The 144,179-nt window shown below is 42.3% G+C and overlaps 1 protein-coding gene across 1 annotated transcript; it reads left to right on the forward strand.

Moving 5' to 3' along the window:
* The first annotated feature begins 6,769 nt into the window (after nucleotides 1-6,769).
* TECRL (trans-2,3-enoyl-CoA reductase like) lies at nucleotides 6,770-78,779 on the forward strand. Its single transcript, XM_075150613.1, has 12 exons — nucleotides 6,770-7,056; nucleotides 21,733-21,784; nucleotides 49,444-49,488; nucleotides 50,730-50,833; nucleotides 62,579-62,694; nucleotides 65,345-65,450; nucleotides 67,208-67,280; nucleotides 69,277-69,320; nucleotides 73,037-73,094; nucleotides 74,430-74,515; nucleotides 74,952-74,997; nucleotides 76,552-78,779. Exons 1-12 carry the CDS (start codon nucleotides 6,823-6,825, stop codon nucleotides 76,677-76,679), a joined length of 1,092 nt encoding a protein of 363 aa, XP_075006714.1. The 5' UTR covers nucleotides 6,770-6,822; the 3' UTR covers nucleotides 76,680-78,779.
* The last annotated feature ends 65,400 nt before the right edge of the window (nucleotides 78,780-144,179 follow it).

The following is a 144,179-nucleotide window of genomic DNA, read 5'->3' on the forward strand; positions in this document are numbered from 1 at the left end:
CTGTGAAGTGGCGTGATAACATAAAGCCACAATGAAATACATGGAAACTTTTTGTCTGTCCATGCTTTGAGGACTCTCATCCACCTAGATGTTGCCTTGTTGCTTGCTTTGCTGCTGGGCATGAGTATGGGTGCTGAGATTGACAGGGAGCTCATCACAGTGGCTTTCCTCAAGTAAGCAATGGCACATTAGAGCGCACAAAGCCTATTGTGAAACCCTGAAATGAAGCCAAATATTTGGAAGCAAGTTTCTAACCTTTGTTAACTGAGGTGCCATTTTATTAGGCAGAATTGATGATGCACCAAGGGGATGTCACACCATATTAAGGCCAATGTATGGAAACACTTCTTGCCATTGAAAGCCGGAGGCTGCTCAAGGAGATGCTAAAGGGTGTGTGTAACGCTGCAGGGAAAATTCTGCAGGTAAAGGTCAGTGGAATTTTCCTTAAAAGTAATTCTTGGACAAGTTTGGGCGACATTTCTTTGTCTGCTTTCTAATACTGCTTTCTAATCTTTGCCTCAAAGAAACAGTGGGGTACAAAGCATATTGTCAGTGTAAGGACTTAAACACGAACAGTGTTGATCTCCCTGTTTGACTGTCTGCAAAATGCCAAGACTGGCTTAAAAATCATACACTTTGTTTTGGAAAAAAACCCATCTTTGTTTCTAGACCTTTGGAGGTCAAGTTTTCAGACATCCTTGTATGTTTCTAAGGGCTACACACTTACCCAAGAGAAGAAGAACAACAAAATATATAAGTAAAAAAAAAAAGACATTTCACATAACCACGTACTTCCAAATGCCATGTATTTAGGAGAAAAGACCATCACATGCCTCAAATAATGAGAGTTAATAACATCAGGAATAGCACAATTTGCACGGATTTAATTTAAACAAGAACTGAAAATTCTCAGCTGCACATTTGTAAATATACTATTTATTGTCAATAACATTAAAAGATTGATCTAGCAGGTCACCTACAAAGATTTCTTTGGTCCTCTTCACCACCAGGAGCATCTCCTCAGGCTTCTTCTATGCTGCAGTCCAACAGCTGTCTTTTACAATATATCCTGACTGTCATCACATTTGAGCTCTGTATCACGCTGTACTTATTTTGGTAGAGGAGTAGGTGTGTGTTTGTGTGCGACGGGGGCTGGGGGGGGAGGTTTCACTTTGTACTTCTTGCAGATAGAATTACTGTGCCTGTCTGTTGGCTTTGCTTATTTCTCTTGCGGATATCTGTGGGGGATAAAATAAGTGCCGGCTTTGGATTTGATTTGTACTGTGAATTTGCTTCTAATTGGCACCACCCACACCAAAGGTTAAAGTCAACATTTTCAGTTTTCAAAGCTGGAAGGATAAAGCCAGGCTACTAGAGTGAGATTTTAAACAGCTAGCAAAACTCCATTGCTGTGACAGTCAGTGGTAAAAACTTCTCCTGCAGGGACAAGGTGGGCACTGGAGATCTCTGGGCCCTGCTTGCAGGCTGTTCCCTGGACTGTCCCTTCTCACAGCCTCTGACGGATGTGGCCTGAGGCTTGTGGCTTTTGGCTGTGTAATGTTTCCATTGCGCAGCTCGCAGGGCCAGAAAGGCTGTCATCCTTTGCTGAGGAGCCCTGCCGGTATAGCTGAAGGGGAGGAACACGGGTGTGTATCACTTTTGCCCTGTCCCTTAGCACTGATGAGGTCTAGTTCTGACTTCAGCATTATTTAAAATAGCTTTAGGATTGTTTTGTGTTACAGAGTCAGTGCACTCTCCTTCTGTACCTTTCTATCCTGTCCATTACTTATTTGTTAAGAGATTTAGCTTCAAGAGAGAAAATTAAAGTACCAAGTAGTTTTAGTAGTAACACTGCGGAGCTTCTTCTAAGTGGCTTTTTTGTGTGTATGCACATGTAGATAGAATGCTTTAAATTGATTTTGAGGCTGCTAAGGTAGGCACGTACAGGCAAAGAAATCCCAGAGGTTCATACACGTTTTTTTTTTTGTTTAATTATGTTTTTACCATCCAGCCTGTATAAACAGTATTTGGGCATAATGGTATCAAATTTCACATACTATACACTGCAGTCTTAGATCTACGTTCTTCATTTCTAACAGCTGGGCTCACATGGTTAAATTTCTAGTATGCTTCAAAAATGCATTCTAGTTGTTACTAATATGATATGGATAACAGAATCAAACCAAATATTTAAAAGCATTAGCCCCCCAAATAATCTGGTAAACCTATTCCTAAACTCTCAGCCAGATGAAGCCAGGAGCCAGACGAACAAATTATTGTCAGTGTTTTTCCAAATGAGTACATTGTATCAGGTTCTTAAATCCTTCCTTGGACAGCTCAGTGAAAAGAGACTGAAAGCAGAGCTACACTCTTGCCTGGCTCTGAAAACATTAAATCCAAGATTGAAATGGGGAGATGCAGAGCAGCGCTGGTTAGATCAAGCGCGGTACCAGGCATCTGGGCTGCACAGCTGCTAAACAAGGGCGGTGAGGCCATGGGGCATGGTACGTACCCCGTGAACGTATTGGTTCAGACCTCCTTTAGCAAGGGGATCTCACTGCTTGTTTGCAACATAGTTGAGCACTTGGTCCCAGCAAAATGAATGGTAGAATCTCCAAAAATGGGACACTGAAACGAGTACATGTGACCTTGGGAATCTGCTTTGCTTTAGGCTGCACAACCTGCAGTGCCGAACTCCACACACTTTGGCCTCTGGAGTCTTGTGTCCTGGGGACATTGTTCAGTTCTTTGGCATCACAAAGCCAGTGGGAAAGGAATAACCCTGCTTCCACCGAGCATTCAAAGTGTGTGCGAAAAAAAAGTGATATGTGAGGGGCTGCTGACAAGCATCTGGACTGACAGAGGTGACCCTCTGCTGCTGACTTAACAGTCGACATTCTGCAGACTGAAAGGAGATGACCAGTTCTCTGGGGAAGGAGGAGTACGAAACATGACCAAAGATGAAAAAGAACTTCAGAAGTGCCTTAAGGCCCCAGCTGAGACCTTGTGAAATCCATTTATGCCAGGCTGTCTGCAAAATGCACAGTGCAAGAGAGCCTCACACAGAGAAGGCATGTGGAATGGGAAGGGAAAAGCAGGAAAAACAGCAGTTCCCTAACTCCCCACAGGAAATCAGTGTCGTAAGCAGAAACTGAATGCTAAGTCTTAGTCCCTGCCCCCTGCTTTGTGACCTGTTTTGTTATGACCTGCACAGGTTGATGCTTCTTTCAAGATACTGTATTAGAAGGCTGCAAAAAGTCCACTACAGGTGTCACTTTTGTTGTGAAAATATCAGCACTTCAGTTAAGCAGAAATGATGGCCCTGCTGCATGCTTTGGGGGCCGGCTTCCCCTCCCTCCCGGAAAAAGTGCCTTTCAGAAGGATGGCTTAACAAAATGCCTGCCCGTCTGCAGAACGGCTCATGTCAGCCAAGTGCCAAGTGAGGAGAGGAGGTAGAGCCACAGTTTGAGAAGAGTTATGCCCATCCTCGTGGCCCCTCGAAAATATCGGCCCCTTATATGGCAGGAAATTCAGTGCGAGTTGAAGCTGTCAGAGATGATTTAATTCTTGCTGAGTGCTCTTTGACTCCTCTCAGAGTCCCAGAATTAAGCTGAGGTCAGGGACTCAGTGGCTGCTGGCTACTAGCCCTGCCACAGCTCCAGGAAGCTGCTGTGCCAGCAGCTTGTACCCATGTAACGTGGATCAATAAATCTCACCATAGGACTGATTGCTTGTTCCCATGTGCTGGGACTCCCCATCTCCAGTGTTGGGGACTGAGATGAGGTACATATAACTGCACTGAAAGGGAAGATGTGCCTTTTGTCCAGTAATTAATGTTTCCCTTCTACATGCACTTCTACATGGAACGGGCTGAATTACTTCACACCAAGCTAGAACATCCAAACCCATTGATGAAATTTCAAGCAAGTGCAGCACTTGTCACATTAATGGCAAAATCTCCACTGCTTTTATGCATCTCGCTTTTAGAGCTTAGGTTATCAGTGGTAACTCTATCCCTGATTATTTTTGGTAGAGTAACTCTCACCCACCTTGTATGCAAGTAATATGTTTGTTGTAGACATGGTGCTGCAGTCTAATCCTAGACCCATAATTTAACACAGTGAGGAAAGGGCCAGTCACCTTCAGGGAAGCCCTACTAGTTTATGTCAGCAAAGTATTTGGCTCTGTAAAGATTGTTGTTTATCAAGATACTGAAATTGCCTATGATCAGCTTAGATTTTTGTAAGCATTTTCCTGGAATTGGTTCAGATAATGAAGTGTTCATTGGTCAGTAATAAAATTCAGATCATTTAAATGTCTGGAGTAAATCAAAAGCTTTTTCCAGAAGCAGCAGCTCAAATGTTATCATTTTAAATAGCGTTATAAATATACCCACAGTAATGACTGCAACACCAGTTCCTTAAATACACAGAAATTAGCCATGATTATCAATATTATTCTTTATTGCTTTTGAATTGAAATAAATTTATAAATTTATTACTATATGCTATTACAGCTCACCAATTCATAGATTTTATGGCTAAAAGGGGATATGATATCAGTTTGTCTCATCTCTTGTACAGCAGTTTATACAGTTTCCTTATAGTAGTCTCTTCAAATAAGCGTATCGTACACTTGGAATTTAGGACCTGTGTGTTCTGTGGTCTTTACCTGGCTGTTTTCAGTAAGCCCCTTACAGTCAGCCATTAATTTGTCACTCTCCACATTCTGACTAGTTTATACCAAAATTTCTGCTTGCTATGTTGACTCCACCAAGGTGGTGGTTCCTTGCACACCTTTCATCTAAACTTGGAGACAAGTGTACTTCTTTGGCCACAATATAATCCTGTTCAAGTCTAAAACCAATTTTTTTCTCAAGACGCTGACTTGTTTTGCATCAATGGCAAGACACTAACTGATTTCAGGATAGCCAAAATCTAATCCTTATTTGTATTAGGTGACCAATATTGTTATACATCTGCACTCCCACAGTCAGGGCTTTCCACTAACAAAGCCAGTGAAGGCATTCAAAGGCTGCATGACTGCATCAACAAGGAATAGGGACTTTTCTTTCAGACCTTAGCTACACAGAAGTTTGTCATGTCATATGGACATAAAGCATCTTAGTTATGAGTTGGGGTTAGCCTCTTTAGTCAGAACGACTGGCTAAAGAATCATAAATAAATTAGACTAGCTCTTGGTATTGCAAGTATTTTGTCATTGCAAATGCCCAGACCTGTTACCACTGAGCTCGAACCTGCTCACGAGTTCAGCCCCTGCTAATGTGCTGTTTCCTTCTCCTACGTCTTTTCCATATGTCTATAAGCAGGACACGTTTCATGTACACAGGCTTGATTTTCCAGAACTTAAGCACATATACAACTTGATGTAGCATGGATTATTCCATCAACAGCAACTAGATAACTCATACATGTGAAGATGAGCATATCTGTGAATATTGTCAGGAGAGGAGCTTTAGTTTGGAAATTGCCTTTCTTTGGGGGTCCCCCTCTCTTCTCTCATTTTTAATTTTTGCAACAACTTATCAATTAGTTTCTCTGTTATTTCATAGAGCTTCTTGTCATGTGTTGCTAGACAAGATGTGGTGACCACTAAATTTTCTATAAGTTATCGCAGAATCAAAGAAAAGTGACCTGTTCTTTTCCCACTGTGCCTCCCAGAGGGGGTATTAGTTGTGTGGTCACTTTTATCATGTGGAAGGTTTTTTTCACTTTCTTAAATTTCCTCTGTGTCACAAACCTATATGATTTTTGTAATAGTGATCATAGTTTCCCTGAGGTTTTACCATGTAGAAATGTATTCAGAACGTAGACTCTGAGTCTCCACTGGAAAGAGCTGTCTGCAGAAATCTGCGGTGCCCTTCTAACACTAATTCTAGGCAGCCCAGGGAAATTTAGGGAGAATCTCAGGATGGAAAAGTGCTGCTAATTCTATTAAATCCTATGAAAAAGTCATACAAGGAAAAATTAAGTTTAAACAAGGTTTGGGGAAGCCCTTTTAGAGAAAATTTGTGGATTTAAGTAATCCTTTTTTTTACCATTAAGGCTACTTTTGTTTTACTGCAGACTTGCATTTTGAAAATTACTTGTCAGGGAAGAATAAGAAAATAGAAAAATGATCCAAGCCCTGAATTAGTGCCTTTATGGTTATAATATCCTTTACTTCAGTTCAGTTTCCCTGGTAGACCTGCAAGGAAAGCTCTACCCCATCAAATAACAGAGTACTAAATACAAGTAGGTACAAAAGCCTCTCTATATTTGCAAGCAACCCCTAAATTTTGCTGATGAACTCCTGGCATTTTGTTAGTAAATATTTCTAGAACAGATGACATCTGACATAATTTTGTAGATACACACTAAGGGTGCATAAATACACACACATATATACATATGCATACCTATACGTATGCACATATGTGGACACTTTTAAACATCTGTCTCCGTAGATAACAGTGGAATTTGCTGCATTCATTCCTGATTCCTTTAGGGCTCTGGAATTTCAGGATCTGACTTCTTCTAATAGGGAATCTCTAGATGTGTTGTTTCAAATGCTGGTTTAAATAAAAAGAAAAAATAAGCAGCAGCAATACAGCACATCACAATAGCAGGTTAAATATAGACATGGATTACAGAGCCATTGTTTTCACTCCTGCTAAATAAGACAGTACACTTAAAATGGAACGCCACTTGACCTTTCGTGTCTCATCAGCCTGTGATTGTATTTAACTGATGCAGGGAGGAAACATTTTCCCCCTGGAACTGTCCCCTGTTGATATGACGAGCACTGCTGCTGGGTCACACCATGCACAGGAGGCAGAAACCCAGCGCTCCAGAACGCAAGAGGGATCTTGCAGCTCATGGAGGAGCTCTGTCCATGTCCCACAATGACACACGCTCTTTCTTCAACTTCTCTCAGCTTGTGCTCTCTGCTGGCCATCTCAAATCACCACCAGTGCTCAAACATTCAAAAATCACGTACTTTGAAGTGGAAATTCTTGATGTGCAAAGCAAGAAGCAGATCTGCATTGTGGACAAGGTGAGTGTAGTATTCCAGCGTGCTGGGGTTGTGCCTGGTTCACACGGTGCCGCTTCAGGGACTCTGTTTTCACTCTGTTGTGGTCTTATTCTGTAATAGAAATGCTTTCATCCTCAGAACTTCTCGTTAGTCACAATCCTTGGCTGTTTTTCTCCAAGATTTTTACAAATAATCCAACATTGGTTTCTTTTAGACCTCTTGGCTGCTCTGTGGACTCAAGATATGTCCTTAGCTGTCTCTTGACACTTAGATTACAGTGTTTATTTCAGAGCATGATACTTAAGTGTCTACTTCAGAACGGATATTCAGTTTTAATACATTTGTAAAGCTTAGCATCTCTGCAATGCTGTGGGTTCTTGTTGGTATCTAAATGTACTCAGCTGCACCCTACTTATCAGATTGGGCAGGAACCTGGCAATTTTTAAAAATTTTCATTTTTAAACAAAGGGTCTTAGCTAAGAAAGGTACTTTTTTTTAATAACGTGAATCAAAAAATATAAACTACAGTCAAATTGTGTAAGTAGGATGAGAGGATTAGGTAGGAAGGAAGTTTACAACACAGTAAACAACAGCTGAAAAAATGCTTCATAAATATTTTCGTCACAGGTTTTGTGATTCATTGTCCCTCAGCAGAAGAGCTGGTCTCTTGCACGCCATGAAAATGGGAATCCTAATCTATTTAGACTATAGGATTTTTCAGTAACATAGTAGAGTTTTGAGACTTACTGTTTTGCTAGAAGAAAAAATAAAAATAAAAAATTCCCTTATCCTCACTGGCAACAGCTGGAACCGGTGGATAAGTTTGCTTCAAATGTTTAATTTAATGCCTTTGAAATATACAGGGTGGAATACTACGAGATCATTGAAAGGGTATTTTTGCAATTTGTATGCCTAGTTAAAGGTAAATGTCTCATTTGTTCATTCTTAATGGGCCAAAATATTTTTTGAGATTTTTTAAATCTAGCCAAAGGGGAAATATGTACAAAATGGTCAAACAAATATGATGACTATTAATACCAGTTCTAATGATAGTGTTTGCATTATTTAATTTACTGAGTGATATTTATGCAGTTATTAAAAAGGGTTATCTAAATACTATACTGAATAAGGTTTTGATCCAAAAAAAGACTGAGTATTTCTTATCTTAAGCTTTCTATAGTGTCACTAAAATAAATATATTAACAGAAACAGAATTAGACCCAGAGCCGCCTTTCAGGAATCCTTCCATGATGCATGGAGGAACGGTAGTCTGTTGGGACAACAGCAGACCTGTGTTTTAATCTTTATTCTGAATTTTGATGAGCCTGAACATTTTCTACACCTTCTCCAAACTACGGACTCTGCCCCTGTAGCAGTGGAAAGAGAGTTACGAGTGGTGATTGCCAAGTACTCTCTATATAGAGGTAAAATACACACAAAGGAGCAATAGCAACTGTAAACTGGAAGCATCTGCTCAGGAATCTATGTTCAATTTACATGGCAAATGGCCAGCAGCAAGGACTGTTTTGTTTTGTTTTGTTTTGTTTTGGCACAGTACCAAGGGATTGGTGCAAGTATAGTGCAAGGCTGAGATTTCCAAGACTGCCTAAAGAATTTGGATTTTGAATACACATTCATCTGGCTGTCTAAGTCCCTTAATTTGCTGTGATAAACCCTTCCTAAGGCAACCCTGAAAATGCAGAAGTTGAGTTCCTTACTTCCGTGAACACTTGTTAGTATTGGTGAACTTCATTTCGGTTGGTTATTAGAGCAAACGAGATCATTTTACTGGATTATGCATAATCTTCTGCTTAATTAAATGTAACATTGATATAGACCCAACACGACACTTCTAGTGCCTGTTTTCTGTTTGTAAGATAATTATGATTAGCTTCATTTCTTGGGGTTGCATATGATTTTACTTTTCAGGATTTATAATAGGAGAGAATAGGAACCATGGATTTTAAAATGTATGTATTTACACTCATTGCATATTGTTAGTACTTCAGACTATTATGATTTAGCAAATACATTTGTAATATTCTCAGATTAATAAATCTAAAGGGACAAACTATATTACAATGGCAGGGAGAAGACCCCGTCTTTCTCCACCTAATGGAAACTCAGGCAGAGTGATTAGATGATTAATGCTATGTGGTTAAATACCAGTCGCTGCTTGCAGAACGTTAGTTTCTATGAGACTCTTGCATATGCATGTGAATCCTATTCAGATTAGTGGGAGCTCTGTAAAGTCTGCAAAATGATGATACATCTAACTAGTTTTGGTATTTAGAAAGAAAAAATGTCTTGTGCTCAATGCAGTGTCAGGAATTTAGAAGAGGTGTGTTCAGCTGTGTGATCTCGAGCAATCAATTGACATCAGTAGGCTTTGGATCCAGCATAAGTAATATGAATTAATTCTCCATCTGTAAAATGAAAATAACATTATCTCCTTTGGCTTTCTCACCCATCTTACACTTTGGGGAAGGATCAGTCACAATATAAGTGAGCTGAGTGGTTACTATAAGGTCCTGATCGTCTTTAAGGTTGGCTTAAAGGAACAGAATAAATACATATTTGCCTGGTTTTTAAGCGTGTAAGATACATTCACATCGTACTGCAGGCTTTTCCACAGTCAAGAAAGGCAGGAAAAAAATGTTGAAAGAAAGTAGTAGAAGAGGAAAACCCTAGACATTTTGTCCCATAGTGATCCTCTCCAGGAGCTGGGTCTTGAAGAAAAATACCTAATCTTGCAAAACTTGAAGTAAATTCACAGGAGTCAGCAACACTGGCAGTTCATTTTGCACATGCGTACTTTGAACATAGAATTCTTTATAGGAGTATCATTTCTTTTATTTAATATTGCCAACCTGCTCTGGGGACTTTCTCTGCTATGGATATGACATTAAGCAAGTAGTTTGGTGCACATGAGCTTTTCCAGCGAGTTACTTAAAGAATTCAAAAAAGAAATAATAACAAGTGTGAGATCTTTTTCCCCAGATTTGCTCTTGGTACAGAAATTAATTCTGAGGTGAGATGTCATGGAAAAGAGGCTTCAGTGTTTGGGGACAGGGAGAGAAGGGAGGAAACACAAACCTGTCTCAAAATTTTTTTCCAGTTATTCTACAAAATGTCCCCAAACTACTTCTGGCAGGACAGCAGGCACTGGCGATTTATAGACAAAAGGGGGCTCCCTTTGACAGCTGGAAAAAGGCTTCGAAAAGGAGTTAGTGGGAAAGCTAATTTAAACCCAGGCTACAACCCCATCCGTCTGTCCTTAAAAGCAGTATATAAATGCTCAGAGGAGGTACCCTGGGCCTGTACTGGCGTGAGCAAGGGTACCCGCGCTCCGACGTGATGGCAGCAGGGGACAAAAGGCACTGAGGTTTCGAGGAGATGTGCGAGCGGCCCCCCGCCCTGCGCGCTGCCCACGAGAGGGCGAGGGTCCAGGCGTGCCGGTCGGTTGGAACGAGAGAGTCCTGGGCCTCCCTTCCTTCCTTCCCCGCTCCCTGCTCTGCGCGGGGAGCATCTTGCCTGACCTGAGATCCCTCCGTGCCCGGGAGAGGATTTCCGAGAACAGAAAGGCGTTTACCCAAGCAGGCAAAGGCCTTACAAGAACTGGTGGCTGAAAGCCACAATGAGGCAAATTTAGCCGAGAAATTTGGCCCGTATTTGGACAGTCAATCAAGGGGTGATAAGTAGCAGTTGGGCATCTTGTGGGTGAATCTTCAGTCACTTCACCATGCAAATCGATACTGCATTTTTTTAAGATGTTCTGTAGTTGAAACATGAGTCATATAGGTTTCTTGCTCAAGGAGTGAAAGAATTATTCAGCAAGGAATAAACCTCTTCTTTGGCCGGGTGTAAAACAGCAGATGAGCCTAGATGATCGCAAGTCTCTTTTTTCCTCACAATTTATTAATTTCTATGGAAGAAATTCCTGTCTGTAAAGAGGAGAGGGCATGTAATTAGTGATTTCTTCTTAGAAACATTTTCAATGAAAGAGAGTCCTAAATTGTCTAAGGATTTTGGCTCCCATATTACTTCCGAAAAGCTATAGAAAACAACAGAACATGCAAAATTCATCAAGTCTTAAAAATGAAAGAAAATAATTCCTTTTTGCATTTTTTAACAAATAACCCACATTTTTCATCGTCAGCCACAACTTATGAAAAATACATTGCTACCCAAAAACTGTTTTACTTGTACATTATTCCAAAAGCCTGATGTAGGTTAGTTTTAAAGTTATGGATGTGCAATGATTTGATTTATAAATGCTGTTAAGGCAACTCATAACTGTTTCTGTTACAGCATTCATTGTATAATATTTTTTTCTTCAAATTAACTTGTAGTAAAATGCATTTTCCCACAAACATAGTGCAATGTAATTAATTTTGCATGAGTTGCTTTTAAGGCAGAAAGTGTTACACAATATAGTTTTTACAGAATAAATCACCTTTGGGGAAACCAGCACAGAAAGCTTTTTCCCATCAAAAGCCTCAGAGCTCAGTAGTTTCGTGCTATAGTTTTGCAAGTTAAGCTATAAGCAGAGGTGCAAACTCAGGTTTTGGCTGCTATGCAGTGGCCCTCCTTTCCAGAAAACTTCTTAAGGCCTACAGAAGAGAGCTTGCTTCCTAAGGTACGCAGGAGAGAGCCTTTTTTCTTGGTCTGCAAGATCTCTGCACGGATGATGGAAACTACTTTCCTGCCCTCTGAAATCACTTTGGAAAACCCAGTTACTGATAGTTAAATGTTTGTGGTTAATGATATATACTGTAGGAGCATTTAACTATATCTTTGTGAGTGTAGACATGCCATGCAATGCCTACAGTGAAAGTCAGGTGAACATTGTTATTTTTCTTAAATTAAAGGACCCTTGCGTAGGGCCTGTCCTTTTGTTACTTACTTTTGTCGCGCCCAGCATAACAAAAATCTATGCATCAATCCAGTCACTTACATATACAACTCTTCTTGCGGTTAAATATTACACCATATATGTATTACTACATCTTTTGCCAAAGATGAATTAGGGCTTATTCTGACTACTTTGAAAGGCTTGTCTGTCTCTGAAGGAGTTCACAAGCATTTTTGTGTAAAGCACCTAAAACAATATTGTCCTTGTATCTGCACACTATGGCTTAGCAATACAATGGATTTACACTGGCAGACAACAAAATCAGATACGTGTAGAAATGGCATCTCCAGTATCAGAAATCTATTACTCTCGTCTGTGGGTTGCAGCTCTGTCACAGAAAGTGAGCAGCCAAGAAGAACAGTCGTCACCAGCTCTCTTTTGCGTAGTCATCTCTGGCAAATAAAAATAACTTCTCACATCATGACTTGGAGGCTAGACATACCACATTCATTTTAGGTGAGCAAATACAATCATTAAAGTAGGCAATGAAACTCTGCAAAGGAACTCTTTGCAGTACCAGGACATTGCCTTTTACATCAGACTCTCCTCATTTGCTTCATTCTAGGGAAGTATAATAAAGAAGTCCTTTCCTAGGAATGAGATTAATATTTTCATTGCTTTGTATAGTCTTTTTTTTCCTAAATCTTGAATTTTAATATTTCACTTCACAGGACTCTCTATTCTTCCTTGTGGAGAATGAGCAGAACCTGTGCACTTCCACAGTGGCCTCATTTCATGCATAGAATGTTGAAGATCATTATCTTTCTCATTCAAGCAATCTATCATTAGAGACATCCTGCCTCTGATGCCAAAGGTGCCCAAAGGGATTGAATAACCAGCTACATCAAAGGAGGGGGCTTCCACGGGAAGACCACACGTTGATGCTGAGTCCCACAAACTAGGGATTCCCACAGCAATACCAGTGAAGGAACACAGACACAAAACTAGCTGGATGCAGGCTCATTGCTGTGGAAGTCCTCTTTTTTACTTCCTTTTGGAAGGAGGATTTCATAGTGTCTTGTGTCTTTTACTGTCTGTTTTCACAGCATCCGGCACAACGGGGATCTGGTCCCTGCTGGGAGGCACTGCAAGAAAATACATTACATTTACAAACATGTTATAAAGTCTACATGTTTTCTTGCCCGTAAGAATTGAATCTTATGCCTACCCCCCAGTGCTGGAGGTGATGACAGTAGTATTTTCTTCCCCAGTTATTAGTTACACTTGGTAAAGTAGGTAAACATATTCAAATTCTGTTGAAGCAATGCATTACACTCATTTCTTCCTGCTCCGCTAGAAATTCACATCATTTTAATGTCAATATAGCTACAGATAGTTTCAGATGAAAAAAGGCAACTAGACATATTAATTTCTGCTTGCTCTTTGCTGTCACCATTCTTGTTTCAATACAGCTTTTTAAATGGAATAACTGGAGAAATGGCCTTTGATTTATCTAGAAGAGAGAGACTGGGGAGGGGAGAAGCTGGTAACTTTAGGGCATTTAGCATTTGTAAAGGTATAATTTAAAGAATTACAGAAGCCACTACAGAAGACTAATGCTTTAGCTGATACTAATTTTCAAAGCTTAGAAGTGCCTTTAAATGACAGGTTTTATACATCTCTTATTTTAGATAGAAAAGTCTAAGCCTGGGGGGAAGAAAGAAAGAGTGAAATACAATAAATGATCCCAAAAATTTAAGCTTCATTCAAAGCTCAGCAAAAACAAGAGAATGAATTCTTGAGACACCAGTGGTGTTCCAGCTCTTCATAAAAATAAGCCATTCTGGCCAACAGTAAAAGCCAGCTATGCTACCAGAGCAGTGAATATTGCCAAAAGTGTATCTGTAGAGACAGATTCCCAGCCAGTGTGAAAATGTCCTCTTCCCCAACAAAGTTATGACATTTTACCCCAGCTGCACATTTGCCTTATTGCATCAAAGATAATTCACAGATTATTGCAAATTATGAATGTACTGGAGCAATATAAGACCATAGGGAGCTGTAGGTGTTTTATTAGTCTAATAGTTAACCAGCACAACCCATGATGGAAATTTAGGTGTATAATGGCATCTCATATAGGCATTATTGTAGCATTAAAATACTCCTGCCCATGATTTATTGGTCCATCAGAACATGCTTCAGGTTCTTTCTGAAATCAGACCTGTGATTCTTCACAAAATACCTGAGCCATGTAGTAATGGACCTATAAGGATCTAACTGGATATATTAATGCTATCTTTATAACGTATCTGCCTATGTTTAAACAATTTTGGATTTTAAAATGTCCTTAAAATGCAAGCTTTCCTTTTTTAATATATATGGCTCTTGTACTACAAGAGAACAAATTGTGGCAGTCAGAGAATCTTTACCAGAAGTGCAGCAAGCATCTCTTCATTGTGCTTGGTATGGTGAAAAGCGCTTAGATTTCTAACTGACGGATGATGCCTAATTGTTCTCATGCATACCCTCGTTCCCCATTCCTTTCTGCTTCTCAGCTTCATACTTCCCCTCATGGACCATAGGGGGCTTGCTGTCTCTCCATCGTTCCCTGCCTGCTCTCCCCAACATAACTTTGGACCTACTGGCCAAATTTGAATACATCTGAAAGAGAAAGAAAAAAAGGCTCAAAAGATTACGTAGTTCCTGCTTGCCTAATGGGAGCCGGTGGCTGGGTAGCGTAGTGTTGCAGAGCAGGGAGCACAGGCGGAGTGCAGCCTTCACCCCTGCTGCACACCGGTGGCCCGCTGTCAGCTCAACACGCACATTCTGACTGGGCAATCAGCAAGCGCGTGGCAGCAAAACAGCCCCAGCTTCTTGCCCAGTGGAAACGTCATAGGAGACAGGGAAGGGATATGGCGCAGCTGGAGAAGGCTCTGGGGTGCTTTATGAGTAGAAAGTAAGGCTTTGTTAGCCCTGCTACTCATAGAACCACTTGTTTTGCCAATGCATCCTGTGAATTTTCTTTTGAGTTGGTTGATCTGACTCTTGCTTTTTGTTTTCATACAGTCCCCGAAATAGTTTGTGACCGTCCTGTGCTAAGTATCAGTTGAGTTTCTTGAGTGCACTGCTTGATTTTAAATGTTAACAGTTTGCATAGGTATAAAAAAGCAAGCATAAATCTCTACAGCCACTTGATAGAAAACGGAAGACAAATTCAGAGAGATTTCACAGCTAAGCTACATGCTTAATCTGTGCTAGGACTGGCAATCAAAATGCAAACAAAACTCTAAACCCCACCCTCTTCTTGAGAAGAACTGGTCAAAATTAGTTCGGTGGGTTTTTTTGGTTTTGGGGTTTTTTTTTGTTTGTTTGGTTTTTTTTAAGTGCATACCCCAAATGTTGTTTTCTTTGCAAATTACAGTGAAAACAAATGAGTCTTGAATTTTTGATGAGGTAGAATTTGGGAAAGATTGTGTTACAAATTAATTTTGGAATATTTCAATCTGTTATGACACCACAAATACTTCATTTTGAGTGCAATTTATTTTAAAATTTAATAGTGCATTTATTTGAATATTATTTCCTGTTGGGTTATTTTCCATGGCATGAGAGCCATGTGTTATATTATTTTACACTATCATGATTGATGTGTCATAAAATAGTGCAAAAGTAATGGAAGTTCCATACCGATGAGAAATAAAAGAAATGAAAATAGCACAATGAAATGAATTTTCAGCATGTTCTTGAAACAGGATTTTAAAAAAAAAATGTTTTCTATTTCATTTTTAAAATTTGAAGTCAATACGAACTTACACATCCAGAGTTTTTCCAGAACAATTCCATTTTCCTGCTAGAAAAGTGTTGTGACAGAGGCTTCCTGACTGGTTCTGCTGTTAAGCTCTCAAGGTGAATACAGCAACCTTACCCAGTTCCCTTTAACAAAAGGTGAGAAGGCACGGAGGCATGCCAATTCTAGTCAGATTTGCTCAGAAATAGGTGAACATGTTGAATTCTGTAAACTGAGGGATGGCCTGCATGCCTTTTGTCTACTAACGAATTGCATTCTCTTTACTTCCACTCTCATCTTTAGCAGAGGGAGGAAAAGCTCTTTCTGGTGTCTGACACTTTTTCAGAAAATTTCTTGCAAAGGGAGAGGATTTTTTTAATATAAGTACCCACCTAGCAGTAGAAAACCAATATAACATCTTTAGAGACAATCTTGGCTAGTGTAAATTGACATGACTGCACCCGGTAAGCATGTGGTTATGTGTATTCTTAGATAATTTGACCCACAGTCACTGGGAATATTAGTTAGTTGGATTATCTCATATGCCAAAGTTCACGTGACCGCATAATAATCTAGGAGATTACTAAGCGATACAGCCCCCTACTCACGTATGCTGGAACCGACTTGAGCTAAAACCATAGTTCTGAATATCTCCAGTTTCTGGAAAGACTGGCTTGAGAGCAGAGCTAACTCTTTAGTAGGCAGTTCACTGCAGTCTACCAAGTAAAATATTAAATTCCATATAAAGCCTTTGTGTAGCTGCTGACAACACTTGTCTATATGTAGTTACTTCTATGTCATTTCCACGGTGGGCTCATCTATTTATATCTCTTTGGACATGACCAGCACACTGGTTCACCAGGCTAACAAGAGAGCAGTGGGACGCACTGAGGGAGGTTACAGTAAAACAGTACCCAATTTTTAATACTGTCTTTGAAAATTAACAATAAGAAAAAGTAATCTGATCTAGAAGCCAAATTCACAAAACACGGAGATCCATTAGAACAGTTGTTTTCCTGATTAACTTTCTGTGAAATGCTGCTGATTTCTAATAATACAGCATGGTCCCAAATCAAGGTCAGGGTGCAAAAGCAGTAACGATGAAGTATTTGTTGAGTGCTGGATTTGGAAATTACCTGGCTTTCCCATTAGCTGGTTATCTGTTTTGGGGTCAGATCCTCAGCTGCAATAAGCTGATGTCAGCCTTTTGAACAAATTTACCCTGTCTGAAGATGGGGCCCTGTGTGGTTAATGAGGAGCTGGAGTGGCAGAATTTCTGAATTTCTGCAATTATGGAAAATGACTGCCTGTTGAAAAGTAGGTGACTCAGCAGTGCAGTGGTACTCACATGTCACAAAGAAAAAGCATTCAAAGGGAAATGTTGAATGAAAGATCACTTATTTGCTAAAATTCCATTATTTAAATTCTTATTGATATTCTGCTAACCTCTAACCCCTAAAATAATTCTTTATTGTAAGAACTGTGTGATGCAATTATATACAGATCACCAGATTTGTTATAATTCCTTGACTTATAAATGTGAAAGAGGTATGAAAGTGGATAACCATCTGATTAGCCTGCACTCACAAAAGGCGGTATTAAGTTCCCATAATATCTTCCACTTAGTGCTCTTCCTCAAGTCATAGCCTAAGTTACTAATACGGTATTTTAAATCTTAAAAATGCTTTGTGCATTGCTGCATAAAGGAAGGATGGAACTGGAATGGATGACCCAGAAGGTCCTTTCGTTCTTGAATTCCTAAAAAATGAAAAGTTGCCTCAAATGGAAAAGTAAAAGTATTTTTGCTATGAAGGTATAGGAAAAATAGGATTTGAGGTTTTTAAATCATCCTTTTCTGAATGAAAAGTGTAATGAATGCAACCCACACCTGTAAAATCTGCATTTCTTCGTAACATTTTTTTGAGAAGAAAAAGTAGTCTTCAACCTTACACATGATAGTAACTTTCTAGTAAGTTAACTATATTTAAATCTGGTGTTAGGCTGCAAGTTAAGAAGTTGGAGGGAAAACTGGCTTGACCATCAAGCATCAAAGATATGTGCCAAGTAAGAAGTGGTTTTACAATGAAATCCATCTTGTTTTAAATAAACCAAGGGTGGTCTTTCACTCTGTTTTCCCTTTGCATATTTGAAAAGTGCCGAAATAGAGGAAAAGGAAGGTTATAACACTTTCAGAAATAATTTAAAAGAATAAAAGGAGAGTAAGACTAATAATTACAGTGAAATGTTCCAGGGTGTTTTATTCAGTTAGCACAAAGGGTAGTAAGAGCAGATGCTGTTCCAGTCCTTACAATACTTTAGCTCGTATTGATGTACAATGAAAAGAACAAAAGATAATTAATGGTCTACGAAGAGGACACTCTTAGTAGTAAGCTGATGTCTCAGCATCCATCTTCACATTGATCAATATTAGAATCTATAACTTCACCGGTTGTTTTATGAGGTCTTTAAAAAAAAGGACACAGAATTATCAAGATCATAAAAAAATGTATTTCATTCTTCTGTGGCTATAGCCTCATTATTCTACCTGGAAAGGACACTGCGATTCCTCTATGTCATAGCCCACTCTGAAGAGGAAGGTATTTGTGTTATTTTTCAACTTGCGATCTGCGTAGTTTGCCTCAAGTGGAAGGCTCCTTCTCTAAGCCAGCTGGCCCATAAAACAAAAGTCTTGCTGCCCTCCTGGCTGGACGCGTGCCCCGGGCCTGCCCCGGGCACCGGCAGCCCGTTCGGCGTGCTGCCGCGCCGAGCTGCCAGACTGCGACTAACCAACCAAGTAGTGCTCTGCCCGGGCCCGAGCTGGCGGGATTTAGACCAGCCTAAAGCGGCTTGGATGTACTCGGGCACAGCAGTGCTCCTGCTAATGAGCTCTGCCTCTCTCATAGGCGTCGTACGGAGCACAGTCCCCCCAGCTGCAGCTGTGCAGTTCAAGCACCAGCTTTGGATGTGGGGGAGGTGGTGTGTGACCGTTCTCATCACAGCACATGGATACACTCACTGGTTCCCCTGCTGCAGCAGGCCATTTACGCACAGATCCCGGCAGGCACGTTGTAACTTTTAAACACCTAAGGCACGTGAATGGTTCTATAGGTAGACCTGAAACACAAGCTTAGACTAATTTTTTGATAGCTGAAGTTAGGTGATATGAATCCCACAGCAGGATTTGGAGGGGAAAAAGCACTGAAAGCCGCAGGTTGAAAAACGGGAGAGGGATGTAAAGGTAGACTTGCTAAGAAGGGCCGGACTAGAAATTTTGCACTGATTGAAAGTAGCGCTGTCCTGAGTCGACAGTGAGCCGCCTCGCTCAGGAGTGCAGGCGACTGTCTTGAGCCAGCGCTGCTCTGTGAGCGTGCTCAGCTTAACAGTCTTTCAGCTTCCCTTGACTTAATCAGATGATCAGCTCTCCAGAGCACGGGTTTGCCCTGGCTACTCTTTCCCAGAACCCGGCACGGTGAGATGCTGATCTCCTGTAGGGATGCAGGCCCTGCAGTAATGCAGATTATACTGTATTTAGAAAGCCAGATGATCCTCCATCACATCGGAAAAGACCATTCCCCTCCTTGAGCTGGCAATGCCAGCTCTGAAAACCTGCACACCTGCCCTGTGCTAGGACAGATGACAGATTTTGGTCTGCAGTCTTGTGTGCTGCGTGGTCGTTGCCAGCTAACAGCACTTCCATCTGTATCTGACAGATTCTGGGCTCCAGACCTCACAGGTGTGAGATTACAAGGTGTGAGAAAGCAATTTCAGATATTTTTAGAGGTTTTGAAAACAAAACTCCCCCCCAATCTCACATATTCAAGTCCACAGCGGTTGTACACGTTATAAGAAAAGGCACGTGTAGGCTATGGGAGATGTGCTGTTCTACCGGCTGTTGCGTGGAATGACTCAGGTGCAATGAATACAGATGAATACAATTGAATACAATTTCAATACAATTTGAATACAATATACAATGAATACAATTTCTTTCCTTTTTGAATTGAGAAAGATAAGATGGCTTCTTCTATTGTTCCCTGTAGCTGGGAAGAAAAGGCACCCAGCTGGCTTCAGGAACTCCAAGGGCAATGTCCCTCTCCTGGCCCAGTACTGTTCAACATGGTTTGGGTGAAACAGACCTTGGTGATGTCGGGGAGGGGGAAAGGGTACGTCCTTGGTTTCAAGGAGTCCAGCCCCTGATTTGGGTGGAGTTGGCATTGGTTAGCAGGTGCATCAGAGAGACGGGTCAGGCTTTAAGTAGAGGTTCACTTAGAGCAGTTTCTGCAAATAAGGACCTTTCCAGTGCCCAGTAAAACCCTCTATAACTGTGGAAAAGAAAGCGTTCTCATCTAAACCCAAAGAAAAAGCTAGGAAAAATCTGAACTTTACATACCATTTAGCACAGGTATCATTTTACAGCTTTAGATCATTGAAATCTGTATTGAGCTCTCTGCCTGTTCATATTATTACTGGAAACAAGTTGGCTTGCTCCTAAGCACTAATGGCACGTATATTGTGTGGAGTGTCAAATTATATAAGAGAAGAACTTTTCTTTCTGTACTGATTTGTTGCTTTTGAGTCAGCAATTTTATTTTCTTACATGAGTATTTCTCCAGACTTAGTCTTTTCAGCAAAACAACCTATGTTAAGGTGCTGACTGATCTCTACTAGCAGAATTTCTTACGTTCTTCTCTATTTTTAATGCATGGTTATTGTCACAATTCACTACTATCACTAATAAGTAAAATAGATAGATAGATAAATATCATTAATCACATTTGGAGGAAGTGGGGCTATGGGCTAAAGCTGGTGCCAAGATCCAAGCAAGGCTCAGTAAGTCAATTAATGCTTACGTGTATGAGTTCTAACTAATGCAGTGAAAGAGGAAGTGGATTGCCCAGCAAACCCCATAGAAATCTGTAGGTGGGAAGACACAGACAAGCTTCTGCGGAGCAGAACCGTGGGGTTCCTGTGTAACTGCCAAGGAAGCTATGTCAGGAAACTGCCACGTTCTGGTTAGACTGGGGGAAGCTGGAGATGGAGTGAACCAGGTAATGAGTGCCCAGCCAGGGAAAGTGGTGCCATGGCTGTTTCTCTACCTCAGCCCAACGGAATTCTGCTGCTCCTCAAGATTTTGCTATACGTCACCACCACTTCATACTGGTATTAGCTTATGCTGCGCAGGTGCCTAAATTCTCCAGGGAAGGTGGTTTTCTGCATTCTGCTGTCTGACTGCAGCGACAAGGTCTCTCGCTAGAGCCCCATGGTTAAGACACATTCAATTTACTTCTCCGTCTCTGTGCTTCAATGAACAATATAGTATACTAAATCAGTGTCAAATGCAAAGGGACGGTCTTGTTAAGACCAGGCCCTTACCTCTTGCTACCTCGATCTCAAGCTCAGCGTACTACTTCCTGACGTGTTCCATTGCCTTTCCTTGTAAATGCAAGGTACTTCTAAGTCTTTCGCTCTAGTAAATTCTGTGTTTCTCAGACACTTTGTACAAAGTATATTAAGAAATCAATATATATAATAAAATAGAGCCTAAAAGGCCTCCAGACTGCCATCTAACACTGTGACACCTGAATTGCTTCAGTGCACATGAACAACAGCATGCAAAAGCAAACTCATTTCAGGCAGAAAGGACAGAACCTGCCACCTTTGCTACTGGCCCCTCAGGAAAACCCTTTCATGTCTCCATGAGCCAGGCCCCAGCATGCTTGAACCTAACTTTAAAGCTAACCCTTCAAGTTGTCCCACTGGTTTGATCTTGAGGGCAGTTATTGCCTCGAGCAGGGCCAGCAGCTTTCCCTCTTGACCCTTGGGATTTTATCCTTCCATTGGCCAAGCAGAGGTGGGCCAGGTAATGTGTAAATCAAATGTGGACAATCCTTAATAACGTCTCAACATGTGAGAGCAAATTTGCTGATTTGCTTCATTATTGCCTAAGGAACTTGCAGAAAAATTGAATTATCTCTTCTTTAGAGGAGGGGAGAAGGGATCCCAGAGTGAAGAAGACAGAAAAATTAATCTGCATGCATTTTATTTTCTTTCCCAGGTACCTCCATCATCTACCCTTCTTGATGTGAAACACAAATTTCACAAAGCATGTAAGTACTATGGCTAGCAGGCTGGAGGCATGGTTAGAGGCCTTTTAGCTTGGAGAAGTTGTCAAATTTATTTTTCATGAAATCTCCCATGAAAGCCGAGACTGGCTTGACAGCTCCAGTGCTAAATAAGAGCAGTGTTTGGACTAAAGTTCTACTGTAGCTATTGCAGATGTGAGAGGCTGGAAGGAGAGGACTGCATAATTTATCACTGCCAGCCCATGAGGGGCAATACTTTTCTATCCTCTTTTTAACATTACACAGTGTCAATTCAAGACCACAATTGCATTTGCACTCACAGTGTTATGTTAGATAACCTTTGATAACATTAGACTGCTTCAAGCTGGCCATAAACAGACCATGTAGACCAATAACTACTGTAGTGGGGAACTCGAGCACAGAGTGATTAAATGACTTATCTGGGATCGTGCAGGCTATCTGACAGACTTCTCAACTGACTCAGCCATGTCCAGTTCCTTAATGGTCAGGGCAACCTCCCTTTCTTCTAGTACCGCTTTTTTTGTTTTTCATATCCATGAGGAGGGGAGAAAATACTGGGGGAGCGGGTAATTTTTGCACATACAGACTGCAGATAGGGACCTTGTACATGAGAAGAGATGAGAGCAATCATACTCGAAAATCCCTCTTTTCTTCCTGCCAGAGAACAGAGCAGTTTTGCTGGATGCTTCCGTTCTGCCTCCTCCTAGCCACATGCCTCCAGCCCTTACTAGAGGGAGGTGGTTGGAAAGGTGGAAGAAAGAGCAATGAAAGTAGCTGAGAGCCAAAGTTTGATGGCATTTACCGTTATCCACTGAATTGCTGGTCAGGATTTTAGGGAGTGGGGCCAAATGTACCTGAAACCTACAGGATGCACGTGTGTGTATAGTGTGCCTTGAGTTCTGAAATGCTAAAATACTGCTGTATCTGTGTTTGTAGAGATCCTAACTGTGCCACCCTTGCTCCTAGACTGAGAAATGTTTCTCTCGCTCCAGCCTGTGGGAAGTAAAGTGCTACTTGTGATGAGGACTGGTAACCTTGAGTGTCACCCACATTTGAGATGTGCAGGTCTATGCAAGGCCTATTAACTTGAACTGGACTTCTTAGAACTGCAAAGGTATTTAGCTGAGTAGAAAAAGATGCAACAAGAATTGAGGGTTGGAAGTGAAGGCCAAAGAAACTCAAATTAGGAATGAGGTATTTGGTTCCAAGAGGCAGGACAGTTTACTGTTGGAATAAGCATCTTAGATGATGGGCTTTCATTATTTTCACAAAAAAGGGTGTATTCAACTAAAGGCTAGATGCCTTTTGCAAAAAAAACTTTAGTCAGACACTAATACTGAGTTCAGAATAGGGTAAGTAGAAGAAATATTATGCTGCTTCTCCGTCCTGAGAATTTTATAAAACACTAAAGCTGAAGGCTTCTGTGGTTGCAGAAAGGCTCAGTTGATGAAGCAAAAGGCTGTTGACCTGACTGCTCCAAAACTACTTGTTTTCACTCCCTGTAAGGGCTTGTAAAATGCAAAATGGTAAAAGTTCAAAAACCCCACAGCTGAATATGAAAAGACTGAGTGCATAAGTTTTAATATTTCAATAAAAGTATGTCCTCCCATCAGTTTGTGAAATGCAGTGCATTTCTGCCTACACTCTCTTAAATCAATTGAAACTGGATTTGTATTGATGCAGCTTAAATCAGGTGAAGATCACTGGCACAGGGGTTTATGCCAGTTTAACTTTAATGAGGTTTTTAATGGGTTTGGGTTAAAATGGTACACGTCTGTATATAAGCCATTTTAATGGCACCTGTTTTCATATTTAGAGGTACCTTATTCCTCAAATACTCCCAGTGATGTAAGTGGAGCTGAGTATAAAGGAAGACAGTAAGCAATACAATAAAGCATGATACAAATCGTGAATCGAAACTCTGACAGTACAGCATTTTACAGCACATGGAAGGGCTGGCACGTGCCTTCAATGCTTTTTCAGTTTTCAGTTTTTTAGTTCAATTCCCACCATTCCCAGGAGTACATCGTGTCAGTGCCCTGTGTCCTTTCTTCCCATTCCAGCTCATTGCTTTGATCTCGCTTTTCCAGTTCAGCCTGGATGTTGTTGTCTCATGAGGTTCCCCCCTCCTCCTCCTTTCCCACTTGCAAAGAACAAACCTTCCCTTTTTTTCTCTTCATATTGTTTGGAGGATGACAGCTTACAGAATACAGCTCTTTTAGGCAAGAGCTGAGAAGGGATTGGAGCTGATCTGTGGATGCCTTTGGTTAGCATGCTATTTTGTACTAGCTCATGCATTCACTTCTGTCATTTCATGTGTGCCAGACTCAAGTGTTCCCCTATAATCTCTTGCTAAAACACACTCCTACGCAACCCCCCTTACAGGCTCCCTGTCTTCATACATTCTCCTTTGATCACCCATGCAATTAAGCTTTCTCCTTAGCTGGTATCTTGTCAGCCCTTCAGCGAGAGGAACCCCTCTGCAGCAATTTCACAAGCAGCATCTCTGTCACTGATCAGTTTTCGCTGCCTGATTCAAGAAAGGAGGAAAAAGACGGAATTATGAACTGCAGCACAGGAGGCTGTTAATCATTAAAATAAAAGAAATGGGATGCAAGTGACACATAACATGTTACTGCTCAGTAGTTTCTAAGTTAATCAAACAGTAGTTTGGATCTGTGTTTATACGAAAGGCAGAATATGGACTTAGAAGTCCAGGAACAAATACTGAAATACTCCTCAGCCCTTACTTCAGAAAAACAGTCTCTACTGAAACAAGCCCAGCAAAACCTAACCCTGTGCTTTCTGTGACACTGAGTTCAGGGGGGCAATTCCAGTTTTATCACTGGAGACTTGGAGATCGATGAGAACTTAGTGGAGAATAACCAATTAAAGCAAACTGCCATTTCCATGGGAATTCAAAGGCTTTCTCCAGCCTGAAGACTGCTGTTTTGAATCAGCCCCTGGTCGCTGTAGCCACTGCCCCTGGCAGGGACTGGCAGCACCAACCAGGGTCAGCACCGAACAGCAGTTTCCCTGTTGCAGCCTTCCAGCCATCAGCTCTACAGGGGCTTTCTGTAACAGATGTTAGATCCAGGCTGTCACGCTTAATAGCAAACATCACACCTGCCCACCATGAATCTGTCTAATCCTTTTTAAACCTACTTAGAGTTTTGACCTCAGCAAAATCCTCTGGGAAGGTGTTCCACAATATAGGTATGCTGAGGACAAAAATACATCTTCTATAGTGGCATCATACAAATGTCTACACTTCTACTGCTTGACGTTTTCTGCCAGAAATTGAGTGGCAGCTGAGTGCCTGGATGTTACTGGCCATCACACTATACTATCTAAGGTATGGTCAAAGAAGCCTCAATCAAATTGGTGCTGTGCACTAGGTGACTTTACTACTATTTTCCTCATTCCTTTGGCTAGGTGGCAGAGGTGAAACTAAGTGTATAAGAAGGAAGCTTTTTGTCCCATTTTCTCGGTTGCTTATAATGAGTTAGGTACCTGGCATTTTCTTTGTCTATAAAGATTATGTTTTCAATGGGGAAAGAAATACCTTGTAGGCTAAGCTTCGCAAGCTCTTGTCCTTGGCCATAACTCTTCACCTTTAATTTATTTTTATCTTTGCAAAATGTATTGGACTGGTGGGGGAGGAAATCTTATGGATAGAAAATGAAAAACTGTAATAATAATGCTAATTCAAGTATCACATAACTAAAATAAAATACCTCTAGAACAGGTAATATAGTGGAGTCAGTGATCATTAAATATTTTCAAGGTTACTGCACGAAAGTTGCTGAAAAAGCTCTTGAAAGAAGAGGAAGAACAGAAAGGAGAGGGGGAAATAAGATCTCAGCAATACTGTAATGAACTCATGGATGCAACCTCCTGCACAAAGAGGTAGCACAACTGAGAGCTACTCTTTGAAGTCAGAAGAGTAAGCTTAGGGAGGCCAGAAATTTCCCCCTAGGTGGAAGGAGCCGGCAGGGAAGGAAGGGCAGATGGGAGGAAGCCTGGTGATGGGTGGAAGGAAAAAAGAGAAGTTGAAGAGAGAACTGAAAACATCACATGCAAGAATATCCCAGTCTGCAGAGGGGATGAGGTCCTCAAGGAATAAGGAACATTACAAGCTGCCAGCTGTCCCAATAAAATATTAACTCCTAATCCTTCAGCCCCAAAATTGCAGCCCGCTCCATCTAAGCTAACAGATGTTACATAGGGTATTTAAAATCAGCAATGTCAATGAAAGTAAATCATTAAGAAAGAAATTGTCAGTAGATGGCACTCAAGAATAAATAACATCATTTCTGGACACTATGAAACTTCAGAATTCCGCTATACCATCTTCCAACTGCTTCTTACAGGTATTTCTATAGTGATCCTAACAGGTATGTTCCCTGGAAAACCACTGAGATACTTTCTGTTGCTTTCCTCTAGAGAGAGGACAAGGAGAAAGACAGTGCAATTCCTTCTTCATGGTGGGGACCAACCTCTCTTTTAGCCTCCTCCTTACAGGCTGTAAGGCAGTGTATTAGGATGCATTCGTCTGCTCTCATCCTGCATGTTCCCCAGAAGCTGTAGGAGACCAAGCAGCCCCTTAGATGTCATCACCCTCTGGACCACCTGGTCAGAGCGTACCCTGTCTGACTTCCTGCACAAAAGCAAGACCAGAGGCTCCCGTGCAGGCCCTTCCAACACTCCATTTCATGGAGTCTATCAAACACTCCCACTGACTTCCAAGTGCCTTGAATAAGATCTTTACTGCCTAATGCAAGGCGATACCTTACCATCACAGAGAACAAACATAAGCAGAAGTACCATATCACACATGCGTGGGAGGCCTCTGCATATTCTCCCTCCTTCCCTTCTCAGAATGACCTGTGACTGCTTCCAGCTCGCTTCTCCCCCAGTTGCCTGTCAGTAGTACTGAGCCAGTGCTGAGCAGCTGGAAGGAGAGCAGCATTTTAAAACCAACAAGTTATTGTTCACCCAAAACCCTGAAGCGGATCTCCAAAACACAGACAGTGGAAGCCAAGCTGGCCTGGTGAAGAACAAGGAGAAGAATATCTCATTGCTTAGAAATCACAAGTCAAGCCTTGTGAGAGGAGCTTAAGGCACATGAGGTACCTTTATCGAAGGAGGTCCTTTCTTTTCTCCTTTCCAAAAAGTCTGCTAAGGGTTTCAACGCTCTGGATCTGCAACTTCCCTGTTTTTAATGACATCTGAGAGCATGATTCCAAGAGTAAGGGCTTAAGGAATAACTCCATATTTTGCCAGGTCTGTGCTAAAATGCAAGAGCTGGATGCAGAGCTGTTGCTGGAAAGGATGACTGTTCGCATCATGTAATTCCCTTCCAGAGCTGGCTGCGATGTTAAACTGCAAGGCTCAGAGAGGTGAGAAAGGATGCTGTGGGGATTAGTTATTAAGAGTGGTACCAGGGAGAATGGTGACTGCTAAGCCAGTGCCTTGCCTACCGGCTCTGTATAATCAGGACTGTCTGATAACACAGTCTTGCTGAGAACCTGCAGTCCCTCTGATTTCTCCACACTGTCTATTACAGCTGGATTCTCAGGTTGAAGAAAGTTAATGAAATCTGTCAATTTTGGTGCCTGGAGAGACTCATGTGCCCGATGAATACAACTGCTGGGGACTCAGAGAAGCTGAATTATGCTATTTATGGCTCTCCCAAGCTGACTTATAGTCTTGGCCTGTCAATCAACCAGGAGTCCTTCATGTATCTCACAAACTGAAGAGACTCAAATAAGTTATATCTAGGACACAGAGCCTTCCAGAGGGATCTTTCTTCTGCCCTATATTAGAAGATCAGGCTTTGAAAAAGCCAGAATTTTGGAAAGAGGACCTGATCCTGCCATGAGTCGCCTTGAGCTGGATGCACTCCCCGGACAGAAAGGCAGCTGCAAAGTCTATGGCTTTTAACAAATCTCAAACTCCTTCCTCCCCGTTTTTATCCTAAGTAGTTCATGCTAGCCCAGAGTCACAGCTCGAATCCATAAATGAATGAATTTTCAAAGGGACAGGCAATATCCTGCTGTGCAGGCTGTCTGACTGCAGAGCTCATAGGCCCAGTGTTACGTCCCCAGCACAGATTCACAGAGCGCGTTGCGTTGGCAGTCACATCCAACTATTGTTTTCAATAAATTTTCCCCTCTCTGCATTCATAACAACTCAATTGGAAATTAACAATGAAGGCGAATCACTAGGGACGGGCAGTTATTGCAAATGGGCACTAAGAAGTACAGTGATTTCATCTGGGTAAATTGCTCATTCATCTGTGTTGACTTTGCAAATGAAAATGACTAGATTAGGAGGAAACACGATGATATTTATTTTGTCCTATATTTATAATTTATTTTTCTTTTGTCTGAGTCACACAGCAGACAGCAGTAGAAGACTAGTTTATGATGAATTTCAGTATCCCTTAAATGACACAATCCTAAGCTCTTTTTACTTCTCTATGCCTGTCAACACAACTCAGTTTACTAGAAACTCCTTGAATTTCTTGTTACTGCCACAGTGAGGCTTGTATATACTTAAACTCTTTACTTTTTGTTTTGCAAGGCTAAGCACAAAGTAAGCAACAGCTCCTGCCACAAAACTCAAACCAGTCGCTACCATCTTCCTCCCCAGCTCACAATCAGGGATCTAATCAGTGAGTAAATTGCTTCCTGCCTCTGCAGCACGTGCATGTCAGAACAGAGACCTAAATTCTTGCTGTGGCATGCTGCTTCAGCCACGAGGCCAGCCTGTCCGGTAGGCTTCATTTCTGATCTGTGCAGGAAGAAGTATGAGGAGGATGACCTCCTCTCTGCTTATTTGTGGCATATCTGTGCAAATCTCTCTATACAAAATACAAGAGTCTGTCTGCTGGTACAGATTTGTGTAACTTGAATTTATGGCTTAGCTGTCAAAATAATTGAAGCACACCTGTGAAAGCTGGAAATACTTTTACTTCTTTTGTAATAACCACTCAGGAAATGAGAGTGGCGTCATTGACTTAACACAGTTGAAAGAAAAAAAGCAGTCAAACTGAGTTAGTCTCATGATTTTCATCTTCAAAGTGACTAAAAATTTACGTTATACTTAGACCCCAAAATCTCTCTTTTTTTTCTCCCACATTCTGTGTTGGAATTACAGAAAACCAATTCTGGCCAATTTTCAAAAGGGACAGACAATGCATGGAGTGCTCCAGCTGCAATCACAGTGGTGTAGCCGTTGGGTAGCCCTCCAGAAGGTGCCCTGCACTTCACAAACACTGTTTTGCATCCTGAGCTGTGGTCATAACTGTCCCATTCGAGCCCTGACTCATGTGTCTCTTGTTGGCACTGCTAAAGCCCAGAACTTGCATTTGGACATTTCTAGCTGGGGTGCTGACGTCTGACTTCTTGCTCCCAACTATTGGACTTAATAACGAGAGCAAGCACCAGACTATGCACCTACAGTTCACTTTTGCTGAGCATTTGAATCTTACTATAAGTTCTGGAGAAAGAAATATTAAATCAGTCTGAAAAGCAGCTGACCAGATATCCCCAGAGTTTTGCTTTCTGAAACGTACGTGTGGTTACAAAGAATATTTTCATTATGTACTGAATTAGAAAACTATGGTTGAGGTTTGGCTCACCCAGCTGGTTTAGAAGCAGTGCACTTAGTAGCATAGGATCTTAAGCAAGACTTTTAGGGTCAGATTTTTAAAGCATTTTGGTCCCCTACAGATAACAATAAAAGCCAGAGGGCCAACTGGGATTTTTGAAGTCTCCTGATTCACACTGAAATGAATGTGATGTTTAAGACTTAGCTCTTTAAGACTTGATTCAAAACCAGGGGGAGTCACGCTATTGACTGGGGTGAGTTGTGTGCTAGACACTTTCTCCCTTTCAAGCTTCATTTTCTCATCTATAAAATAAGAATAATTAACCTGCCTTTCATCCGCCTTGGGATCTTTTGTCTGTTTTGGCTGTGATCCCGTAAGAAACATTTGGGACAAAGAATGACTTAAATATATGCCTAATGACCTATTGAACTGGAGGGAGTAAGGCGTCTAAAGCACAAAAGCCAGGCTATCCATTAAATGCTCACAGAAATAAGACAACCTTCAGAAAAAACAGCAATATTTAAACCAGCAATAGAAAAAGTGAAGACCAACTCAAAAACTTTAATGGAAATTCACATTATTTCTCTTTTTTTTTGGTAGCTGCTGCATCTGATGTTATTGCATTTCATTAACAGGATTACAGATATCATTTCAGATGAGTAACATAATAAAAGAAAAGGCAGCGAATCTATTGAGATGTAGCTTGAAGCAGAACTGGCCCTCTCTGCTCTCTGGGAAATTGTTCCCAGCTGAGATTTACAGGGCTCTAACAATGCATCACAAATGACATCTTATGTAAACAATCGGAGAACAAATGTGAGATGCTATTTAAATGCCTCATTAAGAAAAGGAAATTTCATAGCTAGATTCTTTGCTTTTCTTGCCTTTACAGTAGATTTAATTGACAGATCTAGATGAGAAACAACAAAATTTGTTTATCAGAATTGCCTATTATTAGTTACAATGTGTCTTGTATTAGTGCCTGTGGCTCAACTGAGAAAAGGACAGTGCAAGGCCCTATAGAAATAATGCAGGCCCTAGAGAATATCTAGTCTCAGGTAGAAGGAAGAATGAAAGCCTACTGAACTATTAACAGAAGATGCCAAAGTAGTTTTGGTTTTTAAACAGCTCCTACATCAATTTAAACTTGGGTATTACATTTTTGTCTGAAGAACAGATAGACTTCCAGCATTAACCTCGTGTTCACCACCAGATTCATGTGGGCTTAATGTTCATTCAAGGTCACAGTGGGTCTTCATGATTGTGAAAAGAATCTCATGTCCATTAATAAGATAGATGCATGTTGATTACAGCAGGGTCAAGATCACATCAGGCCTTTAAACGTGCTCTGCATCTACATCAGGTTTTTCATAGGAGTCCCTGTGCTTTTGGACAGCAGAGTTGAGCAGATGGATTTACAGAAAGATCCAACAGTTTTTCTTAGGAGGAGCTGCATGGGATGGGTCTGCATGAAATGTTTCAGAGACTTCTTGTGAAACAGCCAACAGGCACTGGTTAACAGACGAGGAAGTGAATCTCCCATGCCAGAATGAGAGGAACCTACCTCCTTCTTGGGAAACTCCAGGAGAGCAGGAGAAAAAAAAAATCACAAGGCCCATGGTGTCACCTCTGCTAGATAGGTTGGAGAAGAGGCAGCAGCTACAGCTGCTAAGCTCAGACTTTCCCCAGGTCTTCTCTGCCTCAGGGCTTCCCTGGCTGTGCTTCTGCAGCCCCTGGCTTCCACAGGGCCAAGAGGAGGTGTGACATAACAAGTAGCTGAAATTCTGGGGGTAGGATCAGGTGAGCAGGACAAGAGCAAGGGATGGTGTTCAGACCTGAATGTGAAGGATGTCACCCTGTGATGGTGACTTGTTTTGCATTTGTTTACACGCGTGCTCTCTCTCTCTCATATTTGTAGCCTGTTTATTTATTTATATTCCTGTTTGGGCATGGGGGGAAAGAAACCCAAAGAACAACCAAAATAAGAAATCTTTCAAACAAAACTTCATATTTGCCACCGTTTCAAGCTAATGAAAGCAATACATCAAAGACAAGAAGCTGAACAAATGATTCACAATAAAATAATGTAGTAGAGGGGAGTTCTGCCTCCTTCTAAATTGTCCCCAAATTGCAATGATATTGAATATATTTACTGTTGGAAATGATTCACCATTGAAATAATCAATGTGCGAGTTATACTGGATCTGCAACTCATTCACATGCTGTGCTGACATAAAATGTGGGCTGGCCTTGCCCACTGTCTGGCTCTCATTGCTACTAAGGGATGTTAGTGCCTTTGCGCATCTACCTCTGTATTCCAGTCTTGCATTTAGTTATGTCCAGTCCCCCAAACATGCTCTACCAGCCAACATTAGATTGAAACTAGTTCCTATCCCCAATAATTAGTCTCAAAGTTTTCAGCGAAGGACCCAAACACCTCATCTCATATCTGGGGAAACAGAGGCACAGGCACCTCTGGATCCCTCAAAAGACTCTGGAAAGAGAAGCCAGTCTCTGAGGCTACGTGGTGTTTCACCTACTATCTTCCCTTTCAAATTATTTTCATCTCTTTTTTTGAAGGTTTGAAAACAAGCGAACACATACACAAATATATGGAGCCTCTGAAAGTGTGGAAAGCTTAGCATCTAGCTAAGGGCAGATGGGGACTTCTCTGGAATATACTCATCTTTAGGAGAGCAATCCAGTTTTTCCTGGAGTATCCATTGGTTGCTGTATTCCCACATAGAAAGCTGATGTAGAAAGCTACGTCATTTAGTTTGACCCTTTTGGTGAAGAAATTTTTCGTAATATCCAATCTAAACCTTCCTTGGTGCAACTTGAGGCCATTTCCTCTCATCCTATCGCTGGTTACTTGGGAGAAGAGACCAACACCCACCTCGCTACAACCTCCTTCCAGGTAGTTGTAGAGAGTGATAAGGTTTCCCCTGAGTGTCCTTTCCTCCAGGCTAAACAGTCCCAGTTCCCTCAGCCGCTCCTCATAAGACTTGTGCTCCAGACCCCTCACCAGCTTCGTTGCCCTTCTCTGGACATGCTCCAGCACCTCCATGTCCTTCTTGTAGTGAGGGGCCCAAAACTGAACACAGGATTCGAGGTGCGGCCTCACCAGGGCCGAGTACAGGGGCACGATCACCTCCCTGCTCCTGCTGGCCACACTATTTCTGATACAGGCCAGGATGCCATTGGCCTTCTTGGCCACCTGGGCACACTGCTGGCTCATGTTCAGGGATTTAACTCCGTTGACCACAACTCTCTGGGCTCAGCCGTCCAGCCAGTTTTTTACCCAGCGAAGAGTGCACCTGTCTAAGCTGTGAGCCACCAGCTTCTCTAGGAGAATGCTGTGGGAGACAGCGTCAAAGGCTTTACTGAAGTCCAGGTAGACCACATCCACAGCCTTTCCCTCATCCACTAGGTGGGTCACATCGTCACAGAAGATCAGGTTGGTCAAGCAGGACCTGCCTTTCATGAACCCGTGCTGGCTGGGCCTGATCCCCTGGGTGTCCCGGACATGGCTTGTGAGCGCCCTCAAGATGAACCGCTCCATAATCTTCCCCAGCACCGAGGTCAGGCTGGCAGGCCTGTAGTTCCCTGGATCCTCCTTCCGGCCCTTCTTGTAGATGGGCGTCACATTGGCAAGCCTCCAGTCGTCGGGGACCTCCCCTGTTAACCAGACTGCTGGTAAATGATGGAGAGTGGCTTAGTGAGCACTTCTGCCAGCTCCCTCAGCATCCCATCTGGCCCCATAGACTCGTGTGTGTCTAAGTGGTGTAGCAGGTTGCTAACTATTTCCCCTTGGATTATGGGGGCTTCATTCTGCTCCCCATCCCTGTCTTCCAGCTCAGGGGGCTGGGTACCTGGAGAACAACTGGTCTTACTATTAAAGACTGAGTCAAAGAAGGCATTAAGTACCTCAGCCTTTTCCTCATCCTTTGTCGCTATGTTTCCCCCCTCATCCAATAAAGGATGGAGATCCTCCTTAGCCCTCCTTTTGTTGTATAGAAACATTTTTTATTGTCTTTTACAACAGTAGCCAGATTAAGTTCTAGTTGGGCTTTGGCCCTTCTAATTTTCTCCCTGCATAACCTCATGACATCTTTGTAGTCCTCCTAAGTTGCCTGCCCCTTCTTTCAAGGGTCATAAACTCTCCTTTTTTTCCGGAGTTCCAGCCAAAGCTCTCTCTTCAGCCAGGCCGGTCTTCTTCCCCGCTGGCTCGTCTTTCGGCACATGGGGACGGCCTGCTCCTGTGCCTTTAAGATTTCCTTCTTGAAGAATGTTCAGTCTTTCTGGACTCCTTTGACCATCAGGACTGCCTCCCAAGGGACTCTGTCACCCAGACCCCTAAACAGGCTGAAGTCTGCCCTCTGGAAGTCCAAGGTAGCAGTTCTGCTAACCCCCCCTCTTTGCTTCTCCAAGAATTGAGTACTCCATCATTTCATGATTGCTGTGCCCAAGACAGCCTCCAACCATCACATCACCCACAAGTCCTTCTCTGTTCACAAACAACAGGTCCAGAGGGGTGCCTTCCTTAGTTGGCTCACTCACCAACTGTGTCAGGAATTTTTCTTCCACGCACTCCAGGAACCTCCTAGACTATTTCCTCTCTGTATTGTATTTCCAGCAGACATCTGGTAAGTTGAAGTCCCCCATGAGAACAAGGGCTAGCAATTGTGAGACTTCTCCTAGCTGCCTATAGAATATTTCATCTGCCTCTTCATCCTGGTTGGGTGGTCTATAACAGACTTCCACCATGGTATCTGCCCTGTTGGCCTTTCCCCTGATTCTTACCCATAAACACTCAACCCTATCGTCACCATCATTAAGCTCTAGACAAAACAATCCCTAACATACAGGACTACCCCACTGCCTCTCCTTCCTTGCTTGTCCCTTCTGAAGAGTTTATAGCCATCCATTGTAGTACTCCAGTTATGTGAGTCATCCCACCATGTTTCTGTGATGGCAACTACATCTTCGTTTTCCTGCTGCACGATGGCTACCAGCTCCTCCTGTTTGCTGCCCATGCTGCGTGCATTGATGTAGATGCACTTGATGTAGTTGGGCTATTGATCCTGCCACCTTTTTGAGGGCAGAAACCCTAATTCTTACATGACCATTCTCAGGCATCTCTGTGGTTTCTAACACATCAATAATCCTTGCATCTTTGCTGCTGCATGGATCTCCATCACTTGCCTCCACTGAGATGGCTGACCAAAGGACCTCGCTAGCACACCGTCCCTCAAATATTGGCGTGCCGCCCTCAGACTTATCTCTAGCAAGCCTGGTTTATCCCTTTCCCCCTTCAAACCTAGTTTAAAGCTCTTTCAATGAGCCCTGCTAACTCCTGTGCAAAGATCCTTTTCCCCCTTTGAGACAGGTGTACCCTGTCTGTTGCCAGCAGGCCTGGTGTCATGCAGACCAACCCATGAGCAAAAAACTCAAAATTCTGCTGGGGACACCAGGCTCGGAGCCAGATATTGATCTGCTGGTTCTTCCTGTTAATTCCCTCGTCATTCCCTTGGAAGGATAGAGGGGAACACTACTTGTGCTCCTGATCCCTTAATCAGTCGTCCCAAAGGCCCTGAAGTCTCTTTTGATTTCCCTCGGACTTCTAGTTGCAACTTCATTTGGGCCTATCTGAAAAATCAATAATGGATAATAATCTGAGGGCCATACCAGGGTAGGAAGCTTTTTCTTCTATTTTGCTCCTTTTTGGTTTTAGATAAACTTTTTAATCATTTAGCATACACCTTGGAAAGTCTTAACTTTTCCTTCACCTCTTTTGATGTTGCTGTTGTGATGACATATATTAGATGTGGGTTTAAGACTGCAATCTAGACAGTAGCCTGTTTTCAATGCACACTTACATTTTGAGTTGTTTTTTTGGGTAACATGGCTCATACTTTTGATTTCCCATCAAAATGAATATAAGAGGTACCATGTTTTCCAATCAAGATTTCCATCTCAGAAAGCTAAGTCATGCCTAGCATCAGTTAATGATACTGGATTTTCTCCTTAAGGCACGCAAACTTAACTTCATAGCCTGCCAACCAGAAGTTAGAAAGAAAACCTGGAGGTAGAAAAAGTAAAAAGAGAACTATACATGGAAAATCAGAGGCTGAAAAAGAACCAGTAAGCCAGTCACTGAACACAAGACTAAGGTTTTTTTCTGGGTTTGAAATATACAACCTCACTTTCTCCATAAACAACTCTGAATTCTGAAACAAAAGCCATGTTTCTACAGCATCAGAAATATTTTTGAAAACTTTCAACTAATTCTGCCTACAATAAGAAGGCCAGCTCCAAAAATTGTTACCGAATGGCACAGAAATAGAACAAACAGAAGGTAATGCCAGTGATTTATTTGCTTTGAACAATGTATGTTGCTTTGGTTTAAATACATACTAACAGGAAGGCAATATTTTTTTTATATTCTACCATTAGAGTGCAAGTTCAGAGTTCACAAACAGTCTAGATGAGTTGTGGCTATAGCATTTACAGAGGAAAATCAGCAGAGATGTTCAAAGGCCATTAAGTGTTTGCTGTATAGATTGGGATGAAACGTCATCCCTCCAGTATGAGAATGAACATACTCACCAAGCAATATCACCATAATCAAGGCCCTCACAGGCTGTGTCTTTATAACTGTGGAAAACCAGTTTGCTGATCAGTTTTAAGCATGTTACGGTTCTTTCTACATGGCTGCCTGTGGTTGATGTGTAGACAGCCTGCCTGGGCTCATTTCCAGCTGGGAGAGCTTGGGATGGCGGGTCCTGTGCTCTCCGTGTGAGCTAGAGAATCACTTACAGCGTGCACAGGAGGCAACCTGGAATCAGCCACGTTTGCTGTTTATCCTCACAACGTCTCTATTCACTGGAAAGGTACTACAGCCTTGTTTCACAGCAGGGGAACTGCAGTATGCAGAGGGAAAATTATTTGTCCTCTGTCGTAGAGCTGAGATGGGAAGAGCAGTTTCCCAAGCCTCGTGGCAGTGCTTCTGAGGCACTGAAGCCTCTGTTCAACCTAATCAAGGTGGTGGGACAGGGGAATTAAACCAGCCCAAATAAACTTCTCCCAGGAAGGACATGGGAACATGACTGAGCCTCTGGCTCACATGCTAATATTTGATCTGCTGCCAAAGCAGGGCAGATCTGTGCTACCTTTTCCTCATCGCTTGTGGAGAAACTACAATTTAGCCCTCTTATTAGTGGGGATTAATTTTCAGTGTGGTGAATTTACCAATGAATTTATGAGAAGTTAATTCGCACTACGGAAGAAATCATGTCAGTTCAAATGTGTTCAGTTAATTGTTGATGGCATTGGTGTGGCCATTAGATACAAAAAACCGCGTTGCTGTTAGGAGTTAGCGAGGGAATGCATCCTGATTAGACTAGAGGCTGGAGAGAGCGCTATCCCCTGGACAGTCAAATATTGAAAGAAAATTATACTTCATTAGCAAATTTTATTAGCTAATTGACTAAGGAATGCTTTTAAAGAAACATAGCTAGACCCTGGGTTAGGACTCTCCTCTGCCCGGTACTTCTGAGGTGGAGGCACAAATGAGCTTTTGAGCCATCTTTGCTGTATCAGCTGTGATTGTTGGACCACTGGGTACTTTCTGATGCTGGAACGTAAATCAGCAGGGCCCCAAGCCTCCTGTAACGTGCGCCGGCACCGTACCGCATTCAGACAGCATGCAAGCAGCGTGGGGTAAAACAGCAACCTCGCCAGTTCTCTCCTCTCTGCCCCTCGTGCAGCTCTGTGGAGAGCTGCTACCTAAATGTACTTAGCAGTCCAGCTGATTGCAGCAGTATCCAAACAAGAGCTTTCTGAAGCGAGGAGGCAATGACCTCACTGTGTTCTGAAACACGGCATGTCACATATCATCTTCACCGCAAGGCACAGCACTGTTTGTTCTCTCAGAACTTGGCACAGGCTGAACATGAACACAGGTTTTAAAAGAAACAACATTTTAAAACAGGCCTTTATATCTTATTGCTTATGTTTTCTGAGACCACGAGGATGGTCAGATACTTGTGTTCAAACGCTCTGCTTTGCTGCCTATGAAACCCTTGGCTGGGTTGGCTACTGCCACACCAGTAAAGGTATTTGAGCAGTTAAGGATTCAGATAGACAGCAACTGATTTCATACACCACCAAACATTAAGCTGCGTTTTTAAAAATCCCATGTTAGAATATGGACAGGCAGATAGAGAAGGAACGACATTTTTAGTCCTGAAACACATATTTAGCTTAGCAAATGTATGTTCCTTAACATACAGTTTCTCACGTTTGGGTCATCCTTCGGATGAAGGTTTCACTGACAGAATTTCTGCTTAGGAAGAGAATCCTGCTCAAGTTCTCACATCCCCTTGATACCTCAACAATTATCTTTGTTACCCTTTTGGAACTTGTAGAGACAAGAGAATCAAAGACAAAGATAACTGCCAGAATACACATCCTCAACCGGCATAAATTACTCATCTTTCTTTTAATTGGGGTTGGCATTTCAGAGCCAGAACAGAACTGTCTGCAAATACGAAGCACACTCAGTGCTATTTTAGTGCGTGGATCACAGGACGCAGTCCTCCCTGGGGGTCCCTGGTCAAAAGACTCCCCAAACCCATTACGCAGAGTCCAGCTTCACTGACCAGCCTGCCCACCACCACCCCGCAGCGACAGTGCACGCTGCTGTGCAGCGACTGTGTGTCACACGGGCATTAAAGGCAGCACGAAGCCCACGCGAGGGGAGCCAGCCCTGCAGGCACGCCGCTCCGGGCCAGGCAGAGCGTGTGTGCCACGCTGCTGCAGCTGGGCACTCGCAGCCCGACCGCTCTGCCCTGCTGCAGCGCGATCCATTCAGCACCTCCTCGCCTCCTTGCACTGATCAAGGGCAGTCCCTTATGGGAACGTTGCTTCAAGCTCCAGGCTTGTCAGAGTATCCATTTTCCTGTTTCTCTATATGCTACTCTATGGTTGTTAATAACGAAATAAAAGGTGAGCCTCATTCCCTTTCCCTTCCCTTGCCCACACACATTAATTTAAATGCAAATCCACACAGAAAGATCAAATTAATTATACTTTCTGCAGCAGGCTACATGGAAAATTGAAATGCACAGGGCTGGCTTTTCTTTTTCTATTCTCTTTTTTTCGGAAGTGGAAAGGAGAAACAATGTAGCAAACATATTAAAATACGCATCTAAATGTTGCATACTTGCTTACTTTTAGTTTCTGATGCTTTTTGCTTGTCTAAATTTCCACGGTTGGTTTCAGTGTCAAGCTGTTTCAGAAGGAAAATTGAAAGCTTAATCTCCTAGTGACATAAATCGACCTCTAAATGACAAATAATATTCTGTTTACCACTAATAACAATCGATCTTCATTAAGAAAAACTATGCTGACTCTTAAGAAATTTGTCCATTATTGCCCACTCAGAATATAGCTAAAGTCTGAGATTTTTTTTCAGGGAAAAAAAGGTGGTGGGGGGAGAGGAGTGTTCTGTTCCTCAATGAGTTCAGGCATTTATATAAGTTTTTTCAATGAAAACGCAATCAGGTGAATTTGTGACCCAAGGTGCAGTGCAGAGTCCCACGGGCTGGAATTCCACATCTGGGCACAGTCACAGGAGATTAACGGCTCCCAGGAACCAACTTTCTGGGCAAGGAAAGAAAAATTCTGACACTTTTTAAGGGGAATGGCTGCAGGCATTGCACCCAATATAATACTCTTTGCTATAGAGATGTTAGGTATGCTCTGAAAAACCTTCTGGATCAGGCTCTGTAGGGCTTCAGTGGAGGTGCCAGGGTGACAGTTACATGACTTTATGTGGGAAAAATGGATGCTCATAGATTTTAAGCATTTAAGGCCAATGGGAACAATCAAATGGACAGCTAAGAAGGAAGCATGTAGCCAGAACTTTGTCAGGCTGGGGCTTACTTTCTTAGTAGTCTGTGGGAAGTGCGTTTTGTTCTGCCCCTTGGCCAGAGCCAGTCCATGCAATGTTGGTCTTAGTCAATATCTGGAGACATAAATTCAGCCAGCCCACTGCTTGCTCCCCCTCTGCAAGCAGTATGGTTGTAGCTAGATGCATTCATTTACTACAAAAATCAGAAGAAAGAAATGGATGCTTATGATCCAATAGCTCCTTTTTCAAATTCAACATGTCATTAAGAAAGTGGTTATTTGTGTCCCCATAGCAACTAGAGGTCAAGGTGCCTTTGTAAAACACACGGCCAGAGATCTTCCCTGGAAAGTTACAAATTAAATCAGAGAAAATACTCAGAGAAAAAAGCTGACAAAGAAAAGGGATTTATCCCTGGGTACGGAGCCATTAAAAACAATATCCATTTCAGTACTCTGCTGAGATTTTACTGAACAGGACACGCTGGATCTGCTCTTTCCACTGACTTCCCATAAAAACATGGATCTAGTTCAAGACCTTGCTCCTGCTCTTTAAATATTCTGATACACCATATCAAAGGTCCTTCTACAAGAAAAACACAGCCTAGCTGAATGATCCCGGATTCAGCAAGTGCCTTCCCAAGACCAGCCCTGTGCCCTAAAGACTTAGCCAGAGGTGGAAGCAGCGTACAATTGGTAGCCTGGCCCCTGCGAGCCCAGCTGGGCTCAGGAGCTCAGTACAGTGCCAGGCCAGTACAGCTGGGCAGTACCTAGAGGGGGCCTGGCTAGAGCTGGTCTCTCTGCACTAGCCCTGAAAAAAAAGACCCAGATGATTGTGCTGGAATTTAGTGGGTCAAAGCAGCAAAACATCTTTTGGTCTGCAGCCAGAGCATCTTTCAAGTGGGGCCATGTGAAGAGATGCTGGGGCCTTGCTTGCCCCAGGCTTGCTGCTGAGAGCTGCAATTACTCAAGTGGGCTGGTCATTCAGACGGCAGTACTCAGTGGCTGTCATTTATTACAGTGAAGGCAAGCATAGTAAGTAATAGCTTCAGGTACTTTATCTCTTGGTCTTGTGGCCCAACTTCGTTTTACTGTGGTTTCTTAGGTGTGCTTTGCTTACTGCCATCATGCTCAGGAATCACTGGAGTGCAATGTTAGCACAATAAATCCCACACACTTTTCTTCCAAATAACAGCAGAGAGAAACAGCTTCAAGTCATTTCAGCATTCCACTTTCCTGCTGTCAGCTCAGTGAAGCAAGGGTATGCAGACTTCAGTCCAGCAAAGGCTGCAACTGTCAACACGGTGATTATCTCTGTCTATTCCTGTTTTCTCGGAAGCGTTCCTGAGAACGCTCAAACACACCTGCTGCGACCAAGAGAAACAACGCTTATGACCATTGCCGTTTAAGGTCGCTGTTGTGGTTTAACCCCAGACAGCAACTAAGCACCACACAGCCGCTCACTCACTCCCCTCACAGTGGGAAGGGGGAGAGAATCGGAAGAGTAAAAGTGAGAAAACCCATGGGGTTTTCATCAAGATCAAGACAGTTTAATAGGGAAAGCAAAAGCTGTGCACACAAGCAAAGCAAAAACAAGGAATTCATTCACTGCTTCCCATCGGCAGGCAGGTGTTCAGCTACCTCCAGGAAAGCAGGGCTCCATCACGCGTAACGGTTACTTGGGAAGACAAACACCATCACTCTGAACGTGCCCCCCTTCCTTCTTCTTCCCCCAGCTTTATATGCTGAGCATGACGTCCTATGGTATGGAATATCCCTTTGGTCAGTTGGGGTCAGCTGTCCCAGCTGTGTCCCCTCCCAACTCCTTGTGCACCCCCAGCCTACTCGCTGGTGGGGTGGGGTGAGAAGCAGAAAAGGCCTTGACTGTGCAAGCACTGCTCAGCAATAATGAAAACATCCCTGTGTTATCAACACTGTTTCCAGCACGAATCCAAAACATAGCCCCATACTAGCTACTATGAAGAAAACTAATTCTATCCCAGCCAAAACCGGCACATTCTCCACCCCTTATTCCATATCATTTACATCATGCTCAGGTCCCACACTATCCAGTACATCCTCATTAACAACCACCCCACTTCCCATCCTTTGATATAATACACAAATACCATTCCCTTAGTCTATGGACCACCCCTGTGAAATGTCCACAAAATGCCCATAAAATGTCCGCAAAATGTCCACTGAGTTCATTTAGTCCATGACTTTGCGCTCCATCTGTTACAGTGGTCCCTCAGGACAGGAGAGGTGATGTGTTGCGTGGAGTTACTGGGCATCAAAGCCAGCTCAGGTCAGGCTGCTGCTGCACTTGCACTGCTTTCTTTTACGGCTTCTCCTCCACTGGTTTAGGTGGTTCCTGCTATAGTAATTCCTATAACTTGCAACTCAAATCCCCGGTTACAACAATTTAAAGGTATTTCCATCACAATCTCCACCCCTGGTCCCTTTGGACCAGACCATAGGGTTTAACATTGCAATGAACTCCTCCCCTTGCCCCTGCTCCAGCTTGGACTTATCCACAGACGGCAGGCCCTTAGGGATGTACCTGCTCCAGGTGGAGCCTTATCTATGAGCCACGGTCTCTCCAGGGTATACCTGCTGCGGCATAGACTTATCCACAGCCACAGTCGCTTTGAGGAGCTCCTGTTCCAGCATGGCCTTCTCCATGGCCACAATGCCTTCCGAGATATACCTGCTCCAGCATGGCCTCACGCACAGCCACAGTCCCTTCAGGAGTGACCCTGCTCCAGCACGGCCTTACCCATGGCTGCAGTCCCTCCCGGGGTGTACCTGCTCTGTCGTGGGCTTATCCATGGGCCACAATCCCTTCGGAAGTGTACCTGCTGCAGCACAGACATAACCATGGCCACAGATGCTTCGAGACGTACCTGTTCTGGTGTGGACTTATGCATGGCTACAGACGCTTTGGGGTGTCCTGCTCCCATGGGGACTCATCCATGGGCCACAGTCCCTTCGACTCGAGTTCACACTGGAGTTCCAGCCTGTCCAGTGCAGCAGCACAGAAACAGCAGCGATGCCCTGGCCGTCTGCCAGCCCAGGCACACGGCCACTGCTGTTATCGACATGTTCCCAGGCACAGCAGTCAGATGATCAGCAGCACAGCAGCACAGCAAGCAGCGAAAGCAAAAAGCAGCCACTAACGAGCACTGGACTCTAATATGCAGTAAGGCGAGCAAGCCCCATGGCAAGCACAGGAGCCTGCCAATTAATAGCTAAGCAGCAATAACAGCTGTAAATTCTATCCAGCACATTCCAAACAAATCTGTCGTTATCTCCATCACGCGTAACGGTTACTTGGGAGGACAAACGCCATCACTTTGAATGTCCCCCCTTCTTTCTTCTTCCCCCAGCTTTATATGCTGAGTATGACGTCCTATGGTATGGAGTATCCCTTTGGTCAGTTGGGGTCAGCTGTCCCAGCCGTGTCCCCTCCCAACTTCTTGTGCACCCCCAGCCTACTCGCTGGTGGGGTGGGGTGAGAAGCAGAAAAGGCCTTGACTCTGTGTAAGCACTGCTCAGCAATAATGAAAACATCCCTGTGTTATCAACTCTGTTTTCAGCACGAATCCAAAACATAGCCCCATACAAGTTAAGATGGAAAAAATTAACTCTATCCCAGCCAAAACCAGCACAGTCACCGATATGGAACAACTGTATTTCTTCTTCATCATTTACTTGTCAAGGAAAGACCTCGGCAAGTTTTCAGATAATCTGTGTGTTGGTATGTCTGTCTGCCTCTATATATTATGCACAAAACCACCATCCCCACACATAGTAATATGTGAATCTTTCCTAGCAATCTCTTCTTATTGCTACACAGATATCAGAACTACTGTCTGGTTAAGGTGGTGGAATGCATTTCAGCCGTGCTCAGTTCACATAAGCAAGTGCTGTTACATTTCTTAGCTAATGTGTAACATTTTGTGATCATATAAGGGATGTTGGTGCTGTAGTCATCCGCAGAATTCCCTGTATTTCTGCAAATTTAAACAACATGCTGCTGCTGATTGATTATAGTAATTTTGTTGTTCATATCATCCTATTCATATCACAGCAGGTATTGCTTGTAATTATTAAGGCTATTTGTTATTAGAGATGCATGGGTGGTGACATACAATGAGAAGCAAGCAATTTAACTGATAATAAAATTAGCTGATCGTGGGAAGTCAGTCTGCTAATTATCTCCAAACTGTGTCCGTCAACTCTGTTTTGTATTTCTTAGACTCCTCGCTCCTTAGCGGAATAGCTTTTGCAGGGCTGCGTTCTAAGGAACACACCAAATTTCCCAGCAAGAGGGGTCTTCATCATGTTACACCTTTACTCTCATACAGGTTTGCATAACTTCATAAATACTTTGTGACAAACAGGCATTTGATTGATTGTGTAATTTACTACAGAACAGGCAGCGCACTAATGAATTTGTATGGAATGTTCTTAATGAAACTTAATAAAAATTAAACTGACCCCTTCAATTTCATAACTATTGGGAAGTACTTAGATTTCTTAGTTGTTAAATTTTCAAAACCTCTTGTGATAAATTTAAGTGGTGGAGCACACATTAAGGTCAATTTGAACCTTGTGGATAGAGAGTAATGGGACCAGTAGAACTTGGTTTTCTGTGCATCTTTGCATAGGGGTGTTGGCAGCTGGGCATGGCACTGAGGCTGTCATTTTAGCAAGCATTTGAATGGTTGTTTAATAGCACTACATCTCCTTTTTATATCCAGTATTAATAGGTGTTTTCATAGGTGGGTATGGTCAAATTAAAGGTGGCTGTCAGTTTTCATATATCCTGTCAGTTTGCTTATGTCTTAATTTTTGTTTTAAATACTGGCAGGTACAACAAATAACTCATCCAAAATTAAATATTTTTCCTCATGTCCATTTTTTAAAACAGATTATTAAAAGTAAACATTGAGTCACCTTCCAAGAAAATACCATCCTGTGTTGAAAAATTATGATGCTTTAAATGTAATAGCATTAAAATATTTTAACTGTTTTTAAATAAATGTGTGGGTTTTTTCCACAAAGTTGGAAGAGATTCGTCACAGAGAAGACGGAATAAGGTAAAAGGCTTAAGACTTATCATGAATTGCTTACACCTCCAGACTAAAGGAAACCTGTACACATAGAAGGAACATTATCTGAATCATAACAGAATGAATCATGGAATTGTAAAACAGTTTGGTTGGAAGGGACGTTTAAAGATCATCTAGTCCAGCCCCCCTGCCACGGGCAGGGACATCTTTCACCTGATCTGGTTGCTCAGTGAAGAAGAATGACGTTGATGACTCTTAAAATCAAGGAGTTTGTGAATAACATTTCAGCTCAGGAATGGGCAACGTTTTCAGGTGCCTATGTGCATGCAGTTGGAGGGTGACTATATTAAAGTCTGAGACAAACATCCTTCAAGAGAAGGATAAGTCAGGAGCGTAGAAATTATCAAATAGGAGTTCTTTCTGGAAAACCAGAAAGACATTTCAATAGCTGTTCAAACACGCTGCAAAGAAAGGAACCAAAACTGTTCTACACAAATCCTAGAAATCTAAGAAATCTGATGGAGGAACTAAAATATTCGCTAAATATCAGAAGATATAATATTGGCTACATAGATCTGTGGTGTGAATCATGATGGCCATTGTTATTTTCTGGTCAGCCTATATCTGCTTTTTAAGTCAATGGTGGTCTGGGATATAAGCAGGCTGAAACGTTATTTTCACAACTTTGTTCCAAGTGTGAAATGTGTAGTGTCATGGTTTAACCCGGCAGGCAGCCAAACAGCACACAGCCACTCGCTCACTCCCTCCCCTGCCCAGTGGGACGGGGAGAGAATCGGAAGGGTAAGAGTGAGAAAACTCGTGGGTTAAGATAAAGACAGTTTAATAGAACAGAAAAGGAAGCGAAAATAATAATAATGGTGATGATGATGATGATGATGATAGAATATACAAAATGAGTGATGCACAATGCAATTGCTCGCCATCTGCACTGACCGATAACTGAGTAGCGATTCCTACTTCCTGAAACGCCTACCATTCATATACTGAGCATGATGTCACATGGTATGGAATACCCTGTTGGCCAGCTGGGCCACCTGTCCCGGCTATGCTCTCTCCCAGCCTCTTGTGCACTTGGCAGAGCATGAGAAGCTGAATATCCTTGACTAGCAGGGTACTTAGCAACAACTAAAAACATCAGTGTGTTATCAACATTATTCTCATACTAAATTCAAAACACAGCACTAGGACGAAATTTAACTCTATCCCAGCTGAAACCAGGACAGTATCCACCCCTTATTCTATACCATCTATGTCATGCCCAGGTCTTACATTTTCCAATACATTCCAATTAATCACCACCACCTTTCTTGTCTTTATACATACACACACACAGAGATATCATTCTCTTAGTCTATGGGCCATCCCTCTAAAATGTCCATTGAGTTCATTTAGTCCACGACTTTGGGCTCCATCTGTCATAACAGCCTTTCAGGGCAGGAGAGATGGTGTGTGGTGTTGGATTGTTGCATCCTGAAGCCAGCTCTGGGTTCCATTATCGCTGAACTCGTCCGGTTCTATCATTGTTGCATTTTGCTTGGTTTCATCGGAGTTCATTCCTCATTAATCTGGGTGATTTTTACTGCAATACCATTGATAGCAACCATAGAAATGATGATATATATCCCAGCCGAAACCAGGACACATAGCCAAAACCATAACCCTGCATAAGGGAGCTGAACAGCTCTGCTGATCACAAGGAATATACAGGGACTGTGACCTACCAAGTACCATGTGGCTGAGCTCTGATGCACCATCACAATGCCAGAAAGTAAATAATAATACATGCCTGATCTTAGCTGCAACAAGAGTAACAAGATAAACTTCAGTCACCCACGCTCTTGGATTGCCATTAATCTCTGCACGAGGCACCAATGGAAAGTGTTAATAAGAATAAACTGGGAAGTAAACCCTACTAAAAAAAAAACAACCCTAAAAAAGAGAAACCCTCCAGCTTTAGACTGGAAGCAAGGGGAGCTTTGCCAGGTGTGGGAATGCAGAGAAGCCTTCGAGTGCTGCACACAGCTGCAGCTGTGCCTCTGACTTTAGTGAGTGCTTGTTTACTCTGTGTGGGAGCACGCACTCTCCACATGCACTTCTGAACCCCTGCTGATGGCAGGTGAAGTTTGTCTGCCAGATAGTGCTGGCTCTAGGTATCCAAGAGAGCCATCAACCCCCTATTCTGACAGGCGGTAGCAGGAATTAATACGGGTGATAATTAGTCACTGCATTTGGCTTCTTTTCACTATTAAAAGAAAGAAGAGCTCTTCTCCTATAGGAATGACATGAATGTGTGTTTGCCAGAGCCAGGCTGGATTGGAATGGCTTCCCACATTGCCAAATAGAAATCCAGAGCTGTCCTACTGAGAAGTCCCCTAGAGGAGGGTCCCTGTGGAAAACACTCAGTCACAGGAGGAGGGCAGGTAAATGGTGACAGGTGGGGCCAGGGTCCTCGCCAAGTGGTGAGCAGGCAAATCTCTGATGCCTAGGAATGTGTGGGGTTTCCTCTCTCTGAAATGAGTCTGATCAGGCTGGGAGAGCAGACCAGTCAGACCTCTGAGACCTGCTGAGGAATAAAGTGGGGTCACACTTCTCTCCAGAAAGCAACACTTTTTTGCAGAACCCCGGGCAGCTAAGACTTGGGAACTTGCTAAAGTCTGCTGCCAGTAAAGACTGAAAGTGGGAAACTTTCATGTTCAGACTAAAACCGACATGCTTAGAGAGAGAGATGTGTTTGGACTTTCTCCCCCACTCCATTTGCGCAGCATCCACTTGACATTAGCTAGTGGCCCCTGGCCCTCCACCAATAGTAAGAGCTAGGAAGGAGCATCCCAACAGCTAATTCCAGGTCCCTCCAGCAAAATACACACAGCACCCCAGGGGTGGTCTGGAAACCAGAGAGACACGGTGTCGTAACAAGGTCACTGCAGACAAGCAGCAGCAAAGGCACATTTCCATCTGTCTAAATCGTTGAGTATGTTTGAACATAATGGTGTACTGAGGCTAAAGGACTGGAAATGTGGGATGACGTGCTTAAACGTACAACCTCTGTTTGCCCTTGTGAAGATTATGAGCCATACCTAAAAGCACACTGCCACAGGATCAGGTAAATTGGCTTTTATTGAAACACACTGTAATATGAAGCCGGGGGGGGAGGGGGCTGGGGGGAAGATTCCAATTTAACACAAGTACATTGCATTTCAGGCTACCAAATAACTATTGATATCTGCTGTCCTGGAGCAAATCATATCTTCCTTGACAAGTCAGACAGCTGCTCTTTCTCTATCTTCCTTTTGTTATCTTTAATAGCCATGGATTGTTGTGGTACCTTAAAAACATGTTTGCGACTTACTTGATGGATGTCTCACCTCCTGCTATTAGCCCTGGTTCATGGGTTCATCTAATGCCTGTTCTTGCCTACAAAACTCAGACCAAAATGAGAGTGTGCCAGGTGCCACTGCACAGTGGGTGCAGTGCACACTGTGTACAGCTCCTCTTCCCCTCCAGCCGGCAGCCGGTGGGGTGAACAAGCTCTCTTGATCATCTTGATCATAGAGTTAAGGTAGAAGCAACCTCCGGAGCTCATCTGGTCCAGGCTCCTGCTCAAAGCAGGGCCAACTTTCAAGTCCTATAAGATTGCTCAGGGTCTTCCCCAGCTGAGGCCTGACTATCTCCAGGGAAGTAGGTCCCACAGCTTCTCAGGGCAAATGTTCCCACGTTTGATCACAGCCATTGTGGAGAATTTTTTTCCATTTGTTTAAGGTATGGGAATACTGGTATCTTAAATACAGGAATACTAACAATTGTAAGATAGGTCTAAAGAAAACCATGGCTATATTTGACCAATTTCACCCAGACTTTGAATTGAAAAGACAAAGCAAATCTCTTTCAGGCTATCAACTCTCCTAAGGTGTGTCAAAGGAAATAAAGACAAATGCAGAAGAAGTGGCTGGGGGTGGTGGTAGCGCAGCTGTTCCCTCGCTTTCCTCTGTCAGACTTTGCTGCCCCCAAATCTCAGTCAACACCATGGGCTGGGTAAGGTTTCCCCACGCTGCTCCAGATCAGCCCTAAAATGTGCAGGGTCAGCCCTAAAAACCTTCAACAGCAAACTGAAGAGTGTGTGTGTGGGTTAAGCTAAGTTACGTGTCTTTATGATGCAAAGGAGGAGTGCTTATATTGTCCATTCAGCCAGCACAGCTGTAGGGGCACAGCCTTCTGCATACAGGCACTACAAAGAGCTGGACAAATTAACAATTTGAACAGCCACGATCCCTTCTGCAGTCTTTCTGTGGCACTTACCCACTTGTCCTGACACTGAGAGAAATAAATGCAGCTGGAGACCTGAACCTGTTCGAACAAAATGACAGGTCTCTGTCCAAAATCATCAAAGGGCACCTAATAACACCTGCCAACTGCTCTCATGCGTTTAGGAGCAACCTTTAAACTAAAGCATTTAAAAATCTGCTTCTAGGGAACGTCCTTAAGTTGATGGGTATCATGGAAGTCATACATAAACCAGTATTAGCTACCCAGGTGCCTCTGCTTTTTGTGCCTCTGTTTGCCTGATTAATCTGTGATTAAGACCCAGTGCTAGCTGCACGTCCCTAGTAAGGTTTTATATTCCTAAATGGGAAAAACCAACCCCTTTGGACCAGACTGTAGAACAAGCATCATTTTGGAGGGAGGGGCAAGACTGACACATTTAGTATGGAGTTTTGGCAAACATAGTAATAAACAGGGTCCTCTTTACACTTCCCAGTGGTGCGTGCACATGCCCATTTTTTGTGTGCTGATGGAGCATTCAGCATTGAGATTGGCCCTTCAACACTCAAGTGGGGAGAAGGGATTTCTGCTCTAATGTGTGTATTGTGTGCTCCTCCCAGCTCTCTTGTATTCTCCTCGTATAGCTGAAACCAAAAGAGGGGATTTTTTTTTAATCTCACATTTGTAGCTATCAGCTAAAAAGAATACTTACAGAAAGAGAAATTTAGATCCTCCAACATGAAATTAACAGCTATGCTTTGTGATTTGAACAGGTCCCCAGTGGTACCCTTCCCGCGTTGGCCTGCAACTAGAACGCAGTAAGTATTCAGATGGTTGAATACAGCCACCTAACGTATTACTAATCTTCTGGCAAGTTCTCCTCCTATACATGTTATTGGGTGAACTGTTAGCACTTTTTCATTAATTGATATCAATGATTAACATATTAGCTTTCTCATTAATAAAGGAATCTAATGGTTTTCATAATCACTGGGTAAAAATGTTTCAGAATACAGTATATGATCAAATAATGAAGACAAGGCAGTTTTAAAACCATTCACTCACTCACCTCACTCACTGAATTATCTGTTTTAATACTTGCTCACAGCCTCATCAGAAGATGCAACTGGCTGCAGGAGGCAGCCTCTTTTTTTTGTGCCAGTACACCAGTTCTTGGTGGACATGGCAGTGGGAGATGAAGCTGCCACGGGCTGTGTGGCATTTAGTCTGTGGACATGTAGCATTGCAGAGCCCTAGAAAATGAGGGCTTGGCACCTGGTGGAATTTAGCACCCTCACTGACTTAAAACAGTCAACAAACATATATTGAAAGGGAGACAAAATACACAAAGTGGAAAAGAGAAAAGAAGTGTTACAGCCATGGCAACACCCCATGCCAGTGGCTGTTGAGGTCTCCTAATATCCAACTCATTGCCTCTATAAAAAAAAGAGAACCAGATATTGCCATTTTATGTCTCTGCCTGTACACTCTAGGTCCATTAGGACTGGAAGCAGATGCCTCAGAATCCTGTGAAAAGTAATGTAATGCTCAGATACACCTGGTCTGCCTAGGTCAGACAGCTTACAAAGAAATCTTGGGCCTTTGCCCAAGAAGTTGCGTTCATCATGATGGTGCCAACTCTTGTAAAATAGCCTGAGAATGCAAATGCTTCAGCAAAAGATGTCAGTGAGGGAGACACTGCATACATTGACTTTCCCATTTGTCTTGCAAGACAGAACAAAAAGTGCTCTATGAAATAGTGTGTGTGATTGCATGGCATGTCTCTAATGGTCTAGATTAACAGAGATAGCATCGTAACAATTGCTATGCATTGCTGCCCAGTGTCATGTCAGCCTAACGCTTTTGTTAAAATGAGAGGAGAAAAACTCTCACAGAAATGGTCTAAGTTGCTAACCTGGAGAATAATACCAAGTCACCAAAAAAAATCAGAATACAAGTTGGGCCTTGTCCATTAGCAGGGCAGCCTACGCGTTATGCTGAGCCTGTGAGAGGATGCCTGTTGTTCATGCCATCTCCTCTTCCCTTTTTGTCACTGCAGATGGGCCCTATTTGAAGGATTCCATTAACATTCAAAGCCTTGCTGTTTCCTCCATCATTACACTGTATTTTACAGACCTAGGTCAGCAGGTCGGTTGGACCACAGTAAGTATGTCCTTGTACCAATCAACATGATACATCTTAATGTACAATGTGTTTTAGCATCAAATTACTCCAACTTCCTCAACCTGTCCTTCCCTTTGTCAAATGGTGTAATTACTTTATCAGCAGTCAAAATGGAATTAAATGGATAGTGAGCCAACTTATCAACGTGCTAACTCTGACATCCAATTGAAGAGTAGAAGGTGGACATAACAATATTGCCTGAGGGAAAAAAAAATCATTTTTTAAAAACAGTTTTAGCTTATCTAGGGTTTATATGCCTGTGCAGAACCTGTAGCCAAATACATTCATTTCCTGCAAGGCTCCTCAGCTTTGAAAGTGGAAGGATATTAAAACTAAAAAATGGGAATGTCTTACTCTTTGTTGTGGAAGTGGTGAGGCCAAGGATTCCAGGCAGAAGATGCCCAGCCAGACTCAGGAGTCACAAAACTTTTGAATCTCTTTGTAAAACAAAAGCATTCGCCTTGAGCAACAATACGTCTATTATGCTGTGGGTAGATCCATGATCTGTTTTTATTTCTGGTCTCAGTCTGACTTCAGTTACTTCCCTGTAAGCAGCTGTTAGGAGGTCAGGGTGGCAGGAGAGAGGCAACATGTTCCACCCAAATGGGATTGTGGGGAACTCTAACCTTACGGGCTCATCTGTGCAAGGAGGAAGTGAAAGATTCAATTCTTTCACAGCCCAAAGACAGAAGACAGTGGAAGGGTTTGAAAGAACAGTGAAGGAATGGGAGATGAAGAGACCTTTGCAACATCCTGCAAGAGGCACAGGTGGCGGAGCTGAAGGTAGTCTCACTGTTAGACTGACCTAGCTTTTGCTGTAGTGTGCATGTACCGCGTCAGCTGGAATAACACACAGCCCACATCTGTGTATTGGGTAACGAGATTCCCAATTTCTGCAGTGAGAAACATGAGTAAGATAGAACTACAGTTTCTGAAAGCCATAAAAGCCACGATGAGACTATTCGTAGCAATGGAAAACAAACCACCAATTGCTTGCAATTCCTTTAATGAAGCAAGAGAATTTTTGCTCACTGGCATCATGGCTGTAGGCTGAATTATTAGATTCTTACCTCAGGCAGCCCACAGATCCCACCCTGCTCACGTGGGGTGACGACAAGGCCCACTGACAAGCCAACTGTCCTTCCTTGGCTGTACCTATATGGATGGAGCTTGTGAGTGTTAGGTCTTTAACCAGCTTGCAGATGATAGTACTGGTTCCTCTCTCAGTAGGTCACTATGGGCTAGGAAGCATTACTACAAGACACTTAGAATGGACATGCTATTTTACGGCTCCTTATCCGTTAAACAGTACACTCAAGGTGGATATTACTGCCAGAACTGCCCTTGACTTTGGGAAGAGTCAGCTTCCAGATCAGCACTGTAAGATCACATATCCATCTCACCTGCTCAAGCTCACGTGCATTTCTCTCTCTCCAGGGAAGCAGATAGCCCCCAGCAGCACAAACTCTGGGAGGTTTTAGCCCCTGTGAACAAGAACATGACCTATATCTATCCTTCCCAGTTCTAACAACAGGACCCAAATCCCCAGGTGGTGACAAGCAGTTTACTTCCGTGGAGTCAGAGCAGCTCACGCTGCGTGACCTACCCGTTTCAGCAGAGGTCTGCGAGTTTACCAAGGCTGAGGCTTTACCCCACTGATTCCCATGCTGATTAATGGCCATACTGATTAATGCTGCTTGGGGTCCTGTTTCCCCCCACAACCATCCCACCACCTCTCAACCGTGGAATTTCCTTGCAAAGCAAAATTGTGAGTAGTGCAGCCTCCTGTTTGTTACAACTATGTAATCTGCAAGAAGCTTATTTATTCTCTCCCTTCCTGGTGGTTTATGTAGCCTAAGACAGTAACATAACTAAAGCTTAATATCCCCTTATAAATAGTGCAGTTATGACTCTAGGTGTTGATACTGCAGGCAGCGGCATTTTTTTACGATTTAATCTGTGTGTGCAGAAAGTTGACTCCATGAGTTTCTGAATATTCATCTTATCCCATTCTGTTCCATACTCTAAATTGTCTCCATTCTCAGTGGGAGAAATCTTCTTCCTAGCCGCATCATTTAAACAGTCAAGAGATTTTTATATTATAACTAGTTTATAGCAATAGAGAAAAAATTCATAGAAGATTCTAACAATAACAATTAAGAATATATTTGTACACAGGATGTATAGTTTTACTGCCATTTTTACTGTGCTTAGAGCTCCCATTCTCCCATCCCCCTTGATGCTCTATCAGATTTATGCACACAGTGAGGGATGCTTCTGATTTGAAGGGTTGACATTTAAATAAATAAAGCACAGAATAAAAATATTCTTATCTTATCAGCAAAATGATAGCTGAGGTACAAAGGGCTACATTCAGGTCTGGACTCCAAAAATAGACACCGAAGCACATGCAGATATGTTGGTGCTCCAGAGGTCGATGCATTGGACATGGATCTGTCTAGGGGAAAACTAAGCACAGAAGTGGGTCTTCTGGAGCTTTGTTACCTCATTGGAGATCACGCTTGAGATGCCCACTTGAGGATCAAGAACACTAAGACCCCCAGTGCTGGGGATTTACACCAAGACAACAATCTCGTGTTTTTTAAAAGGGGAAAGTGGTACTCACCTCCACCTTCTGGGAGCAGTACCCTCTCCAGGCATGTTGTAAAATAAAAGATGATGCTGTTGTCTGTTCCCAAACAGTTTGGGTCCCTAAGTCTAGGAGCATACTTGTGAATCAATGCTCAGCTTCCCTTTTGGAGCATGCACAGTCTCTGATTTACGGTCCTTCTCACACTCCACCTTGGTGGCTCAAGAGTTTGTCATCTCCTGTTGTCTACCCAGTCCGTCTGTCAGAGGCTGCCACTTTGTAGGAAGGATGTTTCCTTCTCATCCTCAGCCTTCTTAAAACATGGTTGCACAGTGACCGAAATATTTTTGGTGTTTTGTGCTGTGAAAGGCCAGACATCCTGTGGGCTCAGGTTATATCACAGCTCTGAGATTGGTTGACCAGATTTCAACAAGTTCTAGAAGCTGGGTTGCTCTGCGGGAGGACAAACTGGGGTGAGGGATTTGCAGTTCTCCTCCACTGGAGCAATTATTTGTCAATCTCTTTCGAGAATGAGGCCATTTTCTGGGATAACGTGGGTAGAAATCCAACCTCAGCTGGCTCTTTTAGAAGAATGGAGGCCCTCAAGGCTCATCTCCAGAAAGAAATTCAGGGAGAAAACAAAACCTGTTTCTTAGCATCATAGATTTTGTTAGAACTCTCTTTCTACTCTACCTTCTTTTTTATAAAACAAACGTTATCTGAAACACGTAATTTACTTCTGCACAAGATTTACCAATTCTTTTACCCTACCTGGAGGGGATAGTTGAGGTTTGCTGACTGATACTAATGGGAACTGAGTTTACAGATCTTTTCCATATGCCTCCTGCGAAGATTGTACCCCCAGGGGTGTTTGAAATTCTCACCACTGGAGTGATGGGTTTTATTTTTAATCTCTGTCCAATTTTGGGCCTAAGCATGTTTGACAGAGACCTCTTTTTACATATTGCAATGCTGCATGTGACTTTTTGAAACATGGCTGGCATTTTACCTCTAAGAATGCATACTGCTGCTGTAGTCAAAAGGAAAAAGAAAACCATTCGTCCTGCTCAAATTCAGACTTCTGTTAAAGCTTTCCTCATTTGAGCAGTGATTGCAATTTCTGATTTATCAGCTTCTGTTGTCTAGTTGCTACCCGGGCAGGCTACCAGAAGGATCAAAATAGAACTGAGAAAACAGCATAGAACTGTGAAAAATATATTTTACCTCCAAGTCTGTGAATTTCATAAGATTAACCCTGAAACACAGTACTTCAGTAAATATTTTTTGTAACTGTGATTTAAAATCAGGGATTGCCTAAATACTTTGACTCCTGAGAGCTTCAAAATACTGAGGCTGGCAGCAGAACTGCTCCATTTGCTTAGATTATAGTTCCTTAGGTTTTGCATTTTTTTGCTTTGAGTTTGTACAGTCCCCCCCTTTGCATACCCTCTCTATATGACTCTGATTCCACACAGCTCTGTGATACAAATTATCACACAGAGAAAACCGTTGATTCTCTCTGATCTGAGTTACCGTTTCAATAGACTTCTGCTGGCGTGAAACAGAGCTGGCTGAAAAATGGAACTGTATTTAATAGGTTTAAGATTATATTATACATCATTTTTCTGGAATAATTTCAAATTTTCCAATGAAAAAAAAGATTCTGCTCAATTTAGAAATACAGAGACTAATACTTATTTAAACCCGAGAACATATTTGAAATCTGAAAATCTACACTTTCACTAATGGGTCTGTTCCCTTCTGGCTGGCAAGCAAAATTATCACCGAGTTAGACATTGTGGAAAATGAACAAGAAGCCAAGAGCTCTATGTTTGAAGCTTTGTGGTTACGTACAGCAGGTGTACACAGCGGGGAAGTGCATGCTGTACTGAACAACGAGGTGCGGCTGTTCTCTCGGGGGGAAGGCAGTGTTTCGGTCAGCGTGGTTCTCTCCTCTTACTCGCACACTGCACGCTTACCGAAGTTCTTCTGTCCTGTGGGCGTGGGTGGGTGGCGAATACGAGGGGAGCAGTTTGCTCTGACTGTGGCTGGCAGAGCTCACTCAATTGGTCCTGTAAATGGGGAACAATCCCCTGAAGTCTGTGGGATCAATGTGATACAAAGCAATTTATGAATATTGACGGGCAGCCAAACTGCTGCAGACTCATTGTCTCCACCTTCTCTACACTGAGGTCAGCTTTGGGCTTTCCCTGGGGAACAACTTGAGATGTTTTCCCTAATTTGGGAATGGAAGAAGAGACTTCAATAAAGGTTTATAACCTCTCAATGGGATGTAGAAGTACAGACAATTATAATAGAAGAAAAAAGACAGGATCTGAGGAATTTGAAGGAGTGGGAGGGCTGGGAGTCTCAGCAAACTAGTGGGCCAGTGTGAAGAAGATAAATGTAAGAAAACTCATATGATCATTGCTGAGGAAGGAATTTGAGATCAAGGTAAGAGAGAGAGCTGAGGATACGTAGGATGTATCAGTGGAGGATGTCACTGAATGTATTTCTCAGCGGATACATGTCAGAGCTTGCATATTTTGTGGCCAATTCAAACACAATTAGTTGTGGGACAAGACCCTACAAATTGAATAAAACTTTCAGGGAATTGTGGGTACCTGGAAAACTTAGCAGCAGTGCCAAATAAACAGAACGTGTGATTCTGTGTAAATCTGTGGGTGGGTTAAGAACGACTACAACAAAGTGCCAAAGAGTGGGAAATCCCCAAATGGTTTTTCTTTGCTAAACCTTTTGGATCAATAGATAATTTGATCACAGAAGATGATCTCCAGGAAAAAAAGAAGTCACTATTTCCTCTACAGCCCCTTTTCCAACTACAATTATTTGTAAGGCAAAGCACCTCCATTTTACAGCTAGCCGTTTGCACTTGGCAGAGGTTTCTGCCTGAACACAGAGTAAGTGCTGCTCTGCCTTGGTACAGCTGGCCAAGTCTTGAGCTGACCCCAGTCAAATGCTATGAACTTTCAAAACACTGTAACCTTTCACAAAGGCAAACTACACACACAAGATTGGTCTTATTTTTCATTTAATTAAGTCTAATAGTTTTCAACCTCCAGGGTTATCAGGAGAGAACAGCTTGCATTTGCCTGATTTCTTGCCATGGTTTTATATTGTTTATGCCTTTCCTTGGGCCACATATACTTTTGGCTCTTTGTTACTGCCCAGTGGCAGCATGAAGTCAACTGATAAGGGAGGAGGAGACCTCTGAAACTGTCCAGCTGGCTGATTGGGATTCCTCAGACGCTGCTTCTAATAAGGCAAACAGTGTTGCAATAATTAATTTTTCTTGGTCTCGGCAACAAATGCCACAGGCTCACAATGAACCATGCCAGCGTGTCAATTTTTCAGGCGCCAAAGGGAGTTAGGGAGGAAAATTAATTCTGAGGGGTGAACGTTTTGGTGGCTGTTGAGCACAGAACAGGCTGAAGAACCTATGCATAAGTGTTTATAGTAATACCCTTGAGTTTTTACCACTTCAAGCGCAAAAAGGAGGTAGAGGGAATTCAGTAAGCATAAACAGAACAAGCTGTTTCTTACAGCTATACACAACTTTATGCTTAAACCCTTCCTGCTACTTAAGGAACAAAGAGTTACTTGATGTATGGTGCTGATAAATGCAGACCCTTTCCTGTTTGTAGTCAGAGTAACTAGGGAGGTTGACAATTTGTCAATCTACACAAATCTGAGAATTTTTAGTCCCTCTAGAATGCGTAAGCCTGGCAAAATTACTATGTATGGGGAATTTTTGCCCAACCCCATACCGGTGGCTAAGGAGAGCACAAAGAGGAGAGTGAACCAGTGTTTGGGAGGACCAGGTGCCCCTTTGTCAGCCTTTGCCCACCGTGTCTGGTGACCTTGACAAGTCACTGAATTTCTCTGTGCGTCAGTTTCCATATCTGCGGCAAGAAGATAACAGTATTTTCCTCTTTGCAAAGTGCTTTGAGGCTTTTAGATGAAAAGCACTGTCGAAGAGCTAGTTGAGGTTATTAAGTAATAGCCAGGTGTTAAAAAGCACTATTTCATTTAGGTATCTACATAGCAGATGATAGATATACATTTTAAAATGATACACATTATATGGCAGATTTCAAAATGCTGTCAAAGCCCTGTAAAGATTTGGCAGCAAATCTGAACTCACTTTGGTGTTTGGTTACAAACAGAACTTGAGTGCATCGCTGAGTATGTATAGGTACAAACATATATAACATGCATATATGTGTGTGTATAAGAAAAGCATTTGTTAATTTGCAGTAATTTTCCATTTTGAGTAAGAAACATGTAAAGGCTTGTGCTCCCAGGGAAGAATCTTGACCAGACGATGAAGTGGTCTGATGCCAAACCAGTGGTTTCAGACAGCTCAGTCTTAGGAGGAAGCTGGGGTTTCACCTCCCTTTTGCCACAGAGGGAGCACAGGCCTGGCTCAGAGAGAAACAGCATCCATCACTGTTCACTCCCCAGCTCCTGAAGCTGGCCTGAGTCAGCTGCAATTTGCCTATAAAATCCTACAGCAAATCCACCCCTATCTCTGATATTTGCAGTAAATATTGAACTGCAATCTGAAATACTCTTAGACACCACGTCTTTGCAAAATCTGCCCAGACAAGGGAAGTTTCAGGTGCCCCTGCGTGCACTATTTGATTTTTGTAGAACGGATTAGCCAGTTCCATGAGAACTGGAACAAAAATCATTGAATATTCAAGCAGCCCTTAAGAATTGTACTACTTGATGCAAAACTGCTGCTGCTGCGGATTTTTGCAAACATGAAAATACAAAAATTTTGAAAAGGTGAAGATTTAGAAATGCTGCTGAAATTAAGCCATTATCATCCCCAGGTAACTATATGGCCTTTAATGAGCTAGCAAAGCATATGAAGCAGAAATTAGTCCAGAAATTAATAACGTTTCTTAATGATCATCAGCTCAAGAGTACTCAGGGCTGGCATTGTAAAAGGAGTCTAAGGTAGTTAGATGCTAAGTTTAATGTGATCTGGGGACTTGGGGGGGGTTCAACTGCCTGGTTTTCTCTTGGGTTTCTCAGACATCCCAGCTGCCCTCTGTTCACTCGCATGTAGTAATGGTCTGTCTGTCCGGTATCAGTAGATCCTCCTCTTTATGCGGAATGTACTGTTTCAGTCTGACCCTGGCTCAGACCTGCAACTAGTGCCTTTGTCTCACATTTATCAGAGAAACTAAGCTTTGTCCGTTAGATAATTTATATACTGCAGCTGCTTTTCCATCAAAGTAACCCAGGACATGCTTGAGCTATTTTGTAGCTCTCGCTGTGCCGAAAGCTTCAGGCAACGACCCAAAGTCATTGTCCCGGCTGCAGGTATTATCCTCATACCTCGCCCTCCGCTTCCCCTGCTTGAACCCAGAAATCCCGTTGGCAGGGGAAGAGAAAACATCATGACCAGCACCGACGAACTGGGAAACTGCCCCTACATGGCATGGAAAGAGCTGCGGGAAGGGATCAGTATGGAAAAGGCTGTGCGGCCTTTCCTCAGCTCTGTTCTGCAGCTTGTCATAAATGAGATAATCTGAGAATATGCCAAAAGGCAACATGATACAAGATAGGGTGTGTTGTGTGGTATTACAGAAAGGGCATGTCATAAACATTACAGAGAGGAATTAGCTGATGCCCTCATGTGAAGATTGCTAATCCGTGGTCTGTTCATTTACAACGATTCTGTTGGACTTTTTTCAGACTCCCTCCACTCCACCCCCTCTGTTTATGGCTTCCTTCTGTCCTTCTCTGCCTTTTCCCAACCAGTACACACGGTACTATTAACTCACGTCAAAAACCTTTCCATTCTCTGTAGTAGACTTGTTGGGATGGTGTCAGGCACTAAGCCAGCTGCCCCTACCAGCCAGAAAATTCACCTCACATTCCCTCAAATTACTTTAAAGAGCTCCTTTCACCTCTGCTGCATTCATGTCTCCCTAAATATACCCTCTGCCTCATAAGGTCTGGGATTATAATTCCTGACCTGGTTGTTACTCGGTTCGGCAAGGTGTTACTGGCATGACCATCTGAACACAGATGAAAGAAGCAGGTACAATCTAGCTCATACAAGATGAAATGCCTCGCTGGTTTGCAAATTAGCTATCCTGTATTGTTTTCCCATTTGTCTCATCATCTCTTGAATAATGGTGACTCTTGCATTAGCTCCCTTTTGACATATTTCAGATTTCCGTTTTGCTGTTTATGTAGTAGATGTTTCCAGTTTAGGTATTACTGAATCAGGTCTCCAAGGAGCTGATAATTGAGACTGTTAAAGGAGCTTAAGTTCAGCACCCTGTATGGAGCTCATGCCTGGGAGAGGTTTGGTTCAAGAGCAGCACTTTCTCTATGCCGCTGAGAATAAGAGGTATATAGAGTATATAATGCCAGACACTGTAAAGGAGAGAAGGAAGGTAAGAGAACTGGACACTGCAAGATACGAAATAGAGTGTACAGATGTGGTAAAAAGGGGCAATCTCCTGTTTTCTTTCTTCAGGGAGTTAGTAATGAGCTCAACAGTTAAATTCTGTTGAGCTATGCACATCGTAATAGAGATGTAATGCTCCTGCAGGAAAAGATCTTAGTGACCACCATATTTGGCTGCAACAAATACATCAAAATAATCTATATGTATTTGGTAAAGATGGTGAAGAAAAAGTAATTTTCTTCTAAGTATTCTATTTTTTTTACATTTCTGCAGAAGAAAAATGCTCTGTGTTTTAAATGATCGCTTTTTTGGTTTTTACAAAATGGTATTTCTTTTGTCTGGAAACTACAAGATACAATGTTATTGTTTTCAGGGTTTTGTTTAAAATTTGGTTATTATTTTTGCAGGATAGGTAAGCAGGAACTAGTATCTTAGTAATTTTTTAGGTTTTTTGAGCGTCTGTAAAAATGATAGGTTGAACTGATCCTTAATGCAACTAATAACTCCACAAGCCCAGCAATTAGTCAACTATACAATGAGCATGAAGACACTAGGTAGGCTTAATTGCATATATTCATTGAGAATCAATAGTAAAAGAATGGTGTTTGCCTTTGATTGCCAATGATTATAACCGATTGTAATTTTGTGTTAATTTAAGACTACTTTCCCTTCCACTTGCTTGAACTTGTGGGATTTTAGCAGAGTTTCTCTGCCTGCCTTTCTGGAACTCACTTTTCATTTCTGAAGAATTTAAAATCAGTGGGCCAGAGGAGGAGAGCAGAGGTTGCAGCATGGGAGATGCAACAGAGGGAACAGACTGAAACTCACCCAAAATGTAAAACAAAAAAGAAAACCACTACAGCAAATTGAACCTCATCCTCTAAACCAGAATGCTACTGATCTTAACTACGTTCCAGCACTGTGACGCAGTTATGATGAAGGCAAATGCAGTCCTGCCTGCCAGACAATACCTACTTTGACTGCAAATCTCACAGCTGACCCTGGACCACCTGCCTCCGCATGAGCAATTAATGCTTTGTGTTGGATGTGACTGACACACAGATAAGACCGGACCTTGTCCCCAGCCCAGAGCACCCTGAGCATGCTGCTCTCCTCCACAAACCCCAACTCAAGAGCTGCTGTCGGTGCTCTCAGCTGCTTCTCTGAATTGCTCTGATGGGAGGCTCTGCATCCCCCTCTCCTACATCAAAAACACCTCCTCACCCAGTCACAGAGATTCAGGTATCACGTGGCTGGTAGCTTTGGCTGTTAAATAGAGACTGGATTTTTTTACTAAATCCTGATGCTTTCGTTCTCCTTTCAGCATCTGAAATCAGCCAGGGGGTAAGGCGGGTGCACTTGGTGCAGTGACAAGTAACCACAACTTGGTGCTAAGTCCTGCCAAACTTTTCCTGGCAGCTTTGTAATATGCTCATGACAAACAGATGATAAAAGCTGGCAGTTACGGGTGTATTTTGTGGTGCAACTTATGGCTGAGAGGAAAAGCTACACTGAAGCAAGCAGCTCATTCCAAGCTCTTACACTGATCTGCCCAGACCATATTATCTGCACCTCTGTCTCCTATACCATTGTCTATATTTAGTGTATTAGGTTTTAATAGCGGAGGCCGTCTCTTACAGTGTTTGCAGAGTGCCTAACACAGTGGGCTCACACTTAGGAATAGACCCATACAACAGCTATTAGGACATAACTCGAACGAGCCCTTGGCTGTGGTGTGTTCCACAACAATGTGGGCTCTTAGACGTTCCTTGACTAAATGTTTTCATACACATACACAACTGCTCTTGGGGTCATGCAGAGTCTAAATGGAGCCCAGAAATCATGGTGTCATGTGGAACAAAAGAGAATTTGACATTTCCTTGGTAGAGAACACTTAAGTTTGTTACTTTTGGAGACAGTCCTGCTATGAAAGGCTGAAATTTCAAAAAGTTTCCCCCTGTAATAGAGGAAAAGACATGGTACTGGGGGTCCCAAATGAAGGAAAACCTAATTGCAGAATATTTCTGCAGGAAAACCTTTCTGTTTCAAAGCTCTTCTGAAGAACGATTAGAAGAACAGCCCACTGGGAGTTGGACGATTAAAAGAATAGCCCACTGAGGGTTGAACAAATGCTCAAAGCGCCATACACCAGGCAGGCAGGTCCTGCTCTTCCACCCACCACCAGATTTCAAGCAATGATCCCTCCTTTCCAGATGACTGTGCTAGCAACCAGGATTCAAATCTATGTTGGTTTCTGTCATGCTTGGTTGGCTTTTAACTGATGTATCACTTAATTGCAAAAAACACTGGCAGAAAGCAAGCTGCTTTCAGCTTTTGGGCCTTGATCCTCAGTGTCATTTAGATTCCAAATAGCCATCTGATGGCACAGCCAAAAGTATAAAAAGGAGATGACTGTGATTTTGACCACCTTCCATGAAGTCTTCCTGACTGGGTTAATGTGCTGCACAGAAACCTCTCTCTCACTTCCTAGATAGATTTTACTCCTTTGCTAAAGAGACAGCATATAAAAAAAACCCTACGTGTCATTTAAGTCCTCAAAATGAAGCCAAAATGACATTTGAAGGATGAATAGGTGTTGTGGATAGGGGTATTCTTTTTCTCATGCCTTTATTGGTATAATTTTCTACTCTGACACAGCTATTTTCTTTTTCATTTCTAGTTTTTTCTAACAGAATACACCGGGCCTCTTCTAATATATCTGCTCTTTTACATTCGTCTCTCAACTATTTACGATCAAGTGGAAAGTACGAAGAACTTCCGGCACCCAGTGGTTCAGTAAGTGACACTTGCGTGAACTATTTTCCTGGAGGACAGGGAGCCAGAGGGATGGAGACTGCATTTCCAGGGCTGAGGAGGTTACAGGGGGTGTGAGGCTGCATGCCTGGTCTGAGTCAGTGGGAGTTTCAGATTGTTCTTATCAATAGCGGTTTGGCATTTTAGCAGCACCCATAAGCCTGACCAAAAATGGGATCCCAGTTGCAATGGTCACTGCACCTGGTCACAAGGGGAGATGTAGTATTTTCCCCAAATAGTTTGCGCTCTAGACACACAGTCTGAACAGAAGGGGAAATAATAAACACAGCAGGTAGTAACTCAAAGTCACGCTTGACAGAGAAGAAAGGACAAGATTTCAGGTGTCCCACTCCCAGTCTCTTTACAGTGCAGTCCCACTCATAAGATGAGTAGCATCAGCATCCAGCACAGAAGATTACCCCCACGCCAGCTCTCACCTAGGCACAACAGGGAAGAACTTCGAGAGGTCTGCATGTCATGAGTCAGGTCAAGAACAACTGAGAAACTCAAAAGAAGCACCACTGGAATTCAGGACTGGTAATCTGATTTTTGAAACTAACCTCTTCAAACTATAATTGTTCCCCAGGGCCATACGCAACATATTTGAGTTCTGAAAGACTTTTAAGAAATAAAAACTTAAGTGACAAACAAAAATAAGAGCTCAGCCACTGCTACAGAACAGTGAAGAGCACAGGTTGTATCTAGCTGTACAGAAACAAATCAGAGGAGCTCATATAAAAGCATAAACCAGATAGCTTTGCTTCTCTCCATCACTGGAACAGTAATGCTAACAAGGAAAATTAAACAGCTCTGATATAATACAGTAGGAACTGATCACAAGGAAACACAACCTGCTTAGTCTGCTAGAACTCAAGAGCGTGACAAAAAGCAATGAAGAGAGGACAGCCAACCAAGATAGCTTTTTATGACCTTCGACGGCCTCTGCCATTCCCAAGTCTTTTGAAGGACTCCGGAAGAAACAAAGCAGACCTGATCAATGGGAGGATTAAGAGCTCTTACAGACAAGAAAATGGCAATCAGCTACACACGGTAACTGCCACGGAGGCTCAAGGCACTGCCACCACCAACTGTACCCCTCCACAGGATGGTGGTTAATGCACCAGGCAGGCTGGGAACTTTCACACTGAAGGAACTTACTTCTCTTCAGTGTGATTGTCCCCATTCTGGGGGATTAGTGCCTGCCAGAGGGGTGGAACATGATCAAGGAAAGCCTGTCGGCTGCGTAAGTTGGAGCACTGGAAGTGGGAGGGCACACAGGGAACTAGGAGCCCCAAGGAACTGTAGAGCTCTCCCACAGCACTTTTTCCACACTATGATTGCAGAGTCAAGGGAGCTGGTATACAGAGAAACACAGTGAGTAATATTACCATTTACAGATGGAGGAACAGAGACTTGGAGAGACATTAAGGGAGTTAGTGGAGCTGGGAATTCAACAGAATAGTTGAATTCAAATCCAGAGCTGCAACACATTGCCTGCCTTCTCTTGCTCATACACTTAAAAGGAGAGAGTTTCTGGTAGCACAAGAAGAGCCAGCAATACCTTTACATTCTTTTAAGTGGGTAAGGGATGTGCAGAATCCTTCCAGTGACCACTCCTTAACAGGTTCATCTGAGGTCCCCGTCCTAAGACAAATTAATTTTAAAATTCCCAGCAAAGCTGCAAGTTTGCTCCAGACTTTGGATAAGTCGTTAGTTATTTGAAATTTTCTTAGCTAAACTCTCTCTGGTTTAATTACTTTGAAATTGTTTAATCTTTGGCTCTGGCTACCATACAAGATGCATAATAAAAGTATTTGAAATTTCACATGCTGAAAACCACTTTTCATTTATGTCTTATAATTGGTCTGCAGTGAGACGGACTCCGGTAGTACGGTAAATGTAACCAAGATAAAATGCCACCAGGAATCACTCTTGACATTTGTTTCTGAAACTCAATCTCTATGAGCTGCAACCCATTCTCGGAAGCAAATCAGCAATGCCTGTTATTGTTTCATAATCTTCCTCAAAAGAGAATAAGTGTAATAATTTCTACAACAATTACCTCATTTCTTTGTAATGGGCAACAAAAAAGCCATCAGAATGGATTAACTTTGCAACAAAATCTCATTTTGCATCCACAAGGAAATGAAATACAAACTACCTCCATGCAGCTACTTGAGTTGGCAAAGGATAAGGAAACCATTCGGAAGATATTCAGAATGTTTTTAAATGTCAGACACATCCTACAGGAGCATTAAGGTGGCCTTAAAACGTGGGAGACGTCTTTTGGAAAAGCACAGCAGACGCCTCTTGTATACACAGCTGTCCTGTTTTAATGTCTTGTCAGGGCTATGTATCACATTCAGAGCTCGAGGAGCTCTTTTTAATTCAAGGCTAGTAAAAAATAAGTTGCTTCCCTGCAAAATGAAAGCAACTTTGTATAACACTGAAAATGATTCCATTAATCTTTGGTTCCAGATGCTTCAATTAAGACAATATCTTAAATCCCACAATTTCAGTGTGACTCTGCAGTTTTGTAATATTAGTCCTTATTCCTTTTCTGACATTAAACTGTGAAGTAATAAAAAGCAATCTTTCACTTACCTTAATTTCCTTTTTTTTTTCATTCCAGCTTGGCCTGCTTCTGCCATTGTTTACACTACATCAGACATCTTCTGGAGACGTTATTTGTTCACAAGTTTTCGGGAGGGCACACTCCTCTGAAAAATATGATAAAGGTGACAATATGGTTATCATATTGTGTAAGAGAGAATATCCTCATATCAAAGCAGTCCTTGGAAGAAGATAGGAAAATAAAATATAATTTATTTTCTAGCTCCAGGAATTATGATTAGTCAAAATACAAATATAGGAAGAATTTCAGGGCCCTGTGCCCAAGGACATGAACTGAAATCAATGTCCATTTTAGCTTCTGCATGTCGATTCCCACTTTGACTCATCCACCCAAGGGGCTGATTGTCATGTCCAGGATATTTTTCAGACTGAATGCTATTTTATTATGAGATATGCTGCTGCAACATCTAGCAATGCTGACAGAAATCACACTCCACTTCCTCAGTGCAATATAAATAGAGAGCAAGAGACAGGCCTTGCATTAGGAAGCTAAAATCAAATTACAAGTACAAAAAAAAAATATATTCCTCTTCTATAGGTGGAGGCCTCAGGAAGGAAGATACTGAGCTGACCTGAAGTCTTCTGTCTCCCAAAGCCTCCTGAATTTCAACTGTGTGTCATTATTCATAGGCTCTCCTTCCTTTTATTTCACATACGCAATCTCAGCCATTTTGTATTACCCCACCCCTCATCCCATTCAGTGTGATGTAAAGACCCTCCCTTTAAAAGTTTTGCCATACATTTAAGATTTTAGTGAAGGAGGTAAACATATGGCCATGATAGGGGGCTTGACTCAATTCCAGTCAGAAAGGAGGTAATGAGATGCACAGCTAGAGATGTAGTTTTACAATACTCACTGTTTAAGAAAAAAAAAAAGGTATATAAGCTAAACGGCTTTGGAACTAGAGTGCCATTTCCAAAGTGATTCATGCATGTGGGAGTTAAAGACCTACAGTCACTGTTGTCCCCTCGTGTCTGTGGTACGCGTACCACAGTGGCATCACACACAAAAATTAAAAAGAGAAGACCTGACTTGCAGCCCTACCTACGGGATAGAGCTGTAGCACACTGCTCTTCTCGAGAAAGTACTGAGCACGGGACCCTTAACTGAGACACGTAGAAAGACTTTATCCAGTCTCCAGGGTGGTTTCAGTTGTTTAGCTGGTGGGTTTTGTTTTTCCTTTGTACAAAGGATGGGAGCAATGACTCCTACACAGGGCAAGAAGATGATCACATTATCTCTGCTTGGGCTTTCCCAAGCCCACAGCCTCAGTCACCAAGCAAAGGCAGCTGGGGTGCTGGTTTTTGACAGGAGGATGAAGTGGGGCTGAATCCATGGGAGTAGATGCAGTGTGTAGCTCAAATATCTTTATAGGAACTGTGTGCCTTTTTTTTTGCCAGGGTTAAACCAGCCTATTCAGTTTTACTCTTTATTGTCTTGGCTGGTTTAGCGTTCTGCTTGGCTAGCTCTATCTGAGCTTTAAACTCAAACGCTGAGTTTAAAGGTATAGTAACAGCTCAGCTGTTTTAACCAGCCCTAGACTTTTAATAGTACAACTCAGAGAAATGTGCCCTTCAGCAGTAGAATCAAATAAGGAGAAAACAAACATCAATTCCTACAACAGGCATAAAACACATTCAACACAACCCAAAAAATCTACACTGTGTGTCCTTTTATTTTTTTTTTAGTGCCTTCATAGCATCTTAAAAAGATCTATATTCTGTGACTCAAGAAGCCACTGCAAAGTCGTTCGATGGTCATCTGGGTTTTGCACTTACCAGAGTTTATATTTATAAAGTTATGGTTTGTACTTGCTTATCGCCCTTTCTAACAAAGAAAAGTATCTTTTGTCCGTTCCAGGGCTGTGCCTTTTACTGGGGATTCACTTCCTGGATTGCATACTACATCAACCATCCACGATATACGCCACCATGTATGTATAAGTAGAACACAAAACTGACCTTGGTTTTAAACAGTTTTTGGTATGCAACCTTAAGTCCTCCAAAATCAACAGGTGGCCCCACATGAGATCATACGACTAACCTAGCTAGAGATTAGCCTTTACTCCCTGTCAGAAGGAAGATTGTTGTGCGGGAGGCACTCCTGCTGTGCCACTGAGTGTAAGTTCCTATTCAGCGATGGTCAATTGCTGTCCAGTTTTACGAACTGGAAATATTGGCCAAGTGGAGAAAACACAAAGATAGATATATTTTGCTCATCTTCACAATATTTGTATTAAGAATGCAGGAGAGAACTAGAGCTGGCTGCATTTTCTTGGAGGAGACATTTATTTGCTAAAGATACATCTGTTTCATGAAAATTAAAGATTTTTTTTTTGTGAGAAACCAGCAAAAGTCAGATACTGCTGCTAAAAACGAAAAAAATCATTTTTTTGCTTCCAAATTTCATTCCTCATTTTGTTCCCTCTCATCATATTTTATTGTTGCACTGCTGTTTCTTCATGATTCTTTTCTTCTTGTTTAATCTTTGAACTTTTGCTTCTTTTGAGGGTAATTGTCATAAGTTTTATTTCCTGCTACTTTACTTTCCTTGCTACACTTAGTCTTTCTTTTCCTCTGCATCTTACACTTATCTATGAGCTTTGGGAACAAAGGGTTTGCTTTGCCATTTTTATTTACGCTCAATTAAATTATTAATTTTTTCCAATCAAAATTTTCTCCTACATAGCACTTGCTTGCCTTTCAAAATAACACAAAAGTTCTGTTTCAAAATGATGTGATTCATTGAAAGACAGTTGAATTTGGTGTGGCTTTAAAAGTAATGCCACAAACGACATTGAAATGTCCCTAGACACAGTTGTTAGCAGTCTGGGCCATCAGATCAGTAGGTGCAGCTTCTTCATAAAGGAAACCATTTGTTCAAGACACAGCTTTCCAACAGAGAAAGCATTCAGAAGAAGTACTTCCAAATGCCTTAACATGACAATTATAGTAGGTACATGGGTCTAACGCTGGAGATCACCAGTCCTCTGGCATAGTTAGCTGGATGAGTACAACACTGATGGTTTATTTGGGATGCAGGAGCAGGTGACCTCCACAGCCATATCCAGAGATGGCTGGTTTGGAGACAGGTAAAGAAAGGCAAGCAGGTAGTTGCAGAATGCTGTGCAGGAGTGGTAAATTAAACCTCATACTCGCATGTGCTGGTTGTTCTGAGGAGGAGTTTTAGAGCATGCCCTTGGCATCACAGAGGAGTCGTGTGCCAGCCAGAGGAAAAGGGTTCTCAAAAGTAGAGGCTCGATGAGACTTAGTCAGGGAAGTGAGGTACATACATGCGGCTTGTGTCCCTCAGCCATGACCAGGGTTTACTTGAGAACTGTAAACCTTTGGAGATGACCATGATACAGCACTACAGTGGTCTGGGGACAACAGCAAAAAGGAGAGGGCAGGCAAAGGGCAGGTAAAAATTGCAAAGGCTAAATATATCTCTTGCATGGCAAGACTGTGAAGCAGATAGTGGCTATATAGTAAAGCTTCACTACTAAAAACCAAAAACGTAATGGACAGGTTACGTCTTGGGTTGTCTGCTCATGGAGCTAGAAGGGCCTATGGATAAGGCTGCGATTCCTGCCCTGGTTCTGCCACTGACCTTCACTTCATCCCTCCCCTTGCCTTTCCAAGGAATTTAACACCACCAGCTGCTTTGACAAAGCACTTGGAAATACAAAGCTGACAAATACTAGAAAAAGTTAGGTGAAAACTGCCTTGAGGTCAGTGGTGAAGAGACTGGCGTTCTAGAAAGCTGTTACTATTTGCATTGTCTTCATATTGTGTGTGATAATATCCATTCTTTCTGCAGAGCCTGTCAGGAAAGAAGTATTTCTGCTCCTCAGCACTAGATTAATTTCACCCATAGCAAACCATGTGCATACCGTAAAATGCAATTTATAATTTCATTCTATTTTCTAGCATTTGGCCACAGACAAGTTTCTTTTGCTGCCCTTGTTTTTCTGGTACGTACAAGTTTTATTAATGATTGTGGAATAGGAGTAACTCACAATTGAGCAAAATGCAGTAATGCTGCTATGCATTTGTGTATGTATATATATACGTCCACACCCACAGCCCTGTGTCCTTTGACTGGATTTAGTGATAATCTATGAAGGTTTCTAGGCCAGGGAGTCTCCTAGTACTATTTACCTATACAGAGCTTAATGTGAAGTACTGTATCTGAGAGCCATGAGAACATAATTGTGTAAAAACACTAATATTTAGACAGATCGGAACTTGCCATTTTTAAAACACTGAAGAATTACATCCTAAGCAGACTTTCCAATAGTACTGTGTACCCTGAATAACTTAATGTCAACAGCTATTAAAAACAATAAAAACAATCCCTGCCAAAGTGGGTTAAGCCAAGGGAAAGCGCAGGTGATGAAGGATGGATGATGTTTTGAACCTGATGTTTGAATGCACATAACCACATAGTGAGACAGAGGCTCAGCAAGAAATTCTCACATGGAAATGTATATTCTCTTCCATGCTCTGTGGGCATTCCACTTGGAAAGGCTGAGTGTTGACTTACCCAAGCAAGCATGGGTCAGTAGCCAAAACAGTCAGCCTCTTCGAAAATCAGATACAGAGCAGTTTCCAGAAATATAACAGGAAGATGGGACAGTAACGTGTCTGGGCTCCTTCAGGCAAACACTATTCAGAAAAGCATTCAAACAACTCCTTAGCAATATTTAAATGCTGTCGTAAATTGGGACCCTTAAAGATCACAGTTTTGGCAGTGTTTGTCTCTGGGGGTTGGCCATGCAGTTGTCAGCTTTTCCTGCCCTAACAAGGTATAGCAAAGACAAGCAAAATACTCACATGAAGTTGTTCACGCACTCAGTGAGGCTCTATGGCCAAAAGCGATAATCCTGCACTGCGGAGACAGGGGGCTGTGGCAGCGGTAGGCAGTGGTGCGCCCAGAGCCTTGCTGTCTGCACCCTTCCCAAGCTCAGGGGTTACGTGAAACCAAGCAAACCACTTGCCTGAACATTCAGTGCTACCAGTAAAACTAGTCCTCGTCAAAATCTCTGCATAGGAAAAGCCTCCTTCTCTCAAGAAACATCCTTCCTCTCGTCAATGTAACACGCCCTGCTATAGCTTTTATGGAAAATGCTGCCATCAAGCAAAGGGATGAGCCCTGTTGGGGGTATTTGCTATAAAATATGGCCATTGCCTTCAGATCTGCATCAGCACCTGGTCTGTGGTCTGAATTCTTGCAGCTCTTTTGAGAAGTTCCTACCCGCGGAAACTCAAAACCTTTCCCTTTCAGACCTTGTTCTGGCAGGTTCCCAGACAATGAATTTAAAACAGCAGCATACAAAATAAAAGAATTCGAAGCTGTTTTCACAGGTTACTAAAACATATGAATAAAATATTTGGAAGATTTCTTTTTTTGTCCCTCTTTTAAGGCTTCTCTTTGTTACATATCCCGATTTAAGTGTATACGTCTCCAGCTGCTGTAAACAACAGTACTGAGTAATTTGAAAAGTGTCAGCAGGCCCTTCTGAAAGATTCTCATATTTAGAGAAATTACTCTAAGCTTTGCAGGGACGTTTTTCTCATAGGGTACCCATGGAATATAAAGACGGGGAACAGTATGTAGACTTCAATATTTTATCATCATAAATATGGTAAGCCTTTTTTCTGCTCTTCCCCACTGCCCCATATTTTATATCTGAGACACCGACTAAGGACTAGCTTACATTTAGCAGTACTTCTCCATATAGAGCATTAGCAGCCACATTTCTGAAGAAGGACATAAGAGCTAATTACAGCAGAATGCAGCTGCAGAGTCAAAGGTAAGCCAATAAAAATCCCTGCAGAAATGCCCTTTGCTTGTTTTACTCAGAATTGATTACAGAATTAGTAGGTGTTAACTACAGTATATGAATCTCTCTTGCTCCACAATAGTATGGGCATTGCACATTTCAGTATGCATAGTGTTTCACAAAAACACTTTTAACTTTGAAACTTTTTTCTTTAAAGTAATAGTAATCAGAAATAATCTTGTTCCTAGCTCATAATTGGAAGTACGTAAATTAAAATTATTTCTATTGCTATGGCTACAATTATAGCTTCTGATACGGTATTTTATAATAGAATTTCCTTTTCTGGCTATTTAGTGTTTTACATCTGGTGTTTATGATAGATGACAGCCAGTTAGTTGTAATTAAAAAACATAAAAGGACTGCAGGATTTGACCTATGACTACATATCCATGCAGAATAACAGCTTTGCTAATAGAACTGATTTAAACTTTCCTAACAACACCCACAGAAATCTCTCTGCCAAAAAGGGGAAAATTCTTCAGCAAAGCTATCTACAATGTTCTTTCAGATAATGGCACATTTCAATATAAAATGAAGTTACATATTCCTTTCAATTAGTTTTAATTGAAGTTTGTTATGGATGACTTTCAGAATTGGCTTTAAAAAATTATAATCGTATTTCTTTTTTTCTGTATTAATTTTGTGACTTTACACTTTTAACATCTCTAGGTTTTAGCACTCTTCCTTTTTATTTTAATTTCTTAATTTTTTCCAGCCTTGCAAAATTTAGAATGACAAATGAGATAAGAAAACACAAATTTTTAACACTGCATTTTTTCAATTTGAGAGGAGAAATCAGTCTTCAAACCTGGAAATGAATAAAAAAGTTCAATTCAGTCCGAAATTGAAATGTATACAGCATTTTGGTTTTCTTCATAAAGCATAAATGAAAAACATAAAATTAGATTGTTGTACTGACAGGGTTTCTTTTTCAGGAACTGAAACTGGTTTTCCTACCAGTTCCCACTTTAAATATGGGTAGTAATTGGTTTTGATTCTACAGCAGTTGTAATTGATGAAGTACCAAAAGCCACAAGCAAATCTGAAATCACCTTGAACTATATGCTGTATAACCAAGTGGAGAGACATAGTACCTCTTCCAAAGATTTAAATAATCTAAATATCAAAGACCAAGTTTGAGAGGTTGGTTAGGGCTGGAAATGGCGTAACGAGAGAGTAGCAGAACCAGGAATTATACTGTCTCCCTTCATTTATCAATTCCCGACTACTATCCATTCAACCCGTCTGCCCTTCAGGGAACCGCTGCCTGTTTTTTCACCCTATTTTTCCTTCCTCTGCGACTTACCTGGAGAACTGGTTACGGTGCTCTGTGACTGGCGTAACAAAGGTGTTGCGCTGAACACCTTTGAAAGCGTGTGTAGGAGGAGGGTAGGCACATTAACTCATGACATCTTTACAAAACCAGCGGTCAACTTCTCACCTGCTTCTTTGCAGGCTGGATTAAATCCAAATCCCGGCAATGATGTTCAGTTCAGAAAAGTGCTACGTTCCTTAGAGCCCAGGGAGCCTCTCTGATCTCCCCAGACCAAAGCGTCTTGCACATGCTGGGCATGGGAACCACAGGGAACGCCTGCCTGCACGGAGCTCTGCGGAGCTGAAACATGGGCTTTCACCCCAGCCTGTGCCCGCCGTGCTCACTAGACATTTGTGCCTTTGTCAAAGGTCACAGAATGTATTTGTGTTAATGGGAGAGTCATTTCGGAGCACATATTTTCTGGATACAGAAATTAAGCTGTAACGGGGGGATTCTGGTTGTGCTCTGCAATGCAGTTACCGCAGCATTTTAGGCATACAACTGAAAATATGTTTTTAATGTCTTGCAGATGTGTGAAGCTGGAAATCACTTTATCAACGTAGCTTTAGCTCACCAAAATCATTCAGGTCTGTCTTTGTTTCCTGTTTGTCTATTTAAGACTGAAGTGTGCTTAACCTATCCATCTTCTGCTGGTACACAGTAATTTATGTATCTACATCCACAGAATAAAGAAAAATGAAGTACGTACCATACCATCAGTATACCATCTTCAAAATGAATGTGGTGACAAGGAAACATTAGCAAGACTGTTGTTGTTCCAAAGCTTATAGCAAATTTATCTTAATTACACACAACTGCAATTTAAATATGGATTTAAGCATGGAAGTTCTCTAAAGCATCCTGTTGACTGACAACAGAGGATTCAATTTTAAATAAGTTTCAAAAACTTATAAACTAGGTTGCAGAGTTTTTAGATACGCGCATCTCATGCAAAGATACACACACACACATATACAAATACACAAAGATAGACTCATGAATACCTACACAGGCATTAATGTATATATGTGCTCTTAAAAGGCTGCTCCAAGCATTGGTTTTCAGGGTCTTTTGTACCATGAGAATAAAAGTTCTACTATATATAGTAGAAAGTAAAATATATTTTCAGATAATATTAGTATAATTTCGCAGTGTAACACCCTATTCAAGAAAATACTTCACCACGGTATGATCAACTTCACACACCAAAGTCAGCTTCTATTCCGGAAAGCTTTTGATGCGCTGTGGTTAGGCAGGTGCTGATGTTGTTTGTTGCAAGGGGCCTAATTCCGTCTAAAAGCAACAAGAGCCAAATAATTCATCACTGTTCTCTCAGTGCCTACAAGTATTAAAGATAGCATTGTTGCCAGAACTTAAAAATGAAGTGTTGCATATGTGGCATTTTGTGTAAGCATTATCAGTGGCTTATTATCAGAGTCATGCTGTTAGCTCTGGAGTTGTTTTCCTGTGCTACCCTGGGATGAAGGATGAGGATGTGAGAGGGCACGGGTTCACATTCCTGAGTCAGGCTGAATAAGATACAGCTGCATCCTTTATATCCCAGAAGAGTGCCCTTAGCCCTCGCCTGCCGGCTAGTCCGCATTAAACTAATTGTCTCTCTCTCCCTCTGAACAAAGGTTGCATCCTTTGGACATGCTAGGCCTTTCCTGTAAAAACTGATACATGGCTCGCTAAGCAGCATTCTCACTAGGATAAATACAGCTTTTGCTGTCTCAAAAGATTTCACTGAAACTTTTTTAACAAGTTGTACTCTGGGAACATTGGCCAAGGGGATGGCTCTTACATAGGCAAGTTGCGATAAGGCTCAGTTCCCCTCCCTGTATTGAAACTGGTTTTGTCTGTTTGGGTTTTTTTTTCCCTTCTTTTTTTTTGCCCCTTCTTTTTTTTTTCCTTTCATAAAGGAAGTAAAGCCTGTTTTCCAAGTCCAACATACAACCCCTTCACGTGGCTCTTCTTGCTGGTATCCTGTCCCAACTATACGTACGAGGTACATGACTTTCTTCTGCTTATACGCAAAGGGTAGGTGGTTACTGAGTTTCAGCCTTTGCCTGCAGAAAAACTGCAACGTCTCCACGCAGTTCCCTCTGCACATCAATCATTGTGTTCTGTATGTCAGAGTGTCCTTGCTCCCACAAATGTTTCTCCACCAGACCCTTCTCTTCCCTTACATAAATATCATGACTTTTGTATATTTTCCCCTCCACTACAGACTCCCCAGTGATCCAAGAATTTACCACCCATCTCTTCACCCCCATCCAGCACACTGGGGGGTCCCTTTCTAGCTATTTTTCCTCTCCCGTTTCCAGTATGAGTATCACGCTCTTCTTCCAGGAGGAGCTTTTGGGGAAGTGGTCACTTCTGAAAACATGCCCTTTTGCTTTACATAAAGTATACAATTAACCATGTCTTTTTCTTTGCAACAGGTTGGGTCTTGGATTAGTTTCACAGTGATGACACAAACCCTGCCAGGTAAGTTTCAAACAGAATGGAGATAGCCTCTAAATTGTTGTTTGCAGAAGCGAATTTTGGAAATCTAAAATTTGCCAAAAAATTTATGGCATATGAAATATTGCCATCAAATCCCCCCTGTGACATGACTGTATAAACCTTCAAAGTGCTATCCTCAGAAAGTGTGGAGAGCATGAACACTACTGCAACACCGTCTTTTGATCAAAACCAGATCTCTGCTTTTTATGAAATATTGTTGTTTCTTCTGTTTCCACAGTGAAAACAGACTTTGAAATTTAGAAAAAAAAAGAAGTCAGTATTCTTAATTTACAGTCAATCATTTTTAATATAGGAAAATTTCTTTGCATTGTAATCCTGGAATAATACTTCTAATAGGGAGAGGAAAAGAGATGTACTTAGTATTTCAAAAGAGGAAAGACACACAACATACCTGGTAGCATTTCCCCGTTTGTTTAGATCAGGCAGCCGGCTCCTTAGAGCAGCCTGCTTAGTAGTGTTTGCAACTCTTGCTCAGTACTTTCCTGCATCCTTAGAGACCTAAATACCCATACAAATATGGTCCCTGGGACTGAGCTCTCCAAAACATTCACTTTTTGATTGCTTTTCCATTCCAAAATAGAAAACTATAAAAGCAACTTGCAAAAAGTAGCCCCACGTGGTTTACAAATGAAAAAGAAAGGAATTTCAAAAGCGGATTAAACTGCATTATGCAAAAATTAAACTTTTAATTTTGTTTGAAAAGATACAACATTTTTGTGCTTTAGGCTCTGGTATGGAAATGACCTGAAAGTCTGGGGACATTGTAGGGCTCCCATTTGCAAGGGCAGGGAGCAGCAACGTATGCAGCACAGTCATCCCTGCTGTAATTGTCCCAAACGTAACAAATGAATGTTTCTGATCCACCAGCTCATTTTTAGGAAGAAAGGATCATGAATTTGCAAAAAGCACCTGTAAAAGCATTCCCCCTTTGGTGCCACTCAGCCCAAAGGGAGGGGTACCCAAGAGACCACTTACCGGCTCCTGACAACCACAGCAAGGGCCTGAGCATCTGTAGTTGTTAGGCTTTGTGAGACCTCGCTGCCAGGCAGCTAAATCTGTTCCTGCACCTACTGCCTACTTGCTCCAGGGCCGAGCTCCTCCTCCGTGCCACAGCAAGTTACAGCACAGCTCCCTGTCATGGTTGGGAGCCAGAGGTAAAAACAAAGAAGGGTTATAGGCCAAAAGCAAACCAGAAAAATAGTGGAGAGAAGCCATGGGTAATTCTGTGTTGAGACAGCAGCATGCCCAAGGAGGCCTTGCGATTTATGGCGAAGTCATAGGTGATACAGGGTGTGTCTAATAGATGAGAACATCGTCTGTGTGAATCCTGATGTGGAGGCTGAGCCCCAGGCTATGGTATATCGGCAACTGCAAGGCTGAGAGCAAGGGCAGAGTTAACTTGTCTCTGCCCACAGGAGAAATTGGAGACTTTTCCATAAACCCTCTTGTATTCACAGAAACAGACATTGAAAGAAGACGCATGATCCTTTTTTTCCCCCTCTTTTTCCTTGGTAGCTGGCATTTTTGCTTTCCTGATGGTCATCCAGATGTCTCTCTGGGCCCAAAAGAAACACAAGCTGTACCTGAAGCGATTTTATCCAGAGGTGCGGAGAAAAGCAGCTATGATTCCTATCATCTTCTAAGCTCTTCACGAGAGTTGGAACCTAAGCGTACAGTTCAAGAGCTAACTCAGAGTAAATGAGCCATTTCATTCAGTAACCAAAGTGGATCAGAAGAAGAATTACTGGATATCTTTTTCAGAAAATTAACAGTTCAAGACGAAGAGCTTTTAATTAAGTGAAAAAATGTAGCTCTTGAATTCTTGGTTCCTGCTAAAAGATATGATTTAATTAGATTTTCTGTAATGGAGCTAATTGGGAAGGGACAAGAAAATTGCTTATATTGAATGTTAGGCTAGATATTTAGCTGGTGTAAATGGGCACAGATGCTGTTAGAATTAACGAATACAGCTCATCTGCATGCATTTAGGTCTGGTGATTTTAAGGTTCAGTGTTAGATGTTGACAGGAGTCTTGGATTTTTGCATCAGAAGATGTTTCACAACCTTATTTTTATTAAACTGCACAGAAACATTATTAAACTGCACAGAAACAACACGTTCTGCCTCAGCTCCTCTAAAGCATCGCATCAAAGAACGACCTCTATGCTGTTAACACTGTTTAGTCTAGCTTTACAAGGTTTTTTCTTTTTTTTTTTTTTTAATTTTTAAAATCTCATAGCAAATTGTTCAATACATATTGGCTTAAATTGATCACTGCAGAGAGGTCTGGCTTTCTTTTATTTTCAGGTAGGCAGATCAGCTCCACAATCCCAGGAGGGGACTGTTTGTGAGGTGCTTCCCATCTCGCTACTAATTTGCAGCATGACCTTGGGTACATCATTTAAGTCCATGCCCCTTTCTCACTGATTGGGTTTGCGTGGCAAGGTGTGAGGAGTCCTCCCCCTGAGGAGGAGGGAGCGGCAGAAACAATGTGCGATGAACTACCGCAACCCCCATTCCCCGTTCCCCTGCGCCGCTCGGGGGGAGGAGGCAGGAATTTGGGAGTGAAGTTGAGCCTGGGAAGAAGGGAGGGGTGTGGGGAAGGTATTTTAAGATTTAGTTTTTATTTCTCATTACCCTACCCTGATTTGATTGGTAATAAATGAAATTAATTTTCCCCAAGTAGAGTCTGTTTTGCCCGTGACGGTAATTGGCGAGTGATCTCTCCCTGTCCTCATCTCGACCCACGAGTCTTTCGTTACATTTTCTCTCCCCTGTCCAGCTGAGGAGGGGAGCGACAGAGTGGCCTTGGTGGGCACCTGGCGTCCCGCCAGCATCAACCCACCACACTCACATTGAACAGTTCTGGAAACAGCAGATGACTTTCTGGACTAACAAGCATGTTAAGATCCCCTTGTCTGGATGCAGTCAGGCACTGAACACCATTAACCTTACTCATACCAAGCACTGTGACATACTTGGGCACAAGGTGAACCAGAGTACAGCTCGTTATCGAGAAGGAAAGGGATCTTGCCAAATGCGTTTCAGTCCATATCTGAACTGCCTCAGGTGGACACTGCTCAAAGGCTTCAGCTCCCCTTCAATTTAATCAGTCTCTATCTGCTACTTTACTTTCCAGAACATTATTTTTTAAGGGATTCTCTTGGCCTGTAATTCAAGTCCTGAAAACTCCATTTAATTCCATTTGCAAATCAGTGGCATCCATGTCATGCAGAAGCACAATTTTTAGCAGTTTTAGTTACAGAGAGCAAAAGAACTAGAACTGCTTCAGCACGTATTAAGATATAGAGAGTTAGGCGTTAAGTCCAGTTTTCATTCTATTTCTGTTGCACATTTATGAATGTCTTTTGGCTCCTTCAGGCTGGTGAAAAAGCTTACCTAAAGAACTTTAATCATTAGAGAAACACTGGAGTAGCCAAGCAAGGCAGGCAGTTTGTCTCCTAAAGGCGCTGTTATCTTTGCACCAACTCAAGTGTTCTAACAAAGTTCATTTGCCCAGTAAATTGGGTTGATATCCCTCTTCTAATGTCTAACTTGCAGCACTTATCCTATTAGCCACTGTAACTCAATTTCATATTGGTAATGTAAATAAATCACTTTCCATATTTTTTAACTTGTAACCTGTGAACACCTAGAATTTTTTATTCCTCTCAATGGAAAACCTGAGTCACAGTGACCATCCAGTTCTCTAACCCAGACTGCTAATAAAGATCTATTTTTTGAAAAATTATTTTCTGTACTCTTTAGTCACTTATACCTAACAACAATACTTTTGAAACCCATTTCTTTCCAGCCAGTGTTAGATGCGTGAGTCAAGACTGCTGTCTATTTTTTTCATCCAGCTACTGGGATTGTTTTCATTTCATGTTTATTAAATGTCTCATTTTAGCAATCTTCAAGTTTAAAACAGTTCATGTAGGAGGGTTACCTTCCAAAAGTACGTACTTATTTGTTAGCCTCTTGATTACAATGGCTGCAGCTTTAAGTCTGTTCAAGGCATGTTTCCAGAGTGATTCCGGTTTCTAGGAGCGCGGTTCCCATTCAAGAGTTATCTCAGGCAAAGGAAGTACTTCAGGAATTGTTTACCTCCCTGCTTATTAGTTGGTCCCTCAGTACATGGGGTGGGGGGGAGAAGGGTTTTGGCTCCTGTAGTAAATGACTCAAGTTTTAAAATGTGGGTAAGAGCAAACACTAGGTAAGAACAAATGAGGATACGTGACAGAAGGCTGTCTCAGATAAACATGGCAGATATTTTGAGATTCACCAATGGGGTGTTGACCAGCTAAAATTGCTCTGAACAGTGTTAAATGGCTTCAGAAATAGCAATAAATCCAATTTCCTGCACCTTCCCAGATCTTTTGTATTTTGCCCTTTTTTGCCCTCTTTGCCCAGATGTTGCCCTCTCTGATTTTCAGGGCAAGTTCCATATGAATTGAACAGGTAAGTTAACTTCCTGGCATGTAGGCCATGTTTTGCTTTAAAACAAAAAGTACGTAAAAATGGTCAGTATTTGTTCTGATAAACGTTTTGGGGGCCTTGCTTTTGGAAAAAAAAAAAAAACCAACCCAAAAAACCCCAAGCACACAAAAAAACCCAGGCAAAATCATCATGTGCTTGCCATGGGGCTTGCTCGCCTTACTGTATATTGGAGTCTAGTGCCCGTTAGTGGCTGCTTTTTGCTTTCGCTGCTTGCTGTGCTGCTGTGCTGCTGCTCACCGTACTGTCCTGGTTTTGGCTGGGATAGAGTTAATTTTCTTCCCAGTAGTTGGTATAGTGCTGTGTTTTGGATTTAGTATCAGAAGAATGTTGATAACATTGGGCCTACTGGACAACAGTTTTGGCAGGGACTGCGTAAAAATAAATCAGATGAAGTACTAACGGGTTCTTCCCAGCCTGCCCAACAAGGACTGTGCGAACGGCACTGCTCGGCCTGTGAGCTCAAAGCGTATCTCAAAATAGTCGCTTCCTGGTCCACCTGGAGAGACTGCTCAACATCCAGGTCCCTCCGTGTTCACCCTGCAGCTTGCAGCTGGGTTTCTGCTGTGACCCTTCAGATAGGCGAGTTTCATTTTTCCCAAAGTATTCCCAAGACTGTCAAATTCAGGAGCCTAAAGTTAAGCCTTCAGATACGCAGCTCTGCATTTTTGTGGCCTGCTCTTGCCACGTAATGCCAAGCTGGAAAAGAGCAGGCACCAGCTGAGGCTTCCTGGTGGTGCAGGGAGGCGTTGTGATAGGGAACCGAAATGGCAGATGCTCCTGTACACAACTTGGCAGCCTATATTTGGATCCCCAGTTTGAAAAAGCCCTTAAGACCCAGCCATATGCTCGTCTTATAAGACGGTTACCACATCTTCGCAGCTGACAGGACCGAAAATGATCTTGGTGATTTCATCTTTCCATAGGGAAAGTAGAGCTCGAAAGGACACCGAAAGCAGGAGAAGTGAATAAAAGCAGATGGTCACCCTTTTTTAAAAACGCTATTATCATCAAAATATCTTGGACTTTCCATTGTTTTGTATAAAGAAATTGACTCTAAATTGGCTTTTATCACACTAGAAACTGAGATAAAGCAGCCTGATATCAAAGCAGTTCTCTGAAAGAGAGCCTCCAGTGATAGCTAAATATAATAAAATAAAAATCACGGAATGTGAAGACTTCTAAAGCACGCTTTAAGAGGAAGAAAACTATAGGAAAGCAAGAGACTATTTATCTATTTATAGTTTTAACAAGTTCTGCTGAACTAAAAATTAATTCAAACCATAAAGAGTTTTCCAGCAAGCTAATATTTTCCACATGATGCGTTATTGGCTTCCCTTTTCTATGTTTTCCTAGGCACAAGTTTTGTCTTCAAGCGATATTCCCTGTCATTAACATTCATTAAAGCTTTTAGAGAAACTCACTCTATGCCTGTTTCAGTGTTCCACAGATAAACATAAATGAACTGTTGTGCTGTCACTGCACACAGATTAGTATCTACATGAATAATATTTTATTATGAAAAGCCTGGTTTATCATAGGTGAGTGTATAAAGGCTGCTGTATAGCTACGATTAAAGGCAATTTTCACATCACACATATTTAGCACCACGGAAGAACGTTTATTTTAATGGTCCCTGTGCATCTTCAGCCATATGTGACTCAAACACACAACTCTTTCTGCAGGAATCAGAACCAAGAGCCAAGCTTTATGATGGTCCCGGTGTTTGGTTATTTATTTGCCTAGCACACCAGAGACTGGCCCTCACCCGGCTCTGCCCTGTGAGGACCTGTGAGAAAACATTTCCTTGACCATCCTGTCCAACTGGACAAGCAGTTGTCCAGGTGAGGAGCGTCAGTCACTGCGTGACTGAAATAATTCGCATGGAATTTCCTTGCAATGTAATTGTCAATCTAAAACCTCTTTACCAAAGGGAAAGACAAGTTAATGGGTCCTTAGATCAAAAAAAAATCTACCACATATTAACACCTCCACAATACCCAGGCTTCTAATGTATACCTGCTTTTATCTAACTTATAAAGCCTTTGAAGACTGAGGAACCAAGCAAGAGGAAATCATTTATAGTTAAAAGAAATATGATAAGAGTATTCAATAATACTAATGAATTCCTTACTTAAAAAAGCAAACTTCACATTTTTTGTCAAAGAAATCTGATTGTTAGCCAGCTTCCTCCTAATACACAGTACTATTCCTTTGGAAAAGTAATATAGCTCTACCTTTTATTGTTCCGAACACCCAGCCATACTCAATAAGGAAGGCTTTTGTTTTAAACTTACAGGTATCACCATTTGGGGGCTCTTTTAAAGCACTACAGGACAGGCTCCAAAGAAAAGAGACCACATCAAACATTCATTTCTTCTTATTCATACTGAAAAGTTGATGAGTTTTCAGTTGACTGGTGAAACATCGTGACATTAAGTTACAAAACAAACAAATATTTAAAAAGGTGTCCCTCTCCTCAAGATAAGAACAGAAAAAGAAGGTACTTTTTGTCTTTTCTAGTAATAATATGAGGCCATTTCCCAGGTTCAAGGGCATCCTTTCAGAAGGAAACATTGATTAGAGAGCTGGAAGGACCAAAATGTGGCCGCAGTGTGCTCTTAGGGATTAGCAGCTGTGGCTTTTTGGAAAGAAATTTCACTCTTTGACAACTGAGCTTGACAGAAATGGATTAAAGATGACACATCTCCAATATTGCATCTAATGAAAAACAAAGTACCTATTCTTAAACCAACAGGGAATACTTGCCACATATACAAACACTGTATTCTTCTGCCCTCTGGTTTACATCATCTCTTTGCAGAAGGTGCCTTGCATTTGGACTTGTACGCCTTTCATTCTAACTCTTAATTATTTACTTGTACGCCTTTCATTCTAACTCTTGACACACGCAGTGATGTCACAGGAAAACCAGCTGTTGATTTCAAAACACTAAGGATGAAGAATCTATTTGTATACTGTTAACCAGTTTCAGCCCTGTTGCCCCACACATAGGGGATTATTTTGCTGCCCTTTTTAGATATCCTCCCAATAGCCACGTGAAGCACGATGCCATGTTCAGAGACTTGCCAAGCATCCCACCTTAATCCGGCTGCAGAGCACAGAGCTAAACCTCGAAGCAGCGCGTTGCAATACTCTGCACTACCTGAGCCCTGACTTCACGACAACCCTCCCTGCTTCTTTTGCTCCTAACCTCGGCAGGGCTGGAGCTATCCAGGCGCTTCTCTCTGCAAAAATACAGGCGTAACTCTTCCAGGTTTGCAACAGTATCTTACTGTTAAACCGTAAATCTGTAACAACAGAAGCTGCAACACTCTCACGTACATGTTTGACATGTTTTCTTATTCAGAGGGCCCTAGCAGGTAAGAGGAAGATGGATATTGTGCTTATATGGATACAGGGACAAAGTGAGCAGGGCTGTAGTAACCTGAGAGCTGGTGCCTACTCAGGGGCTCCGTGCCTTGGGCACCTACCCCGGGAGAGGGCAGTGCAATAAAGATTTACTCTAATGAAGGCAATGCTGATCTTGATTATGGATCTGAAATTAAACAAACAGGTAATCTATTCTGATCACATGCAAATACTTGCTGGAAGCTGTACCTCAAACATTTTTGCACTCGGTTTGGAAATACCAATTTTAGAAGAATTCTCACTCACACACTATAAGCGCACGATAGACTTGCACAGAGTAATGCAAGATACACAGGGAATTACTGCATGCCCTGTTATTATATATAGTTACTTGTCTTCATTTTTTTCTCAGGGAAATTAAGTGCTTTTCCTACCAGAGAAGTGGTGGCAAATTTTCCTGCCCTTACGAACTGCAATACCAAATCCTTAGGGCAGACACAAGACTTTGACCGAGCGTGTCAAAGCGGGTGAGCTTCACAGAGGGAGTTCAGGAGTCACTCCCAGAGAGGAGACAGCAGTCTCCACGGGCTGCCCTGCTCCAGTGCTGACGGGCCTGAGCCCACGATGGGCCAAAGCCCATCTCAGCCACTGCTTCTCCCTCTCTGAGTCCCTCTGCCCACGGGCCATGGCCCCGGCCAGCAGTTTCAGCGCACGAGTCCTCTTTGAACTGCTCAAGAGCTGAAACGTGACAAGCCGGCCGCAGCCGTGCTGGGAGATGTGCTGCAGGTGCAAGGCCAGGATGCTGAAGCCAGATGCAAGATGGGCTTAGCCATCTAAATAAGCAGCCTGCCAAATAGGTTTTCATCCTTGAGCAAGTCATTGATGTTTGCTCCTCATCCCTTAGGCAACTCTTGTGGTCCTTCCCAGCCAGTGCTTCGTTAAGGCACACATCTGACTCGCTCTCCTCTGGGCGGAGGACTGCCCAGACCAAGAGAAGTGAGCACAGCAGCCGCTGCCATCAAACACTTAGAAAAATGACTGCTTTTATTTACTGGCAAACAGTTTATATAAAAGCACTAAATCCAGGCACGTGCAACAGGCAATATGGGACAATCTTGCCTACTGCAGTTCTGGGGCCTCGGGACTGCAGATGCATGTATCATCCAAAAGGAATATCTAAGCAAGCAAAAGGAAATACCTCGTGTAATCACATTGTTGTGATGCAATTATATGCGAATAATGCATTATAAAACATGTTGACAAGATCCCCACTTCTCAGCAGCCCTTTGAGCACTCACTTTTCAGATATCATTGAGCAAACAGAAATAAAATCAAATCCTTCAGCGCCCACAAACGTACAGCTGACATACACAATCAATAGGCAGTTACAAAGAGAGAAAAACTGCAGGAGTTTTCTTATTGGAGATAAGGAGTGGGGGGAGAAACTTTGTTTCCCCCCCACCTTCAGCAGAGAAAATAAAATTGATTCATTGGTTACAGTGCAAGGAGATGAGCATCTCCAGCAGAAATTAAGGGCACAAACAAGGTCACGATACATAAAAATTTCAAGCAGCAGCAGAGAGGACTGGCTAAACTGGCTGCCATTTTAACTGCAATTGTCGCTAAAACGGTCACATTAAGAGGCAGGCTGAAGGATGGTCAAAAGGTTAAGCCAAGCAAGCTGGTAGAGAAAACATAAAACACGTCCTCTGCCACAATAAATGTCTGCAGACGGGGCTTCTCCTGCTGCTGTCCTGATGGGGAGAAGGACGGAAAACTCAAGGCAAGTAGGGATCCTGATGCCTTGATCTCAAGCAAGCCCTGTAGGACTTGCCAGTTGAAGCCAACGAAGGTTAGTGGCACCAAAAATCATTCCTGGTATTTCTATCACTTCTAGAACTTCTAATGTATTTTCCTGCCACATTTTTTCTCCATCTCAATTTCCTTCATCCCCAGAGGGGATATATAGGCATATACTATATGCCTTTATGTTGCAGCAAAATATTCTACAGCCGCAAGAAATGAAAGCCATCTGTTCTTTGAAAGTAAAGTGTCTCAGCTAGGATTTTTTTGGTTTAAGTTTTTTTTTCCTTTTTTCTAATTAATACAACTAATCTATCAGCTTGCTTGCATTTCACACACAGCTAAAATACTAAGCATTTCAGCATAAGCTAGGAGAGAAAAGGTTCAATCAATCCAAAATCACTGTTTTTTTTTCCTTCCCATTTTTGATTCACAGAAAGTGTTGGAATATTTATGTTTACACCAGGAATCAAAATGTACTACTTCCCACGGGGGCCTCGCCTCTCCAAATCTCCTTTTTAGGAATGAGTTGCTCACATGCTTCTTTCCCTCAAACCAAGCATCACTTCATTGCTAATTACTGAAAATTACAAGTGCAACAGACAGCATTCGCTTGTTTTCAGAGAAAGCACCAGCTGGGCTGAACGCTGCAAACTGGAAAACATAGTGTTCAATCTCCCCAGCAGAAACATCCTCTGACCGCTCTGTACATGGGATTCTGACACAGCTTGAACTGCGAGTGAACCAAATCTGATGCTTCAGACCACTGAAAATTCAAAAGCAGCAGCAGGAAGATTCAGCATGCTGCCAAGGGGGAAACAAATGTAGCTGGAAAGCTCTGACCTTTTCTTTAACAGATGTAACATGGGGTAAGAGGATGAGGTGAAAAAAACTGTACCATAACTGAGCCTTATTGTGCACCCAAGTTTTTGCTCTGAAAACGGGCTACCCTTATACTTGAAACGGGAGTGTAGACATGGGGCCAGCGTCCAGGTTCTTCCATCCATGGGATGGATGTGGGAGAGAAAGGGGTGAGAAACAGGCTGCCTCTCTCCTTACCCCCAGGTGATGCGATGGAGTTTGCCGCTAGCATGGGCTCGCTGTCCAGGGGCCGGGAGGAAGCAGAGGGTCTGAGAGAGCAGAGGGTCCCTGAGACCCGCTGGCTCCCAGGGGTAGCCAGGTGGTGCAACAGGTCACGCATTTCCTCACGCCTTGCTTGGGGCTCCAGCCCCGAGAGGCTTCTTGTAGCGTCGCCAGTCTGCATGGCTCCAAAGCAACCTCAGGGCAAGAAGGGCCAAAGTCACCAGAGACACCAAAGTGTCCCTTTACCGGGCTCTTAGCGAGCCTTATCACTCCGAGCGAGCTAATATCCTTGAAGCTCTGCCCTGTCCCTCACATTCCCCTGCCCTCGATGGTGCCACAGCACATTCCTCCAAAACAAAAGCTGCCCACAGTTGCAGATGGCCATTGTAATCTCCCTGAGTGGCATAAATAAAATAGATGGATGCAAGCAGACTAATGATCTACTCCAGGATGCTTGGTTATGATGCATTGAAAAGAACAGCTGGTTGTCAGCGACATATTTACCAGGAATTTAAAAGACAACAACAGCCATATAATCCAGAGGATTTAATGACACAGTGGAATGAATGCTGAATAAATGCTCCTTTTGATAAACTCACAAACATTTGGGGGATGCAACAGTGATTTATATTCTTCTGGGAGAAATAAACAAATTAAGGCTTTCATGGACTTGTGGAGACCAGATTTTATAAATGTGAATTTATGTGTACTTTCAGATTAACCTTTTCTCTCTTGGTGTTAGAGGGAAACAAAACATGGAATTTTCAACTTGCAAGAAGCTCCGGAGTTTTGGTATTCAGTTTGCTTGTTATTCTGCCCTCCCTAAGTCAAGTGAGAAAAATTTCTTGCACACTCAAAATGTATTATGGAACAGAATTTTGATCCTGGTCTATAGTGAAACCATGAAATGATCATACCAAAATTTTACCTTTGTGGATGTCAAAATTGTTTGAGTAAAAAGTTAAGTTTTCATAGCATCAAAATGTTTCCTTGCAACATGGTAGAATCACTGCAGTTCACAGTGCAGAGTATGACAGTGGCATTTAAAAATGACTTACCCAAACTAATACATATAGGCAGTACTATTGATGGGTAAAATGAAACTATTAAAAAAAAAAGTGCTCTGTCTGAATTCAGCTGTTGGATATCTTCCTACAGAATTTTCAGATGTCAACAAAAGAGCATTTTCCAACAAAAATCATTCCAGAAAATGGCTTTGGCCATCTCCAAGGAACATGCCGATAACTGAAGGCACAAAGTGCATGAGTCTCTGGTCCTGCCTGCTCTTGAGGCTCGGACCTCTTGCATCTGTTCTCCTCAGTCCTCACACTTCTATACTGTCCTGGTTTCGGCTGGGATAGGGTTAAATTTCTTCCTAGTGCTGTGTTTTGGATTTAGTATGAGGAGAATGTTGATAACACACTGATGTTTTCAGTTGTTGCTAAGTGCCCTCCTAGTCCAAGGACAGCTCCCGTGCCTACTGACTGAGCTAGGTACACGAGATGGGAGGGAACATAATCAGGACAGCCAGCCCAGCTGGCCAACGGGGTATTCCATACCATGTGACGTCATGCTCAGTATATGAATGGTAGGCGTGATCCAGGAAGTACCGATCGCTACTTGGTTATCGGTCAGCGCGGGTGGTGAGCAATTGCATTGTGCATCACTCATTTTTGTATATTCTATCATTATCATTATTATTATTATTTTCCCTTTTCTGTTCTATTAAACTGTCTTTATCTCAACCCACGAATTTTTCTCACTTTTACCCTTCCGATTCTCTCCCCATCCCAGTGGGGGGGGAGTGAGTGAGCGGCTGCGTGGTATCGGCTGCCTGTCAGGTTAAACCACGACATATACTCTCCAACGACACAGCGACAGGCAGCATGACACAGCCTCTCCTGGCTGCAGTAGCAGCAGCGATGCACAGAGCACTGTCAGTTCTCAGCTCGTTAAACCCGAGCAGGCAGAAGTTGCTCCCCTCCACGCGCACCCTCCAGTAACGCAAACCCTGAAGTTGGAGACTGGAAAGAAGCACCTTGGCCAGTCAGCAGTTCAGGGAGCAGGTGACGCATTGTGAATCATGGCCATCACGTTCAGCGTATCAGATGGCTCCAACCCAGAAGTAAGAGATCCCTCTCCTGTCCCACCCTGTGGGTGCCGGCAGGATTTGAAGCACATCCCATAGGGATCCCCTGACCAGATCAGGCTCTCAGGAGAATTTCCCCTCCTGCACGTGTGACTTGGTGTGGGGGACGGCACTGCCCAGACAGCTCTCAGGGGCCTATTATGGGGCAGGAAGCCCTAGATACGTAGCACCACAAATCAGACATTGCTGAAATGCTGGCAGGACTCTCAGACATGATCAATAGGTAGAGGATCCTGCTATTAACTGCCAAAATCTTTTTCTTACTCCTTAGCATAAGAAGATGTTGCTGTCTTTTGCTGAAGTCCTTCCTGAAATGCAGCTCCTTTCATCCTGCCTCATCATCAGACACAAACCTTCAGCTGTAAACAGGCAGCATTTTTACCGTGCTGTCATTGCTACCACGGAGCTGAAGGTAGTTATTCTGTACCCTGATTAACTGCTACCAGCATTGTTATTAATCTGCATTACACGAGTGTTCAGAGCTCTCTGGTCACTATCCTGAGCCAAGACACAGGCACATACTTAACCCCAAGTAGACTGCAAGCCCCACACAAATCAATGGGCCAAGACTTCTGCAGCCCTCAGTACCTGACATTTAGCACTGAAAGCAGTATTAAAACTCTTCCCCTGCCCACGGCATTCAGCTATGTGAAAAGGCCATTCTTTCAGCATTGGCAAAAAGTTCATGAACCCAGCAGGGGAATAGTGTTGCAAGTTCGCCAGGGTGCCTATTTCTCTTTCTGTTGGATGCTGAAGGAAGCAATGACCCATATTTCCTACCACGTGCTCCGTTCCCCCGGACAGCTCACAGCCTCCTCCTGTTTCCCATACTTGGACCCGTTGTTGCTACATTAGCACCTGAAGCAAAGATCAAGACATCATTGTGCTAGATGCTGTAAGCAAAAATAAAAAGGAAAACAATCCCTACTCCCATCTGAGCATGAAGGGAGGCAACAAATACAACAAGGTATGAGGGCGATAATTCTTGAGTTATAGAGGATGATGTAGAAAGAAAAAATCCTCCTAGGTTTTCATTACCAAACTCATTTGAGATAAACTGGAAGAACAGTAATTTCTTGGAGGGGAAACGAACTTCGTACAGTTAAGTCTGTGCTGCCAAAAGCAAAAGATAAGAATGACCTTTGCTTTTAATGTATTTGTCTTTCCATATCCATTCATAGACAGTGAACCCAGCCTATTAGCACCATTGGTCTAACACTAAAAGTCAATTTGATTTAACCATACTTGCTGGCACTGCAAACTGCCTGACTATCACTCAATTAGAAAAGAGGCATTAGCTCAGGCGTTGCCTGCTCCCTCGCCTTTGTAATGTACCCAGGATTCAGCTTTAATTCAATGTTCTGTAATCACCCGGGTTTAAATCAATCCAGGGCTGTCAAAAGCATATGGGATCAAATGAAACTGCGAAATTTAAAATACAAATAACCATTGAAGGTAGATTTTAACTGCTAACGCTGTATCATTACGGCAAAGTTGATGTCATTTACAGCAATGTTAAAGCAAGTGTTATTAAAAGAAAATGAGGCATTTGTCAATGAGTGTTTTTAGTGTCATTGAATTAACACACTTGCAATATTTTGACTAAAACAAGCTCATTCAAAGGCTCTTTCTAGCACATTAGCATCTCGTTAGACTTTGAGGATATTTTGGATCTTCCTTCCTTAACTAGTAAAGGAAGAAATCAAATTCCAGTAAGAATGGTACAAAACTGTGGAAGTGTATTATTTGCTATGCATGTACATTTTGAGGTAAAAGTACTCAGAATAGAAAGATCAGCCTTTTTGCCAGAAAGTATAAAACTTAATTTCCATGGTCCCAAAAGGAAATATGAGCCAAATTCTGATATCCCCAGCCATTACTGAAGAATTTTTGATTATATTAATCACCCATTACCTTTTATAGGGCTATTTCTTCAGTGAGAATGCACCCGCTGAGATTACAGGTCTGCCTCCAGCATCATAAAGTTAAAACAAGCTGCTAGTGAGTATCACAGATGGGTATACGTTTATTGTGAGAGCATTTTTCGAATATTCAATTGCAGGAGGAAACTTCTGCGAACCAATCTGACTTGTTTGCAGAATCTTTAAAAAATATATTCCTCTGTCTCTTCTCCTCCAAACATCTATAGTGTCTTGTACATACGGATATCTCAGTACAGAAACACACATGGGAAACCCCACCTACTGCACACTATGTCAAGAAGGACAGACAGATTTCCCCCTGCACGGACAGACACCTGGATTTTGCTCCCAAATACTGGTGCATCACAGGCACCCTTCCTGGACCCTCCTGTTTTCTCCTCTACTGCCTCCCCTCTGTCTCCCAGCCAAACCCTCTTTAATACAATGCTTCTGGACAGAGCTGCCTCAAGAAGATGACATTTCTGCAGTACACTGCAGGGGGACTTTCTCACCACAGAAAAGCAGGTTTAAAAATCAATGCCTAGTTCTGGCTGCTCACCTTTTGGTGTTCCTAATAAAAGCTCCTGTTACACCCAGAGTACCTCCCTGCTAAACCTTACAGATGGAAATGTGATGATGGCCGGGAAAGGGTTGGGGTACAGCTGTGGGCAGCCTGGTCCGGAGCAGAGCACGCTGCGTCACATGAAAGGCCCCTCTCACCCGGCATCTTGTCTTCAAAAGCATCCAGAAAGGGTGACAGAGGAGGAACACAATGGCAAAGCGATTGCATATGCATCAGGACTGTGACCTAGCAGGTGTAGCTACGTGGGCAGAAGCAGACAGGCTCAGTGCACGGTCCAAAGAGCCAAAGCCAAAATATTTCTGGGGCAGAAAACACCTAACAGCAATAGCACATATGCCCAGGGAAATAAGTTATATTTACAGGTCCTAAGCAGCTCGTGCCAAGTAGTCAGGGCTGGCATCCTCATTTGCTAAAGTCCACATGTGATGAGATACAGAGAGGCTGCCAGAGTGCCCTTCCAGTTGGCTTACAGACAGGGTGTGATAAAAGAAAAATGCATGAAGACTCAGGTAATAAGAACAAATGCTTTAAGTTATAAAAGGCTGCGATATAAATACAATTATGCTGAAATGCACATTGAGCAGGCTCTACCCTGCCACTGTGAGTGCCATCCCTTTCGGCTGAGGGAGGTCTGGCTCTGTGGCTTATTGCTCAATCATAAAGTTAATCAACGAACTAATTGAGCTTGGTCAGCTTGGTCTTTTGAGCCTTTTCTTATGGATTAACTTTTATTAGAGCTAACAGAGGACATGAGGAAGGCTGTAAAGGGCAAAGAGATGACAAGCCTAGTCTGTGAGAGGAATGGTAGTTGTATGGCATATGTATGGCATATTTGTGAAGACAAAATTGGGTTCTAGGAAGGAATATGACCGAGCCGTGTACCTTTTAAAGCCCTATAACCCGCATGGCATTAGAAATCTTTCTTGCGGTGTTTTGCTTTCTCTATTGTTTATTTCTCTAACTGTGGTTCTAGCTTTTCTACCCTGTTTGCAACAAACCAGTCCCCCATGGGAATGAGACATTGTACCTGTCTAACTGAAACTAAAGACTATACCTCTTTTCTTAGAACAAAATGATCTCAAGGAGAAAACATAGGTATCCATGTGATTTTAAAAATCTGCATATATAATAGCATTTATATGAAGAAAAAATATGACAGAAAGGGCCCAGCAATAATAACGGCTGTGCAGAAGAAGGATGGTTTATTAAAGATGCCATTAAAAGTGAACTTGCATTATTGGATGTGGGATTCAAAATTAAGGTCCATGATTAAGTTACGTGGAAAAACAGCAATGAGTTACAGTTCCTGACACTTTCATGCTATTTTTTCTCTGAGACTAATATGGAGAAAAAAAATTGTTCTGTACTTCAGAGCAATTAGAATATTTTATCTTTTAAAATTGTTTTGGAGAGCACACATTCTGCAAATGTCTTAGCTCATACTGGATAATGATGAGCACGCTAAACAGAATTTCATGCTTTCTAAAACGTAAATATAAGGAGGCGTTCTCTTCTCTTTCCGATGATCATCCTATGCTACAATTGCCTTCCTTTTGGCTGTCTAAACATTCTCTTGATGAAAAGGAAAGTGCTTATGGGAACTCCCATCACATAGTTACAGAGGAAGAAACTCTTATTTCATGCACAGCAGCCAGGATTCAAAGGGAAAATATCGAAATTGAAGGTGCTCCCTGGCGATACAATTTTTGCTCATCTCTGGTATGAGACGAGAGCTACTGACTGGGAAAAACATGGCTAGTGTAAAGTTCAGAGCGTTCGGGTACACACGTTCTCTTCTGAAGGCTGACACTTCGGTGACCCCGATTCCATCCTCCCAGGAGAGAAGAGTATTATTTTCTACATAAGACAATCTGGGGAGACCTTAACTGAAGTTCAGGGGACAGTTCCTGACAGCTCTGTGCAAAAACATAAACCCATCAGGACACAGGTGCAGGATGATCAAAGAAACGACGAGTTTGTCTCTCTCGAGTGAACTCAAGAGTGTTTGTCTTACTTACCTTAGCAAAGTGGAGGCCGAGAGAGATCTGACTGAGCTCTATAAATACATCGGGGTAAGCATCAGGGAGCCAGAAGAGCAATTTAAGCTAAAGAACAATGTTGGCACGAGAACAAATGAGCATTAATTGGCATGAATAAATTTTGGCTGGAAAGCTGAGGGTGATTTCTAGCTATTCGAGGAGTGATTTCCTGGAACAGCCTTCCAGCGGGGGAAGAAAAAGCAACAATAAACAGAGAAAGCAACAAAAAGCAAACATCAAGGAGATTTAAGGTAGAGGCCGATGCATGCCTGACCGGGATGAGACAGCATGGCCATCTGTGATAGCAGCAGACAGAATTTAAGTGATCCTTTCCTGCCCTAGTTTTCCATGTTCATTTTCTTGGTGGGATTACCATTTACAGAAACTACTCCGCTTTGCAGTCTGGGATGTTACTGACACTTTCAAAGAAATGTAAAGACGTCCTAGGAGTGCTGATGCTTGCCTTGGTAATACAAAGCCTCTGGATTTTGGCCCAAATCACGTGCTCTTGCACAGCATGAGAGTACGCCTACCACAGCCTGTATGATTCACTTCATGTTAAATCTCCGCACGGTACAAACCAGTGGTCCTAAGATGCTAATGTCATGAACAGAAATATACAGCAGAAGGGACGGCCCTTTATTCTTTAATTAACTCATACAATTCTTCAGCCATATCGTACATCAAGCCTGGCCATAAAAATGGCAATTTTATAGTGTGTAAAAAAAGAATAAAATGATTCACGGAGATTGAAGATCCATTTACAGCAAATGTATATGCCTTTCTGACTACAACAGATTCCAAACAGATACGGTACTGTGACCCATAAAACTACTTTGATAACTTATTTACTGTAACTTTGGGTGACATTGTCACAGATTAATGGTTTTGTAAAACGCATAGGTGCATCAGGTCATCATATCGTTCTTGAAGGGATTTTTTTGGTCAGATGTGTAATGTTGGTGTGTAGCGAATGGCCATTTCAATTGCTTGATGCCCATTATTTTGTCTACATATTGTTAGGATATAAAATGAGTGGATGAACACCAGAATAATCTGGACAATTTAAGGCAAACCTAATTAGAATATTTCTCGCCTAAACTTTTTACCCTGAAAACTTGAAAGACAAGATTTAAATGTAACGTAAATGTGACCAATTTAAAAAAAAAAGATAAAATTTAAAATGAAGATGGGAATAAGAACTTAAATGCTGTAATCTCTGAAGAGAACCAGCAATCAAAGTCTAATATCCTCATATTGTGCCAGATAATGAAACATTAAGCTGGAGATAATAAGATTTCTTTCCACTAGATAGTCTTCAGCATAGTTAAACCTATGAATGAACAGCTGAAGTGTTTTATATAAGCAAAAGGTTATATGTCAAGGATTCTGAGGGGTGAAAAAAAAAAAACCAGTCCATTTATTACAAACTAGATAGAACTCGCATCACTCATTCTCTTTTAAAATTGTGCCATAATTAAATGCCTTCTAAGAAAATCAGCTTCACGACTGCACACTGATGGGGACTGGGGATGCAGTGGACACTTTTTACCTAGCTTCCCCAAGGAAACAAAGGCTAGGTAAATGTGCTGTACATATGCGTACATCTACGCCTTCATCCTCCCCAGTAAATGCAAAGATCGCCATCGAATTTGACAAAAAGGCAGAGATCTTAAAGACAGTAAATTCCTGAAAACTTTCACAGAACTGGGAAAGCTAATAAAGAGAGCTATATTAGCAGCCTCCCACTGAAGGAACAGATGGGGACGAGTCCCCCACATCAGCCTCTGAGAAGCCAACACTGGCACAAAAAGTCATAGGAAACCAAGCTGAATTCATCCCACCACAGATGGAGCTGCCAGCTCTTTAACATGCCAGTGAGGTGCAATAACACTGGCAAAATAATTACTGCCCTGACTGTCTATGGTACTGGATTTCTGTGGTCATTCACCTGAGGGGTTTTATATTTAGAGCTGCAAGGAGGGGATGAGTCCACCCTGCCTGCTATGGAGCAGAAAGAAAAAACGAGCTTTACACTGTAAAGAGAAGTGCAGAAGAGAAATATTTCAGCTGGGATTTTACAAAACCCTATGGGAATGAGACAAGCACAACCCAGTGAAACACAGCTCCCTGCCTCCTTGAACTTCACGTGGAAATCCAAGACAATCATCTCAGTAAAAACTATAAAATGCAACACGGGAATTACATACACAGCCCGTGTGGATCAATTCAAATGTCCATGGAGTGAGCTTCTACCTCTGAGATTGATAGGAAGAGGCCCGTGCAGAAGAACATGGAGGAGGACACAGGCAGAGTATCCATTCCTCTGACTCCCTCCCATCTTCTTGCAGTGTAGAGACTTGCATCCAACGGGTTACAGGCGGGCCACTGCATGTAATAGCTACCATGGGCCTCTCTCCTGTCAATGTCTTTAATCCCTTTTTTCCTCGATCCATCTTTTTGACGGATGTTTGCTCACTTTTACAAAACCAGTATAATGTTTTGCCAATTTTCAAAAATGCCTTTGAAACAACAAATCACCAATGCTATAACACCATGCTCTACAACAGCAACCTGCTGTGCAATGAATGAAAAAAAGAACAATCTTTCACACTATATTTCAAAGTGCCTTAAATTGCTAATGCAATGAGATGAGCAGTGTTTTCTCATGGAATAGTTTTTGAAAGGATGTTCTCTTTTACATGTTTATGAATGCCTATTCTCCCTTTAACTATCACAAATATTCACAGTACATCTCTGCTTCATCCCAAATGACAAAATCCCATCAATTAAACTCTTTCCTTCACCTGTACTTTTGCATGATCCCTTTTGGAGACAAATGGTGGAGAGGCAGACTTGGTCATACAACCAACATCAAAGTCAGGGACAACAGGAGGTAGGTGGATTTTTATATTCTAAAAAAAAAGATGAAGATCATGGAAGCTGGATGGGGAGGCATCACTGAAGTGCAGTTTGGGAGTTAACCCACCGAACCACTGTAACATACAAAATCAGACATGGAGTGTGGCAGCACTGGATGCAAAATTGCCATTAGAGCATGGGATGCCAACATAAGTAACATCGTATCACAGCCAAATAATATGCTATTCACAGATTGCTGTGTGGACTAACATAAAAGGCAGATTTTTTTCTTTTTCTTTTTTTTTTTTTTTTACTTCTGCTAAACTTTTTGTTAAGCAGAATCTCACAGAAGTACTATTCTTTAACACATTAGCAAAATTGCTGTAGAAAATGTGCACAGAGAATGTGAATTTACACTTGTAGCTGAACTACCTTTCCAGCAAAGGCAAAGCCAGGTTCTCCTGGGAGCATGTTTGGTCTTTGCAAAACAGCGAATATGTTAGGGTTTTTCTTCTCTTTCTAAAATGAACCACAGTAATGCACAAAGAAGGTGGCAGATGGTTGCTTCCTAATCTGCACATGAATTATCTTCCAATTACAGAATTTGTTGCTTAATGCCTCAAAGTCCGTATTAATTATACACACTAACAGAGGGGCAGTACTGAAAATGACTGGATCTGGTTGTGAGGCTGAACAGTTTTCAGTGTGGAGTTTAATTGTTGTTCCTCATAAAGCAAGTGAAAAGCTCAGACAAAGAAATTTTGCCAGATGGCAGTTGATAACACAACATGTTGTGCTGCTTTTTCTGCTGCAAACTGCCAGGGGAAAAGCAGTCCGCAAAATCTCCCGTGGGTTTGAGGCTTTGGGATTTTTTAAGCATGGGACAGAATTCATGCTCACTTTTGAGGTGACAACAAGGTCTACTAAGTACCTTGTGAGACTCCAAAATAAGCTATAGGAGGTATTTGAATGCCATACAGGCCCTGTCCTGATCTTCTGCCAGGGTTAAAAACTCAATAGCTTACTGTCAGTTACTGAACTGCAAGAAAATATATTTTCGATACACACATTAAGGAATCAGATTAATTACGCACCCACACCCTTGTGAAGCTGCAAACCTGCAATAGAGAAACCAGCTATTTTATGATGCTGAAAGGAAGAAAAATACCATGGCAACTTCTTCTGTGCTATTTAATCACATTTACTGAAATTTTATTAGGTGTTTTAATGGCAGGAAATAATCTATAAAAAATAATGTGCTTTTAAATACAAAGACCTTGAATTTGAGTATAAAAAGGAAACCAAATCTCTAATTTAGTGGAACCAGTATGATTAAAAATAATTACATTTGTAAAGTGAACATTTGGAGAAAAAAATGATTAATGTGCTTAGTAATAACATCCACCTAATTTGTATAATGAGCATTTTCATTTAAAGCCATGTTTCTATTCAAAATATGAGGAGATTAAAAAGAAATAACTCAGAGTCGTTAGCATCATCTACCCATATTTACATCAGCATCCTGATTCTGAGTATGACATGGTTTTATGGCTCTGTTTGCCATTCAGTCTTTACAAAAAAACAAGAACGACAACTTCTAATTAATTTTTTTAATTTATAAACTCACATACACGCCATGAAACATTAATTGTGCCAAATCAAAAGAAATACTAGACATTTAAATACTGATTGCTCGCCATGTCAGCAAAAGCACAGAAGTTAGCAATCTCTATGGATATAAATTAATATTCGTTAGAGCTCTATTAACTTTCCATGATAACAACCTTGGAAATATTATTTTGCCTTTCCGTGCGTGATTATAACTTTAGATTGTCAGTTTATTTTTAGCTCCATCCCAGACTGCCTCCTCTCTTTTTCTACAAAGGGTTTGGTGTGGATGATACTGGATCATGAACCAAACACTATAGCTCTTTGAGTTAGCCTCCTAACAGGTTTCAGAATGAGAAGTCATTTAATCTAAAGAAACAGAGACGTTGTTGCTTAGAACCTCGAAAAACCTGCAGCGTGTGAGACCTGCTGTCTCGGAGTCCACCCCCTCCCAGGGCACGGCAGGAGCATCTCCCCCTCTCCAGGACTCCACCCCTTGGGTACTACGAGGAGGTCGGCGTGGCCTGGCCCGTGGCTGGGCTAGCAAACCGAGCCCTGCTGCAGGAGAGAAGCACTGGCCGGTGCTACCCCAGAAAATGCGTTGCTACAATCTGGGGAACGCCTGCGTGCCCCTGCGGGTGACTGACGCCACCTCCATCTCACGTGCCTGCAGCCGGCTCCCGTAATCTCAGTGCTCTGTGTCTCACGCCAAAGACGGGTCCTGACTCTGCCTCCAAGATGGATGACAAACCTGCTCCTAGAGAAGGCATTTCACTGTCTTTGGTCCTCTTCCTAATTAGCAGGTTTCCACTAGCTTTACAAGTGACCTGAAAACACTGTACACTGCCAAGACACCTGCACCGAGATGGCACTTGAGGGTTCACAGCGCCTAGAAAGCCCTAAGGGTCCCACAGGTGGCTAGGACAGACATCACCCAGCACAGACAACGCAGAGGGTCTCAGAGCCTCCTTGCTTTCCGGCCGAATCCCGAGATGCGCTGCACGTGGCACACCCCTCTCAGAAATACAGCACCGTGCTTCACCCCAGAGCTTATTCATGCTTTACAGCCACCCTGCACCTACACCTCGCCCTTCTTCTTGCTGCTAATAGAGTAAGAAGTGTCTGAAGGAGTCTTCCCGCAAAGCAGCCACTTAACTCACTGAAGTTTACCCTCACGAAGTCTTAGTGCTTTATTAGTTCCCATGAGCTGCTTAAGTGAATAATTAACAACATCCACTACAAACTCCAAATTTATCCAAGTCTGGTGGGCAGGGAGGGAGGATGATCCAGAGAACAGGCACAGGTCAGCTCTAGCTCTAACTTGTGCATTCCTTCCTTTTTCCTATAATTTAACTATTCCTGTAAGTGTGTGTCTCTGATCTAGTTCATTGCATTTCAGGTCAAATTCAAGAGAAGTTCCACAGAAAAACTAAACCTCATTTATATTACTTCTCTAATGCAGTGGTTAGTTAAAATAACTTCATTCCCACGCACTCCCTAAAGGTTTTTCAAGTAAAGTATGTTTTCCATTTGCTGGCTAAATGAATGGAGAGGAAAAGAAACCAGTTCACATTCAATCCAAATTACTGTAAGGGACCGAAAATGAGAATTCTGTTCTCAGTTCTCATTTTTCAAGGAGACTTCAACAGGAATTTTAAAAAAAGAAAAGGTAATTCTCACAAACTTTCTCTAAGTGTGTCACGTTCTGTTTTCTGAATGTTTAATAACACTTTCAAGCTTGCAGACTTATTAAACAAGACAAGGACATTGAATTTCTCCTGCGTCTCTAGCCTTGTCTATGCCAGAAAAGTTTAAGTGGTTTTTATGTTGGCTGACTGAGCTGGTTATAACCGTCTGTGCTCCCAGCACTGAAAGACTGAATGCGTACAAGAGAGTTGCAAAAACATAATCTGATAGTTTATGTGTTAGATGCCCAAGGTCAAGGGTGCAAATCCCTTAGTCTGAGTGGTGCATCAATGGAAAATTAATGGGGCCGTTAAATGTTAAGAGGAGCTTTAGTTACGTTATTCTGCTCGATACCGGGGCACAGGGCTGAGATGCTATGGAGGGCAAAGCAGATGATCTAATGTGTCCTCCTGGCCTTAAAATTTATGAAAATGAATAAAGTCTGAACTTAAACTCTCATTTTGGTATAAAAGTGCCTTCTCCAGTTTGAACCAAGTTGTGTGGAAATATTGCTAAACTTATCTGAAATAAGAAGGCCCCAATTTCAGCTCTGCAATTTTTTAACCATATATAACAGAGACAAACTTAAGAAATTTCTCACACAGGCAAACCAGTTATATCTTTCCTTTAAAGAGTAGCCCTTTGCTGTTCAGGGTCTCTTCAGCAGGGATCTGCCCCAGCTGTATGAGATCCAGTTTAACCAGCTGAGCATTTTGGCAGGTGAGCTGGGGTGCTCCTCACCACAGTCCTGTGAGTTGTCACAGCCTGCTGACCCCCCTAGAGTTGTGCCACCACCATCTTGCTTCCCATGGGATGATGGTAAGTGGCGATCCTCGCTACAAGGACATTATCTCTGGCAGAGGTGGGAGGAGCCGCACCTGCAGCCACCACGAGCCTGTGAGACCCGGCAGCGTGGAGGGGGCAGATCCACATCAGCAGAGCTGATGGTACAAGTGCCCTCCCCTTGCTGCCAACCCCCACTCCTCCATCCAGAAGACATTGCTCTTTACTCAGACCGTTTCTATGATCCTTTTTATAGAATAACCCTGCAAGGAGCTCTTCTGCCTCATCTGAGGGGCAACAATCTGCCACGGCTGAGGTGGAGGAATTTCTTCCACTAGCGCTGTTGCCGCAGAGACCATATCCTTCATAGGCACCGCAAGATAAATGGGTGATTATTGCTGCAGTACCTGCTAAAGTTTCTTCTCCTTTTCTTCCCACTATCCTTTCGCAAGGAGAGAGGAAAAAATCCAACCCCCACAGATCTTAGCTTCTGCTGCTGTTTTGCAAGTATAGTTCCCTTTAAGAAGAAAAGGTCAGCCAGGATAGGAAACTAGACTGTCATTTCTAAGGTAAGACAAGGAAGAATCTGTCATGGCCATTATTCAACTAATCAGGGATAACGTCAACGACCTCATTCTGTCAGAAAATATGTACAACAATGACCTCTTCCTTTATCAGGAGCAATGGGCTACGACAGCACAGCCATTATTTCTGTGTAGATAAGAAAGCATCTCCCCGCCACTCCCCTGAACAGTGATGCATACCCATAGCTTTTTGTAATGTCTCCCATTTCTCATGGCTGGCATATTTTCAGTCTGATATTAATATTTTGTTTGAATATCCTTGTAATAATTTACAGACATACCTCACTAATGAGAATTAACTGTTGATGGTGGGATATGGTGTTAATTTGGGGAGTGCTGGCAGCCCCATTTACTCAGGAAAGGACAGATGGCGAGTGCGGCCTCGCTGCAGTTTGGCTGGGAAACCTACACACAGGATAATCAAACCACCCCGTTGTACAAACTCCTCAGATAATTGGTTGTGGCTTAAAGCTTTATTATTCTAGTTCAGAGTCCATGACCTGCATTTCCAAAGTGATTAATAAATTTTAAGCCATTTTAATAAATTTGCAAGGACCATTGCAATTTTACAGACTTATGCTCTGCATAAAGCCAGGCCGAAGATCAATACCAAATAATCTCTGCATCGACCCCATAATTCCTGACTGAGCACTAGCAGTTGCTTTAGAGAGATGTCACAGGAAGAGATGGATCATTCACTCCAACTTGAGGTTAGTTGTTCCTTCCCTGTTAAACATTTCCACTTTATTTATAGACGCATTTTGGCCAGCTTCATTTTCCAGCCAATTATTTTCATGATGCCGTTTTTCTAGAGATTTCTAGTATCAAAAATCCCTCCTGCACTACCTCCTAACTCTAAAGTCTTTTTGCGGTTCCTGTTTGTGAGAAGCTGAGTGGCAAAGACGACATGTGAAATCAATGAAGCCCAGAACTTGGGAAAATGAATCCCAAATTGCCTTTTCTTTTTTTTTAAATCTTTAGTGGACAGGAAAAGAACCGGAAGGCTGAGAAGCCAGAGACATGTGCAAAGAATCCCTTCACAGTTTTAAAATTGAATTCCTTAATGCCATTCTCATTAAAAAGTTTTTCCTGCCAAATGCTGTTTGCTTATGCCTTCAAACTGTCTGCATTAATGATGAGTAACTCTTCTGCAAGGTATTTACATGTTGCCTTGTCACTGCCACAGACAGCAATTTTATAAAGTATGAGAGAAAGAAAGAGGGAAAACTTGGGGAGTGAATTCACAAAATGGGCCTCTGTACTCACTGCAAATGGTTATGTGATGTCGCAGGACAAATGGTTTCAGCACGTGGATCAGTAAAGCATCCCTGTGGGCCTATTATAATGATTCGGCACAGTTAGGTTTTTGCAGAAGTCCTCAACTCACATTCTGTTGACTACTTTTCTTGCGATGCTCAACTCCTTTCCTGAGTACCATTTTCTGAGATACTCAACACCATCTAGTCAGTGGGAACCATAGTGTGCATTCCTGGGTGCATAATCTTGTGTTGACTATGCTAAGAGGTAGTTCAGATCAAGCAATGGCACCACACAGTCTCACTTGCCCCATACAACTTGATTGTTCCTATTGCTATTTTTCACTCTACCAATTCTATTATTTTCAATTTTTTTCCCCAGCAAAGGCTGGACAGCTTCTTCCAGACCACAGGAACAGATAATGTGGACTAATCAGTCCAAACAGGTTCCTGGGGGACCCAGTGGATATGTGGCATTTTGTTGCTGACTCCCTGTTTACTGATGCTTTTGGGTAACTATCCGTAAACACACTTGCAATTGGTTCAATAACAGAGAGATGTGAGATAAATGTCAGCATTTTGCCGAAATCCGCAGACAAGCTGACATCATGTATAACCATGTTCAAGCTCACTGTCAAGGACGGACTCGCACTCCTTCCCAACGCTAACAGTTCATTTGAGCCCAAAATCCAAAGCTCTCTGAAGAATCCCCCCAAGGTCACACTGAGCTAGACATGACCAAGCAAGGAACAGCTCAGCTCACTGTACTTTGAACTACAACCCTGTTCAAACCAACAGTGTGAACAGCAGTGTAAACCGTGGGACTTCACGTGCTCATGCCCACTTCCACACCTGCAGCCCCCCAGGCACCCAGAGATGCACCTGCCTGATGTGCTCCTGCCTTCCCCTACCTCTCTCCCCCCTCCAGCGCCTGCCATCCCAATTCCCAACATCTCAACAAAGGCAGCATGCAGGCATTTCCTTTTGTTTCTACTTCTAAGAGGCCTTGTACAACCACAAACGCTCACAAAGCACATCTACTGATCAGTTCACGCCTTGACTGTCCCAAAAAAGCCTGCCTAGAGAGGATAAACTGTCAGTCACTTGTGAAATGAAAGATGCAGCTTCAACCTTACCCGCTTGCACTCTGACTCTATTTTATATTAAATGTCTACTAGATAAGCTACACAAAATTAAGCACTGCTTGGAAAACCACATATGAACTGGAAAAACCAAAGCCACTACAGATGCCAAAATCAGTTTCTTTCACACCAATTATAAAGCCCTACGCCAATGTGCCGTAACAACAGGTTGCCAATTACTCACATTTAAACAGGAACTGAGGATATATATTTTACAAGGCTAGAGGTAAAAAAAAAAAAGGAATGGTGAATACAACAGGCTGTGTGTGTTGCTGGCACAATTTGTTTCGAGTAGTACTTTAGATAGGTAATAGGTATATTTAAGGCAGTGACAGTGGTCCCTGCTGACCTGAAAATCTGTGAATCAATCAAACTGGACAGTGCTTCTTCGGATGTTGCACCATGGGTGCGACTTCAGTGTAGTTTCTGGAAATTTGGCTTGGCTAAGCAGAGAGAGGAAGCACCAGGTCTGGAGAGGTGCAGGTACAGACCCGCCCGCCTGGGCACGTGCTGACCCCGTGCAACGTAGACTCCCCAGTTTGGGCAAAATGAGATCGATCTGGAACTAGCAGCAGCAGAGCGATACTCTGCATAGACAGATTTTCAAACTTCAGGGCTGCGTCGTGTTAGCTGAACGACACACTTTTCAAGATTAAATGGACTATCCCTGCAGGGTGCTGCATACTCGGGAATTCAGCAGGCTTTGCAATATGCTCTGTTGAGTACGCACATACTCGGGGTAGACTCAGTTCCTCTCCATGGAAAAGCAAGGGATAGATGGAGAGCTGGATGGACACACAGAAAGAAAGCCAGTTGGAGGTGACTGCGCATTTGTACAATGTGCATTTGTACATATGTTACTAGTTTTACTGCTACCCTTCAGAATTGAGTACATTTGGGATACCGGCTACGTACCACCACAAGCCATGTGAAGTAAATTCTGAAGAAATGAATTAAAAATGCAGTTAATTTTTCCATGCGTTAGAGCTAGATTTCACTTGCTATACAGATTCCCAAGGAGACTCGTTTGAGAGAACTAATGAAACATTAATGCCTGCAAAAGATTTTTAAGAGTGGTACTTTAGGAACTATTTGGCTTTGATGAAAGGTTTGACTGCCTGATAACCCCAGAGCCTGCAGTTATAGTACAATATTTATAAATGGAAGAGACATTTACAGCCTCATAAAAGCTTCTGTTTATTGTTATCAAATTGCAGTCTTGCACTGAAACATTAATATGTAGCTTAACCTGTTTCTTGTAGCTTTGTTATGTGAACAGATTAAGTAGCTGAGCAGGCATAACGGGCAGAAAACTAGCACATGCCAAGTGACAGGGGTAGTGCATGACTCTGAAAGAGGACAGTCCAAACACTGCTACCAAACCTGTAGCCTGCCTTTGGCGCTCGAGATATCCAGCCCAAGAGCACAGACAGGCTGTAACTCCAGTGCAATGTTTCGTGTGAACAGGAAATTGCTTTACACTGACTGAATCCTCTGAGGTTCTAGGACGCAGCATGGATCACAAATCTCACTAAAACAGGTCTGATCAGAGCACTGGGGAGTAACTGGGCCAATATGTTCCCCTGGACATCCTCTTGCTTAGCAGATGTCCATCCATTTCTCCCTTGGCCCCAGCACTGACCCGTTCTGGCACCCTGCTCTGCTTCTGCTCCACCTTCCAGTATGTACAACTACAGGGACTGAACAAACCTACAAGAAACAACACCTTATCTGACGGGGTAGACTCATATCTGCATCCTGAAAGGGGTAGGGTTTGGTGTGGGAGCTGGGCGACGAGCTGTCCTGGATGTCTTCGAAAATTTCCAATGCTCAGGCAAGTTTTGGCTAGGAACCCAGTGCCTTGGAAATGCAGCAACCAACCCAGGAGGACAGTGGAAGGAGGATGTGGCTGTAAAAACTTTTGTTTCCCCTGTTCCACCTGATTAAGTAGCACATTTGACATAGAACAGCAGCCTCTGATGCTCTGTACAGCTGCTGGTGAATCAGAAATAGCGTGATACTTTATATTCCTCTCTGATGGATGTATACCCATGGCAGTCTCTGAACAAACGTATTTCAATTTAAAACATTATGATTTCATAAAGGAATGCAGAACTGACATTGATGCTTTTATTGTCAAATCAGCTCAGCATATAACCTCTCTCCTTCAAGGAAAGTCTTGAGCAAATAGCCCTTGCAATGTGATGTGAAGGTTAATAAGCGTAGTCCTTGTCTGGCTAAAAGTGGCAGAAAAACACTACAGTGGCTGCTTCTTCCTTTGAGATCCCCAAGGTGGCCCGTGGAAGTTCTAGTTCTTTGCCCCGCTTGTGGTCCGAGCTCCTACTATGAACTACATCTTCCCTAAAGCACTACGGCTATCTTGGCGGTAGGCTGTGCTGTACAGTTTGGCTACATATATTTTAGCATAGTGTCTCTTTGGAAATACCAGTACTTCAGGAGATCCTGTCCAGATGAGATGGAAAGGGCTGGAAATACAGATTACCAGAGGAATGCACACCTTAACACCTTATTGAATTAGCTTGGAATGAAATGCTATAGATCCCTACAATTTCAAATATTGAAAGCGACCTGAAATGGACTTCTCAGCTTTTCCACTGGAAATAAAATGCCTTTAACAATCTAGCAGGAATCATATTTTCTGCTGAAATATCTTTTGGATATCAATTTCCTGGCCAGCTCTATGAATTCCTGATGAATTCCAAAGAAACCAGACTTCCTATATCCCAAAACTAGTTTGGAAAGCCTCATTTTGTTTTTTTTCTACCCACTGAGAATGAAAATCTGGTGTTCCATATTTCAATCACCTTTTTTGCTACAACCTGTTAGGCAAAACGTCAGTGAGACATTATAAAAGTCCTCAAAGTCTTTTCAGCATATACATCTCAGGGCCTTTAATACAGCTAGCGCACATGCTGTGGGAGGGCTTTATGTTCCATGTTCAGCTCTCTGCATTACAAGAAGCAGCGAGTCCTACAGACCAGAGGTCCAACACACTGCAGAAGTGCTCCTTGTGGGTATATATGTAAAGAGCTGAGCAAGGTAATCGTAGAAAATTGTATGCCTCAAACTCTTCCACAGTCTAATGGCAAGAAAATAATGAACTGGGGAAGTCATTAAAAAAGTATGAACTCAGCTGAAATATTCACTTTTCTTTATGGAAGGACAGAGGTTCTAGGAACACCGTGAATACATATGAATGTATAAAGCTAACTGCTGAGCTGCCCATTCCAATGTGGTTTAAACCTAGCTACTTAATCACTGGTCTTCATTTACAGTAGAGAAGACAGCAATCCTCAAGTCATGTCGACGCACAAATACAACTGGACCCAGGCAGGAATCAACAGGAGCACCTCCACTGCCGCACACCACTGGGTCCCATCATGGATGTGGATGATAAGAATGAGTTTCATATTTGTAGGACAACAGGAGATAAGGCCAGAAGAAACTCCCAGTAATTGTCTATCCATCTTCCTTCCCATCCATCTTACAATCCTCCTTAACCATGAAATGTTTATGTCTCATCCTTGTTTTCATATTTAAGGCTTAGTATCTTTTCTTCTCTTCCTTAGGAATCTACAGACTTAATATGAGCCATTTAAAAAAAAAAAAAAAGGAAAAGGTTCTTTTGGCAATGGTAATGCAGACACATAAATCTTAACTGCTTTTTCAATTCATGTACTGCATCCTTTTAGACTTGCTCCCTGCTGAAAGCAGCATGATACCTGCAAATTTAAAATTGGTTCTTAATTTGAAGACCTTTGAGTTTTGATACTCTAGACTTGCATTTTCAAACTTCATGGCATTTATACCAAGGCACCAGGGTTATTTGAGTTTATTTTTCATTATCAGTAGAAAAGCCTTCAATATATTATGTCACGATTAATTTGAACTCAAGTCCCTGAAACAAAATAAAAGCAAGGAGAATGCTTCTAACTCTTAAGTTTTAGTACTTAGCAGCTTTTTGTAATGGAAACATCTTACCTTTTCTAGAGTTTACTTGAGAATTTTAGGAAGATGGAGATGAAGCTCTCAATATCTTTGCCCAATTAAAAACTTCTCTGAGCATCTCAAACCCCAAAAGGCTAGGTTCCAATTAGTTTGTTTCCTAGTGGTCAAAACGTTATAAAGCAAAGGTTTTGCTAATGTCACACTGTCACCCCATTTCAATGCTGATATGACACTTTGCTCAAAACAGTTTGCAATGAAGACCAAAGACATAAAACTTTACTTCTAGCCATAAGTACAGTTTCCATGTAGTGTAGACCATGACCTAAATGTGCGCACAGAGTGCCCAGAGATGCCTGCTTCCAGTTCCGACTGTTAATTTGATGCTAGCTCACTGGTGTGTACCGAACTGCTGTTATGGGCGTAGATACATTTGCCAGCTGTATCGACTCTAACTGCATTCTGCAGTTTCCCTCTCTTGGCAGCCCTGGGGATGCCTTCCCTGCTGGAAAATGGTTGTTTCCCCAGCGCAGATATCCCATCCTTGCAGAACATAGAAACCATCCCTGCTCTGGCACTCCTGGCTGAGGAAGCGGCAGCCCTCGGTGCTTGCCTCCTCCTGGGAACGGGCAGCGGTGAGCTCACTGGCTTAGCCTGAGTGACAGCAGCAGGGACACAAAGGTGTCACACCTTTGGTGGCAGGCAGCTCCATCGCTGTGCTCATTTCAACAGCAATCGCTACTGCCAGGCTTGTGCCACATAAGCTGGCCCCAGCGAGCAGTACACACAGCACAGGAGAAAGCTTTGCTAGCAGCAGGGTGAGCTGAGGCCATGCCTGGGCCTTGGAGACCCAGAACAGAGATGAAAATATGATGGGACTGTAATAGGCTCCACCCCACAAATTCCTCCAGCAGGAAGGCAAACAATTACTGCAATTTACAGCTGCCAGCCCCAAACATAATTAATGTGCAATCGCAGCCAGACAACCATCTTAAGGGAGAACGTGGTCTACTTAGCTCACTTACCCAGAGTAAAAGGACTTTATTTTTAGGGATCACTGCTAATGGCAGACAGTTTCTTGGGGGCCATCAGGACTTAAGCAGATGTGGGAGCAGATGGCAGGACAATAATGCTTTTTTGGATGATTGACTAATACCTTTTGCCAAATGCCAGTGGTAATAAAGATATTTTGCCCATCTTAGATCAAGCGACAAGGAATTTTCATCCCAAGAGGTGACAGGAGTTGAATTTTACTTTTCTTTTTGTGTTTGTAAGCACCAAGAAGTACCCATGAACTGTACTCAACAATGCTTTTGCCTTCTTTCCCTCCATCTATGAAATTGTAGCTCTCTGTATATTTTTAAGAGGTAATGCTAATATTTAATCAGTTTTATCATGTCTCGACTCTGTTGAAAGCAGGATGACATATACCAAAGCAAGGGAGTAAAATCTGTCCAGCAGAAGGGAAAATTTATGGCCGCAATTTTGCAGAGGGGTCCCTATGATGCAGTAAACTGCAAGAATGAAGCATGAAGAGTTTATTAAAGCCATAAGAATCCTGAAATGAGATTACAGCCTTTATACTCTGCCACGCTTCAGATTTGATAACGCATGTCTCCCACCCACCCCCTCCCCCTGCCAGCTCTCCTGGAAAGGCAGAGAAAGGAAAAAATCCACAGTAGATTGATTTTGATTTCACATGTAGCATTCTCATTAATTTTCAAGGCATCAGCTCACGCAGATCAAAGTGGCAGAAAATGCTGACATCAGCTTTCATATCTGAGAGCTTATCACTCCCCGATGATAAAATTGCAGGATTATCAAGGAGTGCATCTGCAAGTCTATAGCTACTGTAAAAAGCATTGTGACATATAAATGCACAATGTGACACCATTACTGTATCATCTTTACTGGAACACTTAGCAAAACATTTTCAGTGTCACCAAATGACAGTCATGCCTTTGATTTTATTTCTCAGTTTTGTAGCCTTAGAAATTATAATTTGGGGGTAGCACTTTTTTTTTCTTTGTCCTGGCTGCCCCCAGCTCTGACATGACCATCGGCAATGGAAAATGTGCCATGAAAGATATGGACTAGCACGGCCAAGGAATCCTTCACCCTTTTCAGACCTGCTGATGGAGTGTCATTGTGACAGCAAATGATCCCTTAAAACCGCCATTAGAAATGCTTATTTTATCATTCCAGGTTTTTTTTTACGCTTGGTTTGCTCCTACAGAGAACCTCAGGAGCAAGAGACACGGCGTTCCCTGGACTTTACACAAGCTATGCCCTCTTGCTTGCTTGTTTTGTTAGCAGGGGAGACAAGTCAAGGAAAACATTGTATCTTTATTTAGTCTTCCTCTTTAATGCAGAGGACCGACACAGTCCTAAGAGCTCTTAGGGCATTAAATAAATGGGAAAACAATTTCCACGGAGCATAACATCCCTGGTACTTGGTTTTTGACAGCAGAGAGAGGGGTTGCAAATTCTCTGTTATGCAGGGATAACAGTTACGTTCGCAGCCGCTCTTCTTCCTTTTTCTATGTCCTACCATTCAACAATGCAGGCTTAAGGATGAGTTCACAACAGGAAAACAGGGGAAGGGCTAACTAAAGAAGCTTGGACATTTAGCTAAATATTTCACTAGAAGCCTGATTGCTTGTACTGCTCTGCATAAGTTTTAGAGAAAACAAACCTGTAACATTTCTCCCCATTCTGGGAATCATACAGGAGGGCAGATCCATCCTTTCTTGGTAATTGTGGTACCGTCAAAATGTACCTCACCCAAAGTCACAATGTGTTTACAGATTACAAAGATTGTAAAAGCAAGGGTAGAAAGTACACTTGTTGCACACCTCATGTAGGTTTGCTTCTCACCAACCACTGGGGCGGGGAGGAGGGGAAGGCTATGTTCTTGTTTACCACAAACCCAAATCAATCCAGAAATCTTCAGTCAGAAATACCGCATGAAGACTAAACTTCAAAATGCAATACTAAGATCAAGCTGTTCTGAAGCTGTTAATACATAGTCCTCACCCTCAAAAAGTCGTGTGTGAGCAGTCCCAATGAATTTTATTTTTATGGCTCTAGCCTTGGTCATGCCAGTCCTTACAGCCTACCAACTCAGACTTAGTGCACATCTGCCTACTACAGCTGCTTCTGCACAGCTGCATCATGTCAAGCACTGCATCTCCACTCTCTCACAGTGCTTTTCTAATTATCTTTCATCTGAGAGAGTGCAAAGGAGTTACTTGTACTGGTCAGGATGTAGATCACCTGCCTCATGGTGAGAAACTAAAGACATTTGATTAGGTTTATCCAAGACAAAGGTGTGATTCAAAGGCAAGAGGTTTGCGGTAGAAACAAACAGGAATTAAGAATCATGTCCTCAGGGACAGGGCAAACATCACCTGCAAATGAAGGCAAACAATACAGTGTAGGATAAATTACAGACCAGAAACAATCACAATCACCATCACAATAGTTCATCCTGATATTAAAATGACCTGTTGCTTTGGGGGTAAGTCTTATCAAGCTCACTGCACAGAAGCTACTTGTGTTGCTGATAATAGTGTGTCTGTGAAGCTGACTGTAGGCTGCAGAACACAGTCAATGAGCGCACACATCCAAAAAGTGCACACGTCCGGATGCCCTGGATGTTAGCCCAGACTGAACTCCGTAGCTGTTGGCTGTGCTGCCTAAACTTGCTTTGAACTAGCCCATTCACCATATCTACCCCCAGGTATCCTAAGGAATCACTTAGATGAATGACAAAAACAAGCCCTTTCCACGGAAAGGGACTAACCTTAGCAATAAGAAACAAACAGAAAGCCCAGCTGGCTAATTAATGGGAATAGCAGTTTGGTTTGCAATTAGAAATAATAATATGCCACCCAGAGAAAAACAAACGAACAAACAACAAAAACCAAACAGCAATGAGTGCTATGCTAGGATAATCTGAATAGGAACTGCATAAAATGCCTTTTTGGAAAGTCACTGACCACCTCCTTTATACACATCGTGAGGTCACTACCACCAAAACACTGAATAATGCATATCTCTTTCCTTTAAATGTAAAGAAAGAGCCTGTGATACAAGACCAATAAGATGACTACTTAAACACATTCTAGACAGAACTCGGACTGAAGACATAATGAAGAAATAACACCCAGCAGAAGTAATAATACATCCTGTCAGTACTTGTAACAGTCCAAAAGCAATTTATCCACTAGAACTGGGAAGAAAACACTTCCGTTCAGTGGGATCTTCTGACATTTTGAAATGCACTTGTATTGTAAAATAGCTCAAGAGTTGAGATTTCTGGTGAAACTTAAAAATTGGGAAATACCAAAAGGCTCTGTTTTGATAATGTTGAATCTTTTTCTTTAAAAAGAGAAGAGGATGTTTTAAATCAACATTGAAGCAGTATAAAAGAAAATAAAGAGCATTTTAGCATAAAATGAATGTTGTAGTACAAAAGTCTCAATGAAATTAAATGAAATAGCACGAAAATTAAATGTTTTCACTCATTGAGACAAACAATCCCGCATTATTTAAATGACGTGCGCAAGCTATTTGCTTCCACCTCTTCCCATTGAAAATGGCATCAAAAAGTAAACGTGCCCATGAAATTTCTGCTTTGCTGAAACTGCACTATTCCAGTAGAAAAACCTCATTTTGCCACATTTTTCTTTGCTCTTATTTCTACATACAGAATTTGGACTCTGCAGCAAAAAAAGGCTCCACTACCCTGGTCATGGGTAAGCAAACTGGCTATGATAGTAAGAGCCCCCTTTTTTTACAACTCTTATCTGAGCAGTAGAAGTAGTAGATGGTGAGGTCTTTTTAAAATGGTGTCCCTTTTAGCTCAAAGTATAAATATTTGCCAAGAAATCTGCCGATCATGCCTTGGAGATTTCTCTGTTTAGTTGAATTTTGAGAGCTACAGCATGTTTGATGGGACCAGATGCAACTCAGATGTGTTGACGGGGATTTAGTAGCAGCAATCCTAGTAAATATCACTAAAAGTCCGTATCAGATTGTGACCTTCCCAAATTCAAAATGTAACATTGTTAAGCACAACACAGCCTACCATAACGCTCTTTCACAGCCTTCTACTTCCTTTTCCAACTTGTCAACTCAGGTGAGGCTTTTTACAGCTACCCAGTGACACTCCACTCATAAATCCAAGTATCTCACTGATGTTCTCAGGCTGCTTTTTCCTGCAGAGCTTCTGGCCGCTCTGACACACAAAGTGAGAGAGTCCTCTCATTTGGCAAAAGGATTTCTTTGTCAGTTAGGGCAGGTAAGGATCTGCCAAGCTGAATGAAAAGAAAAGCTGCCACTGAAGACACCACTTGGAATTTTAAAACCTAGATCATCCCAAGCCTCTTATACCCATCAAAAGGTTATTATTTAACTTGGAAAATGGTGTGTAATTAAAAGGTCAAGCTTTTAAAGGAGTGCACATTTTAATGCTATCAGTAGTGAACCTGTTGAGTTAATGCCCATATTAGCTTACCGAGTCAAGTATTCTGGCCTATTAATATTTATAGCCAAGCAACTGAGTGAAGATATTTGGCACCTACACGGTGCGCTACTTGAGTATACGCCCTGCACGCGGGAGATGGCAAATAGCATGACTTTCAATTTACAGGAGAAAAAAAAAAAACACAAGGCACGGAGGAGATTTGCCACATGCTTGCCCAAGATGACTCTGAATCTCATGATGCTGGGAACTTGACTCAGCAATCCTGGCAATTGCCCCTTCTGAGACTCAAGCTCTTAGCCAACATGCAGCCCTGACCTGAATGGCAGAAAGGAGCTTCCACATCTCCAGGCATGTTTTATGGAGAAGAGATAAGAGAGAGGGGATGCTATAACTCATGGCGCTACCATGGACCAACTCCAAGAGAGCAAAGGACAGTCGAGACAGCAGACAAACATGATTACCAATACTAATCACTATTTTCAGGTTCTTTTTACACTGAATTTTCACCCACAAAAGTGGTGTCTTTTTAAAGACACTAATAATATCTGAACTTTCAGTTCTTGTAAAGAATTTGCTGCTATGTTACGAATAGAAAAGATTCATTCTGACAGTCATGAAAGTAACCCCAAACCAAAGACTTCAAACTCCGTGTTGCAACTTTTGTGCCTTATGGGTAACTCACTCCTATTCTTTCTGTCCTCCTCTCCTGTCGGGTTTATTTTTATAAGATTTTTCAGGTTTAAAATTGGATTAATGAATAAAGAACCTTTCTCTTTTTTACCCTGTGTGAGATTTTTCAATATGAGATGTTTGGTGACCTTAATTACTCTTGACAGGATTTGTTATATATATCTGTTGAGATAATTCAGTTGCATTGTTTTAGGTACTCTGTCTTAGTACCACTCCTTGTAATTACTTCTGAAATCATAAATCTCTTGTAAACCTGACTTTTGTTTTCATTTTGTTGCCTGTTTGAAAGCCATTCACACTGAAAAGATCTCATCAGCCTTTGCAAATTGAGGAAGAAAAGGCTGTTAAATGTATATTTCATCCTCTTCTTGATCAAAAACATGTATTTCTAAAAATTTCCATATTTTTATCTTTTTGTTTTGCATAAGTGTCTTGTGAGCACCTATATTCTGGTACAATACTGGAACTGCAGCCAATTTATATGGATTTCCAAACTATACTTCTTATAATATAGCCCTAAAGTAGTTTCCTCAGTATCCAGTGCAAATACACTACATCACAGTTGAAAACTGTGATCAGGGTTATATAGTGGCCTCAGAGTCACACACAAAGAATTACTCAACCCCCTCAAAAAGCGTGTGTGGGTGTAATGCAGTGTCACTCTGTCCCAGCTGATACCTCCTCCAGACCTTCTTAATTCAGCAGCCACGTGCCTCTGTAGTCTTTCCCTGCAGCAGCTCCCTTCTCTCTTTGGGCTGATGCCACAGGATGGGGAAATCAAAACAACAGCTTGATTCCCATCTGCTGCAGAGACCCACCTTCCCTCCCAGCAGCTGTCACGTCTTGTGCACCTGAAATAGTGCTTCGTGAAGGACAGTAAGGGATGTATCACTTCTCTGACCAGCCCACACATAAAATGATACCAATGATGACATACATCCACAGGCACCAAAAAGTCAGATCAGATTTGAAATGAAAACTGTTCAAGTCCCCCATTTTTCTTGGCCTAGAACTGCATTTAAGTCTGTTTTGAAGATTGTTGGAACATGAGCTGGAACCAAACCAAGTCTACCTGAGATGCAGCTGACGTGTCTCCTTAAAAGGCACATACACATGGACATATAAATGAGCCTGCCCATACTCCAGACCCAAACCTAGCTGGCACAGCCTGTACAATATTTGCAGTTAAGTGTTACATTATGAAATAAAAATAAAGAAAAAAAGCCATTGGCTGCCTTTGATAATTTGGTCTTTATTTATTCTATTTGAATGCATTCCTTCATGGCATCCTGCTGTGGTTTAACCCGGCAGGCAGCCAAGCACGACACGGCTGCTTGCTCACCACCCCCCTCCCCCCTGCTCCCAGTGGGATGGGGGAGAGAATCAGGAAAAAAACCCAAACAAGTAAAATTTGTGGATTGAGATAAAGACAGTTTAATAGAACAGAAAAGGAAGGAATAATAATAATAAATAATAATAATAATAATAATAATAATAATAATAATAATAATGGTAGAATATACAAAATGAGTGATGTACAATGCAATTGTACATTTGCCCCTGTACTCGGCACTGGTGAGGCCGCACCTCGAATCCTGTGTTCAGTTTTGGGCCCCTCACCACAAGAAGGACATGGAGGTGCTGGAGCGTGTCCAGAGAAGGGCAACGAAGCTGGTGAAGGGCCTGGAGCACAAGTCTTATGAGGAGCGGCTGAGGGAACTGGGGTTGTTTAGCCTGGAGAAGAGGAGGCTGAGGGGAGACCTCATCGCGCTCTACAACTACCTGAAAGGAGGTTGTAGCGAGGTGGGTGTTGGTCTCTTCTCCCAAGTAACTAGCGATAGGACGAGAGGAAATGGCCTCAAGTTGCACTGAGGGAGGTTTAGATTGGACATTAGGAGAAATTTCTTTACTGAAAGAGTGATCAGGCCTTGGAACAGGCTGCCCAGGGAAGTGGTGGAGTCACCATCCCCGGAGGTATTTAAAAGACGTGTAGATGAGGCGCTTAGGGACATGGTTTAGTGGGCATGGTGGTGTTGCATTGACGGTTGGACTCAATGATCTTAGAGGTCTTTTCCAACCTTAATGATTCTATGATTCTATGATTCTAATTGCTCACCATCCGCCGACCGATGCCCAGCCCGTCCCCAAGCAGCGATTGCTACTTCCCAGACCACGCCTCCTAGTTTATATACTAAGCATGACATCACATGGTATGGAATACCCCATTGGCCAGTTGGGTTAGCTGTCCTGGCTATGCTCCCTCCCAGCTTCTTGTGCACCTGGCAGAGCATGGGAAGCTGAAAAGTCCTTGACTACTGTAAGCACTACTTAGCAACAACTAAAACATCAGTGTGCTATCAACATGCTTCTCATACTAAATCCAAAACACAGCACTATACCAACTACTAGGAAGAAAATTAGCTCTATCCCAGCTGAAACCAGGACACCTCCCCACAGACCCCATAAAAACCTGTCAGGAAATGCTACCTTCAGAGCCCATGTAGTGGGACTGACAACAATGAACTCATTTTCCACAAAAGAAGGGCTATCATATGGCCACTGACGAGGACTGCCTTTGGACATACATAGTGGAAAGAGGAAAGGATTACCCTCATGCTCACCTGACACCAGCCATTGCAGCAAAGAGTTGAGCAACTGACAGCACAGAGCTGCTTTTTCATTTATGTTTGCATTTATAGCCTCAGTGTTATCATAGCTCCATGTTCATTCAAAAAAATATTTCCATATCTACTTTATAGTGTTTATAAGAAGGCATTTGACTATCCACAAGTGTGCTGTAAATGCTGTAGATGACCTGCCATTGCAGTTCTGCCTGCTATGTAGTCATGGACTCAGTCCAGTCAAAGACCAGGCCTTTTAGTCCTCCACGGTGTCACCGGTATGCAAAGCATGTGCTTTTTCATCACAAGACAGAACTGGTTGCGTGAGTCTGACAGCTCCTTTCCTTTTCCTGCACAGGAGAATGTGGCTTGACAATCAGTTAAAGGGGGAGGGGGAAGAGAGAGAAAAGAAATTAGTTCAATAAATAAGAAAACATCCTTCAGAAATGTGTTTTCTGTTCAATAACACTGTGATCTGTTAATAAGGAACAGATAGTGCAGGAAACGGGTGATGCCATCTTCACTTGTGTGCCAGTAGGTACCAGAAGATGATCACAAGCCTGCCTGGGTATATTACCCCTGCAGTCTGTACTAAAGATGGAGAAAGAATGGTCCAAAAAGGAACACACTTTGTTATTTACTGAATACAGTCAAACTGACAGCTCTGCCTACAGTCAAGGCTCCTCACAACCACCAACGCTTGTTGCAGCTCCTCCTGCTCTTTTTCTTTTCTTTCTCTTTCTAGGAAGTTTTTCACAGAACAATTTTGCACCTAAATGTCTAATCTAGAACCTTCAAAATCCAGTTACACTGATGCCACTAAACGCCTGGAACAAATAGCATCAGTCTTCTGGACCAGCCATTTTTCAACTCTAATTGCATCCATATGACATTTCTCTAGTAAGGTCAGATTGAAAAGACTAATTTAAATGCACACTTATTAAAATGCTTTCCTAGGATGTACAATCTGCTGTAGCATTACAAGATCTATTTTATCACAGGGCTTAATGCCAGTGATTTCCAGCCCACTGGTCATCACTTTTTCAAGCGTCTCCCCTTCTCACCACAAAGGATCTCCCATCCTTCAGTCACAGCCCAGGCTTCACAGCACTGAAGGATCCCACCTCTGCCAACAGCTGCTCAAGTTCCCTCCTTGAAGCAATATAAACTAAGGAGTATGCCCACACAAAATACTGTCCCCCTGCCCCAGACCCCACACTGATATACTGAGGTAGACAGCAACCACTACTGAATGGTGGAAACAGCAAAATGCATCTTCGGCTTGGTGAAACAAGTTACCCTGCTGTCCCTAATCACGTTCCAATAGAGAAAATAGCTGATTGCTGGGGTTTTCTCCATGTAGCCAGCAACACTACAGCGGCATTACTTGGCTGAAAGGTGAGCTGAATGCATGCTGGAGAGAACTGCATGCTACTATTTAGCAGAGAATATAATTAACAATCACAACCTAATTAAGGGGTAACATGGGATTCTTTGCCATTGGAAGCATTTAAATGAGGATCCAGTGTCTCCTTTTAGGAGAGGCAGCATCTCTGTCAAGACTACAGGCTCCATGGAGGATTTATGAGCTCTGATCTATGATACTGAAGGTCAGCAAGGAACCATCTTACTTGGTTTTGAAATCTTGAATCTAGGAATAAAGAATAGGCCCACATCATCATGCACGTTCTGTGTTCACCTCCATTATTTTCCTCATACATTTTAACCCAGTGACCGTTCCTCCTTCACTGGCACACTAGAAAGACCAGAGGGAAAGGAGAGTCAGTCTTGCTGCACCTACAATACAGAGTCAAGCCTATCAACAGTTTCTCCATCCATTGGAAACCACTTGCAAATCTCCAAGCATTAGCTAATATCACATCAAAAGAGGCAGAAAGGTGGTCCCAGCTATGTAAGATTTATAGATCGTCAGGAAAAGAAAGTTAAAGTCTGGGAGAATGGGACCATTTCTACCCAGACACAACAGGAAAAGGCTTCCCCCTACACTTGCACAGGAGTCCTTGACAGAGACAAAATCTGTAATATTTTGAGGATACTGTATCTGTGTGGTTAACAAACCTGCAGCATTTCCTACCCAAGAATAGAGAGGCTCCTGTGTAGAGGTATAAGATAAAGGTATGCCTTAGTCACTGATCCCTCTTTCCTTTCTTATCAGATGAAGTGCTGAACAGGAATGAAGAACAACATGCCTTCAAGCGCTCATTGCAAAAAAAAAGTTTTGCCTATTAAGCCTTAGGTAATAGTATTTTTAAAATAGATTTTACATTGGAACAATAAAAATGAAGAAATTTATAGATACCGATTATGTGTCCTAGGAAAGGAAAGAAAGCAAAAGGAACAAAAAAACGATGACTCTATTCCTGGAAGTAATGCTGATCCATCCGATACAAATCAAAAGAAAAGAACTTGACATATACTTCAAAGAGTAATTGATGAACAGATTAATCTATTAATTCTATCATGCTGTTTTCTATCTTTCTGTGTTAAGTTTTCTTTCTCACTAGCTCTCATTTTGCAAAATTATTTTCTATTCAATTGAAGAATTATCTCACTGGTTACTAAGACATGAGATGCCACATGACAGATAGAATGTAGGACACACTGAAATATTTCTGTAGTCAGTACATTCTTTGAATGGCAAAGTCCACAGGAGATCAGTATGTGTAAACTCTGCAGAAACATGATACGTATGACTATAACATTTCAAATTTGCACCAGGATACCTCACTGAAAACATATGCAGCCTGATTTGCAAAGACGTTTGGGACACACAAGTTGATCTCCACCGGGATTCCTGGAAAGCAGGGCTTTTAAAGAGGCCTGTCCTTGGGGAACTGTGCTTGACAGTGCTAATGATACGTCTGCAGCTATGTGGCACGCTTCTCCCATCTCCCTGGCTGCTGCTAGGAGATGAACACTTTCAAGAATCAGGCCATATTAATCCCCAAAGAGTGAAGTTTTACAGTATTTTGTAGACACAATATGGAAGGAAAAAAGTAATATTTAAGGGTAGAAGCCGGAATACATTGTGCTATTCCAAATCATGGCATTGGTTTGCCGTAAACATCACTCAAAGCAACTAGCTCTGTAAGTTCAATTTCCCATCTAATCAAGGACTAGAGTCACCTCTTTCTCTTTGGGCTGTTGGATAACTTTGTAGCTACCAAGAACTGATTTGGGGTACAAAACTAGGGTTTAAATAGACAGCACATAAGATCTAACCTTCATTAGAGACATCACAGTTATTACTTCTTCTCTGTCAGTAGCACTGTGGCCGCAAATGGACATCTATACAATGAATCTCATTAATATCACACTATTGACCACCTTTCCCTGCCTATGGTAATTCATAGTACCATCTCCCTGCTTTATTAATCTGCAAGTTCAGATGACATACTGCAAATACAGACTGCGTGTCTGTATTATAGTTTGTATCACCCAGAATCACTCCCCCCCAAAAGTTTTCCAATGTGTGATGCTCTTAGCTGGCCATCGTGACATTCACAGATCAGTTACACACCCAGGATTGAAGTTTGTTCCTCATGAACTGGCTGGAAATTTTGCTGCTTTCAGTAGAAATTGCAGCTGGTAAAACTGAAAGCCCCATGGGACCCAAACCGAAGCCTTTACTCAGGCTGTATACAGACATAAAATCACATATGTAACTTAAATCAGTGAAAAAAGCATTAAAGGACAGCCTTCAGCTTTTGTTAGATGAAAGTTGTTAACAAAAACTGCTGGAGATGAAACATCTTTACTCAGAAGTGACTTATACAAAATCTTATACTGAAATTTGAATATCAAATATATTTGAGTATCAAATCCCCTCAGCTGCTGGGGATGTGCAGGAATAACAATGCACATTTGTCACGAATGAATGGTTTAGAGGCCGCTTAAAGAATCACCATCAAAGGTATCAGCAGAAAGTGATTTTAATAGAGGCCTATAAAACTGTGACTTAACAGAGTTTGACGGCAAGGTCCACTCTATTACTTACTACACGCATGAAACATATAAAGAAAAATCACGTTATGTTTAAGGGTTTATATCTTAGGGATTATATGTGTTTAGCAGCAGTCTAGGATTCATTCACAGTTTTAGCAGCACTTAATCATTAACTAATCATTAGCAAAATTTAGCAGCACTTAACCATTAACTAATTTAATATTTACAAAGTGTTAGTAGAGTCTACTACAATCACGACTTAATTACAGATTATGCTTACTATTAGTTCACACACGGACAGGAAAAGGAAAAAAAAAAATGTACCAAAGGTGCCTGCTAAAAATTCCCCTCGAGTTCGGTGAAGAAATATTCACCTCGAGAAGTGAAAAGTATCAGCCCAAGTCCCGACAGACAATGGGCCTCCGAATATTGCCGGCTCAAGATGCTGCAAGCTCTGAGAGGCATCCCATTCAGAGGGAGATGCAGGGCGCAGCCCGCTGCGGTCCCAGAGAGCTCAAAGGGTCTCACTTAGGGCCACCGTTTATAGGTTCGCAAGATGATTGGCTTTAGTCATCCATAAATTTCCATCCTGGCCGCAGTCCTAGGTGGTAATTACTAAAAATTCCCAAGGTTTCAGTGGTGTTCTACTTGAGCTACGACTCAGATAAGATGACACCTGGGCCTGGTGGCAGGGGCACGTTCCCAGCCTCAGCCATGCAGAGTTTCTGATAGGGTCAAGGAGCGCTCAACCGCCAGACTCAGTGCACCACGGCCAAGGTCTCATGGAAATTTCTGAGATCAACAAGCGGCCTGGGAGGGGGGAGAAATGCACCACCACAACATTTCAGAAAGATGCATTTTGAGTAGTGGTGGTGGTGTTTGTGTTTTGTTTTTTTTTAAACAAAACACAAATCAGTGTTTCTGGAATGCATTGTTATTTGGACAAACACCTCAAACTAATAAGTAAAAGTGGGTTTAAAATAAAGATATTTGACACATTGAGCACTTATGAGTAAGGGCATTACCTTTGGAGGCAATCCCCTCTCCAAGGTTTATTACATTTCAAAATAAATCAAGTTTGCTTAATCTATAGTTAGCATCTGCACTTCATGCATTTTTTTTTCCCTAAACAAAGATAAAATGCAGTACAAAAACTAATGGGTTAGAATTAGCTTTCACATTAATCACCCAAGTACCAAAACGGTGCCAATCCACTTATCTCGACTGTAATACTTTCAGAAGAAGGCTAGATAAGTAAACAGCCACAAAACATGGAGGTACTTAGCTCGAGGAGAATAAACTCCAGTGTTGGTGAAAAGGAAAATATGAAAGAGGCCATTAAACACATGCTCACACAAATTTATTTACATTTAAAGAACAAGAGGACTGTTTGCTGTAACTAAATGTCAGATAATTAAAAGTGGGAATTACCAATTAGAATCTGTATATTAGCAATAAGTACTCTTAAAAATACCGCAATGCTGAATGTGCCAATACTATCAGTCCATTTTCTTTTTCAAGCACTGCCATTTCTAAAAGCTCTACACAGAATTTTTAGTATACAGCATAGTTCACTGATTTCTTATGAGGACAAAGCACACTGAATTTCCCCTTGAATTAAATGGCCAGTAGCAGGCAGCACATACTAAGTAGCCTCCCCTCCAAACATTGCTCACTCTCACTCTGTATTGACCTAAACATGCATGCACATAAGTCCAAATTTTATGTCTGTTTGCATAGGTTGAGCATAACCTGTATCAGCAGCTACAATAATACAGCAATAATCTGTTAAGAAACTACAGAGCACCTGCAGAAGCAGCCAGGCCTGATGGTTGCAGGCTGGTGCCCAAAAATATGGGTCCCTTTCTTCTCTGTCCACGTTCTCCAGCAATGTCTAACCCCTCTAGGTGGTTAATCTTTTTCCATGGATCTCTTTATAGTCCTGAATATCAGGGGACACTTCCAGTGTAAAAAATAAATTTGTTCCTTTGAAACCAAACTACCTGAAGACCCATTCAGTTGTGCTAAGCACCACTCAGCTCCTGGCACAGGCAGGGCCAGCTCTGAGTTTTAGGTATTGCCACCAACAGACTGATGAGGAAACCGGTGCCCCTGTCAAAAGGAACCAAACCTGGGGAGGATCAGCAGCAGGGGTGAGACTGCATAATTGACACATAGGTACCCTCCTGGTTATGACTGAAATTGTGGGATCTGCAAGTGCTTCTTGGGTAAGTAGGTAGGAACCATGGTGGGCTCTGCTCAGACCCTGCTCAGGAAGGTATGGAGAAAACTGCGTACTCTTTACGCAGTCCACACCTAACTTCTCTACTGCAAGCCTGATGCACTGAAAGCTGCCTTCTAAACAATCGCTCTGTGTTTTTGTACATCCTCCACCCCCCCCAAGCCTAACCAAAAGCACGAAGAACAGCAGAAGGTGCTGCCAAAGGCAAGGCTGTGGTGCAACACTGCCTCTGCGGCTACCCGCCACACTGAGGCTCACGGGGCCGAGAGGCGGCGCAGCGACAGGACGGGGCAAGCACAAGTTATACCCAGAGACCAGCCAAGTCTGCAGTCCAGCTCAGGCTTGAGACCAGGCTCCCCGAGCCCTGCTCAGCAATAAACTGCAAGACTCCCTCCCCCCAGTTCATAAGCAAATATTCTAAGTGGAGTCACCTTGTTAAATAAATCAGGTCTCCTGTTCTTGCGGGGAGAGAGATAAAAGAGCATCAGGTGCTGGCTCCTTTTTGCCATGCAGCCGCGTGTATCTTCCATTAGCGCAAAAGAACTTTACACACATATACACACTGAGAAGATACTCTGCCCTCCATATATCTATTGAAAGGAGAACAAAAGTACTGAAAGAATGGCAACCCTAAATACAATGGTTAATAGAGTATCGTGTATAACTGACAAGATAGATAATATGCCTGCAGCCAAAGAAACACATTATTATTATCAGTAGGTAAAAGCAAGTGGATGTAGTGTTTCTCACAAATTCCTATTTACACATTTCATAAAACCTTGATTCCCTGTAGTCCTGTCCATGAAAGCACTTCGAATTTATTTCTGCTAGTAACCCAATTCACTGTTATTGACAGCAGGCTTTAGTTCCTGCAGAACAGCAAGACTGAGAATATTGCAAGGTCTTTCTCCTGCAGACAAAGGAAGATCCATGAAGATCTCCTGGATGACAGTCCCCAGCACAACACAGATGCATATGAAGACGATGACGCAGGTCAAGGAGAAACACTGCAGTAAGACTGTTAGGAACAGCAGGAAATGTGTAAAACAGAGACAAGGTGCTTTGCTAAGAAATTACAATTTAGCATCTTTCAGAAATATAATCGCCACCATAGCAGTACGTCAAGGCCTCAGCAAAGGTATGTGCTGCGGGCTAGCAGGTTCCTTGACCCCAAAGATCTTGTAATCTAATGAGACAAAATTGCACAGTGCTTGGCGGGGGTAGATAGGCAAGAGGGGAAGCCAGTTGCCTGTGGTTATTTTACATTTAAGCCCCAGCTGCAAGGTGTCCTGAGTGCAGGCTTAAATACTGGTGGTGTATGCAAAATAGTAAATACTTGCTCCTGATACCAACAGACTTCTTGAGTCGTCCAGCCATGACACCAGACGGGAGGCAATCTTCATAAAAAAATAAGACCGGCTGCATTTATCTAATTTAGTACCCTAAATTGCTCTCAAATCAATGGGAATCATTGTCTTAGTTTTAAACTCGCCTCCTTTGGTGTCTCTGAACACCTACATACCTACAGTCCCTATCTATGGGACCATACTACCTCCTCTGTTAATCACTTTACAAAACTTTGTCCTGTATGTTTTTGTCAGGATAAAAGTCTTCTCTAAGGCTTACAAGCGCTAAGCTTTCAAATTTCTCCAGGCCCCTTTCTGTGACCTCATATTTCTTCTCTTTACCTCTGAACTGCACTTACTTGCTCACAAACCAACTCATGACAACATTTGTCAATGAATTTAATGCTTTAGTTAGCAAGGAAGAAGCTTGTTAGCTAACATTTATTATAAATACTCTTCACTCAGTGGGCAATGGACTATACAGACATTTGACTAAGAGATAAATTGCAGCAAATAATTTTAGGTATTTTTTTTATCCACTAGGAGTAGTCAATCTGAATTGAATGCAACAGAATGATTTTCATGGCGACAGCTGTAGCAAAAAGGCTCCTATAAAAGATATGTCTGCACATAAAAAATAGTTCACAGAAAGTGCTGCCTGTAGACAGAAGGGAATACGCAGTATTGTATAAAGCTCTTGTTATGCCAGGCAAATGGCTGCTGGTCAGCAGCCATATGAATGCAGACCTAGGGCCACCTGAAACATTTCAAATGGTGAAGGAAGGAAACTAAACTAGGCAGCTTAGAGGGTCATATAGAGAGCTTACAGAGATTTGACCTCTAATTCATACTGAAATCAAGATGTTAGGCTACTAAAATACTTTTGAAAATCGTATTAGGTATATATCTGCTTCTCAAGGGACCCATATGGGCTGTGGTGTCTGGCCCTCGAATAGGTCTATAGTGCTCCTAAATCCATTAAGATCTCCTGAACATCTCAGAGTATTTCTAAATTGCCATTTTCATAACACATTTCCTAGAGGAAGCTCTGAGTCAAAACAACTTCTGCGGGAAGCGCCAAAAGAAAAACATTACTATGATGCATGGAGCATTAGTCGCACTGCAAAAAGAAACAAAATAATGGAATTGCACTGTAATGATTTTCAAAACTATTAACTTTGCTAATGAGTCATTAAAAATTTACTCCCTGGACCGATTCAGTGAGAGAACAGTGTCATTCATTAAAATCTCATCCAAAAGGTTTTAATCCAGCTGCCTCTTGAAATGTATGGACAATGCATATGTTTGGTTTTAAATTACAAAAGTTTGGAATGTGAAGAAAAATCTTTTTGGAAGGAATAATGTAAAAGTTTCCTCAAAGTATTTACTACAGTTTTATTGCAGATGTGTAACAGCAGTTAAACAACAACAACAACGAGGTAGATTCAGGTCAATGGGACTAAGATATACTCAGCTATTTATTATTATTAAACACCTCTGCTCTGCTGCTAATCATATGTTTAATGCAAAACAATTAAACATGAGTCCACAGAACAGGAGGAATATATTAAAGGACAGTATTATTTATTTTTCCAGGAACACTAGTCCAATTTTAAAGGGTTTGGTTTTTAAGGAGTAGGCAAAGGACAGCAAGTTGGCAGTCCTGCCAGCTCCTATGATTTCATTACAAGTCCAGTGACATTTCATTCTCAAGCTGTGGCTCCTGAAGCCCTTCTGTAACATGAAAGAAATTCTCAGCTTTTCTTTTATTCATAAGTGACTTGCCTTTCAGCTGGCAGAGGAAGGCTTGAAAATGTTAACTCTAAAGAAATACCCAAGAGAAATACACACGCACACATCCTGGAGTCTCAGGATTTTAAGGCAATCTTGTGGCTTATAGAATCTTTGCTCGCAATTTCTCTACTTTGGCAAGTAGCAAACTGTTCTGAAGTTCTATGAATATGAATATGCAATTACAGTGTTAACACCAGGAGCTATTGTATTTTAAATTAGAACATTTTCCTTTGAAATGCAGTGAACTAATATACAATGGTACTGTAAGAAAAGCCGCTAGGGAATAAAAAGCAGGCGCTTCTCAAGAGCACACCAAAGGGAAGGCAGCCAAACTTCAGGCTTACTGTCCTCCATTATGCTGCCAGTTCTGTTTTGCTATGGTTTAGGATCCTAGATCAAAAGTCCTTCCCAAGACGGAAACAGGAGCATCTGCTGGAGTTGTCTAGTTAGACAAGTCAAAAGAGATAATTTGGAAGGAGAAAGAAACTGAGAGACTTTTCAAGTCAAGGAATGGTAAAGACAAAGAAAATCTGTAAGTCATACTGAGTTTGTTTTACTATTTCAGCACAAGTGAGAGGATGACATCCAAGACTGCAGGAATGCCCTTTCCAGCATCAGTCTGGACTCGCAGTCACAAAAACCTCACTACCCTCCATCACTCTGGTAGGCTTTTAAACTGGTTCTCTCGGGATCCTCTATAAGCAAAAGTGCAGTTTTCAATGAAACCTTGGGGAGTAGGATCGCAAAAGAAATATCTTTAGATTTCGTAAAGACAGCGAGCATGAATTACTAAGAGGCAGGACAGTTTTATATATTAGTTTCAATAAAAGGGTTATAGATCTGTAGAGAAGCTGATAAACCTACAAGAACTGCCCACAATATTCAATGTGAATTTTCTTGTGGGCCCCAGAAATTCTTCCAACCCTAACGGGAATGATTCTATGTATTTTCCAGTCAAAAAAATCCTACTACAAGAATACAAATGTTCAGAAAAACATAGAGGAAAATATTACATACAAAAGGCTGCACAAATCTCATGCAATGGTAGGTAGCATTAAGTGAAAGGAGTACTCCAGTTACCTGAAGGTCAAGCTACACAGCTGAGCTGCTTTAATCATCCTGACAAATGGATAAAATATAATTAATTACCCATCTCATCAGCTCAGGCCAAAGATGAAGAAAATAATAAACCCTGCTGAAGACCTTCCCAGTCAGATCACAGATGACGTTGATTAAAAAGTCCTCCCCTTGGCTGTTACTTATAAGGGCCTAAGAACATTTACAGCAGGAGGGTAAGGCATAAGCACTTCTGCTGCCATCGTCTTTTTGGGCCAAGAAGGGGGAAGACTTCAGAATGGCTCAATATGTGTTCAGGTGACCAGGCCCAGTCAGCATGGGTTTATGAAAGGCAAGTCCTGCTTGACTAACTTGATCTCTTTCTATGACAAGATAACCCACTTAGTGGACTAGGGAAAGGCTGTGGACGAGGGATGGGATGCCATCCAGAGGGACCTGGACAAGCTTGAGAAGTGGGCCCATGTGAACCTCATGAGGTTCAACAAGGCCAAGTGAAAGGTTCTGCACCTGGGTCACGGCAACCCCTGGTATCAATACAGGCTGAGGGATGAAGGGATTGAAAGCAGCCCTGCCGAGAAGGACTTGGGGGTACTGGTGGATGACAAGCCGGCAATGTGTGCTCGCAGCCCAGAAAGCCAACCGTATCCTGGGCTGCATCAAAAGCAGTGTGGCCAGCAGGTCGAGGGAGGGGATTCTGCCCCTCTACTCTGCTCTTGTGAGACCCCACCTGGAGTATTGTGTCCAGCTCTGGAGCCCTCATCACAAGAAAGAGATGGACCTGTTGGAGCGGGTCCAGAGGAGGACCACAAAAAATGATGAGGGGGATGGAACACCTCTCCTATGAAGAAAGGCTGAGGGAGTTGGGATTGTTCAGCCTGGACAAGAGAAGGTTCCAGGGAGACCTTATTGTGGCCTTTCAATACTTAAAGGGGGCTTATAAGAAAGATGGGGACAGACTTTTCAGCAGGGTCTGTTGTGACAGGACAAGGGAGAATGGTTTTAAACTAAAAGAAGGTAGATTTAGACTAGATATAACGAATAAATTTTTTACAGTGAGGGTAGTGAAACACTGGCACAGGTTGCCCAGAGAGGTGGTAGATGCCCCATCCCTGGAAACATTCAAGGTCAGGTTGGACGGGGCTCTGAGCAACCTGCTCTAGTTGAAGATGTCCCTGCTCATTGCAGGGGCGCTGGACTAGATGACCTTTAAAGGTCCCTTCCAACCCTATGGTTCTATGTTGTTTACCTTGACTTTAGTAAAGCCTTTGATACCATTTCCCACAGCATTCTCCTGGAGGAACTGGCTACCCATGGCCTGGATGGGCATATTCTTTGCTGGCTGGATGGTGAGGCCCAAAGAGTTGTGGTGAATGTAGTTAAATCCAGTTGGTGGCTGGTCACAAGTGGTGTTCCCCAGGGCTCAGGTTTGGGGCCAGTTATGTTTAATCTCTTGATCAATGATCTGGATGAGGGGATCGAGTGCTCCCTCAGTAAGTTTGCAGACGACACCAAGTTGGGCGGCAATGTTGATCTGCTCGAGGATAGGAAGGCTCTACAGAGGGACCTGGACAGGCTGGATCGATGGGCCAAGGCCAACTGTATGAGATTCAAGAAGGCCAAGTGCCAGGTCCTGCCCTTGGGTCACAACCACCCCATGCAATGCTACAGGCTTGGGCAAGAGTGGCTGGAAAGCTGCCCAGAGGAAAAGGACCTAGGGGTGCTGGTTGACAGCCGGCTGAACATGAGCCGGGGCAGTGTGCCCAGGTGGCCAAGAACGCCAATTGCATCCTGGCCTGTATCAGAAATAGTGTGGCCAGCAGGAGCAGGGAGGTGATCGTGCCCCTGTACTCGGCACTGGTGAGGCCGCACCTCAAATACTGTGTTCAGTTTTGGGCCCTCACTACAAGAAGGACATTGAGGTGCTGGAGCTTGTCCAGAGAAGGGCAATGAAGCTGGTGAAGGGCCTGGAGCACAAGTCTTATGAGGAGCGGCTGAGGGAACTGGGGTTGTTTAGTCTGGAGAAGAGGAGGCTGAGGGGAGACCTTATCACTGTCTACAACTACCTGAAAGGAGGTTGTAGCGAGGAAGGTGTTGGTCTCTTTTCCCAGGTAACAAGTGGTAAGATGAGAGGAAATGGCCTCAAGTTGCACCAGGGGAGGTTTAGATTGGACATTAGGAAAAAATTCTTCACCAAAAGGGTTATCAAGCATTGGAACAGGCTGCCCAGGGAAGTGGTTGAGTCACCCTCCCTGGAGGTATTTAAAAGACATGTAGATATGGCACTTAGGGGCATGGTTTAGTGGTGGACTTGGTAATGCTGGGTTAACAGTTGGACTCGGTGATGTTAAGGGTCTTTTCCAACCTTAATGATTCCATGATTCTATGTCATGGGCCAGAACATATGACTGCTGTGCCCCTGATCTTCAAAATACATTTACCTTTGCTAAATAGCAGCAAGACAGAAGAAAAACAACAGCTTCATGAGTTTCGCTACAGTTTCTGCCTGCCATGAGAAGCAGCAGCTGTGCTAGCTCCCTTTCCGAGTACGTCTTCTGGCCTCTCCCTTTGCTGCTGCAAAAGTTTATAAACCAAAGGCCACGAAAGCAAACGTCAACCTTTCTGAAGTTGTCATTAAAATTAAAGTCAGGGCCATTAACTGAGTATCTGTGTTGGTGTAAGGCAGTGTGAGACTATTGGATACGGCCCAAAACTGGGTTGAGATGCAGATTAAACTCTAAGGTCCACTAACTTCAGTAAGGTCCAGATATCACCTCTAAATGCATTCTTGCCTCTGACACCAGTGCCCTGGGCAAGTCATTTCACTGCTCAGTTTTTACCTTGCCTGTGCAGCACCAGTACCCATGCTGATAACAGTGCCAGCATGGGAAGGGACCATCTCTTAACTACGCTTGCACAACAGCTAGCACAGCGAACCCCTGAGCTATACTCTTTTCCTATCAGCAGTGACTAAATATATTTAGTCTTTTTGTCAGGGCCTTTGAAGACAGCCACCCCCATACTCCCGTTTTATTTTCTATGTCCCGTTCTAGGAGTAGCTTATTGTGAGCAGGAGGACAAGGTTTCAAAGTCTCTCCATGATAACCTCCATCCACTCCTCACCAAACTCAAGAGGACTTTCCCCCAGGAGATGCACACACTTTCCAGTGTACTAGCAATCTCCTAGCTGCTGAGCTGTTTTGTGGAGATCTCTCATGATAAACAGACACAAATGTGTAAGCACATCCAAGGAGACACTTTTCCAAAACAGCAAACAATCATTGGAAACATGGCAGCAACTGTGTTAATAAATCATGATTAAATGCCATCATCTTCAGTTACCAGACACATTCAGACACATTTTATTTTCATCTGTTGTGATTTCAACTCCTTTGTGTTGTTCTCGTTGCCACTGCGTGAGCTGCTTTTGTCAATGATGGGTGGGCCGATCCTGGAAGATGCTCAGGGCCGCTGTTGAGATGCTGGGTGCCTCTAGTTTCCATCGACATTGCATGGGAACTGAGCAGGCTGAGCATGATGTAGAATGAGGCCCGAAAAGCATTTTGAAAATAGATGTTTCTCCTCTGGCATCCAGCAGGGACAACATGCAATCGGTTAGCACACTGATAATTATTTTTCCATTACTCTGGGAGCAGTTTCATCCTTCTTTATTTTCCTTTAATTGCCTTGACAGTATTTCCTAATCTGATCAGAGTGGAGCAGATTTTAAAAATATATGTTTTCCCTTCTACACATACTGTTAATTGTTGACAAGCCTTAAGCAGTTGTGCTATGCAAAAATGGCTGCTTGCTCTGGACCATTTCAAAATGTGAGAAACACAATGTTTCCCAATTACTGTGTTTTGAATCCTGTGCACATGAAGGATAATCACAAGATTAAAGTATCCTACCAGAAACTAAGGTACTAGTCGCTGCCTCATGGCTGTGCTTGCAACTCCATGGGTAATGAGAAAGTATATCTTAACTTCTTCCCTATCTCCATGGGTTGACCAAGCAAAAATAAAAAATTTTTTCTTTCCCTCAGTATTTTTGTCTTATCTACTTATCTTAGCACATCTTCTGAGATGGGAATGTCTTGCACTGTATGCACAAACAATACAGCATCACACAATAAACCAGGTCCTAGCTTGGCTGGTAGCCTCTAGTTGCTACAGAGTATAAAGAGTAAGAATTATTGGCCATATCTAAATAGCATTTGAAAACTGATCCTGCTGTAACTCTGCTGAAAACCCCTACTGCTTCTGCATTAGAATTAGTTAGCTCATCATCAGATATATTCCTCTTGAATTTTTCATCCCAAACTACAATACATAGTAATTTCTTATTGCCTTCTGCTGTGAAGGCTGCTACATTAGCCTCACCATAAACAGAACCAATGAGCTTCAGTCCATGATCCAAAAAACATACTCTAGATGGACTCCCATTTTAAACATGAGAAATGGATGTCCACTGAGGTCAAAATGACAACTACAAAGCGGAAGCAGAGAGTGGTTGCTTGGGTCTGAGCTGAGCAGCATAACATTGCCTTTTCGCATTAAAATTCTTCCTTCCTATCCCTCCACACAACATTGCGGTTTGGTTTTAGCATAGTTTTAACCTTCAGAAACGGCACTCATTCACAGTTCCATAAGCTTTATCTCGAGATATGATTTCTGAACAATCAAAATATTTTCTCTTTGAAAATGCCACCTTTATTTCAGCATTTTTAAGCAAAAGCAGAAGGGCAAGACAGGAACAAATTATTTGTAGATTCAGGCTGCGTTCAGTAGAAACTTACAGTTAACAAAACCCAGCATTTTTTCATCAGATAAAATATTCAACCAAAGCACTGTGCACATATCTGCTGTGAATACTTTAATTCACTGCTTCTTTATTGGGTTTTGGAAGGAGTTATTGAGTTTCCTTATTGATTTTTAGTGAGTGAAACAGTAGTTTTCATTGGGATCTTGACTGAGCTTGATAATTGATAAGCTCTTGGTAATAAACAATAGCAGTGGCAAAAAGGTAAATGAAACACAATCAATGCAAGTCAGAGCAAAAAAATGCCTTCAGAAACTTGCAAAATGGTATCATTATAGCTACAAGCCAAGTGTTGCTGCAGAAACACTTGAGAACTGTCGGAATAATGAGTGCTACTGGAAATGTAATGACTGCACACTGAGTAATTAACATGTTACATGAATTACTGATACATCTAAGGACACATGTTTATTTTAACTTGCTGGGCATGATCAAGTAAAATAAAGTATTCTGTAATTTACTCGGTATGGAGTTTTTATTTCCTACAGCTTTGTTACAACTTAAAATTGAAGATGCGATTGCAGACATATACTCTGCATGCACAGTTAAATCAGTAGGGTTCAACTTAAAAGCGATATCGAAGACCACAGCCTGATCTCTCATTGCAAACTATTAAAAACTATTGACCCATTGTTCAAACAACTTGTGAATGGCATAATACAGTATAAGTCACTGTATTTCATTGGTTGAATGCCTTCTAAGTCACGCCTGATGCAATCTTAGTCAATTCATTCAACAAGCAAAAAAAAAAGCCATGGTTTAAGGGCAAAATAGTCACTTTGCCCAGATAATACAGATATAATGCAGCTGTTCAGTCAACTAAAAGAGAGTGCTTGCTTCCCTCCCTTCTCAATACACATGTACTTTTAGATATTATTTACGGCCATTATGAAACCTTCTGTAGGTGACAGTTCAAAACCTTAATCCAGAAGATCAAGGAGGAGAGGCTAATGCAGTTGGTGCGGGGCATGCCAAGCAGATACAGAGTTTATCCTTTTCACACTGTTGGATAACAAGGTTTAATTGTGCAAAAGATGTAGGCAAAGGCTTGAAAATAAAACTTTAGAAAAACATTTTTTACTGAAAACCGTTTCTTTTTTTTGGAAAGTTGAACACTGACAATTGCCAAGTGCCACTGACACTTAATTGGAAATACCACTGTGGCTCCTCATAGGTATTTCTGTGCCAGAGCCTCTCTCCCTCCAAGTCGGGGTCTCCTGAGTGGGCTACATTTCCCAAGAGATGGTGAAAACTTCCTCCTCCCCGAGCTGCTGTGGCCTCAGCGCCTGAATGAGGCATGGTCCAGAGGGGAAGCTCTGTCTCTGAGAGGCTCGCTGCCACCCTCCACAAGAGTCACAGCAAACTGTCAGAAACAAAACATTCCCTGCCTCTCACCACACCTCTGTCCCTTTGCAACAAGGCTTGCCTCGGACCAAGGCATTTTTTCCCCTTTCCAGATTTTCAACTTTGCTGCTGCTTCTGCTTTCCTAAGCTCAATTAAAAGATTCAAATGGATGCCTCTCCTGAAACTTTGAACACGTTTCAGGCTCACCTTAAATGAGACTGCAAAAGGACATGGCAGATGAACACAAAGGCAATGTGCTTAACAGAAAGACCCTTTGCCCATCCCGTTAACTGTACTAAGCGAGGTATTGGGAAGCGCCGCCTCTGAAGTCTGCTAGCCTCCTTGTTTGTATGGAAACCACTCTTAATTTATCAAGTCAGTTTACAAAATAAGAAGAAAATACATGCCAGAATGCCCGTCAGTCTAGTCCCTGAGCACAGCACACGACATCCTCACACTTGCCATGGAGAAAGACAGCCAGCAGATCGCAGAGTATGCTGAAACCACCCAAACCACCACACAGATCCTTACAGGCCAGGAAACTGAGACAAGGTGCTTTGGAAGGGAAAATTCCTCTTAACACCTGTCAGGCACCTGGCTAGGTCAGGCCCCCACCTGGTTTGAGACAAGAGGGGCTGGAAATGGAAAAAGTGGAAAAAGAAGCTACCATTGCTTGCTAATAGGAAGATGCAGAGGAAGAAAAAGGATACAAATGAGGAGGGTTGAAATAGGACTTGGCGTTAAAAGTGCCGTAGTGGGTTAGCAACCATATTTCTTTGAGCCTTTTTTCTTTCATTTACAGAACAAGAGTCGAGGCTCTTCAGTCGAAAGTGATGAATGCTCTGAGCTCTGACTCACAGCCTGTGCTATTACACACCTGCACGGTTCAGGCAGAGCACAGCTTCCTGGCAGGGAACGCAAGATGGCTCCACATTTGCCCATATTTCAGAAGCAGCTGGAATCACAGCTCTCACCTCATGGAGAGAAGAGGCATTTCAGCCTTGTCAAGACAAGTCAACGGCATGTCACCCTGATCCCAAACAGTGGCCCAGCCGTACGTATGTAACCCCGGCTCCTGATCTCAACAGGTTCCCCAGCATCATACTTACTCCCTTCCCTAGGAAGGAAGGCACATAAGAAACTGCTGCTTTACCCCATAGCCCTCTATAGGGCTCAGCATGCCCCAACTCTCCACAGAATATTTGCTCAAGGAGTCCCCGGGGTGGCGGTACCTGGGATTAAGGAGTGGGTAGATGTTTTGTTTTTACAAACAATGAAGGCTTCACCCACAGATGAAGCAGGATTAGGCATGACTATAGACAGAGCTGGCTTTTAAAGCAGCTGTTCAGCTACTTGTATCCTAGGTGAGACTTTCAGGTTTTTGAAAATAATCTTAATGCAATTTGTCAACTTGCAGGGAGAAGGAGAATCAGACAACTGTAACTATGGCAATAAAATCATTACTGGTGCGGAAGATCTAGCCTTTCCCAATGCTTCAGCAGCCTTCATGCATGATGCTAATTAGACAAATTCTTCGTGATTCCTTCAGACTTCTACAGCATTGAATGCAGAGGCTCAGCCTCTAATGAACAAGATTCACTTAAAATTATGTGACATAACCATTGTTGTAAAGTATGTTATACAAATTTGGCCATTATTTTCCCAGGCTGCATATACTTTTCCATTTCAGGACAATCTCTAAGGACTTACAGCTAGTTACTGAAGGCTGAGACACGTACCTATGTTGTAGTGGGTCAGAGCATGCTCTGCCAGCTCACCCTGTGCATATCTCTTCATGATGCTGGGGGAATATAGTTCCCAAAGAGTGCCAAGCCATTCAGAAATCTGGTCCCTTTGAGTGCAGAGCTCTTTAAACAATCATCCTTGGTGTGGGTGCTATAGATGTCTGAAAACCAGGCATACAAGGTGACTAACTGGATGGGTATTTGTTAATCCCATGGTCATATCTGCTCATTCAATCTTGCAAAGACTAGATGCTTGTTCAATTTTCCTGCTATGAATGACTTCAGTGATATGCCTTTGACTATTCCTTAGTGTGAAATAAAAAGCATGTGCAAACATCTCTGAGGGCTTATAGCTAACATTGGCTAGCCGTTTTCCAGCAGAACTGTTTCCATTAGAAACAGCTAATGGCCAGAGTTGAAAGGCTTCGTGTATGCCCCTTTTGATGATGGATGATCACTTGCTTTTTCCCTGCCTGGCTGGCTTACCTTACCAGATCCTCAGCAGCCCTCCTGTGAGCTATCGGATTCCCCAGTCCTCAGCCACCAGTACATGGAGGACTTGCAAGGACCACAGATCCTAGCTGTGGTGCTGCTCATCCAATTAATCTGATTGGAGCCATGGGAAAGCTGGCGTCCCAAGCCCCTTGGTTTCTCATAAGCTAGCCATGGCCCCAGACCCAACACTGATGTTCTCCAACCACTCTTCCATTTTCATGCTCAACAAGGTTTTCTGCAATCTCTGCTCAGTGCCCAATTCTTTATTTCCTCCAAAGCTTTACAGATAAAATAAAACAGGGGTGAAAGAGAGGGAGGTCTTGATTGCCTGTGAAGCACTCAACACTTACAGTTCTTTTTGCACATCAGCTTCCTCCCACGGTTTTAGCCAACCATCATTCGTCTTTTTAATTCCGGCCCAAGCCGTTATGCTACCTTGCTCTGTGCTGTTAAGTAGTAAGTTTCAACCATGAGCTACGCAAAACCTTTCTCTCAGAATACCCTGAGACTACTAAGAAGGCTAAATAATCAAGGCTTACAAAATGCTTTGATGCTAATCATCAGATGAAAGATGCCTTAGGAACAGAAATATACAATAAATCAAAAATCATTTTTTTAGAAAGGATTTCTCCTGAGTCCCTGCAGACAGAACTCGTGCAAGGGCAAGACACTGTGGATGGGCCACTCCACTGAAGAGACGACGGCACTGTAATGGCAGCTTAAAAATTTATGAACAGAAGAGGCAGCAACTCCAAAAGCTGATATAAACCAACATCTTATATATAAGACACTGCCCCCACTGTTTAACGTTTCTGAAAGAAGAGGACAGAATTCAACAGTTTTTGAGCAAAAGTGGACTAAGATGATTTAGTTACAGAACCAAAATCTGGCTCTCATCAGGCTTGACTATATTACTGTGCCATCAAAGCCAGCGGAATTACTGTGCTGGAGTCACGACTAAAAAGTGAGAGGAACTTGCAAACATCCTATAATTCTGTTATTAAAAAAAGCTGTATTTACTGCAAATCTCCTTGAAACGGCTTCATTATGTGCCTTGCGCTGCCAGTTTCAACAGTTGTTCTTATTTACTGTCATCTACATTCCCCTTTTAAAGCAGGTTATTACTCTTACTGATCAACTCTTCTTATTGTGTAAAAGTTCCCTGACACAGGCAGACTTATTAGGTGGTTTTTGTAAAGGTTGTCTGCTTGTTACTGTTCGACAAGCAGCCGTTCATAATGCCAAAGCTTAACAATGATATTAATTTTAAACTAACGGTTGGAGCCATAAATTTTCTCCAGTATTTCCTGCAGCTAAAGAAACTCAGTAATCAACAAAAAGAAAACACTAATGATATTTCATGACTTCTTTATTTTCTTGTCACACGTGCTGCAGTAACGTACAGATATAAACAAGTGCCTGCTTTTCAGATTTCATTTTGAACACAGAAATCACTGTAGGGCACACAATAAAACTTGATTTTTAACTTATGCTCCATAATCAATAGTTAAGCCTCAGCTGAACATTTGATATAAGGTGCTCTGCTTAACCTTTTGTCTGCTGTCTCTCTCTCCTTTTTGCATGCTATTTGATTTCAATTAGCTATGACTGACTATATTAACTCTCGGCAGGATATCTTTCCTTAAATTAAGCAGCACTTTGCCTCATGATCTTAATCGGGAGCTCCTCGAGGAGGAGTCTCTGCTATTGCAACGGGGGACCAAGTCCCCCCCTTCCTCAGCATCTCCAAGTAGAGCAGTATATGTGATAGATCGGGAGAAGAGGAGTGGGGCTACCACATGAAGACAAAGTGATCAGTCATTGGCGGTAACATGAATACTAATGCCAAGAATAACAACCTGTTCTAGGGGAGGATGGTAAAAATTCAGCTTTTCAACCAGCACAGTACCAATACACGTTACTCAAAAACTCAGTTTAAATGAATTTGGCTGTCTGGTCTATCTTCTCTGGCCAAAGCTTTCTTTAGGGTCACCCCAAAATTTCCAGAAGCCAAGGTCGAATCATAAACTTGGTGTGTCTGATATTTCAATTAAATAAACGCTAGGCAAAGCACCATGAATTTTCACTATTGTAAAAAATGTTCTACCTTCTGCCAGTCCCTAAATTAGTATTTCTGTGATCCTGAAAAATTACTTTTCTATGGATTGTGAAGTGCCTGTGTGAGGCTCCCTACAAAGCAGCGAGATACTGTTGCTGTAACATGACCGCTTATTTTAATCAAGTCCTTGGACATTTGCTTCTAACAGGACCTGCTGAAGATGCACAGCTCGGATGGAAAGGTTAGCCAGCCCTAATAAAAGCTCCCAATGTTTTCATTACACCCACTGTCATCCTTCTTGCTCAGATCTGGTGCAGTTCAAGCAGCTTCACAGAGCAGACCACCAGTGAGACAGACATATCCAAACTACCACTACAACTGTTCTTTTCTTCTTCTATAACCACGTAAAACTACAATATATTTCTGTTAAGGTATTCAGAGACACTCCCAATCTGAAATCCACCGAGTCGATGCTGAAAACTCCTCTAAAAATGCCGTAACTAAGTAAGTACTTGACTTTAAGTAAGCCTTACAAGAGATGACAAGGGGCAGCAAAGGGGTATTCACACAGCCTGCATTAAGCAGTTATATTCAGACACTTAAGCCAAGGAGCCTGGTCTCTGCAGGCTCCCTTAACATCAAAGAAGAGAAGCTCAGATGGAATGACAGTGCCACGACTGTGGCAAAATTGAACAACACTTCATCTTATGTCTATAGATTCAAATACCATAGTAGGTGACTAAGAAAAACAGCAAAGGAGCAAAGTAAGTCTAAAATCAATATTGCCTCACGTACAACCATTAAAACTCCACAGACCGAATTGCAACATGTCAAAATTGCATCAAGTGTGTTGAAAGCTGTTACTGCAGTAAAAGTTTCCAATTAAGAAACACACTTCAATTTGGGAATATATATTCATTTTATGATTGATTTTGCCCTTTTTGGTTAAAATAAGATAAAAAGGTCAGGTTTTAGCTAACTACTACACAAGAAAGTGAATACTTCTTCCACTGCCACATAACTCCCAATATCTGTAGCCAATAATTCTGTCAGTTGCTGTAAGAGTGCTACAAAATACTGCAATCTCCACAAAAAACTTGGTGATGCTATGGACATGCAGTGATGCTATGAACCTATGGACATGCAGTGATGCTATGAACCTGCAGATCTGGCTTTTTATGCCCATTTCCCTGCTTGCACAAGCAAAACAGCAAAAACCCCCCAAGAATAAAGAAGCTTCCCCACCACTGAAAAGTGTCTGATTAAGGGGATGTGAGAGGTGTACGCTATGTGTTTATCTACCTGTCAAGTCATCCTCCTTTCCGTGCTCCTTACAGATCAGCAGGGCAAGACCACTTTCCTTCTAAAATAAATATTTTAGGTTTACTGTATCCTTAATGATTTGACATTTCAGGGCCTCTGTGGGGACATGTGACGGTGAGCTTGTAAGTCAGTGCCCTTTCTGAGGTAGCACGGGATGCTCCCTCAGCAAATCCTGCCTCCATACATAGAGAGCCTGGCTTCTTAATGGCACATTTAAGAGGTGCACGCAGGCACACATAGGGATTGTACCCCTATGCACTGAAGCAGAAGCGGGGTTGCTCATGTCAAAAGAGGTGGGGGAGAGCCAGGGGCTCTGATGCTTTTTTGTGGATCCTTTCAGTCTTTCCCAAGGAGTGTTTGCTCCCCAGATAGACACCTGGCCTTGTTATACAGTAATCCCCCGTTGCACCTGAATGTGAACACAGACACATGCAAGTATGATTGCAGTCTTGTGTCTTTTGGGTTTTTTTTTTTTTTCATAAATGCCACAGAAAGTTCACCTGCATTTCAGCTCTGCTCCCCAATGTAGTTTTGTTTGTTTGTTCTTGGGAAAATATTGTCTTGCAGATGCCCTCATTCAGACATGCATTCAGCATCCAATTTAAGGGTGCAAGTGGCAGAAATGGGGGAACAGTTTTGTCACATGGGCTTTGCTTACCCCTTTTGCACATCTCCCTTCTCTGGAGCACGCCATTTACAACTGCCAGGCAAGAGGAAAGGCCTTGTAAACTTTTTGGTGCCATATCCTTCTTTTCCAAAGTAAATTGCTTAGCAGTAGACTACACGTTTGTTTTAGTTAGCCTCGGTCTTAAGTAATTTATTACATTTTGTGTGTGTGTGTGTGGTCTTATTTTTGGCAGCAGAGATTAATCCTCCTTCTGACAGAACCGCACTGTGGAACCTTGGGCATGTCTGGTGATTTTTGCACCAGTTCCTGGAGGGAGGGATGGTCATTTCCTGGTCTCTCTCTATCATGAGCATACACAGCTTAGGGAGAAAGGCTGTCTTTAATTATTAATGAACTCAGTGCCTCACGCACTGAGAAACTGCTCTCATTTGAGATCTTAAGCATTATTATAAACAGCTGAGGCAGGAAAACACTCTGTGCAAAGAATTGGTTAAAAGATTCCAAATGCTATGTTTTTTTTATATTCTGCTGTATTAAGCCTTCTGACAGGAACAAGATGGTATTTCTGCCTGGAACAGTCTTCTGCCTCGAGTTCGAAGTGACAAAGCATTAATGTATGCAAATACGCAGCCTACAGCTTGTTCATTAGGAAATGGAGAAGTAAAGGAGAGTATGTAGGCTAAATGTCACTAAGACACATAAAACTCTTCGTGGCTATATAAAACTCTTTACCATACTAGAAATAGGAACGTGCAAAGTATAAAAAGGAGAGAATATGCAATTGCTCCACTCCCAAATGCCTAACGATGGGTAAGTGCAACATAAGCCAGGAGCACATGGAGACCGTAAACTTCTGTGAAGAGACCTCTATAGCAAACTCGAACATATTAAGAACTAACATTGCCTGCGAGATTTCCTTGACTCAGAAGTTTGTCCTACCTGGATGTATTTGCTGCACTTTGCAATGCCTTGACCTAGGTCTTCCCCATTCTTCCTCTGAATAGGTTCAGGTTTGCTCACTGCTTGTAGCAGTAACAGCATTGGGGGTGTTGCTGTAAAGCAGAGACAGTGTGGCCCAAAGGACTAGGAAGGTACAAGGAATAAGTGAATTCCGGTCTTGGATTACCGCTTCCATACCACAACCTTGGGCACCACTTCTTCTCTCAGCAGCTATCTGCTGAAGAAACTGGATTTGGCTTTCCCCTCATCAGACTAGTTCACAATTCCCTACTTCGATCAGCACCTTACATGTAATGGTTTTCCAAGTTCATGGCCACATGCAATACACAAAAGAAGATCTGCAAGCTGAACAAAGAGCCACCAATTCTGCTAATTGCCAAATGGGGGTGAAGAATTATGTATGTTAGCCACATCATTAAAATTCATCAAAGACAGGTTTTTTGAGGCTATCCAAAGTGTCACAGAGTTTAAGGGGCAGGCAGAGGGTTTAATATTAACATTTTTAAACAAAGCCTTTCAACTTGGAATGCATTTAAATGATCTGAACTAGCCCAAAGTTTCAGTAGTGCTGTTGTATCATTTCACAGCAGGAAAACAGCAAAGAATCTAATTTTCAGCTGACCTTACATGTGGCCATACTAATTCTCTGCCCTGTTTCCAGGCCCTCACGTTCGTGCAAAGCCGACACAGGCAGCACAGCTCACTGCCACAACCCACTGCTGCAAGCCATTTTATTTTTCACAAAAAAGCTGTTTCATCCATTTGTATCACTTAATTTGCCGAAAACGTGAAGCCAGGCCTGCACTGTCTGAACAGAACAGTTTCATTTTTTGAGTATTGCCCTAATTCTTTTCTTTTTTAAAAACATGTGATCAAAATCAAAACAAAAACTCTGCCAGATCTAACATTAATTTTTGATGAAAAATTCATTTCAGAATTCTTTTTGTTATCCCACTTGGAATAAAAATAATTTCTGACTACAAAACAGCTTGCACAACAGGAAATCTACATCCAATGCCTTCCTAATATAAGCAGAGAAAAAAGCAATGAAGCAAGAATATACCCGCTCTTAGTACTTGACTTCTAGCAAAACATGTTATTAGTGAAGAATTAGCTGCATGGGACAGTCAATGAGTATTTCTGGTTTTAGAGCCGGCTTGAAGCTTTGTTCCAGGGGTCACACTTCGAGAGTTATAAATCAGGAAGGCAGTGCAACGCAGATACAATATTTGACCTTCCTCATAAAGCTTTACTTCCTGCTCTCAAGAGATAAAGGGGTGAGGTGAAGGGATATTTCAGATATATATATAAAAAAATAAAAAGTAGTTTTTTAGCTCTCATGATTGAGGAAAAAAACCCCTGATCTCTAAAGGCATGAAGTCCAGAAAATACGAAACCGCAAAAAACAGGAATCAAAAGATAAGGGTCTTCTCTTATATACATCATATCTATCTCGAGGGAGCTGACACATATCTGTATGTCTGGTGCTATACTTATTTTTTTCACTAGACAAAAAGCAAAATCACAGACGATATATTTCAGCAGTTTTATCATATTAATCCACAGAGCCACCAGATGGAGCTGAGGTTATGCTTTTAACAAGGAGAAGCACAATTAATTTCTGGAAGGATTTCAGTGAACAATATGCATGTGCATAATAAACAGACAAATGTGCATAGACATACTGCACTCTCTGTAAATTAGGTATATTTAAGGTTTAAACAAATAATTTGAACGAGCCATAGGAACTAGTAAATCAGGTTGACAAGTCTCTCTTCTGCATGCTTTCCCGGTGTCTAATAAAGGGTTAGCTTTTCTTGACTATGGCTCCTCTATGAGCCACTAATAAAAGCTTGTGGGAGTGCAGTCCCTTTGACACCTCTGCTTCTCTTCCAAATATAACTGAAATTGGCCAGCAGCTTCAAAAACTGTTAGACTAAATAGACAAATATTCATGTCCAGACAGCAGAATTATTTAAGCCCCACTATCTGCCTTAGCAACCAAGATGTAAAAATCCTAAGAGACTTAGGCACCAAAAATGGGGCTTACGCTTCACAATACTTTGCATATGGGAAAATACAAGCTTTTTCCCATATATATACACACACATATGTACAGGGAGCAAGTACTGCAAAGATACAGCTAAAGCATCAGTGCGAGTCTAAGGAAACTGCACCACTTCCTCCTCACATTCACACAGTGTGCCAGAAGACCCAGACTAAATTACTGGGACAACAGTAAATGATTCAAGTCAAAAGGCATATATATGCCAACTCCATTTAAAATGACTTGCTAACATTTTCTCCCACAATTTTAATGAATTTGGCTTGAAACCCTGACGTTTAAGGTTGTTATAACTCAAATGTGTCAAACTTATTATATATACAGTTGTTGTTAATGCCTGCTACAAGATATATGGCCTGAATTAGTACTGTAGTAGACCCTGGAAAACTTGATGACAATTACTGCTCCTTTCTGCTTCACAGTTTATATAGGAAAAGGCAGTTCTTTTCTGAAGGGATTTCACCCCAACCAGAAAAGATTCAGGGTAGGAGGAAGAACTGCAGTCTGTTACGGAGCGACTCCACCACAGCCAAAAGTAGAGCACCTGAAGAGAACTGTCCAAAAATTGATGAACATTTGGTTTCATCAACACCTTTGAGATTTCCAATTCTGAATTCATTAAGAAGCAAAATTAAACATGACATTCTCAGAGAAAAAGAATTGCTTTGGATTGATCTAACATTGTGCTATGAAATAATTTAGATTAAGTTATAATGCAATGTATAAATGCAAAGATGATGCCATTTAAAAAAAAAAAAAAAGGACACTTCCCAGAGTCAAAATGGGATGTTTTGACATTGTTCAAGCTTTTCCTCCCCCATTCCTTCCAAAATAGCAGCACAGAAATCAATTCACTTTCAGGAAGTATTGGGACTGTGATGACACCAAAATGAATTCATCCATTTCACCAAGGCTTCTCCAGGTCACCTCATCCTATGGTCCAGTTCAGCCCTTGAACCTTCAAAACTCATTTAATGCACTAATAATTACATTTTACCAGGACTGAAAAAACTGCCCAGATGTCCTGAAGCCTACTTGCGTGGCTCCAGATGGCGTAAACTCCAGGAGATTTAAAGCATTCAGGCACACAGGGTTCATCACCCACGTCCCTCTTCCCAGCCACCTTCAAGAATTCTCTTTGCATTTTCTTCCTCATGTCCTATGCTTCCTTTGCAGCAACTGATTTTTTCCTTGACTTCTTTGCCTGCAAAATCTTGCCTGATCATTCACCCAGAGCTCCACGTCCAGCCAGACCTGCTCTCTCCCACAGTTGGTGCTGGTGTGATAACACAAGTGCTGCTGATTACAAAGGAGGGCCAGAAAGGCGGCCTGTGCCTGGAAAAACGTAAAACAGCCAGCAGGGAACAGCATCCCCTGGGAAATCTTTCTTTCATTAGGTGAGAAGGTCATGCCCTTATTAGCCTCCAAAGCTGACGTGCAATTCCCCTTCTGGGCTGGAGGATCACGCCTCTGCAGCTGTGGCCTTTTGCTGTGCAGCAGAACTTGCTATTGAAGCGAGTTCTTTCTCTGTACTAACGTATTTATGCTCCACATAAAAGGTATATAAGGATGTGCCTCCAGGAGAAAATATACTTTTTTTTTTTTAACTATTCTTCCCATAACCACTACTGCAGATAAGCTTTGTCTTTTCCTGACTTGGGAGAGAACTGTTGGTCAAGGGCAGCTTTTGCAGCTTACATGATCTGAAGGTGCTTCTGGCTGGCAGATGTCTGAGCTGCTGAGATAGAAGAGTCTTTTCTCCCACTCTACTCCCTCAGCCCAATGCCTTCACTACCGTGGAGTACAAAGTGCCTTCCTACACCATCCCATGCAGTCTGTTAAATACCACAACGGAGGCACGAGGTGTCTACCGTGGAACCTTCTGATACTTGCTATGAAAAGGAAATGCCTCCACTACAGAACTGGGTTTAATTGTGTCCTCCTGCCACAGCATCTGTTTGCTCTGCAGTTCTGACAGCTTGTGAGAAGAGAGGCCCTGCTGCCAGTGGAGTTCATTTGAGTTAGGGTCACCCCCAGCCTCAGGAGCCGTGAGATTAGAAGCCAAGACAGAGGCTGCATTCCCAGACATCCCATGACTTGCCTGTGAAATACCAGAACCAGGCTAATATTTTTAAGGGCTTCAGCAAATCCTACGGTCTCATGGCTCAGCTCCAAATTAAGGATGGAAGACCCTACGCACTAATGCCATGAGTCTTTGGGAACAACACAGCTGGCTGAAAGGAGAGTTAAGAGGCATCCTAGTCTCAACATAGGTTTCTAAGAGATCACTTTGTTCTTTCTCTCAACACCCTGAGCATGAGATGGGTAAGAATTGCAGAGCTGTAGAACCATCACCTTCTTTGCCTTCTTCATATGAGATTTTATCGTTAACTGTACAAAGCAGGCAGTTTTCCCAGCTTTATAGTTGCTTTTATGAAGCAGCTTAATACGCTTAATATGTATACCACACCTAACTACCACTCACTAAACCATGAAATCACTGGAGCATACTCCACTTCTATGAACAGGCAAAGGAGCAGACAAGAAACTGAGGATAAGAGTCAGGATACAGGGTAACATGTCAGTGCATGTATTCAAAAGTCATGAGTCAGCAACGTTGGTGTTGGGTCCAGCCCTAGATCCATAAGAAACATAGAATTGGGCTAGAAGTTTCAGTGCCGGCTGAACTTTCAAGCCCCATCAGCACTCTTTAGATATGCCAAACCCCAGATGGGACAGAAATGCTTTGAAACAGTTTCCCATTGAAACAGTTCCCATCCTGAAGGATGCACAAACCCTAACAGAACAGAGAGTTTGAGGTCACTGGAATCCGATTCTACATTAAAGCAGTTTCCTCGGTAACCAAAAGTCAAAGCAGCCTTCAAACAGTGCAAACACACAAACCTTTCACTCCTTACAACTTTTCAATTAGAAAGGAACAAACATACATTTAAATTACGAAGTGGTAAAAGCTTTCTAAAGTGCCCAGCCCAGCACAGCAAGCTCTAACTGCAGTATCTCTCACTTGGATAACAAAACTGCCTGCAAAGTTTCAAGGACAACCATAAGACAAAGTGCAAAAAGAAAAGGAATAACACAATATGCTTTTACACTGCACATAATGCAAGTATCACAAGGTCTCT

Source organism: Calonectris borealis, chromosome 4, assembly GCF_964195595.1.
Source record: "Calonectris borealis chromosome 4, bCalBor7.hap1.2, whole genome shotgun sequence".
Lineage (NCBI taxonomy): Eukaryota > Metazoa > Chordata > Aves > Procellariiformes > Procellariidae > Calonectris > Calonectris borealis.

Bases quoted from the DNA above. Each gene is read 5' to 3' on its own strand.
- TECRL (XM_075150613.1), top strand. From the start codon at position 6,823: ATGCACAGGAGGCAGAAACCCAGCGCTCCAGAACGCAAGAGGGATCTT. The intron at 21,785-49,443 runs GTAAGTACTATG...TGATTTGAACAG, and splicing joins ACACAAATTTCACAAAGCAT to GTCCCCAGTGGTACCCTTCC. The intron at 73,095-74,429 runs GTCTGTCTTTGT...CCTTTCATAAAG, and splicing joins AGCTCACCAAAATCATTCAG to GAAGTAAAGCCTGTTTTCCA.